The 144179-nt window shown below is 37.1% G+C and overlaps 2 protein-coding genes and 1 pseudogene across 2 annotated transcripts; 1 reads left to right on the forward strand and 2 right to left on the reverse strand.

Annotated features, from left to right (window-relative positions):
* Positions 1–31322: 31322 nt before the first annotated feature.
* Positions 31323–76567, forward strand: LOC124982780 (centrosomal protein of 78 kDa-like; the record flags this gene model as incomplete). Its single annotated transcript, XM_047549703.1, is given in 6 exon segments — positions 31323–31511; positions 45758–46531; positions 46533–46818; positions 46821–47552; positions 75264–75463; positions 76442–76567. Coding segments are annotated over 6 exon segments (2307 nt in total), but the record flags the coding sequence as incomplete, so codon positions are not given.
* Positions 76568–82398: 5831 nt separating this feature from the next.
* On the reverse strand, positions 82399–89688 carry Cd69 (CD69 molecule). The gene is made up of 5 exons (XM_047550281.1): positions 89536–89688; positions 86791–86913; positions 85582–85781; positions 85151–85251; positions 82399–84117 (listed from the first exon to the last, which is right to left on the reverse strand). The coding sequence occupies exons 1-5, from the start codon at positions 89597–89599 to the stop codon at positions 84009–84011; spliced, it is 597 nt and encodes a 198-aa protein (XP_047406237.1). The 5' UTR covers positions 89600–89688; the 3' UTR covers positions 82399–84008.
* A 28305-nt stretch (positions 89689–117993) lies between these two features.
* On the reverse strand, positions 117994–120625 carry LOC124983527 (eyes absent homolog 3-like; annotated as a pseudogene).
* Positions 120626–144179: the final 23554 nt, after the last annotated feature.

Consider the following 144179-nt stretch of genomic DNA (forward strand, 5'->3'; position numbering starts at 1 on the left):
ACTAGGCGATTTTAACACACCTTTCTTATCATGGGATAGATCTTCCAAACAAAAATTGAATAAAGACACCATAGATCTCAATAACACAATCAACAATTTAGACTTAACCAACATATATAGAATATACCATTCAACAAAGAACTAATACACTTTCTTCTCAGCAGCACATGGATCCTTCTCTAAAATAGACCATATTTTATGCCACAAAGCTACTGTTAGCAAATACGAGAAGATAGAGATACTACCTTGTACTCTATCAGACCATAATGGATTGAAATTAGAAATAAATGACAGAATAAAAAACAGAAACTTCTCCAATACCTGGAGATTAAAGAATACACTATTATATGATGAATGGATAACAGAAGACATCAGGAGGGAAATAAAAAAATTCTTAGAAGTAAATGAGAACAAAGACACATCATACCAAAATCTCTAGGACGCTATGAAAGCAATACTTAGAGGAAGATTTATTTTATGGGGCGCATTCAACAAAAGAAGTAGAAATCAACAAATAAACTATTTAACACTACAGCTCAAAGCCCTAAAAATAGAAGAACAGACCAACACCGAAAGTAGTAGAAGACAGGAAATAGTTAAAATCAGAGCCAAAATCACAAAATTGAAACAAAAGAAACAATCAGAAAAGTTAACAAAATAAATAGTTGGTTCTTTGAAAAAATAAACAAAATTGATAAACCCTTAGCCACACTAACAAAGAGAAAGAGGGAGAAAACTCAAATTACTAAAATTCGGAATGAACAAGGAAATATCACAACAGACACGAGTGAAATACAAAACATAATTAGAAGCTATTTTCAAAATCTATACTCCAACAAAACAGAAAACCTCGAAGACATCAACAAGTTTCTAGAGACATATGAATTACCTAAACTGAACGAGGAGGACATACACAACTTAAATAAATCAATTTCAAGCAATGAAATAGAAGAGGTCATCAAAAGCCTACCGACAGAGAAAAGTCTGGGACCAGATGTGTTCTCAGCCGAGTTCTACAAAACCTTTAAAGAAGAGCTCATTCCAATACACCTCAAAGTATTCCATGAAATAGAAGAGGAGGGAACTCTCCCAAACTCGTTCTATGAATCCAATATCACCCTGATACCTAAACCAGACAGAGACACATCGAGGAAAGAAAAATTCAGACCAATATCCTTAATCAACATTGATGCAAAAATTCTCAACAAAATTTTAGCAAATCACAAGCAAAAATATATTAACGGGATAGTGCACCACAATCAAGTGGGTTTTATCCCAGGGATGCAAGGTTGGTTCAACATCCAGAAATCAATAAATGTCATTCACCATATCAACAGACTTAAAGTTAAGAATCACATGATTATTTCAATAGATGCAGAAAAAGCATTTGATAAAATACAGCATCCCTTCATGCTTAAAACATTAGAAAAAATTGGGGCAGTGGGAACATTCCTTAACATTGTAAAGGCCATCTACGCTAAGCCCATGGTCAATATCATTCTAAATGGTGAAAAACTGAAAGCATTCCCCCTGAAAACTGGAACAAGGCAGGGATGCCCTCTTTCACCACTTCTATTCAACATCGTCCTTGAGACTCTAGCCAGAGCAATTAGACAAACCAAAGAAATGAAAGGGATACAAATTGGAAAAGAACTCAAACTATCTCTGTTCATTGATGATATGATTATATTTTTAGAGGAACCTGGAAATTCCACCAGAAAACTTTTAGAACTCATAAGTGAATTCAGTAAAGTAGCAGGTTACAAGGTCAAAGCTCATAAATCCAATGCATTTTTATACATAAGTGATGAATCTTCAGAAAGAGAAATTAGGAAAACTACCCCATTCACAATAGCATCAAAAAAAAAAATAAAATACTTGGGAATCAATCTCACAAAAGAGGTGAAAGACCTCTACCATGAAAACTACAGAATACTAGAGAAAGAAATTAAAGAAAACCTTAGAAGATGGAAAGATCTCCCATGTTCTTGGATAGGCAGAATTAATTTTGTCAAAATGGTCATACTATCTAAAGTGCTATACAGATTCAATGTAATTCCAATTAAAATCCCAATGATGTACCTTACAGAAATAGAGTGAGCAATTATGAAATTCATCTGGAAGAATAAACAACCCAGAATAGCTAAAGCAATCCTCAGTAGAAAGAGTGAAGCAGGGGGTATCGCAATGCCAGATCTTCAACTCTACTACAAAGCAATAGTAACAAAAACAGCATGGTATTGGTACCAAAATAGAGAGGTAGATCAATGGTACAGAATAGAGGACATGGGCACAAACCCAAATAAATACAATTTTCTCATACTAGACAAAGGGGCCAAAAATATGCAATGGAGAAAAGATAGCCTCTTCAACAAATGGTGCTGGGAAAACTGGAAAACCATAGGCAACAGAATAAAATTAAACCCCTATCTCTCACCCTGCACAAAACTCAACTCAAAATGGATCAAGGACCTCAGAATCAGACCAGAGACCCTGCATCTTATAGAAGAAAAAGTAGGTCTAAAATCTTCAACTTGTTGGCTTAGGATCAGACTTCCTCAACAGGACTCCCATAGCACAAGAAATAAAAGCAAGAATCAACAACGGGGATCGATTCATAGTAAAAAGCTTTCTCTCAGCAAAAGAAGCTATCAGTAATGTGAAGAGAGAACCTACAGAGTAGGAGAATATCTTTGCCACTCATACTTCAGATAGAGCGCTAATTTCCAGAATATATAAAGAACTCAAAAAACTCTACACCAAGAATACAAATAATCCAATCAACAAATGGGCTAAGGAAATGAACAAACACTTCACAGAAGAAGATCTACAAGCAATCAACAGATATATGAAAAAATGTTCAACATCTCTAGTAATAAGAGAAATGCAAATCAAACTACCCTAAGATTCCGTCTCACTCCAATTAGAATAGTGATTATCAAGAATACAAGCAAGAACAGGTGTTGGAGAGGATGTGGGGAAAAAGGTACACTCATACATTGCTGCTGGGTCTTCAAATTAGTGCAGCCACTCTGGAAAGCAGTATGGAGATTCCTCAGAAAGCTTGGAATGGAACCACCATTTGACCCAGCTATCCCACTCCTTGGCCTATACCCAAAGGACTTAAAATCAGCATAATACAGAAATACAGTCACATCAATGTTCATTGTTGCTCAATTCACCATAGCCAGATTGTGGAACCAACCTAGATGTTCTTCAATTGATGAATGAATAAAGAAACTGTGGCATATATATACAATGGAATATTACTCCACCATGAAGAATGATAAAATTATGGCATTTGCAGGCAAATGGATGAAATTGGAGAATATCATGCTAAGTGAGATAAGCCAATCTCAAAAAACTAAAGGACGAATGATCTTGCTGATAAGCTGATGAGGACATATAATGGGGGGTGGGAGGGGTTAGCGTTAGGGTTAGGGTTAGGTTTAGGGTTAGGGATAAGGAGGGTAGTAAGAATGGAGGAAGGAAGGACTGTATAGAGGGAAAAGAGGGGTGGGAGAGAGGTGGGGGGGAAGGGAAAAAATAACGGAATGAATCAAACAACATTACCCAATGTAAATTTATGATTACACAAGTGGTATGCCTTGACTCCATGTACAAATAGAGAAACAACATGTATCCCATTTGTTTACAATAAAAAAAATTAATAAAAGAATGTATCAACTCTCTGGCCCTATGCCATAATTTGACCCAGAGTGACTTTGATCACCTTTGTGTTGTTTAGGATGCCACTTTCTGGAACATAGGTTCTCAGTATACATATGTTAGTCTTTATTATTAAATAGATGTATGAAATGATATATTAAAATGAGAGAAAACATGGGTAAATTAGAAGAATTGAAGTGAAACTGAATTAGAGGAACTGAAATTAGAGGAATACATTGCTTATAGTTGACTAATCTCTCTCTCTCTTTCTCTCTTAATCAATCTCCCCTCGTAATTGTCTTTTTCTATAGTGTTCTATAGTATTCTAACACCTGAGTCAAATATATGGATAGCAAGTATAAAGGCTACACTTTCCACTCCACCTTATGGCTAGGTGTGACCACATGAATCACCTAGTTTCTGACTGATGGAAGAGAATGGAATTTATTATGATATTCCAGTCATGTACTTAAAGGGCAGGTCATATCCTTTTATTCATTTTATTCTTTCTTAATTTTTTTTTGCTGTTGTTGTTGGTTGTCAGTTTTATTGGCTCCAATCTTTGCCTTCAGATCTTGAGGAGAGTTTACATCAGCTTAGCTCTTATAGACACTCCTTGTGGAGGGTTCTGTGAGCTCTTGTTTGGGAATACAAGTAAGAACTGATAAAGTTATCACTTCCAAAACTGCCAGTAACCTAGAAATTGTGGCATTACTTGTGAAATTTATTTCTGGGGCACAAATGTGAAACAACTTGGAGCTGTGCAGAAATGAGGATAAGAAGCTTGCCATTTGAATTGGCAAATATCCAATCCCATGACAATAGAAAAAATAGCTCTTTTTACTCACCCAAGAAGCCAAACCATTTTCTTGAAGAACAGGATCAACAGGTCATTTGCTGGGAAGTTTTGATTTGTGGACTTTATCACCTTTGTGGACTGGACTTCAGCCTTGAGGCTCAAATTTGGACAACCCACCAAGAGTAGGTGCATTTTTCCAGGTGGAGACCCATTAGCCACATAAGTGAGACTAAAGGATAAAAGCATTGTCAAGGCACTGACCATTCCAACTGGCAATGAGCAGGGTCTCTTACAGAGCCCAAGCACTCAAGTCTACACGTCTGGTTCATTCTTTGTCTGAAGCAGACTCCAAATAATGATCAGAAGATTGTTGGAGGAGCATAGATTCGGAAGTATTAGATGACTTGACTATTTAGTGAAATCAAAATAATATGCATAATGCTCCCACCTGGAAACTGGATCTAGTACTAACTGGGGCTGGAAGATGAGAACACCCTCAACTCTCTGCATTCTTCTTCAAATTAAGGATGTCTTTGTCATAGAGACAGAGTGATTCTGTTTAACCTGCATCTTCCCCAAATATCACTTTGTTATTTACAGTAAAGAAATTGAGAGAACAGCCTCATGAGAACCTTTGAGGTCTTAAAAATTATGCTGCTTCCCCTTTATGAGGGATTCTTTTCCTAGAGGTGGGGAGGAATCCTCACCTTATATTTGAGCATATATAATAAAATTTTATGATTAAACAAAGAATGCCAGGTGTGGTGGAACATGCCTGTAATCCAAGTAGCTCAGGAGCTCACTAGGATTGTAAGTTCAAAGCCAGTCTCAACAACTTAGGGAGGTCCTAAGCAACTTTGGGAGACCCTGTCTCAAAATAAGAAAAATAAAAAGGGCTGGGGGTGTGGTTCAGTGGTTGAGTGCCCCTTGGATAAATTTCCAGTACCAAAAAAAATAAAAAATAAAAAAAGTAAGTAAGGAGCAGAGCCATGATCTGTCTAAGGCAGTATTCCTTTCCATGGCTTATCTTGGCTTCTGGGCTCTAGTCCCAGGCCCTTCCCACAGTCCTTGAAAATCTTTGCTCATACCATCAGCATGTGCCCTGGAACCTATCTTTCTGTGGACTGCCAGTGTTGAGGAGCTGCGTTCTGAATGGCCACATTCTTCCTTTGTATACAAGACATTCCCTGGGTTACTGGTAGGGCTTTGGAGACCTTGGATCCAATTTCTCTCTCTCTTTTATTTAATTGTAAACAAATGGAGTACAACTTGTTTCTCTGGTTGTACATGAAGTAGAGGTGTACCATTTGTGTAATCATACATTTATATAGGGTAATGACGTTTGATTCATTCTGTTATTTTATCTTCACCCCACCCCTCCCATCCCCTTTCCCCTCTATAAAGTCCCTCCTTCTTCCATTCTTGCCCCCCTCCCACCGCCCCTTATGTATCATCATCTGCTTAATCAGCAAGATTATTTGTCCTTTGGTTTTTTGAGATTGGCTTATCTCACTTAGCATGATATTCTCTAACTTCATCCATTTGCCTGCAAATGTTATAATTTTATTATTCTTTATGTCTGAGTAATATTCCATTGTGTATATATACCACAGTTTCTTTATCCATTCATCAATTGAAGGGCATCTAGGTTGGTTCCACAATCTGGCTATTGTGAATTGAACATTGATGTGGTTGCATCACTGTAGTATGCTGATTATAAGTCCTTTGTATATAGGCCAAGGAGTGGGATAGCTGGGTCAAATGGTGGTTCCATTCCAAGTTTTCTAAGGAATCTCCACACTGCTTACCAGAGTGGCTGCACTAATTTGCAGCCCCACCAGCAATGTATGAGTGTACCTTTTCCCCCACATCCTCTCCAACACCTATTCTTGCTTGTATTCTTGATAATCACCATTCTAATTGGGGTGAGATGGAATCTTAGGGTGGCTTTGATTTGCATTTCTCTTATTACTAGAGATGTTGAACATTTTTTCATATATCTGTTGATTGCTTGTAGATCTTCTGTGAAGTGTCTGTTCATTTCAAAACCCATTTGTTGATTGGGTTATTTGTATTCTTCATGTAGAGTTTTTTGAGTTCTTTATATATTCTGGAAATTAGTGCTCTATCTGAAGTGTGGCAAAGATTTTCTCCCACTCTGTAGGCTCTCTCTTCACATTGCTGACAGTTTCCTTTGCTGAGAGAAAGCTTTTTGGTTTGAATCGATCCCAGTTATTGATTCTTGTTTTTATTTCTTGTGCTATGGGAGTCCTGTTAAGGAAGTCTGGTACTAAGTCCACATGATGAAGATTTGAACCTACTTCTTCTTCTCTAAGGTGCAGGGTCTCTGGTCAGATTTCAAGGTCCTTGATCCATTTAGAGTTGAGTTTTGTGCAGGGTGAGAGATAGGGGTTTAGTTTCATTCTGTTGCATATGAATTTCAAGTTTTCCCAGCACCATTTGTAGAAGAGGCTATCTTTCTCCATTGCATGTTTTTGGCACCTTTGTCTAGTAAGAGAAAACTGTATTTATTTGGGTTTGTGTCTATGTCCTCTATTCTGTACCATTGATCTATCTGTCTATTTTGGTGCCAATACCATGCCGTTTTGTTAATATTGCTTTGTAGTATAGATGAAGTTCTGGTATTGTGATACTCCTTGCTTTACTCTTCCTGCTAAGGATTGGTTTAGCTATTTTGGGTTTCTTATTCTTCCAGATGAATTTCATGATTGCTTGCTCTGTTTCTATGAGGTACATCATTGGGATTTTAATTGAAATTGCATTGAATCTGTATAGCAGTTTTGGTAGTATGGCCATTTTGACAATATTGATTCTGCCTATCCAGGAACATGGGAGATCTTTCCATCTTCTAAGGTTTTCTTTAATTTCTTTCTTTAGTGTTCTGTAGTTCTCATTGTAGAGGTCTTTCACCTCTTTTGTTAGATTGATTCCCAAGTATTTCATTTTTTTTCGATGCTATTGTGAATGGGGTAGTTTTCCTAATTTCTCTTTCTGAGGATTCATCACTTATGAATAAAAATGCATTAGATATGAGCATTGATTTTATATCCTGCTACTTTACTGAATTCACTTATGAGTTCTAGAAGTTTTCTGGTGGAATTTCCTGGTTCCTCTAAATACAGAATCATGTCATCAGTGAATAGAGATAGTTTGAGTTCTTCTTTTCCTATTCGTATCCCTTTAATTTCTTTGGTCTGTCTAATTGCTCTGGTTAGAGTTTCAAGGACAATGTTGAATAGAAGTGGTGAAAGAGGGTATCCCTCCCTTGTTCCAATTTTTAGGGGGAATGCTTTCAATTTTTCACCATTTAGAATGATATTGGCTGTGGGCTTAGCATAGATAGCCTTTACCATGTTAAGGAATGTTCCCACTATCCCTATTTTTTCTGGTGTTTTTAGCATGAAGGGGTGCTGTATTTTATCAAATGCTTTTTCTCCATCTATCAAATAATCATGTGATTCTTGACTTTAAGTCTGTTGATATGGCAAATTACATTTATCGATTTCTGATGTTGAACCAACTTTGCATCCCTGGAATAAAACCCACTTGATCATGGTGCACTATCTTTTAAATATATTTTACTATGCAATTTGGTAAAATTTTTCTTGAGAATTTTTGCATCAATATTCATTAAGGACATTGGTCTGAAATTTTCTTTCCTCGATCTGTCTCTCTCTGGTTTAGGTATCAGGGTGATATTGGATTCATAGAATGAGTTTGGAAGGGTTCCCTCCTCTTGTATTTCATGTAATACTTTGAGGAGAATTGGAATGATCTCTTCTTTAACTTGGCTGAGAACCCATCTGGTCCCAGACTTTTCTTTTTTGGTAAGCTTTTGATGACTTCTTCTATTTCATTACTTGAAATTGATCTATTTAAATTGTGTATATCCTCCTGGTCCAGTTTGGGTGGATCATATATCTCTAGAAACCTATTGAGGTCTTCGAGATTTTCTATTTTGTTGGAGTGCAGATTTTCAAACTAGCTTCTAATTATGTTTTGTATTTCAGTAGTGTCTGTTGTGATATTTCCTTGTTCATTCTGAATTTTAGTAATTTTAGTTTTGTCTCTCCTTCTCTTTGTTAGTGTGGCTAAGGGTTTATCAATTTTGTTTATTTTTTCAAAGAACCAACTATTTATTTTGTCAGTTTTTTCAATTGTTTCTTTTGTTTCAATTTCATTGATTTCAGCTCTAATTTTAACTATTTCCTGTCTTCTACTACTTTTGGCGTTACTCTGTTCTTTTTCTAGGGCTTTGAGCTGTAGTATTAGGTCGTTTATTTGTTGATTTTTTCTTCTTTTATTTAATGTGCTCCATGAAATACCTTTTCCTATAGTACTGCTTTCATAGTGTCCCAGAGATTTTGATATGTTGTACCTTTGTTCTCATTTACCTCTAATAATTTTTTTATTTCTCCCCTGATGTCTTCTGGTATGCATTCATCATTCAATAACACATTATTTAATCTCCAGGTGTTGGAGTAGTTTCTGTTTTTTATTCTGCCTTTTCTAATTTTAATCCATTATGATCTGATAGAATACAAGGTAGTATCTCTATCTTCTTGTATTTGCTAACAGTAGCTTTATGGCATAAAATATGGTCTATTTTAGAAAATGATCCATGTGCTGCTGAGAAGAAAGTGTATTTGCCCTTTGTTGGATGGTATATTCTATAAATGTCTGTTAAGTCTAAATTATTGATTTAGTTATTGATATCTATGGTTTCTTTGTTCAATTTTTGTTTGGAAGATCTATCCAGTGGTGAGAGAGTTGTGTTAAAGTCACCTAGTATTATTGTGTTGTGGTCTATTTGATTCCTGGAATTGTGAAGGATTTATTTGAAGTGAATGAATGAGCCACTTTGGGGCATAGATATTTATGATTGTTATGTCTTGCTGATTTATGCTTCCCTTAAGCAGTTTGAAATGTCCTTCTTTATCCCTTCTGTCTAACTTTGGATTGAAGTCCACATTGTGTGATACGAGGATGGATACCCCTGCTTTTTGCTGAGTCCATGTGCATGGTATGTTTTTCCCCATCCTTTCACTTTTAGTCTGTGGGTATGTCTTTCTATGAGATGAGTCTCTTGCAGGCAGTATATTGTTGGATCTTTCTTTTTAATCCAATCTGTCAGTCTTGTCTTTTGATTGATGAGTTCAGAACATTAACATTCAGGGTTTTTATTGAGATATAATTTGTATTCCCAGCCATTTGGCTCATTTTTGTTTTATAACATGACGTGGTTTCTCCTTTATTTGGCTATTCCTTTAGGGTAGTTCCTCCCTTTGCTGATTTACATTATTGTTTTTCATCTTTTCCTCATGGAATATTTTGCTGAGAATTTTCTGTAGTGCCGGCTTTCTATTTGTAAATTCTTTTAGCTTTTTTTTCCATGGAAGGATTTTATTTCATTGTCAAATCTGAAGGTATGTTTTGCTGGTTATAAGATTCTTGGTTGGCATCTGTTTTCTTTCAGAGCCTGAAAAATGTTGTTCCAGGCCCTTCTAGGTTTTAGGGTCTGGGTTGAAAAATCTGCTGATATCCGTATTGGTTTCCCCCTGAATGTAATTTGATTCTTTTCTCTCACAGCCTTTAAAATTCTGTCTTTATTTTGTATGTTAGGTATTTTCATTATAATGTGCCTTGGTGTGGGTCTGTTGTAATTTTGTATATTTGGAGTCCTATAAGCCTCTTGTCCTTGATTTTCCATTTCATTCTTCAGATGTGGGAAAATTTCTGATATTATTTCATTGAATAGATTGTTCATTCCTTTGGTTTGTTTTTCTAAGCCTTCCTCAATCCCAATAAGCCTTATATTTGGCCCTTTCATGATATTCCATAATTCTTATAGATTCTAGTCATGATTTCTTACCATCTTCTCTGTTTTCAAGATTAAATATTTTGTCTTCAATATCTGAGGTTCTGTCTTCCAGGTGTCCTATCCTATTCGATATGCTTTCTATAGAGTTTTTAATTTGGTTTATTATTTCCTTCATTTCAAGGATTTCTGTTTGGATTTTTTTCAGAATCTCTATCTCTTTATTGAAATGATCTTTTGCTTCTCTATTTGCTCTTTTAACTGTTGGTTGGTGCAATCATTCAAAGCCTGCATTTGCTCTCTCATCTCATCATTTGCTTCTCTGATCATTTTAATTATGTACATTCTGAACTCCCTTTCTGTCATTTCTTCTGCCATGCTGTCATTGGATTTTATTTATGTAGCATCTAGGTTTGTTTGGGACATTTTCTTCCCTTGTTTTCTCATATTGCTCAGGTATCTTCCCCCTCTAGTATTGAATCTCTGAGATAATGCAGATTTTCCCCTATTGACTTATAGTGTCCCTGTAGATTTCCAATAACTCACCTCCTAGCCTTCAGTAGCTTGAAGTCTTGGAAGAACGTGATAATGCTGTGATCCACAAGGTAGCTGCCCCTCTAGGGGTGGCCGTGCTTCAGTTGGGGTATATTCCCTGCTAGTGAGCAGAGGCCCCTCCACTTGTTGACTGATGGTCATCCAAAGGGGCACTATACTGTGGGTGGGCACAGAGCTGCTCTGGGCTTGGGTCTCTGGTTCTACCGCCCCTGTGGGATAGCCTTGCCTGGTGGGGAAGACTCACCAAGTGGGGAAGTCTCACTGGGCAACTCTCCTTCAAGAAGTTCTCTGTGGTCCAGAACTGTTGCCTGGGCTGGGGAACCTTGCTCTGTGGGGAAGTCTCTCACTGGGAAGCCCTCCTCTGCAATGTTCCTGGCTGTCCAGGTTCACCACTCCGGTGGAGGAGTCTTGCTTTGCAACTCTCCTCCATGAAGTTCCCTGCATCCGGGACTACCATCCTGGCCAGGGAGCCTCACCCCCCAGGGAAGACTCTTAGTTGGTCCCGAGACTCTCAATACCTCCTCTTCTTGAATCCTGAGTCCTGGAGTGACATGGAATGCACTCTTTAGTTCGCCATCTTGAAACCTTTTCCTAATTGTTGAGAGCAGAGTTAGAGGATGGGAGAGCAGTTACTGAGGTCAGGGCTCTCTGATGACCTCATGACTGAGGCATGCCTGGTTCCTGGGAATGTTTCTGTGCAAGGGCACAGGATGCCTAATTGCTGTAGCAGTGCCCTGCATAAGAAGCCCTATCAGTTCTAACTTTGATCTCAGGCACATAGTTCCCAGGAAGAAAGGAATTCTTATGCTAGACAACCACAATGTTTCACCAGCTCCACTTCTCCAGTTCCTGCCTGCCCTACAGTAACTTTAAACAATGGCCTTTCTTGAGAGCTACACAAAGCTCCTTACATCGCACTTTGCAACTGTGTAAAAGCTACATGGGATGTCCTAGTTTCTATCACTTTCCTGAATACAAAGAATAATTGTTGCATAGTCTTTAACCTGATAATGAGACACAGATAAATAAAGATTGCTGGCGTAACTCTTTAGACCTGAATCTCCATCAGAGTGCAGGCTCCACCTGATCCCTGCCTAATTTTCAAGTTCTGTGTCTGTGAATCTTTATTTACCAATCCCCCATTGCCCCTCGCCAGACCCCATAGTTTGCCTGTTGGTTGTGACAGTTGGTGATCCATATGGATCCAGACACTGGGGAACTTTCTTCAGCCATTAGAAGAGTGAACAATCCCAGAGGTGCACCATATAAGCCAAAAAAATCCTCAAAGTTAAGGAGATCAGGGGAGTGAGTCAGAATCAGGTGTAAAATATGGGATATACAGGATCCAAAGAAAGGGATCATTATGTGTCTGTTCTTAGAGATATGCTTAGGAAGAGCAGTAGTTCTGTTAGAAGAGCACAGCTGTTAGAATTTATAAAGTTTATTACTAAAACTTTCCCCTGGTTTTCTACAGAAGGAGTGGTAAATATAAACACATGGGCAACTGGCACCCTGCTTAATGTTAGGTTTATAGCTTGAGGAACAAAAAAGATAAAAAGGGGCTCTCCAGAGAGAATATAAACTATAACACCATGCTTTAAGAGAATGGTCTTACAAAAGAAAAAATGATTCCAGCAGTTTTCCTCACCTCTTAGTTTCTAATGGATCTCTATTTCTCCTAGGCTTATATTTAAAAATATAAATTATAGAGCCTGCAAGATTTACAAGGCTTATGAAAACCACCAGTTAAGACAGAAGGAAAAAAGTATCCCTTTTAAAATTCAAACTCTTGGCAGGCTATCTAATCTGTTTTCAGCTGACATTCTGAACAAGTTCCTCCCTAATGCAACAACACAGAAAGAGAAAAGTGAAAGATTCTTAACGTACACGTGTTCTTATGCTAAAATTTCTTATTTTTTCCCCTGAAGACTTCGCAGGCTTTCACATTATTTAGATATCTGAACTGACTCTTATCTGAGCTAAAAGTACACTCTGACTTGATGAAGATGTTAGTATTGCAGCCATGTAATTTTTTTTTAGAAAATTCCTGTTTTTTGAAATTCCACATGAATTAATGTATTTTTTTATTAATATTATTTTATCTAACCAATAAGGTTTTTACACTCTGTCTCTGTTCAGAAGCCAATTTCTCCAGGGATAGTTCTTAAATACACTTAAAAATTCTTTTTAATAAATTCTATGGAGGACATAGACATGGTGATGTTGGGAATAAGTCTGATAAACATGAAGGACAAATAGCCAGCTACCTGAAACCTTTGATTTCAGTGTCCACTATGGCTGTTGGATTTTATACCTAACATTTCCAATTGGATATGTCTGTCATATATTTAAATAATAATATTAAATTCTAATGGACTCTATTTTAATTTCAAATAGGTTAACTCTAACAGAGGCTTTAATATACATCAATAACATTGCCTCCTACCTGTGGAGTTCCACTTACAAAAGTAACAAAATCTTTGTTTCTTGTCTGTTTTGTATATGTGTGCATATCTGGGTTTTGTGTTGTTGGGTCTATATATTATGTACATGATATTAAACTTGGCATTTAAACAAATGAGCACTCAACATATAAAATTTAAATAGAGATGGATCCTAGTCATTTAATCCAAATTAAATAATCAGATAAAAATAAAGATGTCTTTAAAATTTTAACTCCCAAATTTTTTCCAGGTGGTCAGACAATAATGCTTTGAATTTTATAAAATGTCTATAATGTAATATAACATCCATTGCTTCTAGGATTTTTCTTCAACAGGAAAGAGATGGTTAATACTGTTAATTACATTTGTCTAATATTTTAATTCTTACAGTCCACATGAGTGATTTAGATTTAATATAAATGGGATTAATCTTCATAAATGTGTTTTCTTAAATGGATAAATTTTAAAAAGGAGTTTAGGATTGCTTTGTTTCTGGGTCTTCACTAAAGCAAAATTACTGAGTTAAAGTTCTAATAGGTGTAATTCTAAATGCAAAGGGTCCAAAATGTTTCAGCTGTGTTTCAATAAAAGCACTATAAGTAGCATAAAGTATTTTCTCTTTTAAGAGAAAACTTCAAAAATGTCATAAGGATTGTTTCAAAATGTGAATTTAAGAAGGAATCAATGACTGGGATAGAGATATAAGGTTTTTGAAAGGAAAGAGATAAATAAGGTTTATTAAGGGAAAGAGATACAAATAAGGTTTGTGAAGGGAAACAAATATAAGATTTGTGAAGGGAAGGAGAAGTTCTGAGTATGTGATGGGAAGGTTCGTGTAAGTGACAAAAATCTGTGCAAATAGTAGAAAGTTTGTAAAGGTGTTCCCTTCTCCACATACAAGTAAAATATTAATGTTCTGATGTGAATCAAAGTTTAATCCTCTATCTGTTAAAGTAATAAGGATTTCTTAAAAAATAATTTGTTCTTATCAAGAAAATTTCTTATGTCTGTGAAGTTTAAAAAAATTTCCAACTCGGGTTAAATAATAACTATTATTTTAGAGTATTTAATTACATTCCAGAGTCTAAATTTTTCTTCAAAAGTTAAACTTTGTTAATACAAAAACATCAGTGTAATTGTGGTTCTCTTAATTGGTTTCTTTGTATTGTAAAGGTATTCATATAAAGTCTTTTAAATATAAGATTCAAAGGAACAGTTTACAAAGCTGGTGTTCTCTGTAACAAAGGTCTATTATAAAAATAACAAGTTTAGTTAATAAATTATGATTTAATTTTTATAATTAGATAAAATAATCTGTCACAAGTTTAAAAAAATTCTGTTACTCTCTACACTGAGAGTTAAACTTAAATATATTTCTAAAAGGCAATAAGAAGAGCCTGGTTTTATCTGAAGCTTGGTAATATGGAATGTCAACACATTTTGCCCTTTTTACACAAAAGAGGATTAAAAGTTCTCTTGACTTGTTTAATTCATATTTCAGATGTAATGTTAAATTATGCTGATTCATATGAACTCAAAAAAATGATACATGATAACTTTATAAAATAATATTTAAGAAAGAGATTAAAGATTAATTTAAAAAATAAAATACCTTATCTTTGTCAAGAACCTCCTCACCTGAGTTAAGACTCTCCTTATTCCATGTTAAGTTAACCATTGAAGTTTGAAGTTCAGTTCAAAAGGTAGATTTTTGTTATAGAAATTACTGTAATCTTAAAATAAATAGGAAACATAATACATATAGCTAAATAAAGGTTTGGGATTACAAAAAATTATATTTATTGACTCATAGCTATTGTACAATCTAAGTGTTTTTAGTCTTGTTAAATTTAATTTTGTATTTTCCTTATAAACCTTATGACTGTTGTCTATTACTTCCTTACAGAAGTACAAAAGGTCTTTCCTTTTTATATTTGGCCAGCCTAATTATAGGGCACTTAATTCATCTAAAAACTTACAAATTAAAAATGATGCTTTACATATTTTTAATGATTTTCACAAGTCATTGGGAGATTTTAACTGGTTAAGGCCTAGCTTACAATTATCTACTGCAGATTTGAGCCCTTTATTTGATATATTATGTGGAGATCCCTCTCTAGCCTCTCCTCAACAGCTTACTACAGAAGCAACGACTGCCTTAATGAACATTGAAACTGCTGTCATGACTGCACAACTTACTAAAATTAACTTACGGGAGCCTATACGTGTGTTGAAGTTTTCTATTTCTCATACCCCTACAAGGGCCATGTGGCAGTCTTCAAAAGTTATTAAATGGCGCCACCTTGTTTACTCTCCTCCAATATCTTTAACTCCATTTCATAATTTTGTTAAAGACAAAAACTGGTCATTCTTTCATTGTGGTGCTTTTTTCAGTTTAACAACATCAACTTTGACAATCCCTACATACCTTTCAGCTGACTTTTGCTAATTTTCCTGGTCAGTAAAAAATTCACATCAAATTATTTCCCACTGTTTGGCTGCTTTTGAAGTGCTGGGCCATCCATTACAAATTAAAACTAATAATAATGCTTCTACTTATACTAGTTCATCTTTTCAAAGACTTTGTGATCCATATCATATTGAACACCAAACTGTGTTCCTTATAATCCTCAAGGTTATAGGGCCATTATAGAATGAGCTCATTTATCTCTGAGGTTACAATTAAAAAAACAAAAAGGGGGATATATAACACCACAAAATTGTTTAGGTCATGCTCTTTTTGTATTATATTCTTTGAACTGAGATGCTGAAGGTCACACTGCCACTGAGCAACATATGACTCATACAACAGCAGGCTCAACAGGTCTGGTCTGGAGGAAAGACCTACAAACAGGACCATGGAATGGGCCAGATCCAGTGATTATGTAGGATAGAGGTCATGTTTGTATCTTTCCAGAAAGCACTGCCCATCCTCCAACCACAATTCAAACAAATGACGCTCAGGCCAGAAGCGTTGATCCCACACCCAAAAAGGACGAGATGGTGTGGAAAAAGAGGAAGAGAACTTAATGAACTCAGAAGGCTGATCTGCCAACATGGGGACTATAGAAGAATCTGACCTACAAGGCTAAACAGATGGCAAATCAACAGGGAAATATTAAATCTCCTGCCATAATGTTTATGACCATGGCAGCTTTATTAAGCTGTTCAGTAAGTAAAATTCATGTGAAACTTACTGGACTTACTTTCCAGATTTGCCTTTAGTACACCCAGTTATATGGACTGAAGGATCTATTCCAATATTTACTAATGATTTTCAGACAAACATATTACACCTGTCCATTGAGATGGATTTAATTATACTGGATACAGTGGGAGTCTACCTATATGTTGGTCCCACAGTGACAATACCAGTTGTTTAAAAGTGACCACAAAAGATAAAAGAGCATATGGGGGAGCCATGTTAGACAAACTCACTGGCCCTTGTGATGTAACCAAATATATTCAGACAGTTATAAAAATGGGACTGCCTGATGATATAACCATGTTCCCAATACCATCTACCAATACCTTACTGTCCTAATCAGTACTACAGAATAAGGTGCCTTTCCTAAATGGATGGAGTGCTTCAATAATTGGCCAGTACATCATAATATCTATGGCAGTAATGGACATATTTTGGATTGATGAGAAAGCATTTATATCAAAATTACATAAAAAAAATCTATGACCTCTAGAGGATTTATAAGTAATGTTCTGACCTTCAGTGGTGGTGGCATACAAAGAGATTTTTGATGTTGGATAAAAGTAAATAGGATAAGAGAAAAGCATCCTATAACTTATTATAACTGTAATTTGACTAATTGTATTACCAGGTTTAATAGAGGACAAGGAACACTTGTGTTAACATAACCTTCTTTTGTTGCAACTCCAGCTAATATTTCAGAGCCCTGATATTCCAATATTGAAGTTCAAGTTACACTCAGTTGGGTAGACATCGTTGTGCTCTTGGGCTTGTTATATTTGGAGTAGTCACCTTAGTAGCTGTCTTAGTTCCTTTTATGATGTCTGCTGTAGCTTTGTCCAAAAGCATACAAAATGCTCACTTTGTTAATGACTTAACTCAAAACACTTGTAAGGCTTTGCAGTATCTGGCAAATATTAATGATAAGTTAGAAGAAAAATTAAATGCTTTAGATGCTTCAGTTATTAATATTGGAAATGAACTTGATGCTCTTAAACTTAGACAAAAGCTCCACTGCCTTGCTAACTATAGATATGTCTGTGTCACAGCAGCAAGTTTTAATGCTTCTCAATGGGATTGGGGGAAAGTTAGAAATCACTTGATGGGCATTTGGCAAAGAAACAATGATAGTCTGGATCTTATGGAGTTCCATCATCACATCCAGGACATTCAAGAAAATAAAATTGATTCTGTAGATCCTGCATGGCTTGCTAAATAAATACTTGATGATCTAAATGACTTTAATTCCTGAAATATGCTAAAACATATAGTATCCTTTTCTAAATATAAACATTCAATATTCAGTATTTTGGGAATTATATGTTTGCTACTAATTCTCCTTTGTGTTGCAACAATAGGATGCCGAATCTTCCGAGGAGAAATCCAACAACTCCAAGTCTTAATCCATCACTTACATTTAAAATATAAGAAAGGGAGAGATGTTGAGTAATGTGATGGAGGATGGGAGAGCAGTTACTGAGATCAGGGGTCTCTGATGCTCTCACGGCAGCTGTGGCATGCCCAGTTCCTGGGATTTTTTCTTTGCAAGGACATAGGATGCCTAGCTTCTATAGCAATGCCCTGCATGAGTAGGTGTTCGGGGCCATGCCTTGCGGATGGCACTTGGCGGCCAGCCAGAGGTTGCTTTGATCACATGAGCGGTGAGGAGGTTGATTAGCATAAGCACACCCAGGTGATTTGTCATTGGCCGCATCCAATTAAGTCCACACACAACGTGTGCACAGGTGCTCCTGCTCGTTCCTGCTCGTTTTGAACTTTACCATGATTGGGCAGCTAGCTCTCACCTAATCTTTGCATAATTGGCATCAGCCCTACCCTTCGCTTCCTGGAGGGGATATAAGCTGGCTCTCCTTGAGCGCCAGGGTTTTTTGTTAAGAGGTTCAAGGTTCTAGTTCCCGGGTTTCCTGATTCATCAACAAACCATTCTGAATTCAAGAGTCTCGCTACTCTTTTGTCCCCCACGCCAAATTGACTCCCCTGGACGGTGTCAAGTAGGTTCTGTGCAAGAGCCCCATCAGGTCTAATCTTTTTTTTTTTTTTTTCCTTTATGTCTCTCTCTTTTTTATCTTTATTGTAAACAAAGGTGATACATGTTGTTTCTCTGTTTGTACATGGCGTAAAGGCATACCATTTGTGTAATCATAAATTTACATAGGGTAATGTTGTTTGATTCATTCTGTTATTTTTTCCCTTCCCCCCCACCTCTCCCACCCCTCTTTTCCCTCTATACAGTCCTTCCTTTCTCCATTCTTGCCCCCTCCCTAACCCTAACTCTAACCCTAACACTCACCCCTCCCACCCCCCATTATGTGTCATCGTCCACTTATTAGCGATATCATTCATGCTTTGGTATTTTGAGATTGGCTTATCTCACTTAGCATGATATTCTCCAATTTCATCTATTAGCCTGCAAATGCAATAATTTTATCATTCTTTATGGCTGAGTAATATTCCATTGTGTATATAACCACAGTTTCTTTAACCATTCATCAATTGAAGGACATCTAGGTTGGTTCCACAATCTGGCTATTGTGAACTAAGCAGCTATGAACATTGATGTGGCTGTATCTCTGTAATATGCTGATTTTAAGTCCTTTGGGTATAGGCCAAGGAGTGGGATAGCTGGGTCAAATGGTGGTTCCATTCCAAGTTTTCTAAGGAGTCTCCAAACCGCTTTCCAGAGTGGCTGCACTAGTTTGCAGCCCCACCAGCAATGTATGAGTGTACCTTTCTCCCCACATCCTCGCCAACACCTGTTGTTGCTTGTATTCTTGATAATCGCCATTCTAATTGGGGTGAGATGGAATCTTAGGGTGGCTTTGATTTGCATTTCTCTTATTACTAGAGATGTTGAACATTTTTCCATATGTTGGTTCATTGCTTGTACATCTTCTTCTGTGAAGTGTCTATTCATTTTCTTAGCCCATTTGTTAATTGGATTATTTGCATTCTTGGTGTAGAGTTTTTTGAGTTCTTTATAGATTCTGGAGATTAGTGCTCTATCTGAATTATGATTGGCAAAGATTTTCTCCCACTCTATAGGCTCTCTGCATTGCTGATAGTTTCCTTTGCTGAGAGAAAGCTTTTTAGTTTGAATCTATCCCAGTTATTGATTCTTGCTTTTATTTCTTGTGGTATGGGAGTCCTGTTGAGGAAGTCTGGTCCTAAGCCGACATGTTGAAGCTCTGGACCTACTTTTTCTTCTATAAGATGCAGGGTCTCTGGTCTGATTCTGAGGTCCTTGATCCATTTTGAGTTGAGTTTTGTGCAGGGTGAGAGATAGGGGTTTAATTTTATTCTGTTGCCTATGGCTTTCCAGTTTTCCCAGCACCATTTGTTGAAGAGGCTATATCTTTCCTCCATTGCATATTTTTGGCCCCTTTGTCTAGTATGAGAAAATTGTATTTATTTGGGTTTGTGTCCATGTCCTCTATTCTGTACCATTGATCTACCTGTCTATTTTGGTACCAATACCATGCTGTTTTTGTTACTATTGCTTTGTAGTAGAGTTGAAGATCTGGCATTGCGATACCCCCTGCTTCACTCTTTCTACTGAAGATTGCTTTAGCTATCCTGGGTTTTTTATTCTTCCAGATGAATTTCATAATTGCTCACTCTATTTCTGTAAGGTACATCATTGGGATTTTAATTGGAATTGCATTGAATCTGTATAGCACTTTAGGTAGTATGGCCATTTTGACAAAATTAATTCTGCCTATCCAAGAACATGGGAGATCTTTCCATCTTCTAAGGTTTTCTTTAACTTCTTTCTTCAGTGTTCTGTAGTTCTCATTGTAGAGGTCTTTCACCTCTTTCGTGAGATTGATTCCCAAGTATTTTATTTTATTTTTTTTTTGATGCTATTGTGAATGGGGTAGTTTTCCTAATTTCTCTTTCTGAAGATTCATCACTTATGTATAAAAATGCATTGGATTTATGAGCATTGATCTTGTAACCTGCTACTTTACTGAATTCACTTATGAGTTCTAAAAGTTTTCTGGTGGACTTTCCAGGTTCCTCTAAATATATAATCATGTCATCAGCGAACAGGGATAGTTTGAGTTCTTCTTTTCCAATTCGTATCCCTTTCATTTCTTTGGTTTGTCTAATTGCTCTGGCTAGAGTCTCAAGGACGATGTTGAATAGAAGTGGTGAAAGAGGGCATCCCTGCCTTGTTCCAGTTTTCAGGGGGAATGCTTTCAGTTTTTCAACATTTAGAATGATATTGGCCATGGGCTTACCATAGATGGCCTTTATAATGTTAAGGAATGTTCCCACTACCCCAATTTTTTCTAGTGTTTTGAGCATGAAGGGATGCTGTATTTTATCAAATGCTTTTTCTGCATCTATTGAAATAATCATGTGATTCTTAACTTTAAGTCTGTTGATATGCTGAATGACATTTATTGATTTCTGGATGTTGAACCAACCTTGCATCCCTGGGATAAAACCCACTTGATCGTGGTGCACTATCCTGTTAATATATTTTTGTATGTGATTTGCTAAAATTTTGTTGAGAATTTTTGCGTCAATGTTGATTAAGGATATTGGTCTGAAATTTTCTTTCCTCGATGTGTCTCTGTCTGGTTTAGGTATCAGGGTGATGTTGACTTCATAGAACGAGTTTGGTAGGGTTCCCTCCTCTTCTATTTCATGGAATAGTTTGAGGAGTATTGGAATGAGCTCTTCTTTAAAGGTTTTGTAGAACTCGGCTGAGAACCCATCTGGTCCTGGACTTTTCTTTGTTGGTAGGCTTTTGATGATCTCTTCTATTTCATTGCTTGAAATTGATTTATTTAAGTTGTGTATGTCCTCCTTGATCAGTTTGGGTGATTCATATGTCTCTGGAAACTTGTTGATGTCTTTGAGGTTTTCTGTCTTTTTGGTGTATAGATTTTGAAAATAGTTTCTAATTATGTTTTGTATTTCACTCGTGTCTGTTGTGATATTTCCTTGTTCATTCTGAATTTTAGTAATTTGAGTTTTCTCCCTCTTTCTCTTTGTTAGTGTGGCTAAGGGTTTATCAATTTTGTTTATTTTTTCGAAGAACCAACTATTTATTTTGTTAACTTTTCCGATTGTTTCTTTTGTTTCAATTTCGTTGATTTCGGCTCTGATTTTAAGTATTCCTGTCTTCTACTACTTTCGGTGTTGGTCTGCTCTTCTTTTTCTAGGGCTTTGAGCTGTAGTGTTAAGTTGTTTATTTGTTGATTTCTACTTCTTTTGTTGAATGCGCCCCATGAAATAAATCTTCCTCTAAGTATTGCTTTCATAGTGTCCCAGAGATTTTGATATGATGTGTCTCGTTTACTTCTAAGAATTTTTTTATTTCCCTCCTGATGTCTTCTGTTATCCATTCATCATATAATAGTGTATTATTTAATCTCCAGGTATTGGAGAAGTTTCTGTTTTTTATTCTGTCATTTATTTCTAATTTCAATCCATTATGGTCTGATAGAGTACAAGGTAGTATCTCTATCTTCTCGTATTTGCTAACAGTAGCTTTGTGGCATAAAATATGGTCTATTTTAGAGAAGGATCCATGTGCTGCTGAGAAGAAAGTGTATTCATTCTTTGTTGAATGGTATATTCTATATATGTTGGTTAAGTCTAAATTGTTGATTGTGTTATTGAGATCTATGGTTTCTTTATTCAATTTTTGTTGGAAGATCTATCCCATGGTGAGAGAGGTGTGTTAAAATCGCCTAGTATTATTGTGTTGTGGTCTATTTGATTTCTGGAAATGAGAAGGATTTGTTTGATGTACATGGATGAGCCAATGTTCGGGGCATAGATATTTATGATTGTTATGTCTTGCTGATTTATGTTTCCCTTAAGCAGCATGTAATGTCCTTCTTTATCCCTTCTGACTAGTTTTTGCTTGAAGTCCACATTATCTGAAATGAAGATGGATGCTCCAGCTTTTTTGCTGTGTCCATGTGCATGGTATGTTTTTTCCCATCCTTTCACCTTTAGTCTATGGGTATCTCTTTCTATGAGATGAGTCTCTTGCAGGCAGCATATTGTTGGATCTTTCTTTTTAATCCAATCTGCCAGTCTATGTCTTTTGATTGATGAGTTCAGGCCATTAACATTCAGGGTTATTATTGAGATATGATTTGTATTCCCAGTCATTTGACTCATTTTTGTTTTTTGACATGATTTGGTTTCTCCTTTATTTGGCTATTCCTTTACGCTAGTTCCTCCCATTGCTGATTTGCCTTGTTGTTTTTCATTTCTTCCTCATTGAATATTTTGCTGAGAGTTTTCTGTAATCCGGCTTTCTTTTTGGAAATTCCTTTAGCTTTTGTTTATCATGGAAGGATCTTATTTCATCGTCAAATCTGAAAGTAAGTTTTGCTGGTTATATGATTCTTGGTTGGCATCCGTTTTCTTTCAGGACTTGGTAAATGTTGTTCCAGGCCCTTCTAGGTTTTAGGGTCTGGATTGAAAAATCTGCTGATATTCTTATTGGTTTCCCTCTGAATGTAATTTGATTCTTTTCTCTTGCGTCCTTTAAAATTCTGTCTTTATTTTGTATGTTAGGTATTTTCATAATAATGTGCCTTGGTGTGGGTCTGTTGTAATTTTGTATATTTGGAGTCTATAAGCCTCTTGTACTTGGTTTTCCATTTCATTCTTCAGATTTGGGAAATTTTCTGATATTATTTCATTGAATAGATTGTTCATTCCTTTGGTTTGTTTTTCTAAGCCTTCCTCAATCCCAATAATCCTTAAATTTGGCCTTTTCATGATATCCCATAATTCTTGTAGATTCTGTTCATGATTTCTTACCATCTTCTCTGTTTGGCCAACTTTGTTTTCAAGATTAAATAATTTGTCTTCAATGTCTGAGGTTCTGTCTTCCAGGTGTTCTATCCTATTGGTTATGCTTTCTATGGACTTTTTAACTTAGTTTATTTTTTCCTTCATTTCAAGGATTTCTGTCTGTTTTTTTTTTTCCAGTATCTCTAACTCTTTATTGAAATGATCTCTTGCTTCCTGTATTTGCTCTTTTAACTGTTGATTGGTGCGATCATTTAATGCCTGCATTTGCTCTTTCATCTCCTCCTTCAAAGCCTGCATTTGCTCTTTTATCTCTTTGTTTGCTTCCCTGATTTTTTTAATTATGTACATTCTGAACTCCCTGACATTTCTTCTGCTGTGCTGTCATTGGGTTTTATTGATATTGTATCTAGGTTTGTTTGGGACATTTTCTTCCCTTGTTTTCTCATATTGGTCAGATGTCAGTGGGACTCTGAGATATTGCAGATTTCCTCTATTGGCTTATAGTGTCCCTGTAGATTTCCAGTGTATCACCTCCCAGCCTTCAGTAGCCTGAAATCTTGGAGGAACTTGATAATGCAGTGCTTCCGAAGAAAGCTGCCCCTAGCCCGCTACTGGTTCCAGGGCTTGGAGCTGGCTCTCTTCAGAAAGGTTTTCACTGGGGGCCTGCTCTGAGAAGTTGGCAGTGTTGGAGGAACCCACCACCGGAGTGTGCAGGGCTACCTAGGGAAGACTCTAGCTGCCCTTCCCTGCTCTGATAAGCCACCTCTATCTGGGCCTGCTGCCCAGGCCGAGCTTCCCCTGGTGGGTGAGACTCACCCCCTGGCTCTATTTTAGTCCAAGTCTCTCAATGCCTCCCCTTCTTGAATTCTGTGTTCTGGAGCGACTGGAGATGCAGTCACCCTCTAGTCTGCCATCTTGGATCACCGCCCCCATTGCTAGTTTTTTGAGGAATTTCTATACTGCTTTTCATAGTGGTTGTGCTAATTTAAAGTACCACCAGTAGTGTACAAGCATACCTTTCCCCCTAAATCCTTGCCAGCATTTATTATTATTTGTGTTCTTTTTTAAAAAAATTTGATTCACTCTACACCATTGGGGTGCAACTTTTGTTTCTTTGGTTATACAAGAATAGAGTCTCACCTTTTGTGTGATCATACATGTACATAGGGTATTGATGTTGTCTCATTCTGTTATTTTTCCTTCCCTTCACCCACTCCCCACCCCTCTTTTTCCTCTGTAGAATCCATCCTTCCTCCATTCTTGCCTCCCCTGCACCTTCCTATTATGTATCATCATCTGCTTATCAGAGAAATCATTCAGTCCTTGGTTTTTTGGGATTGGCTTATTTCACTTAGCATGATATTCTCCAACTCCATCCACTTACCTTCAAATGTCATAATTTTAATTCTTCTTTATGACTGAATAATATTCCATTGTGTATATATACCAAAGTTTCTTTATCTATTCATCTATTGAAGGGTATCTAGGTTGGTTACACAATCTAGCTAATGTGAATTGAGCTGCTATAAACATTGATGTAGCTGCATCAGTGTAATATGCTGATTTTAAGTCCTTTGGGTATAGGCCAAGGAGTGGGATAGCTGGGTCAAATGGTCCATTCCAAGTTTTCTAAGCAATCTCCAGACTGCTTTCTAGAGTGGTTGCACCAATTTGCAACCACATCAGCAATGTATGAGCTTACCTTTTTCCCCACATCCTCACCAACATCTATTGTTGCTTGTATTCTTGGTAATCGCCATTCTAATTGGGGTGAGATGGAATCTTAGGGTAGTTTTGATTTGCATTTTTTTATTAGTAGAGATATGTTCTTGATAATTGGCATTCTAACTGGAATGAGATGGAATCTTATTGAGGTTTTGATTTGCATTTCCCTGATTGCTAGAGATGTTGAATATTTTTTCTTATATTTGTTGGGTACTCATATTTCTTTATTTGATATATTTCTATTTAGTTATCTTGTCCATTTATTCATTTATTGATTAGGTTATTTGTGGTTTTGGTGTTGAGGGTTTTTTTTTTTTTTTAAATATACATTCTCAATATTAATCCCCTGTTAGAGGAGTGGCTAGCAAAGATTTTTTTCTAATCCATAGACTCTTTCTTCATGCTTGTAATCATTTCCTTTGCTGTACAGAAGCTTTTTAATTTGATGGCATCCCACTTATTGTTTCTTGGTTTTATTTCTTGAGCTTTAGGGGTCTTGTTGATGAAGTTGGTGTCTGCACCTATGTGATGGAGTGTTGATCGTGTTTTCTTCTATCAGTTTCGTAGATTCTGGTCTAATGCCTAGGTGCTTAATCCATTTTGATGAGTTTTTTGCAGGTTGAGAGATAGAGATCTAATTTCACTCTTCCGTATATGGGTTTCCAGTTTTACCAGCACCATTTGTTAAAAAGGTTTTCTCTAACATATATTTTTGTCAACTTTGTCAAGTATCAGATGACTCTAAGAATCTGGGTTTGTCTCTGTGTCTTCTAATCTATTCCATTGGTCTTCATGTTCATTTTGATGTCAGTACCATGCCATACTCTATTACTATAATTTGAATTATATAGTAGTATAATTTGAGATTGGTTTTTGTGATACCTCCTTGTATCACTAGGAAAAAATGTTCAGAATTGCTTAGGCTATTCTAGGGGTCTCATTCTTCTAAATGAATTTAAGGACTGATTTTTCTAGTTCTTTAAAGAATGTCATGGATATTGGTATTTTGATTAAATCTGTATAATGCTTTTGGTAATATGACCATTTTTCTAGTATTAATTCTGCCTATCCAAGAGCATGGGAGGTCTTTCCATCTCCTGAGGTCTTCTTTAGTATTTTTCTTCAGTGTCCTGTAGTTTTCATTGTAGAGTTCTGTTACTTCCTTGGTTAGATTAATTCCAAGTTTTTTTATTTTTTTATTTTTTTTTTTTGTTTTTTTAGGTTATAATGAAAGGAATGGTTTTCGTGATTTCTTAGCATATTCACTGTTGGAATATAGAAAAGTCATTGATTTAAGAGTGTTAATCTTGTATCCTGCTACTTTGCAAAATTTGTCTATCAGCTCTAGAAATCTTCCTATGGAATTTTTTTTTTTTTGTATTCTAGATATAGGATTGTGTCATCAGCAAACAGTGATGTATTTTGACTTCTTTTCTGATTTATACCCTTTTAATTTCCTACTCTTATCTGATTTCTCTGACTAGAGTTTCAAGAATTATACTAAATAGCTTTCAGTTTTTCTTCATTCATTGTGATATTGGCTTTGGGTTTGTCATATATTGCCTCTGTAGTGTTGAGGCTAGTTTTTTCTATCGTTAGTTTCTCCAGCATTTTTTAACATAAATTGTTGCTGGATTTTATCAAAGGCCCTTTCAGCATCTATTGAGATGATCATAAGATTTCTTGTCCTCAATTCTATTTATGTGGTGAATTACATTTTTTGACTTATGTGTATTGAGCCAAACTTGCATCCCTGGAATGAAACTCTATTGATCATGGTGTATGATCTTCTTAATATGTTTTTATTATAGTTTGATAATATTTTATTGAGTTTTTTTGCAACTATGTTCATGCAGGATACTGGTCTATAGTTTTTTATTCTAGATATTAAACCCTATTAATTTTTATATGCTATTATGTTTGTCTCATTCAATTCAAAATATATTTTTAATTTTTCTGTGACACTTCTTCTTCAGCCTAAAATTCCAATATTTGGAACATTCCCAAATCTTTCTATTCTTAATTTATAGAATAATTTTGATACGATCTGAGACAAATTTTGCATGTCTATACTTGTAAATATTTTCAGTTTTTTATGCCCACAGTGTGCTGTTTTAATGGAAGTTCAATTTGCACTTGAAAATATTGTATATTGCTGTTGTTGGATAATCTTCTATGATACCAATTAGATCCTGTTGATTGACAATGTTGCTCAGTTCTTCTACCTCCTTACTAATTTTTCCCCTTCTTGGTTTATTGGTTTTATTGATTGCTTAGAGACAAGTGTCTACAATTCCAACTAAAATTATGCACTAGTAAATTTCCCATTTGAGTTCTATCAATGTTTACTTTGGTGAACAAAATTAACTGATCCTTGTTGTGACCTGTTGGGGTTAGAGGGTGGAATATTATAGCATGAATCATGTCTCTACAAAAATCCGTGTTTAAGTCCTAAGACTTAGTTCCTCAGATTATTAGAATATTTAAAATATCTATTAGAATATCAGAATATTTAGAGAGAAGACCTTTGAAGGGGTAGTTAACATGAAGCCACTTAGGGTTAGCACTAATTCAATTTGATTGGATGTCTTTATAAGAAGAATTAATTCAGACACACAGAGAGACACCAGAGATGGGCACATGGAAAGAAAAGACCAGGTGAGAACCCAGGAAGAAAGCAGCCATCTTTAAGCGAAAGAGAAACTTCAGAAGAAACCAAACCTACTGACACCTTGCTCTTGGTCCTGTAGTCTTCAAATCATGAGAAAAAAAAATTCTGTTGCTTAAGTCACCCAATCTGTAGTATTTTGTTATGGTAATCCTAATGCACTAATATAACTTCTTTGTCATTTTGTAATATCCCTCTTTATCCTTGGGAGTACTCACTTGTTGAAAATTGAACATCTTGTCTAGAACAGTAAGAACTGAGTTAAATAATTTTGTGCTAGGTCTTCAATCTGGGATTTGAGTTAATCATTAAGAGTTCAGTTAGGTTTATAATTTATAAATTGTAATTTATTGTTACTGTGGTTTTCCTCATTTCATAGGTTTCAAATCCCTGTAATGCAATCTGTTGTCTAATGTAAAGTTTGTTTAACCATGGAATCTCCTCTTGACCTTGATCATTTTAGTTTTCCCTTTGCAATGTGCTTCAGAGAGGATCTCTTTGCACATTCTTATTCCTCATTGATCTCAATTCCGGTTGTATTTTTCTTTACATCTTTTCCAAAACATGTTGTCTTGGTACCGGAAGGCAGTGGAGATGATAATCTTGGTTGTGCTGATTATGACTGTCCTAGGTACTGAATGCACATGTATTTGGTGTGTGACCTCAGCTTTGCTGCCCCAACCCTGAATAAAGTTGTGGGCCCAGTTTCACTCCCTGCCTGTCCTATAGGAGTAGGTTTTCTCCTGATCCTTTTGGTCACCTGCAGTGGTTTCTCATTGGCCCCCTAAGGGCAGCAATTTTTGATGTCCTTCTTTTCCCTGACACATACATTAACTCTCTCATTCTATAATACAGACAGTGGATGGGGAGAAGGGTCTCTGGGGAACTACATGCCACTTCTGTATTAACACTGTTCTTTTCCGAAGTCTGATTATTTCTGTGAGTCTGGTAGGGTTTATGGAGAAATAGCCTGCCAGAGATAGTGGAAGTCCCTAACTTCTGCAGAACCTAGAATCATCACACTGTTCTACAACCCTGCACCCAGGTTTAATCCTTTCTTTTTTTTTAAACTATTCTGGCTGAATCCTTCTTCCTGGTGTCTGGATTTACCTATCCTAAGTGAGATTGTGTCTCCTCTCTCCTGCAGGTGCCTGTTTCACCATAGAGATGAAATTTCTTATTCAACTTGTTTATTGCAATGCTCACAAGGGTTGCAGCCAGGTATGTCAGCTAAGTTTCAAGTTGATGTGAAAAAGAAAATATAAAAAATCTTTCTTACTTACATTTAGTTCTTTCTTGAGGAGAAATATATTTAGCTAATTCTGGCTTAATTTAAATAGAAGTTTTGCTAAATGAAGGTTGGATACTACTTTAAACCTTCTGATTGATAAGACCAGTAACGGGCAAACAGCAAATGGTTCTCAGCATAAGATTCATATGTTAAAATCACAAGCTGTGTCAGTGGCTCAGCTTCTGCAAAACCAGTGCCTAGGAATGCTTACAGTTCTGGTTGGCTATCAGCTATTTGGCAGAATTTACAAAGGCATAGCTTTTGAAATTCCTGAGGGGGAAGCAACCCCTCTGAGTTTGACAGAACTGCACAAGAAGAAAAAGGAAATGTTAGCTCTCTTCAGTAGCTGGTATAACCCCAAATATCAAACTACAAGATTCTCTGTCAGATACAACAAAACAAGAAATCTAGAATGGAATTAAAAATTTAGAAATAACCTTTATTGTCTTCCTAGGGTTCAATTTTAATGGTCCAGTAAGGAGAAGCAGGGATCAATTGAAATTCTTCTAACAAAAATGATCTGAAAGGAAGGAACAATCAGGGCTTTCACTTTGAATCCCATCTACTACACACTATCAAAGTGCAGATTGCAGAAAAGACATATCTGCACAAATGATAAGCCAGAGTTTTGGAGAACAGTTAAATACATTGTCTAAGACAATGTATTTTTAGCAGAATTATATTTCTTCCAATTTAACTTAGACCACCTCACATTATTCTTAAGGAAATAGATAGGTAACATGTAAGTTTTTTTCTTTTAAAGATAAAGAGAATCTAAAAGGAATCAACTAGGATTTATGCACAACTATCTCCATTTCCAAACCTCTGCAAAGATGGAAAAGGAAAAACACAAATATAATATCTTTTATAGAAGAATGATTATTCCAAGAAACAAACAAACAAAAATTATAGCAAATTATTTTCAAACTCTCAAATATGTTAAAGATAAAATGGTGAACAATAAAAAAGAATGATTAGTTCATCTAGGATCCAATGTGTCTATGTGGCAAAACAGTAAAGAAGGAAGTAGGGGAGGAAAGAAGTATAAAAAAAAAAAAAAAATCAGCAAGAGAATTAAGGTTTTCACTCCATGATCCAGATATCTCAAAACAAAAGTTGATATCATTTTTAAAATGAAAGAGAGTAGAATTAACTTTTCAACATTTTTCCCATTCTCTGGTTTAAATTCACAAATGGATACTTTCAAGAAAACCAGCAAATTTTAAGCAGGGTTTATTTGAAGAAAATCACATATAGGAATAAAATTACATAGCTGTTTAAAACCAAAGATATGGGGGAAATTATTAAAGCAGTCAAAAAAATTGCACATTACCTATGAGGAAACAATTATTCAAAAATCTCTTTCTCATTATAAACTATTGGGGTGCACAGAAGTGGTGCTAGAATTTGACAAAAAATATTTTTAAATCATTGAAGGGAAAATATAACTGCCTACAAAATAGTTCATATCCAATGAAAATATTCTTCAAAAATTGTGATGAATATATAGCATTTTCAGATTAAAAAATGAAAGAAGAATCTCTTGCCAGTAGATAGTCTCTGTAGCAAATGTTTAAAGAAGATGGAAATATTTCAAAATGAAACTTAAATATTGAAGGAAGAAGAGGATCACAAATGGCAAATATCTGAGTAAACATCAAAGCATAAAGTAAAATAAGTATCTTCAAAAGACAGCAGGCCTTGAAATATTAAGTCCACACTTTTGTTTGACTTTTCAAGTTCTTCCTTAGAATGACCTAATGCACCTCGCTCAATTTATTTCCAACTAATAATTTAAAAAAAAAAGTATAATTATTGCTAAAGATACAGCAGGAATACAGTTGGGACATTTGGGGGACATATTTAATAAAAAAAAATTATGAAAACTATACTTCTACTTCTCTGATACATTAGGTAATTTGAAGTAATGCTTCTCAACTGTTTTTTATACCAAGGAATACAAAAGAAATGTGTTTCTAATTTAAGTATGATAGATAAATATTAGTTTATAGTCTATCAATTAACAACCTGTACCTGTATAGCTCAGGAATTTCAAGGTATCAAAAAAATGTTTCCACATTCTGCTAGGAAAACTCTTTGAAAATACTTTCACTAGAAGACAATTAAAAGAAGAGACGAAAGTCAATGGCTATGGCCACAGAGCGGGAGGCAGCACGGGAATGTGGCATTGAGGCGCTGGCCTAGCCTGAGGGCTTAGCCTGAGGGCCTTGGCCTTCGTCTTCTGGCCACTGCTCCTGTGCATTGTGAGGGGCCGCAACTGCCGGGCGGAGAGTGCTGGAGAGGCTGGACGTGACCCGGGGCCCCTGGTTCTGAAGTAAATAAAGTATGCAGAAGTCGTGTTCCTGCTATAAGATCCAAAGATATGACCTTTTGGTTATGTAGAGCTCTTAAAAGCTGTTTAAGTGCATCAAATGTGCTAAGGAACCTGGAGTTAAATGGACTAGTTCTGAGAGAGAGGGATTTAACTGCTTTAACAAAGGGATTGAATAAATCAACTTTTTTTTTTAAGTTTATTTTTATTGTAAACAAATGGGATACATGTTGATTCTGTTTGTACATGGAGTAATAGCATACCATTTGCATATTCATACATTTACATAGGGTAATGATGTTTGATTCATTCCATTATTTTTTCCTTCCCCCCACCCCTCCCACCTCTCTTTTCCCTCTTTACGGTCCCTCCTTCCTCCATTCTTGCCCCCCTCCTACCCCCCATCACGTGTCATCATCCGCTTATAAGTGAGATCATTCGTCTTTTGGATTTTTGAGATTCACTTATCTCACTTAACATGATATTCTCCAATTTCATCCATTTGCCTGCAAATGCCATAATTTTATTATTCTTTATAGCTGAGTAATATTCCATTTTATATATATATATATATATATATATATATATATATATATATATATATACATACCACAGTTTCTTTATCCATTCATTAACTGAAGGGCATCTAGGTTGGTTCCACAGTCTGGTTATTGTGAATTGAGCAGCTAAGAACATTGATGTGGCTGTATCTCTGTAGTACACTGATTTTAAGTCCTTTGGGTATAGGCCAAGGAGTGGGATAGCTGGGTCAAATGGTGTTTCCATTCCAAGCTTTCTGAGGAATCTCCACACTGCTTTCCAGAGTGGCTGCACTAATTTGCAACCCCACCAGCAATGTATGAGTGTTCCTTTTTCACCACATCCTCACCAACACCTATTGTTGCTTGTGTTCTTGATAATCGCCATTCTAATTGGGGTGAGATGAAATCTTAGGGTAGTTTTGATTTGCATTTCCCTTATTACTAGGGATGTTGAACATTTTTTCATATATCTGTTGATTGCTTGTACATCTTCTACTGTGAAGTGTCTGTGTCTGTTCATTTCCTTAGCCCATTTGTTGATTGAGTTATTTGCATTCTTGGTGTAGAGTTTTTTGAGTTCTTTATAGATTCTGGAGATTAGTGCTCTATCTGAAGTATGAGTGACAAAGATATCCTCCCAATCTGTAGGCTCTCTCTTCGCATTGCTGATAGTTTCCTTTGCTGAGAGTAAGCTATTTAGTTTGAATCTATCCCGGTTGTTGATTCTTGCTTTTATTTCTTGTGCTATGGGAGTCCTGTTAAGGAAGTCTGATCCTAAGCCAACAAGGTGAAGGTTTGGACCTACTTTTTCTTCTATAAGATGCAGGGGCTCTGGTCTGATTTCAAGGTCCTTGATCCATTTAGAGTTGAGTTTTGTGCAGGGTGAGAGATAGGGGTTTAGTTTCATTCTGTTGCATATGCATTTCCAGTTTTCCCAGCACCATTTGTTGAAGAGACTATCTTTTCTCCATTGCATATTTTTGGCACCTTTGTCTCGTATGAGAAAATTGTATTTATTTGGGTTTGTGTCCATGTCCTCTATTCTGTACCATTGATCTACCTGTCTATTTTTGGTGCCAATATCATGCTGTTTTTGTTACTATTGCTTTATAGTATAGTTGAAGTTGTGGTATTCCAATACCCCCTGTTTCATTCTTCTTGCTAAGGATTACTTTAGCTATTCTGAATTTCTTTTTCTTCCAGATGAATTTCATGATTCCTTGCTCTATTTCTGTAAGGTATGTCATTGGGATTTTAATTGGAATTGCATTGAATCTGTATAGCACTTTTGGTAGTATGGCCATTTTGACAAAATTAATTCTGCCTATCCAAGAACATGGGAGATCTTTCTATCTTCTAAGGTCTTCCTCAATAACTTTCTTCAATGTTCTATAGTTTTCATTATAGAGATCTTTTACCTCTTTGGTTAGATTGATGCCCAAGTATTTTATTTTATTTTTTTTGAGGTTATTGCAAATGGAGTTGTTTTCCTCATTTCCATTTCAGATGTTTCATAGCTTGCGTATAAAAATGCTTTAGATTTATGCGTGTTGATTTTATAGCCTGCTATTTTGCTGAATTCATTGATGAGGTCCAGAAGTTTTCAGGAGGAGGTTTTTGGATCCTCTAAATATAGAATCATGTCATCCGCAAATAGTGACAGCTTAAGTTCCTCTTTTCCTATTCGTATCCCTTTGATTGCTTTGGTCTGCCTAATTGCTCTGGCTAGAGTTTCGAGGACAATGTTGAATAGAAGTGGTGAAAGAGGACATCCCTGTCTTGTTCCCATTTTTAAAGGGAATGATTTCAGTTTTTCTCCATTAAGAATGATGTTGGCCATGGGCTTACCATAAATAGCCCTTACAATGTTCAGGTATGTTCCTACTATCCCTATTTTTTCTAGTGTTTTGAGCATGAAGGGGTGTTGTATTTTGTTGAACGCTTTTTCTGCATCAATTGAAATAACGATATGATTCTTATCCTTAAGTCTATTGACATGATGGATTACGTTTATTGATTTACAAATGTTGAACCATCCTTGCATTCCAGGGATGAACCCCACTTGATTGTGGTGCACAATTTCTTAATATGTTTTTGGATATGGTTTGCCAATATTTTGTTAAGGATCTTTGCATCTATATTCATCAAGGATATTGGTCTAAAATTTTCTTTCCTTGATGTGTCTTTTCCTGGTTTGGGTATGAGGGTGATACTAGCTTCATAGAATGAGTTCAGTAGGGTACCCTCTTTTCCTATTTCCTGGGATACTTTGAGAAGTATTGGAATGAGTTCTTCTTTGAAGGTCTTGTAGAACTCGGCTGAGAATCCGCTGCTCCTGGGCTTTTCTTGGATGCTAGATTTTCAATGGCTTCTTCTTTTTCATTGCTTGATACTGATCTGTTTAAATTGTGTATGTCCTCCTGGTTCAGTTTGGGAGGAGCGTATGTGTCTAGAAATTTGTCAAAGTCTTCGGTAGTTTCTATTTTGTTGGAATACAGATTTTCAAAGTAGCTTCTCATTATGTTCTGTATCTCAGTGGTGTCTGTCATGATATTTCCTTTTGCATCATGTATTTTAGTAATTTGAGTCTTCTCTCTCCTCTTTGTTAGTGTGGCTAAGGGTTTGTCTATTTTGTTCACTTTCTCAAAGAACCAACTTTTTGTTTTGTCAATTTTTCGAATAGTTTCTTTTGTTTCAATTTCATTGATTTCAACTCTGATTTTAATTATTTCCTGTCTTCTACTACTTTTCTGTTATTCTGTCCTTCTTTTTCTATGGCTTTGAGCTGTAATGTTAGGTCATTTAGTTACTCACTTTTCATTCTTTTCTGGAATGCGCTTCATGCAACAAATTTTCCTCTTAGTAACGCTTTCATAGTGTCCCAGAGATTTTGATATGTTGAATCATCGTTCTCATTGACCTGTAAGAATTTTTTAATCTCACCCCTGATGTTTTATGTTATCCATGTTTCATTCAGTAGCATATTATTTAGTCTCCAGGTGTTGGAGTAATTTCCCTTTTTAATTTAGTCATTGATTTCTATTCTCAATCCATTATGATCTGATAGAACACAAGGCAGTATCTCTATTTTTTTGCATTTCCTAAGGGCTGCTTTGTGGCATAACATATGGTCTATTTTCGAGAAGGTTCCATGTGCTGCTGAAAAGAAAATCCGCTCCTTGATGGATGGAATATTCTATATATGTCTATTAAGTCTAGGTTATTGTTTGTGTTATTGAGTTCTATGGTTTCTTTGGTTGGATTTTGTTTGGAAGATCTATCTAGTGGTGAGAGAGGTGTGTTAAAGTCACCCAGAATTATTGTGTTGTGGTCTCTGTGATCCCTGAAATTGAGAAGGATTTGTTTGATGTACAGGGATGCACCATTGTTTGGAGCATAAATATTTACTATGGTTATGTCTTCCTGATTTATGGTTCCCTTAAGCAGTATGAAATGTCCTTCTTTATCCCTTCTGACTAACTTTCGCTTGAAGTCCACTTTATCTGATAGAAGGATGGAAACCCCCGCTTTTTTACTGAGTCCATGTGTGTGGTAGGTTTTTTCCCATTCTTTCACCTTTAGTCTGTGAATGTCTTTTTCTGTGAGATGAGTCTCTTGCAGGCAGCATATTGTTGGGTCTTTCTTTTTAATCCATTCTGACAGTCTATGCCTTTTGATTGATGAGTTTAGGCCATTAACGTTCAGGGTTATTATTGAGATATGATTTGTATTCCCAGTCATTTCGTTTATTTTTGTTTTTTTAAGTTGGCTTGGTTTCTCCTTTGAGTGGTTTTTCTCTAAGGTAGTTCCTCCCTTTGCTGAACTCCATTGTTGTTTTTCATTTCCTCCTCACAGAATATTTTGTTGAGAACATTCTGCAGTGCAGGTTTTCTATTTGTAAATTCTTTTAACTTTTGTTTATCATGGAAGGATTTTATTTCATCTTCAAATCTGAAGGTTAGTTTTGCTGGATATAGGATTCTTGGTTGGCAACCATGTTCTTTCAGAGCTTGAAATATGTTGTTCCAGGCCGTTCTAGCTTTTAGAGTCTGGGTTGAGAAGTTGGCTGCTATCAGTATTGGTCTCTCCCTATATGTAATCTGATGCTTTTCTCTCGTGGCCTTGAAAATACTATCTTTATTTTGAATGTTAGGCATTTTCATTATAATGTGCCTTGGTGTGGAGCTATTATGATTTTGTATTTGGTGTTCTGTTAGCCTCTTGTATTTGATTTTCCATTTCATTCTTCAGGTTTGGGAAATTTTCTTTTTTTTTTTATTGTAAACAAATGGGATACATGTTGTTTCTCTGCCTGTACATGGCGTAAAGGCATACCATTTGTGTAATCATAAATTTACATAGGGTAATATTTGATTCATTCTGCCATTTTTTCCCTTCTCCCCCACCCCTCCCACCCCTCCACTCCCTCTATACAGTCCTTTCTTCCTCCATTCCTGCCCCCCTCCCTAAACCCAACTCCAACCCCAACACTAACCCCTCCCACCCCCCATTATGTGTCATCATCCACTTATTAGCGATATCATTCTTCCTTTGGTTTTTTGAGATTGGCTTATCTCACTTAGCATGATATTCTCCAGTTTCATCCATTTGCCTACAAATGCCATAATTTTATCATTCTTTATGGTAGAGTAATATTCCATTGTATATATATACCACAGTTTCTTTATCCATTTATCAATTGAAGGACATCTAGGTTGGTTCCACAATCTGGCTATTGTGAACTGAGCAGCTATGAACATTGATGTGGCTGTATCTCTGTAATATGCTGATTTAAGTCCTTTGGGTATAGGCCGAGGAGTGGGATAGCTGGGTCAAATGGTGGTTCCACTCCAAGTTTTCTAAGGAGTCTCCAAACCGCTTTCCAGAGTGGCTGCACTACTTTGCAGCCCCACCAGCAATGTATGAGTGTATCTTTCTCCCCACATCCTCATGAACACCTGTTGTTACTTGTATTCTTGATAATCGCCATTCTAATTGGGGTGAGATGGAATCTTAGGGTGGTTTTGATTTGCATTTCTCTTATTACTAGAGATGTTGAACATTTTTCCATATGTTTGTTGATTGCTTGTAGATCTTCTGTGAAGTGTCTATTCATTTCCTCAGCCCATTTGTCGATTGGATTATTTGCATTCTTGGTGTAGAGTTTTTTGAGTTCTTTATAGATTCTGGAGATTAGTGCTCTATCTGAAGTATGATTGGCAAAGATATTCTCCCACTCTGTAGGCTCTTTCTTCACATTGCTGATAGTTTCCTTTGCTGAGAGAAAACTTTTTAGTTTGAATCTATCCCAGTTATTAATTCTAGTTTTTCTTTCTTGTGCTATGGGAGTCCTGTTGAGGAAGTCTGGTCCTAAGCCGACATGTTGAAGATCTGGACCTACTTTTTCTTCTATAAGATGCAAGGTCTCTGGTCTGATTCCGAGATCCTTAATCCATTTTGAGTTTAGTTTCATGCATGGTGAGAGATACGAGTTTAGTTTCATTCTGTTACATGTGGATTTCCAATTCTCCCAGCACCATTTGTTGAAGAGGCGATCTTTTCTCCATTGCATATTTCTGGCACCTTTGTGTAATATGAGAAAATTGTATTTATTTGGGTTTGTGTCCGTGTCCTCTATTCTGTACCATTGATCCACCTTTCTATTTTGGTACCAATACCATGCCCTTTTTGTTACTATTGCTTTGTAGTAGAGTTGAAGATCTGGTATTGTGATACCTCCTGCTTTATTCTTTCTGCCAAGGATTGCTTTAGCTATTCTGGGTTTTTTATTCTTCCAGATGAATTTCATAATTTCTTGCTCTATTTCTATGAGGTACATCATTGGGATTTTAATTGGAATTGCCTTGAATCTGTATAGCACTTTTGGTAGTATGGCCATTTTGACAATATTAATTCTGCCTATCCAAGAACATGGGAGATCTTTCCATTTTCTAAGGTTTTCTTTAATTTCTTTCGTTAGTGTTCTGTAGTTCTCATTGTAGAGGTCTTTCACCTCTTTTGTGAGATTGATTCCCAAGTATTTATTTTTTTCAATGCTATTGTGAATGGGGTAGTTTTCCTAATTTCTCTTTCTGAAGATTCATCACTTATGTATAAAAATGCCTTAGATTTATGTGCATTGATCTTATATCCCGCTACTTTACTGAATTCACTTATGAGATCTAAAAGTTTTCTGGTGGAATTTCCTGGTTCCTCTAAGTATACAATCATATCATCAGCAAATAGGGATAGTTTGAGTTCTTCTTTTCCTATTCGTATCCCTTTAATTTCCTTGGTCTGTCTAATTGCTCTGGCTAGAGTCTCAAGGACGATATTGAATAGAAGTGGTGAAAGAGGGCATCCCTGCCTTGTTCCAGGTTTTAGAGGGAATGCTTTCAGTTTTTCACCATTTAGAATGATATTAGCCATGGGCTTAGCATAGATGGCCTTTACAATGTTAAGGAATGTTCCCACTATCCCTATTTTTTCTAGTGTTTTGAGCATGAAGGGGTGCTGTATTTTATCAAATGCTTTTTCTGCATCTATCAAAATAATCATGTGATTCTTGACTTTAAGTCTATTGATATGGTGAATGACATTTATTGATTTCCTGATGTTGAACCAACCTTGCATCCCTGGGATGAAACCCACTTGATCATGGTGCACTATCTTTTTAATATGTTATTGTATGCAATTTGCTAAAATTTTGTTGAGAATTTTTGCGTTGTGTTCATTAAGGATATTGGTCTGAAATTTTCTTTCCTCAATGTGTCTCTGTCTGGTTTAGGTATCAGGGTAATATTGGCTTCATAGAATGAGTTTGGGAGGGTTCACTCCTCTTCTATTTTCTGGAATACTTTGAGAAGTATTGGAATGAGCTCTTCTTTAAAGGTTTTGTAGAACTCGGCTGAGAACCCATCTTGTCCTGGACTTTTCTTTGTTGGTAGGCTTTTGATGACTTCTTCTATTTCATTACTTGAAATTGGTCTATTTAAATTGTGTATGTCCTCCTCGTTCAGTTTAGGCAATTCATATGTCTCTAGAAACCTGTTGATGTCTTCGAAATTTTCTATTTTGTTGGAGTATAGATTTCAAAATAGCTTCTAATTATGTTTTGTATTTCAGTCGTGTCTGTTGTGATATTTCCTTGTTCATTCCGAATTTTAGTAATTTGGGTTTTCTCTCGTCTTCTCTTTGTTAGTGTGGCTAAAGGTTTATCAATTTTGTTTATTTTTTCGAAGAACCAACTATTCATTTTGTCAATTTTTTGTATTGTTTCTTTTGTTTCAATTTCATTGATTTCAGCTCTGAGTTTAACTATTTCCTGTCTTCTACTACTTTTGGTGTTGGTCTGTTCTTCTTTTTCTAGGGCTTTGAGCTGTAGTGTTAGGTCGTTTATTTTTTGAGTTTTACTTCTTTTATTAAATGCGCTCCATGAAATAAATTTTCCTCTAAGTACTGCTTTCATAGTGTCCCAGAGATTTTGATATGTTTCTTTGTTCTTGTTTACCTCTAAGAATTTTTAATTTCCTTCCTAATATCTTCTGTTATCCATTCATCATATAATAGCATATTGTTTAATCTCCAGGTGTTGGAGTAGTTTTTGTTTTTTATTCTTTCATTAATTTGTAACTTCAATCCATTATGATCTGATAGAATACAAGGTAGTGTCTCTATCTTCTTGTATTTGTTGACATTAGCTTTGTGGCATAATATATGGTCTATTTTAGAGAAGGATCCATGTGCTGCTGAGAAGAAAGTGTATTTGCTCTTGGTTGGATGGTATATTCTATAAATGTCTGTTAAGTCTAAATTATTGATTGTGTTATTGAGATCTATGGTTTCTTTGTTCAATTTTTGTTTGGAAGATCTGTCCAGTGGTGAGAGAGGCGTGTTAAAATCACCTAGTATTATTGTGTTATGGTCTATTTGGTTTCTAAAATTGAGAAGGATTTGTTTAACATACATGGATGAGCCACTGTTTGGTGCATAGATGTTTATGATTGTTATATCTTGCTGATTTATGCTTCCCTTAAGCAGTATGAAATGTCCTTCTTTATCTCTTCAGACTAACATTGCCTTGAAGTCCACATTATTTGAAATGAGGATGGATACTCCAGCGTTTTTGCTGTGTCCACGTGCATGGTATGTTTTTCCCATCCTTTCACCTTTAGTCTATGGGTATCTCTTTCTATGAGGTGAGTCTCTTGCAGGCAACATATTGTTGAATCTTTCTTTTAATCCAATCTGCCAGTCTATGTCTTTTGATTGATGAATTCAGGCCATTAACATTCAGGGTTATTATTGAGATATAATTTGTATTCCCAGTCATTTGGTTCATATTTAAAATTTTTGACACATCTTGGTTCCTCCTTTATTTGACAGTTCCTTTAGGATAATTCCTCCCTTTGCTGATTTGCTTCTTTGTTTTTTATCTCTTCCTCATGAAATATTTTGCTGAGAATGTTCTGTAATGCTGGCTTTCTTTTGTAAATTCTTTTAGCTTTTGTTTATCATGGAATGATTTTATTTCATCGTCAAATTTGAAGGTAAGTTTTGCTGGGTATAAGATTCTTGGTTGGCATCCATTTTCTTTCAGAGCTTGAAAAATGTTGTTCCAGGCCCTTCTAGCTTTTAGGGTCTGAATTGAAAAATCTGCTGATATCTGTGTTGGTTTCCCCCTGAATGTAATTTGATTCTTTTCTCTCACAGCCTTCAAAATTCTGTCTTTATTTTGTATGTTAGGTATTTTCATTATAATGTGCCTTGGTGTGGGTCTGTTGTAATTTTGTGTATTTGGAGTTGTATAAGCCTCTTGTCCTTGATTTTCCATTTCATTCTTCAGATTTGGGAAATTTTCTGATATTATTTCATTGAATAGATTGTTCATTCCTTTGGTTTGTTTCTCTAAGCCTTCCTCAATCCCAATAATTCTCAAATTTGGCCTTTTCATGATATCCCATAGTTCTTGGAGATTCTGTTCATGATTTCTTACCATCTTCTCTGTTTGTTCAACTTTGTTTTCGAGGTTAAATATTTTGTCTTCAATATCTGAAGTTCTGTCTTCCAGCTGTTCTATCCTATTGGTTATGCTTTCTATGGAGTTCTTAATTTGGTTTATTGTTTTCTTCATTTCAAGGATTTCTCTTTGGTTTTTTTTCAATATCTCTAACTCTTTATTGAAATGGTCTTTTGCTTCCTGTATTTGCTCTTTTAACTGTCGATTGGTGCAATCATTCAATGCCTGCATTTGCTCTTTCATCTCATCATTCAATGACTGCATTTGCTCTTTCATCTCATCGTTTGCTTCCCTAATCATTTTAATTATGTACATTCTGAACTCCCTTTCTGTCATTTCTTCTGCCATGCTGTCGTTGGATTTTATTGATGTAATATCTAGATTTGTTTGGGGCATTTTTTCCCCTTGTTTTCTCATATTGTTCAGGAATCAGTGGGTCATTAAGATATTGCAGATTTCCTCTATCGACTTATAATGTCCCTGAATATTGCTAGTATATCCCCTCTTATCCTTCACTAGCCTGAAGTCTTGGAGGAAGTTGATAATGCAGAGCTCCACGAAGAAGCTGCCTCTCTAGGGGTGGTGACTTTCAGGTGGTGTATATTCCCTGCTAGTGGGCAGAGGTGCCTCCACTTGTTGACCAATGGTCATCCAATGGGGAACTAGGCTGTGGACTGAGGCAAGTCCTGTTTGTGCCTGTGTCTCTGGTTTTACCGTCCCTGTGGGAAAACCTCCCCCGGCAGGGAAGACTCACTCGGTGAGGACGTCTCGTTGGTCAGTTGCCCTCCTAGAGGTTCCCCTCAATCTACAACTACCTCCTGGGCTGGGCTGTCTTCATCTGCAACGTTCCCAGGGGCCCAGACCTACCTCCTCGGCCTGGGAGCCTCATCCTTCGCAGGCGAGTCTCTTAGGCTGCCTCTCCCAGAGAATCTGCCCGCAGTCCTGGAAACTTTGCTCCGCCCCTAGGCGTGTCTCTGTGCGACTCTTCCAGCAAGAAGCCACCTAGCTCCTGGGACCCTGCTCTGCACCTAATCGCCTGGTTATGCGGACCCTCCTCTGAACTGCCACCTGGAGCCCCATACAATAGCTCTGATACCCAGAGACCCGCCACACACCTCCTCCTCCGGACAGTGGCCCGGTTTCTGACGCAGTCACTAGGAGTCCAAGCACCTCACTTCGCATCTCCTCCTCCCGCCAACCGCCCGTAGCCCTAGGCAGTCACTCCAAGTCCAAGTGACCCGCCCTGTTCCTCCTCCTCCTCCTCGGGGTAGCCCCCCCCGGGTGTTCAGGAGCGGTGGCTCTGAGACCAAGTGACCCACCGCACTCCTCCTCCAGGCAGGCCACCGGTGTTCAGGAGCGGTCGCTTTTAGTCCAATCAACTCGCCACTCGCTTCCTCCTCTGGCAACCGCCTGTGGTTCTGATGCAGTCACTCCTAGACCAAGCGACCCACCGCGCTCCTCCTCCAGCAACCCCCAGGTGTTCAGAAGCAGTCGCTCTGAGTTCAAACAGCTCGCCACGCAGCTCCTCCTCAGGCAGCCGCCCGGAGCCCCAGTGGTTGCTCCGAGTCCAAGCGCTGTGCTGAGCCGCCTCCTCTACGATGATCCCAGTTGTCCGTGTTTACCGCTCCCGGCGGCTTTGAGTTGGTACCAAGCCTCTCACTCTCTCCTCTTTTGAATCCTGCATCCTGGAGCAACGTGAAATGCAGCCGCCCTCTAGTCTGCCATCTTGAAAACCTCCGGGAAATTTTCTGATATTATTTCATCAAATAGGTTGTTCATTTCTTTGGTTTGTATCTCTGTGCCTTCCTCAATCCCAATAATTCTTAAATTTGGTCTTTTCATGATGTCCCATAGTTCTTGGAGATTCTGTTCATGACTTCTTACCATCTTCTCTGTTTGGGCAACTTTATTTTCAAGATTAAATATTTTGTCTTCATTGTCTGAAGTTCTGTCTTCCAAGTGGTCTAGTCTTTTGGTGATGCTTTCCATTGAGTTTTTTATTTGGTTTATTATCTCCTTCATTTCAAGGATTTCCATTTGGTTGTTTTTGAGAATCCCTATCTCTTTGTTGAAATGACCTTTTGCTTCCTGCAGGTGCTCTTTCAGCTTATTGGTATTATCATTCATTGCCTGCATTTGCTCTTATCTCATCCCTTGCTTCGTGAATCATCTTAATCATGTATAATCTGAAGTTCTTTTCTGACATTTCTTCTATCATACTGTCATTGGACTCTATTAATATAGAATCTAGATTTGTTTGGATCATTTTCTTCCCTTGTCTTTTCATTTTGTTCATGTATTTTCCCCTCTAGCAGTGCAGATCTGGGGTATTGCAGATTTCCCCCTACAGGCTTATAGTGGTCCTATAGGTTTCCAAAACCCTTTCTTTTTTTTTTATTATTATTTATTTTTTTTATTATTGTACACAAATGGGATACATGTTGTTTCTCTGTTTGTACATGGCGTAAAGGCATACCATTTGTGTAATCATAAATTTACATAGGGTAATGTTTGATTCATTCTGCCATTTTTTCCCTTCCCCCCACCCCTCCCACCCCTCCCCTCCCTCTATACAGTCCTTCCTTCCTCCATTCTTGCCCCCCTCCCTAAACCTAACTCTAACCCTAACACTAACTCTTCCCACCCCCCCATTATGTGTCATCATCCACTTATTAGCGATATCATTCTTCCTTTGGTTTTTTGAGATTGGCTTATCTCACTTAGCATGATATTCTCCAATTTCGACCATTTGCCTGCAAATGCCATAATTTTTTCATTCTTTATGGCAGAGTAATATTCCATTGTATATATATGCCACAGTTTCTTTAACCATTCATCAATTGAAGGACATCTAGGTTGGTTCCACAATCTGGCTATTGTGAACTGAGCAGCTATGAACATTGATGTGGCTGTATCTCTGTAATATGCTGATTTTAAATCCTTTGGGTATAGGCCAAGGAGTGGGATAGCTGGGTCAAATGGTGGTTCCACTCCAAGTTTTCTAAGGAGTCTCCAAACTGCTTTCCAGAGTGGCTGCACTAATTTGCAGCCCCACCAGCAATGTATGAGTGTACCTTTCTCCCCACATCCTCGCCAACACCTGTTGTTGCTTGTATTCTTGATAATCGCCATTCTAATTGGGGTGAGATGGAATCTTAGGGTGGTTTTGATTTGCATTTCTCTTATTACTAGAGATGTTGAACATTTTTCCATATGTTTGTTGATTGCTTATAGATCTTCTTCTGTGAAGTGTCTATTCATTTCCTTAGCCCATTTGTCGATTGGATTCCAAAACCCTTTCTTTAAGGGGAGATCAATATTAGCAGTGCCCAAATCAGACACTATGCAATCCTAGACCACATAGCCCCTATAGGGACAATAACAAAATTGTCATAGTAAACAAAATGAGTTCAAATATTATCTTTGGTAAAACAAACAGGTTTGCAATAAGATCTGCAGTCTAATGGAGAAGAAAGAGGATGCAGAGGGATGTAGAATGTGGCTGTTAATGGGATAAGAAAAGAATGTACAGAAATTCTAGAAAATAGAAAGGGTGAGAGTGTAATCAAAAGAAATTGGATATTAGCATGCAAAAAATGGACAAAGAGATTCTGAGGGAACAGGTAAACAAAAGGAAAAGAGCAAGAAAAGTAAAGAAATAAAAACTTAATTTTTTTTTAAAAAGGAGAGAAAAGAAAATCTACAGTATAACAGTTATATACTATTAAAACCTCCCAGAGTTCAGTAGCCTGATGCATGAGAGGTACCTGACAATGAGCTTCCAGTCTCCAGCAGGCGTCTCAGTATAGGATTTACCCCACCCAAAGATCAGAGCTATGGCTTCCAGGATTATCCAAGATGGCTGCTCTGGCTTCAAAATGTGTTGGAAAATGTGAAGCTGCAGCTCAGGTGTGGACGTGGTCAGCTGGAGGTCCTGGAGGCAGGATGCGGTTGGTCTGGCAGGGGACATGGAGGTCCGGTGTGGTTGTGGGATTCTGGATGCCGGGTGCAATCAGTCAGTCTGGGGTCCTGGTGATAGGGCGCAGTCAGTTGATCTTGGGGTCCTGGCGGCAGGGAGCAGTCAGTCGATGTGAGGGCCCCAGAGGCAGGGAGTGATTGATCGGGCTGAGGTATACTGGAGACGGGGCTCAGTCAGTCCCGCCAGGGGTCCTATGGGGCCTGGTGTTGTCTCAAAATGGCGGCAGCCACATGTAATCAAACCTGCAGTTACTGTAACAGTGAACTTCCAGGCAACAGCAGGCAGCTGGATGCTCCACTGGCGGTCAGCAATTAGTTTGCTGACTGTTGTCAGATGATCGGAAGGTGAACCTCGTGCGTTGGGTGATGGATAGGTGTAAGGCAGGCGATGGACAGGCGAGAGGCAGGCAAATGGCAGATGATAGGCACCTGACAGTGAACAATCTGCACTCAAAAAAGGCGTCAATATGCTGGAAGACTGCAGGTCATCACAGCAGACAAATGGGGTAAACACCAGGGGATCGATAAGTAGCAAAAACTGCCTCATGGAGAAACAGATATTCTCTGCTTGAAACCAGAGTTATGGAGTGACAAGGAATGCAGCCTCCCTCTAGTCCGCCATCTTCAAGTGTACAATTTTTAAAGAAGAGACCTTCTTGGATCCCACATGGTCTCTAGGTCTCTAGGTCCTTCAGGGAGCCTGCGGCCTCTTTCTAAGGCATGTAGTCTCACTTCAAGAAATCCTCTTGCTCCATCTAGCATGTCTCCTCCTCCAGGTTCTTGACAAGAACCTGGAACTCTGGGCTGGGAACTGACTCTGGTCGCCACCAAGGGAGTCGCGCAGTCTGTTGGGGAACCACCACCCGCGCTCACGCTATACCAATAAATCAACTTCTTTGGTGCACCTGTCTCTTGCAAACTGTCCAATTGGAGATGGAGGTTTAGAAATTATTTGTCAAGCTATAAAGACGTCTGTCACTCTTAAGACAGTCAATTTCACTGGCTGGATTCTGACATGGCAGGGAGCAGATCACATGGCCAAGATCTTAAAGTATCAGACCATGAGAAGGCATGAAGAAACCTGGGCTGAGAGTCTTGGATATAGGAGACCAAATCTTGACTGCATGGCTGGCTTAAGGCGCATCACATTGAATTGCAACTTTCTCATTGGTGACCTGGGGGCACGTGCTTTTGCAGACTCTCCTAGTGAGGATTTATGACTTAGAGCTCTTGACCTGCAGCAGTGTTGCCTCACTAATGAAGGAGCCAAAGCTTTACTAGAGGCCCTTGAAACCAGTAGAACTCTGGTCATTCTGGATATAAGAAAAAATTCACTCATTGATCATTCTATGATGAAAGCAGTTATCAAAAAAGTTCTTCAGAATGGAAGGAGTGCTAAGTCAGAGTACCAGTGGATAACTTCTCCATCAGTGAGGGAACCATCTAAAACTTCTAAACAGAAAAAGAGAACTATAATTCTGGGGAGTAGTCAAAAAGGAAAAGCTACTATTAGAATTGGGTTGGCTACAAAGAAACCTGTGAATAGTGGAAGAAAACACAGCCTTTGTAAAGAATATGCTTCTGAACCTCCACCTCCTGGTGTGTCTGGTTTCTTGCCATGGCGTACTGCAGAACGTGCAAAAAGGAACAGGGGTTTTTCCATTAATCAAAACTCGTGATATATCTAATCAGCTACAGCAATCTGATTTTCCTGTGACTGTGACAGTAGAGAGTCCTTCATCCACAGAAATTGAAGAGGTTGATGATTCTTCAGAAAGTGTTCATGAAATGCCTGAGGAAACTAGTTTAAAACAAGCATTACAGGGAAAACTGGAGGAATGCCTAAAGCAGTTAAAAGAGGAAAGAGTATTAAGGTTTAAAGCTGATGAACGAGTTAGTGAGCTGGAACATGAAAATGCCCAGTTAAGAAATATAAATCTCACTTTGAAGCCCTTCATACACAGTCATTGGCAAGCATGATTCTGGATAATGAAGGTGTTTTGGGCAGTATTGAGAATTCTTTTCAGAAGTTTCATGCTTTCTTGGATCTCCTTAAAGATACTGGTCTTGGGCAACTTGCCACAATGGCTGGTATAGACCAGTCAGATTTTAATTTATTAGGTCATCCCCAGATGAATTCTAGTATTAGCAGTGCACCTAAAGAAAAGAAGGCACTTGAAGAAGAAAAAACAGATCCAAAGCAGAATGCCCTAGGACAAATGCAAAATATCCAAGTTTCTATTTGTATGCAGTCAGCTTACAATGAAGGAACACCAATGAAGTTTCAGAAAATCACAGGTGATGCTAGAATTCCTTTGCCTCTCAACTCCTTCCATGTCCCAGTTTCTACTCAGGAGGCCCCAGGAACTTCCAAAGACAACCTGGGAGACCCAGTCCCTGAGCAGCAGCAGGAATCTTTGGAAGGATTCATGGCAAGAACATGTTCTCCTTTAGCAGATAGGATTTCAGGAACTGGAAATCAGAGAGAAGAAGAGGAGTTATCTAGAAATAGCAGATCACCCTCAGAGAAAATGACCCAAACAGGTGAATATACCAAAAAACACTTTGCTAAGAAACAACCTGAGAAGGACCTGCATTCCTACTCTGACTCCTTTACAAATCAGAAAAGCAAAGGAATTGGGGAAAATAAGTCTTTGGTTCATGAGTCAATTAAAAGTGAGTCTTCAAAAAACTGTTTCTGTCAAGAAAGAAAGTAGAATAGTGACTGTTTCATCCAACACAAATAAAAGTAAACCCAATCCACTAGAACATTCTGAAAGTGATACACTTGGATCTGATTTTGAAATTCAGGAAAGCATCCATTCTCTATCACGCTTGACCTAGGTCTAAACCTTCTGAAATTTTGTTTTTGCCTTCAAATTTTAATAAAATTTCTTATGTTTAAAAAAAAAAACTTAAAAGAATTAGAAACTATGGGAAGGCTGAAGCAGGAGGATCGCTAGCCTCAATAATGGGGAGGCACTGAGCAACTCAGTGAGACCCTGTTTCTAAATAAAATAGAATGTGACTCAGTGGTTGAGTGCCCCTGAGTTCAATCCCTGGTACTCAAAAAGAAAAAAAAAAATAAAAGAAAGGAGAAAAAGAAAAAAGTATTAGAAACTAAAATATTGCTGAGCTTGTAAGAAATAAGTGAATTATTAAAAGAAAGCACTTAAAAGTAGAATGTGGAACTGTCCTCAAGGTTAATGGATTTACATCCATCCTAAGATTCTAAGACCACATCTTGGATTAGATGGAGTGTAAAGGAATGAATCTGTGAGACTTACCTGGAGTATACAGAAAGGCCTCAGATTATTCAATTCATCAGCTCCCCCTGCCTGCTTGCATAAGAAAATGCAAATAATCTGTGGAAGAAAATACCTTTAATTTTTCTTTTAGAAATCACATTTACTAAGATTAGCTTGATTTAAAATAAGTCATTGAATACTTCAGGAAATTAGCCAATATGTCAATGAGAAATATGAACATCAGATTTGGTTACCAAGGATTTTAGATATTTAAATAATCACATGCATTATAAATAATTATCACATGCATAATCACATGTATAATAATTATAATTATAATTGTGATTAAATCATTTGAAGAAATCATTTGACTTAATTAGGGACTATCACAAGTTAATGGACAGGTTTGAAAATACAAAAGTCTTTGAATCTAACACTGTGATCACTGAAATTAAAAACTCAATGGATGACATAGGAAAGGAGATAATTAGTGAGCTATAAAATGTGTCTGAAGATATTATCAAGAATTCAGCACAAATAGGCACAATAAGGACAACATGAGAGGTTATGTAAAAAGGAGGATTAAAAGGAAAGGCCTGATGTGTATCAAATTTGAGAAAGAGAGAAAGAATTTGAATGATGGTTGAATATATCTATTCACTTTTATTTTATTAAGATCACATACCATCAGATTTGGTATACTTTCCTACTGGAAAACTGGACTCTAGGAGAAGTGACAATAGAGGATTGAACAAAATTGACAGAATTTAAAGCTAGATTTTTATTGATTGCCAAACTGTGTCAAAGCTGTAAGGACTAGAAAAGAGTTTTTTGCTTTGGGGATAATGTCCCACAAAATTTGCCTTCAAGGGCTGCCTGGTTAAAGAAAAACATCAACATAAGTTTCAAGAGAGTTTTTGAACTTGTTGAAGTTAGGGAGGCTTCCAAATATCGAAATCCAATTTAAACTTAATGAAGTCTCAGAATTCGAGCACTGCTGTGGTCAGACTTTCTAATGGAATTACAGCTGTGTGTTCAAAAGGAGAAAGGTATGTAGTTTTTCAATTCAGAATCAAAATGTAAACTAAATTAAAAATAAGCTAAGATAACAGAAAGATCATCAAATCTTGTGTTTTCTTACATTTCAACAGCATGTAAATGTATTCAAAAGAGAACAAGAGAAGAAGTAACACAAAATCATCCTGTAATTTTTTCTGTGTAGTAACATTAAAAAATTGACAAAAACACTTAAAATTACCAAGAATTTAAAAAGTATTGTAATCACATTTTACCCCTGCACAAGCTACAATAGAAAAATGACAATAAAATGCAATTATTTCAATGAAACAACTTTAAATTGATTTAAAATTTGATACATAAGATAATTTTTCTCATTTTGTCTTGATCCTTAAAATATTTTTACCATGAACTATAATGAGTTCCTCAAGAAACACACTTCTACTGTTCATGTTTGGCTACTGAGGAATTAAGCAATTCAAATTAATGCTACCCATGGAGCTGAATTAGGCAATACAGAATAATGTTACTTGTGGAATTGACTATTGCTGATTTATTTCTCCCAGTACAGTGCTTCTCTGTGATTTGTTATCTACCTTTAGTTATGACCTGCATGATTTGAGTGGATAGTTAATGAAAGAAATAATAATAATAATCAAAATATAATATTCAAATGGATGAAATGAAAACAAAAAGATGCTCAGCCCAGTAATAATAAAGAAGCACAAATAATTTAAACTACAATTAGGTACATTTTCATAGCCACTTAAATAGCTGCAAATAAAAATTCTGAGCTACTAAACTTTGCAAATATGTGGCGCTCAGGAAAATCATGCAGCTAATGAGAATGTAAGTTTTTGATGCAAACACTTCAGAATTCTATTTAGCATTATCTATTATAATTGAACATATAATACATGTATATTTTCAAAAGAAATTAATATGTACATATTCTTACAGAAAAGCATAAGAATATTAACAGAACCATTATTTGAAATAGTAGAAAAGAGAAAACAACCCAAATGCCTTAAAAATCTTCCCTATTCATCCAAGGAAATACTACACAGCAGTGTACAATATACTAATAGCACATGAGAGCCTCCTCAGTACAGCAGATGCATAACATTTTTTATAATAGAGTATATTACTAAATTCCCATAGCAATATTCCTGTAGTATAGGAAATACCATAGAGCATAACAATGTCTAAAGTTTAATATTAAATAGTGTATAATCTTTGTATTATTTTTAACTGGCTGCAATTATAGTTTGAATATTCTTTCATATGCACAAATGTTCTACAATATTAGGCACAAATAATATACTATAAGTAATTATAACTGAACATGAGTGAACACATAATGTTGAACATACTTTTAAACGGAAATAATTATATTGAAAGACAGTATCTAGGCACAGAGGAATACACGTCGGGGTCTTAAGCCCCCTTGCTCTTCTCGACCAGCGACAAGGGAAGGGGACACTCCCCAACAAGGTCAGACTGGGATAGGTAGGGCCGACCGACCACCTGCTCCCAGCCCTCTGGGCGGAGGACAATCAGACACGTCAGGGAGACCAGTCAGAGCAGGAACTCATTTATTGAGGAAATCACACAGCTTTTATGTAGGGTGGGGGCTAGGTGGGAACCAATTAGCTTAAAGGTCAGCAAGGCATGGGGGTTCACGCAGGTGAGAGTCCCATAGGACTATATGGCCAGCACGAGCTGATCACGTTCGTGGAACTGTTGTTAACCAACCCCTGACAGTGGTCCAATTTATCATCATTAACCTTTGAAACTGCCTTTGAAGCCTTGATCTTGCTCACTCGCCAGAGAGTAAGTGCCGATTGCTGCCACTTCTGCTTGCCACCGACCAGTGGGACAAACAACACGTACTCTTCAGAGGTTCATGAAGCAGCTTCCACTTTATTCCGATAACACCCTCAATATATAAGCAGTCTCATGCATAAGCAATTGTAACCAGATATGTCCATCCAATCCTATTAAAGGTCAAGCGATCATGAGCTCAAGCATACATGTAAGATATATCTGTCCACACGCTAAGCGGCTGAACTAATTATCATACAGCCAATGGTAAATGCTTCCTGTTTTTCTCAAGGTGCATTCAGCACGCCCTTTGACTCTCTGCCAGTTGCCATCTTTGGATGCATGTGGCATAACCCTGGGCCCCGGGTCTCACCTGCCACATTTCCCCCTGTCTGTTTATAAAGGAGACGGTGCCTGTCTTAGGTTGTCCACGGCAGAGTCACATTCTTACCTGTCATTGGACAATGAGGCTCTAGCCCTCATTTCCTGTCTTAGGTCAGTATGAGCTCCCCATGAATCTTACCTGTCTTTGACTACCAGTCTAGCACATTTAATCAGACTTGGGGGGATGAGCCAGCATCAATTGCGATGAGAGCTTGGCGAATAATGGCTGTTTCTCTGCGCCAATGTATACGCGTTTTGTATAAACACTGTATGCACAGAACAGATACACAAGAGACCTCCCCTGGACAAAAACCCAAACCATTATTTTTCCCATTGAACAGCAGACTGGAGAAATGTGGCAAATTGTTGTAAAAATAGGAGGATATAGAATAGAAGAGTTGGTAAGGGGTACAGGATAGGGCCACGTCTTTACTATCCCCCATAGTTCAAGCGAGTCTCCTCCATTAACTTCGTGAGAAATCACCAGCACCATCAGCAGGAGAAGCCTCCTCATCTTCTTCCTGTTTTGGGGTTTGTTGAGGCCTTGACCAATCTCTCCGGCACCCAAATTGGCGATTGTGCGTCCTGTGGGAAAACACAAACAGATCCTCGGATCCAGATTAACACTGGATCTGGGCCTTTCCATTGTCCTGATAGAATGTCCTTCCAGAGCACTTGAGGTAGATGTTTTTTATTAGGCTCTGAATGACAGCCAGCAGCCGATTGGCCCTCAGAATCGAGATTTTAAAAATTTAAGATGAAGAAGGCAACAGATAATTTGTCTTTTGGGGATCTGTATGATGCCCCTATTCCCCCTTTTTGTCTAAAAAGCATGTTTTTAAGCGTTAAATGGGCACGCTCAACAATGCTTTGTCCAGGAGGATTATAGGGAATTCCTGTGACATGTTGAATACCAAAGGTGGAAAGGGATACTTTTAACGCCTTAAGGATTAATTCTGCCACAGATTCAGTAAACAAGGATAATACCTTGTTAGGGGCATAATTCATGTGAACCCATAGAATAGGACCCTTTTGCCAAAACACTCCTGTGGGTAACTTATTTGTGGCCAAGACAGTGAATGATAAAGGCTTAGCTAGGTCAATACGATCAAGATGAACCTTTTCCATAGCTGTTTCAACAAGCTTGAGAGCTGTTCGAGTCTTAGGGGTAAGCACTCACTTAGAAAGGGGGTCAGAATCACCTTTAAGAATATCAAACAGGGGGCCCAAACTTGAGGTGGGTAAATGAAGGTAACATTGCTCTAAGACAGGTTTTACCTTATGAGCTAGCAAAATATCATCCATATAATGATAGATTAAAAGTTGAGGGTTAATTTGTTGATACACACTGGGGTAGAAATTAATCTGATTACCTTGTCCTTCATATGGTCCTTGGCCTGTCAGCATGTTTAGATTCCATTGAGGATTGCCCGCAACTGCATTACATCGGGGGTAGTATCAGAACATAACTCCTGGTTAACCACCTTCCATTTTAATATGGTTGAGCTTTTGTTAGGATTGGAAGCCATACCCAATCCCCTTGAAGTCTGATCTGCCTGTTGAAGTGGCCAGGCTTTGGTCCATTCTGTAATTTTGATAATACTTTTGTCAGCCCCAGTATCTAATAAGCCCTCAAAACTTTTGCCTTCTATTACTAACTTTGTCATAGGTCTATCTTTTAAATCCAATGTTAACATGACCATATTTTGGCCAGTAGAACCTAATCCTTTATTTCCCCTATTAATTTTCTTTGATGGATATTGATCATGGCAGCTGGGTAAGACCAACAATTGTGCTATGCGATCACCCTGAGCTATTATTGCTACACCTCTGGGTGAAGAAGCAAGGATTTTTATTTCTCCTGTAAAATCAGGGTCTATAACTCCAGGGACAATATTTAATACTTTTAAAGCAGAAGAACTCCTCCCCAGAACTAGTCCCACTGTTCCTTTAGGTAATGGGCCGACAACCGAAGTTGGTATTGGTTGTACTCCCATCTCTGGAGTTAATACTACTCTGGCGGAGGCACAGAGGTCTGAACATCTACTTTCTCTTTCAGAAGCTCGACTTGATTGTTCTTCTTTTACAGTTTCTAATATCTTTTCCCCTTCTCTTAACCGTTCTTGAAATTTTGGTTTTTTGGAAGTCAGACAGAAACGAACTAATGTTCATATAGCCACAACAACAACAAACAGAAACGAAACAAGAAAAGGTAACACAAATAACACCTTGCATGCCACAACAACAACAAACAGAAATGAAACAAGAAAAGGTAACACCTTACACATATTCAATTACTACAGGATGTCCTTTGCTGTCTCTTGGGACAGCCTTTCATTACATTCCCTCTCTAGGGGAATCTTCCGTTAAAACCTTAAGGCCACTGTTTCCTCAAATAGGGAAACCTTCTCATTAATTACGCTAGCGAAACTGTCTTTTACTTTCCTGAGCGCTCACCGTTCCCGAACGGGCTGCCACTTGCCACTTGCCGCCGCTTCCGCTTGCCACCGACCAGCGGGACAAACAACACGTACTCTTCAGAGGTTCATGAAGCAGCTTCCACTTTATTCCGATAACACCCTCAATATATAAGCAGTCTCATGCATATGCAATTGTAACCAGATATGTCCATCCAATCCTATTAAAGGTCAAGCGATCACGAGCTCAAGCATACATGTAAGATATATCTGTCCACGCGCTAGGCGGCTGAACTAATTATCATATAGCCAATGGTAAACGCTTCCTGTTTTTCTCAAGGTGCATTCAGCACGCCCTTTGGCTCTCTGCCAGTCGCCATCTTTGGATGCATGTGGCATAACCCTGGGCCCTGGGTCTTGTCCGCCACAAGTAAGGAGTCAGCCTGAGTTAGTTAACGTGTCATTAGTCCCAACAAATACATGCTGCATGATTCAATTGGTAGTGGATTCAAACCTCAAAGTTTAATTGTAGAAGTTTAAAAATTGGATATTTCTGCATCTTTTGAGAAGATATTGAAAAGTGACAAGGATAATTGTCACATCCATAGTCCAGTTGAACCAGTGCACTTGGGTAGATTGTGTAGAGGTCAAAGAAAGTGCCTGTAGACTGCATATGAGGCATAAATTCAGGGAAATCTTACCTGGGATTAGTGATTAATCAGGAAGAGTTCAGTGGCCATAACTGAACAGATAACACCTCTGTCCCTTAAGATGCTTCACTAAGCAGTGCTTCCTCTTTCTCAGGGTGTTCTGTCCAGTGGCAGCTGGCTGGATGAATAGCATAGATCTTTTCCTCAATTCTGCCCCAGGTGCCACTGAGAGAGGGCTATTGTGTGTTAGGCTTTAGAAACAGTGACAACATCAGCATTACCTTGTTTATATAACAAACACCCCAAGTAACAACTGTCCTGGTATTATGGTTTAGATATGAGGTGCCCCCAAAAGTTCATGTGGTAGATAATGCAAGAAAGTTTAGAGGTGAAATGATCAGATAATGAGAGCTTTAACTTAATCAGTGCATTAATCTGCTGATAGGAATTAACTTGGTGGTACTTACAGACACCTAGGATGTGGCTGGAGGAGGTGAGCCACTTGGGAGCACCTTTGGGACATGAATTTTTTCCCTGGTGATCAAAGCTTTCTATGCTTTCTGATTGTCAAGTTCTGAGCTACTTTTCTCTGCCATGCCCTACTGCCATGGTATTTTGCCCCATCTTGAACCCAGAACCATGGAGTCTGCTATCTATGGAATGAGACCTCTGAAACTATGAATGCCAAATAAATTTTCTCCTCTAAAATTGTTCTTGTCAGGTCTTTAGGTCTCAGCAGTGAAAAAAATTGACTAAAATGCCTGGCGTACATACAAGAAGGTAACTTTCTACAAATAACTCTAACTTGTATTAATATTCAAAGTGCAAGAAGAGAAAACCAGTGTCCTTCAAGATAATATGTATCCAGTCTTCCTCTCATTGTTCCCTTAACTTGACCGGGTTTTTGGAAACAAAAAGCAGCAGTAGGTGTTTTACTGTCCCATTTTCTTTAAGGATGGATGATACAAGAGTATCTCTTCTGGCACAGGAAGTGCTTCATGATGTTGGTAGTATTTTCACAGTTGTTTGCTTTGTGCAAAATCACTGAACCTTATATATTGAGCACTGTTTTGTATGTGGGTTGCAAATTTTTAAAAATTATAATGTTAAATAATTAAGAATTTATGTGAATTTCTTACCTTAGAAAGTAAAAATTTGAAACTATGTTGGCCAAGGCCATATAGAGCTTTAGTACATACAAAGTATTTCTACATACATTTCAAAATTAGATTTTTATGCTTAACTTAAAAGATATTCAAAAATATGTTTGGAGTGAAGTATTATCAGGCTCTGAGTAATTTTTTCTAGGTTATAGCAATTTTCTTTATAACTAGAAAAATATAAAAGGTATTATTGAGAGTGGGTGGTGGATACATCTGCCAAATGAGGCACTACTGGAATAAAAAATCATCATTCACATTCATCCAGTTGGGTGTAAAAACCTCAAACATTGTTTTTAAATCATATTAAAATTGAAAAATTATAGTTGTATATATATATATATATATATATATATATACAGAGTAAAATGAAATGCGATGCAACATGCATACCATGTGAATTGATTAAATCAAACTAACTAGTATGTCTATTGCCTCCCCTCAAATTCTTGTAATTTATTTTTATCGTGAGAACATTTGAAATTTACTCTCTTACCAGTTTGGAAATGCACAATACATTACGGTTCACCAAAGTTATCCAGAAATATTTTTTTATGTAGTTTCATGCAGTGAGCTATTTAAAACTACAGTGCAAGGCCCAGGTGGTGGAACCAGACTGCAGGCAGCTTCTTGAGGAGGGCTGCCCAATGAGAGAGTCACTCGCAGGGCCAGGCTCCCCAGCCAGGTGGTAGTTCTGGATCCCTGGGAACGTCCCAGAGGAGGGCTGCCTAGCTCAGGCAGTAGTTCTGGACTGAAGGGAACTTCTCAGAGGAGAGCTGCCCAGTGAGACTTCCCCATCAGTTGAGTGTTCCCTGCCGGGTAAGGCTTTCCCACCAGGGCAGTAGAACGAGAGACCAAGGCCCAGGCCAGCCATGCCCCAACCTGCAGTCTAGTCCCCCTTTGGGCGATCATCAGTCAACATGTGGAGGCACCTCTGCCCACTGACAGGGAATATACCCCACCTGCAGGCCACCACCTCTAGAGGGGCAGCTTCCTAGTGGAGCACCGCATTATCAAGTTCCTCCAAGACTTCAGGCTAGGAGGTGAGTTATTGGAAATCTACAGGGACACTATAAGTCAATAGAGGAAATCTGCAATATCTCAGAGTTTCACTACTGTTAGGGATACCACGAAAACCATGCTGGACACGGGAAATCACAAAAGGGAGTTTATTAAGCAAACAGTGTATCTCTGCAGGGTAAGAGAGAAAATGAGAGGAAAAGAAAGGGAAAGAGAAAGGGCACATGCAAGAAAGAGTGTGAAAAGCGAGGAGGAGAAAGATAGTGAGTCAGGGGGAGGGAAAAGCAAGTTGGAAAAGATAGTGGTTGAAACCTGCCGGGCTATCAGGAGACTTGCAAGTTGACTGATGAACCAATAACTAGCTCGGATGTTCACAGACTGACAACAGTTGGGAGGCGGGGAAATGGCTGCAACGGAAAGGGTGGGGAGAGCAGTTTCATACATTACGACTACTAGAGGGGTAGATACCTGAGCAATATGAGAAAACAAGGGAAGAAAATGTCCCAAACAAATCCAGATGCTACATCAATAAAATCCAATGACAGCATGGCAGAAGAAATGTCAGAAAGGGAGTTCAGAAAGTAAATAATTTAAATAATCAGAGAAGCAAATGATGAGATGAGAAAGCAAATGCAGCCTTTGAATGATCGCACCAATCAACAGTTAAAAGAGCAAATGGGGAAACAAAAGATCATTTCAACAAAGACTTAGAGATACTGAAAAAAAAAAAAAAAAAAAAACAAGAAGAAATCCTTGAAATGAAGGAAACAATAAACCGAATTAAAAACTCCATACAAAGCATAAATGTTATGTCATAAATTAGGTGACTGTAGAGAGCAGAGCTGAGCACCTGGAACAAAGGCCAGCCGGCCAAAGAGGACCAGCAAGGGGGGTTAGAAAATTCTACTGGTTTGTCACTCAACAGGACCCCCTCCCAACCCAGTCTATAAAAACCCTGGGCAGCCAGGGCCACGAGCAATTTTCTTTGGGTGTGTACACACCCAGAGTCTGAGAATTTTGCCCAAGAGCCAAATTCTAATAAAGCTTCCTCTGGCCACTTTCTGTCCGATTTTATTTGACCGCTAACTGTGCCCGCTGAGCCCGCCGAGTCCCCCGAGCCTGCAGAGCTTACATTTGGTCCCGCCACTGAGCCCGCCGAGTTTATAATAACCAATAGGGTAAAACACCTGGAAGACGGAACCTCAGATATTGAAGAAAAAATATTTAATCTTGAAAACAAAGTTGAACAAACAGAGAAGATGGTAAGAAATATGAACAGAATCTACAAGAATTATGGAATATCATGAAAAGGCCAAATTTAAGAGTTCTTGGGATTGAGGAAGGCTTAGAAAAACAAACCAAAGGAATGAACAATCTATTCAATGAAATAATATCAGAAAATTTCCCAAATCTGAAGAATGAAATGGAAAATCAAGTACAAGAGGCTTATACAACTCCAAATATACAAAAATACAACAGACACACACCAAGGCACATTATAATAAATTCCAAACATACAAAATAAAGACAGAATTTTAAAGACTGTGAGAGAAAAAAAAAATACATTCGGGGGAAACCAATACAGATATCAGCAGACTTTTCAACCCAGACCTTAAAAACTAGAAGGGCCTGGAACAACATTTTTCAGGCTCTGAAAGAAGAGAGATGCCAACCAAGAATCTTATACCCAGCAAAACTTACCTTCAGATTTGATGATGAAATAAAATCCTTCCAGGAAAAACAAAAGCTAAAAGAATTTACAAAAAGAAAGCCAGCATTACAGAACATTCTCAGCAAAATATTCCATGAGGAAGAGATGAAAAACAACAATGTAAATCAGCAAAGGGAGGAACTACCCTAAAGGAATAACCAAATAAAGGAGAAACCAAGACATGTTATAAAACAAAATTGAGCCAAATGACCAGGAATACAAATCATATCTCAATAATAATCCTGAATGTTAATGGCCTGAACTCATCAATCAAAAGACATAGACTGGCAGATTGGATTACAAAGAAAGATCCAACAATATGCTGCCTGCAAGAGACTCATCTCATAGACATACCCACAGACTAAAGGTGAAAGGATGAGAAAAAACTTACCATGCACATGGACACAGCAAAAAAGCAGGGGTATTCATCCTCATATCAGATAAAGCAGACTTCAAGTCAAAATTAGTTAGAAAGGGTAAAGAAGGACATTTCATACTGCTTAAGGGAAGCATAAATCAACAAGACATAACAATCATATATATCTAATCCACAAACAGTGGCTCATCCATGTACATCAAACAAATCCTTCTCAATTCCAGGAATCAAATAGACCACAACACAATAATACTAGGTGACTTTAACACACTGCTCTCACCACTGGACAGATCATCCAAACAAAAATTGAACAAAGAAACCATAGATCTCAATAACACAATCAATAATTTAGACTTAACAGACATATATGGAATATTCCATCCAACAAAGAGGGAATACACTTTTTTCTCAGCAGCACATGGATCCTTCTATAAAATAGACCATATATTAGCCACAAAGCTACTGTTAGAAAATGCAAGAAGATAGAGATACTACCTTGTATTCTATCAGATCATAATGGATTGAAATTAGAAATAAATGACAGAATAAAAAACAGAAACTACTCCAACACCTGGAGATTAAATATTATGCTATTGAATGATGAATGGATAACAGAAGATATCTAGAGGGAAATAAAAAAATTCTTAAAGTGAAGAAGAACAAGGACACATCATATCAAAATCTCTGGGACACTATGAAAGCAGTACTTAGAGGAAAATTTATTTCATGGAGTGCATTCAATAAAAGAAGAAAAAAAAAATCAACAAATAAATTACCTAACACTACAGCTCATAGCCGTAGAAAAACAAGAACAGAGTAACACCAAAAGTAGTAGAAGACAGGAAATAGTTAAAATCAGAGATGAAATTGAAACAAAAGAAACATTGAAAAAATTGACAATATATACACTTTGTTCTTTGAAAAAATAAACAAAATTGATAAATCCTTAGCCACACTAACAAAGAGGAGAGACCAAACTCAAATTACAAAAATTCAGAATGAACAAGGAAATATCACAGCAGACACTATTGATATACAAAACATAATTAGAAGCTAGTTTGAAAATCTGTACTCCAACAAAATAGAAAATCTCGAAGACCTCAACAGGTTTCTAGAGATATATGGTTCACCCAAATTGAACCAGGAGGACATACACAATTTAAATAGATCAATTTCAAGTAATGAAATAGAAGAAGTCATCAAAAGCTTACCAAAAAAGAAAAGTCTGGGACCAGATGAGTTCTCAGCCGAGTTCTACAAAACCTTTAAAGAAGAGATCATTCCAATACTACTCAAAATATTCCATGAAATACAAGAGGAAAGAAGCCTTCCAAACTCATTCTATAAAGCCAATATCACCCTGATACCTAAACCAGACAGAGACACATTGAGGAAAGAAAATTTCAGACCAATATCCTTAATGAACACTGATGCAAAAATTCTCAAAAAAATTTTAGCAAATTGCATACAAAAACATATTAAAAAGATAGTGCACCATGATCAAGTGGGTTTTATCCCAGGAATGCAAGGATAAAACAATCCAGAAATCAATAAATGTAATTCACCATGTCAACAGACTTAAAGTTAAGAATCACATGATTATTTTGATAGATGCAGAAAAAGCATTTGATAAATTACAGCATCTCTTCATACTGAAAACACTAGAAAAAATAGGGATAGTAGGAACATTTCTTAACATTGTAAAGGCTATCTATGCTAAGCCCATGGCCAATATATCATTCTAAATGGTGAAAAAAATGCAAGCATTCCCCCTAAAAACTGTAACAAGGCAGGGATGCCCTCTTTCATCACTTCTATTCAACATTGTCCTTGAAACTCTAACCAGAGCAATTAGACAGACCAAAGAATTTAAAGGGATACGAATAGGAAAAGAAGAACTCAAAATATCCCTATTTGCTGATGACATGATTTTATATTAAGAGGAACCCGGAAATTCCACCAGAAAACTTTTAGAACTTATAAATGAATTCAGTAAAGTAGCAGGATATAAAATCAATGCTCATAAATCTAATGCATTTTTATTCATAAGTGATGAATCCTCAGAAAGAAAAATTAGGAAAACTACCCCATTCACAATAACCTTGAGAAAAATAAAATACTTGGGAATTCATCTAACAAGAGAGGTGAAAGACCTCTACAATGAGAACTACAGAACAGTAAAGAAAGAAATTAAAGAAAACCTTAGAAGATGGAAAGATCTCCCATGTTCTTGGATAGGCAGAATTAATATTGTCAAAATGGCCATACTACCAAAAGTGTTATACAAACTCAAAGCAATTGCAATTAAAATCCCAATGACGTACCTTACAGAAATAGAGCAAGAAATCATGAAATTCATCTGGAAGAATAAGAAACCCAGAATAGCTAAAGCAATCCTTAGCAAGAAGAGTGATGCAGGGGGCATTGCAATACCAGAACTTCAACTCTACTACAAAATAATAGTAAGAAAAACAGCATGGTATTGGCACCAAAATAGACAGGAAGATCAATGGTACAGAATAGAGGACACAGAGACAAACTCACATAAAAAGTTTTCTCATACTAGACAAAGGTGCCAAAAATGTGCAACAAAGAAAAGGTAGCCTGTTCAACAAATGGCGCCAGGAAAATTGGAAATTCATATGCAACAGAATGAAACTAAACCCCTCTCTCTCACCCTGCACAAAACTCAACTCAAAATGGATCAATGACCTTGGAATTAGACCAGAGACCCTGCACCTTACAGAAGAAAAAGTAGGTCCAAATCTTCAACATGTCAGCCTAGGATCAGACTTCCTTAACAGGACTCCCATAGCACAAGAAATAAAAGCAGGAATCAGTAACTGGGATAGATTCAAACTAAAAGCTTTCTCTCAGCAAAGGAAACTATCAGCAATGTGAAGAAAGAGCCTACAGAGTGGGAGAAAATCTTTACCACTCATACTTCAGACAGAGCTCTAATTTTTAGAGTATATAAAGAACTCAAAAAACGGCACCAAGAATACAAATAACCCAATCAACAAATGGGCTAAGGAAATGAACAGACACTTCACAGAAGAAGATCTACAAGCAATCAACAGATATGTGAAAAAATGTTCAACATCTCTAGTAATAAGAGAAACACAAATCAAAACTACCCTAGGATTCCATCTCACCCCAATTAGAAAGGCGATTTATAAGTTCTAGAGGCCTTCTGGTGGAGTTTTGGGGTCCTCTAAATATAGGATCATGCTGTCAGTTACCTAATTACTCTGCCTATTAGGACTATGTTGACTAGAATTGGTGAAAGAAGACATCCCTGTCTTGTTCCATCCTTGTCTTGTTCCACTTTGTAGAGGGAATGCTTTAAGTTTTGCTCCATTTAAAATGATGTTGGCCTTGGGTTTGACAATATAGCATTTACAATGTTGAGGTATGTTCCATCTGTCCCTAGTTGTTCTAAGTGTTTGGATCACGAATGGAAGCTATATTTTGTCAAATGCTTTTTTGAAACTATTGAGACAATCATATGATCCTTATCTTTAAGTCTATTGATATGGTGAACTCACCATATTGTTGAAATCACCATATCACCATATGATTCATAATGTTGAAACATGCATCTGTGGGATGAATCCCACTTGATCATGGTGCACTATCTTTACAATATGTATTTGTATGCAATTTGCCAGGATTTTATTAAGAATTTTTTGCATCTATGTTCATCAGGGATAGTGGTCTGACTTCTTTCCTTGATGTATCTGTTTGGGTATCAGGGTATTACTAGATAAATAGAATGAGTTTGGAAAGTTTCCCTCCTTTTCTATTTTGTGGAATAACTTCAGGAGGATTGGTATTAGTTCTTTTTTAAAAGGTCTGGTAGAATTCAGCTGAGAATTCATCTGGTCCTCGACTTTTTCTTGTTTGTAGGCTTTTGATGGTGTCTTCAATTTCATTACTTGAATTTGATATATTTAAATTTTTTATGTCCTCCTGCTTTAATTTGAGTAGGTTGTATGTCTTTAGCAATTTGTTGATGTCTTTGAGATTTTCTAATTTATTGGAGTATAAATTTTGAAAATAATTTTGGAATTATACTCTGTATATCAGAATTATCTGCGGTAATATTTCCTTTTTCATCATGAAGTTTATTTGAGTTTATTCCATTTTTCTTTTGCTTAGCTTGGTTAAAAATTTATCAATTTTATTTATCTTTCAAAGATCAAAATTTTGTTTTTTCTTTGAGTTTTTGATTTTTTTTTTTTGTTGCTTGTTTTAATTTCATTGATTTCAGCTCTGGTTTTATTTATTTCCTGTCTTCTACTGCTTTTGGTGTTGATTTATTCTTCTTCCTGAAGGCCCTTGAGATGTAATGTTAGATTATTTATTTGGTATCTTTCTATTCTTTTAAAGAATGAACTCACTGCTGTGAACTCTCCTCTTAGAACCATCTTCATAGTGTCCCAAAGATTTTGATATCATTATTTTAATTTATCTCTAAGTATTTTTTTTAACTTTACCTCTGATTTCTTCTGCTTTCCATTCATCATTCAATAGCGTATTATTTAGTCTCCAGGTGTTAGAGTAGCTTCTATATTTTTTATCTTATCATTTATTTCTAATTTCATTCCATTTGATAGAATGCAAGTTATTACATCTATTTTTTTGGAATGGATTAGAGTTGCTTCTTGGCCTAAGATGTGGACTATTTTAGAAAATGATCCATGTGCTTCTGAGAAGATAGTGTATTTGATCACTGATGGATAAAATATGTCTGTCAAGTCTAAATTATTAATTGAATTTTTAGTTCTATAGCTTCTTTATTTAGTTTTTGTTTGGAAGATCTATCTAGTGATGAGAGAGGCATATTAAAGTCACCCAGTATTATTGTGTTGTGGTCTATTTGATTCTTGATATTGTTTGATGTACTTAGATCCTCCTTTGTTTGGGGCATAAATACTTAACAATTGCTATTTCTTGTTGTTGTATAGTTTCCTTAAACAGTATGAAATGACCTTCTTTGTCTCTTCTGATTAACATTGCCTTGAAGTCCAAAGTTCACTTTATCATATGAGGATTTAAACCCCTGCATGTTTATGAGATCCATGTGAATGATGTTTTTTCCCAACTTTCACCTTCAGTCTGAGGATGTCCTTGTCTATGAGGTGAGTCTCCTGGAAACAGCATATTGTTGGGTCTTGTTTTTTAATCTAATCTGCCAGTCTATGTTTTTGATTAATGAGATTAGGCCATTTACACTCAATGTTATTATTGAGAAATTATTTTCATTACATGTCTTTTTGATACATTTCTAGTTTCTAATTTGTTTTAATTTTTCTTTTGATTGACCATTCTAGTATAGTTCCTCCCTCTGCTGGTTTTCAATTTTATTTTTCATTTCTTCTTCATGAAATATTTTATTGAGTATGTTTTGTAGTACGGGCTTTCAACTTGTGAAATTTTTTAACTTTTGTTTATCATGGAAGATTTATTTCATCTTCAAATATGAAGCTTAATTTTTCTGGGTATGTATAGTATTCTTGGTTGGCATCCATATCTTTCAGATCTTGGTATATATTATTCCAAGACCTCCTAGCTTTGAGGGTTTGGCTGAGAAATTAACTGAAATCCAGTTTGTATTACCTCCAAACGTGACCTGTCATTTTCTCTAGCATTCCTTTAAATTCTGTTTTTATTCTGTTTGTTAGGCATTTTCATAATAATGTGCCTTGTTATGTTTCTATTGTAGTTTATATATTTGGAGTCTTTTATCTTCTGTATTTGATTTTACATTTCATTCTTAATGTTTGAGAAATTTTCTGATATTATTTCATTAAAGATATTGTACGTTCTTTAGTTTGTATTTCAGAGCCTTCATCTACCCTGATAAATCTTAAATTATGCCTTTTCGTGTTATCCCATATTTCTTGAAAATTCTGTTCCTGGTCTCTTAACATCTTTTCTCCATGGTCAACTTTATCTTCCAGATTATGTATTTTGTCTTCATTGCCTGAAACTCTATCCTCCAAGTGGTCTAGTCTGCTGATGATGCCTTTATTTGAATTTTTAATTGGTTTATTGATTCCTTTATTTCAAGGATTTCCATTTGATTCATTTTCATAATTTCTATTCCCTTATTGAAGTGATCTTTCACTTCTATTTTAGCTCTGATGTCATGCCTTACATCTTTTATCTCCAGATCAGCTTAACTATGGACTTTCTAAATTCTTTCTCCTGACATTTCCTCTACTGTGGTATTAATGGATTCTGTTATTGAGGTATCTTGGATGGTTTGTTTGAGATGGTTTGTTACCTTGCTTTTTCATATTGTTTGTGTGTTTACTCATATATTAGTATGAATCTGAGGCAACAGACCTTCTAACTTATGAACTTATAGTGTTCCTGAACATTCACAGTACTTCACAATTGAAGGGGGAAAAAAATAACAGCAACTAATGCAAACAGGATACAGCATTAAACTAAATACTTAGTTTCTATTATGACATCTACAATGTTAATTGGCACAATAAACAACAATGGTGTGGTAAACAATTAATTGCCAATAATAAAAACAGTAAGTTTGCAAAAGGATCTGCTATTTCAAAAGCAAACAGGGAGAATTCAGAAGAGATGTTAAAATGTGATGATTATGAGGGAGGAGGAGAGAAAGTAGAAGTAAAAAAATTAAAGGAAGTGTGAGAGAGAGAATAGAATTGTGGCTGTTTGCAAAAGAAAAGAGATTGAGAGAATCAAGAGTAGACAAGTGAAAAAATAGAAAACAAAACCAAAATGTATTACTCAAAAACCCTAACCCTCAAAAGACAGAGTCATGAAAAATATGTACCTTAGAAATGAGAAAAGTGAGACAAATATGTGTATGTAAAAATTTCCATAAGCAGTTCAGCACACAATAAAAAAAATAGATAGAAGTAGATAGGAAGGGGGGAGAGAAAAGGACTTTTTATGAAAAATTAAGGAATTATTTCCATTGAGTTATCAAAAATTGTCAATGGTAATATATGTTGGGTGTCTGTTCCCAAGTCTCTTTCTTTCCATTTTTTCTTGAGGTTCCTGTGCACAAGAGTAATAGTCTCAGGCTTTCAAGTCCTTCTTTTTTTTCTATTGCTCATCAATTTGCTGATTTGAGTTACAAAATTCTGGCCGGATCCAAGATGGTGGACTAGAGGGAGGCTGTGTTCCTTGTCGCTCTGTAACTCTGGTTTCAAGCAGAGGATGTCTGTTTCTCGTTGAGGCAGTTTTTGCTGCTTATCGATCCCCTGGTGTTTACCCCATTTGTCTGCTGTGGTGACCTGCAGTCTGTCAGCATATTGACGCCTTTTTTGAGTGCAGATTGCTCACTGTCAGGCATCTATCATGCACCATTTGCCTGCCTCTCGCCTGTCCATCGCCTGCCTTACATCTATTCATCATCCAATGCTCGAGGTTCACCTCCGGATCGTCAGACAACAGTCAGCAAACTGATCGCCGACCACCAGCGGAGCACCAGCTGCCTGCTGTTGCCTGGAAGTTCACTGTTACAGTACCTGCAGGTTTGATTATACGAAGTTGCTGCCATTTTGTGACAACAGCCAGGCCCCATAGGACCCCTGGCCGGATTGACTGAGCACGTCTTCAGGATATCTCAGCCCAACCAATCACTCCCTGCCTCTGGGGCCCTCACATCGACTGACTGCTCCCTGCTGCCAGGACCCCCAGACCAACTGACTGTGCCCTATCACCGGGACTCCAGACCGACTGATTGCACCCGGCCTCCAGGATCCCACAACCACACCAAACATACCGGAGCTCCAGGACCACTGCCGGACCAACTGCATCCCATCTCCAGGACCTCCAGTTGACCACGTCCACCCCTGAGCTGCAGCTTCCCATTTGCCAACACATTTCGAAGCCAGAGCAGCCATCTTGGATAGTCCTGGAAGCCGAGCTCTGATCTTTGAGTGGGGCAAATCCCATCCTAAGACGCCTGCTGGAGGCTTGAAGCTCATTGTCAGGTACCTCTCATGCATCAGGCTACTGAACTCTGGGAGGTTTCATTAGTATATAACTGTTATACTGTAGATTTTCTTTTTTCTCCTTTTTAAAAAAATTAAGTTTTATTTCTTTACTTTTCTTGCTCTCTTTTCCTTTTGTTTACCTGTTCCCTCAGAGTCTCTTTGTCCATTTTTTGCATGCTAACATCCAATTTCTTTTGATTACACTCTCACCCTTTCTATTTTCTAGAACTTCTGTATATTCTTTTCTTATCCCATTAACAGTCACAGTCTACATCCCTCTGCATCCTCTTTGTCCTCCATTAGAAATTGCAGACCTTATTGCAAACCTGTTTGTTTTACTGAAGATAATATTTGAACTCATTTTGTTTACTATGACAATTTTGTTACTGTCCCCATAGGGGCTATTTGGTCTAGGATTGCATAGTGTCTGATTTGGGCACTGCTAATATTGATCTCCCCTTAAAGAAAGCGTTTTGGAAACCTATAGGACCACTATAAGCCTGTAGGGGGAAATCTGCAATACCCCAGATCTGCACTGCTAGAGGGAAAGATACATGAACAACATGAAAAAACAAGGGAAGAAAATGATCCAAACAAATCTAGATTCTATATTAATAGAATCCAATGACAGTATGTTAGAAGAAATGTCAGAAAAGGACTTCAGATTATACATGATTAAGATGATTCGTGAAGCAAAGGATGAGATAAGAGAGCAAATGCAGGCATTGAATGATAATACCAATAAGCTGAAAGAGCACCTGCAGGAAGCAAAAGGTCATTTCAACAAAGACATAGAGATTCTCAAAAAAAAAAAAAAAAAACCAAATGGAAATCCTTGAAATGAAGGAGACAATAAACCAAATAAAAAATTCAATGGAAAGCATCACCAACAGACTAGACCACTTGGAAGACAGAACCTCAGAAAATGAAGACAAAATATTTAATCTTGAAAATAAAGTTGCCCAAACAGAGAAGATGGTAAGAAGTCATGAACAGAATCTCCAAGAACTATGGGACATCATGAAAAGACCAAATTTAAGAATTATTGGGATTGAGGAAGGCACAGAGATACAAACCAAAGGAATGAACAACCTATTCAATAAAATAATATCAGAAAATTTCCCAAACCTGAAGAATGAAATGGAAAATCAAATACAAGGGGCTTACAGAACACCAAATACAAAATCATAATAGCTCCACACCAAGGCACATTATAATGAAAATACCTAACATTCAAAATAAAGATAGGATTTTGAAGGCTGTGAGAGAAAAGCATCAGATTACATATAGGGAGAGACCAACATGGATAGCAGCCGACTTCTCAACCCAGACTCTAAAAGCTAGAACGGCCTGGAACAACATATTTCAAGCTCTGAAAGAACATGGTTGCCAACCAAGAATCCTATATCCAGCAAAACTAACCTTCAGATTTGAAGATGAAATAAAATCCTTCCATGATAAACAAAAGGTAAAAGAATTTACAAATAGAATGCCTGCACTACAGAATGTTCTCAACAAAGTATTCCATGAGGAGGAAATGAAAAACAACAATGGAGGTCAGCAAAGGGAGGAAGTACCTTAGAGAAAAACCATTCAAAGGAGAAACCAAGCCAACTTAAAAACCAAAAATAAGCCAAATGACTGGGAATACAAATCATATCTCAATAATAACCCTGAACGTTAATGGCCTAAACTCATCAATCAAAAGACATAGACTGTCAGAATGGATTAAAAAGAAAGACCCAACAATATGCTGCCTGCAAGAGACTCATCTCACAGAAAAAGACATTCACAGACAAAAGGTGAAAGAATGGGAAAAAACCTACCACGCACATGGACTCAGTAAAAAAGCGGGGGTTTCCATCCTTCTATCAGATAAAGTGGACTTCAAGCCAAAGTTAGTCAGAAGGGATAAAGAAGGACATTTCATACTGCTTAAGGGAACCATAAATCAGGAAGACATAACGATAGTAAATATTTATGTCACAAACAATGGTGCATCCCTGTACATCAAACAAATCCTTCTCAATTTCAGGGATCACAGAGACCACAACACAATAATTCTGGGTGAATTTAACACACCTCTCTCACCACTAGATAGATCTTCCAAACAAAATCCAACCAAAGAAACCATAGAACTCAATAACACAATCAATAACCTAGACTTAATAGATATATATAGAATATTCCATCCATCAACGAGCGGTTTCACTTTCTTCTCAGCAGCACATGGAACCTTCTCAAAAATAGACCATATGTTATGCCACAAAGCAGCCCTTAGGAAATGCAAAAAAATAGAGATACTGCCTTGTGTTCTATCAGATCATAATGGATTGAGAATAGAAATCAATGACAAAATAAAAAAGAGAAATTACTCCAACACCTGGAGCCTAAATAATATGCTATTGAGTTACAAAATTCTGGGCTTCCCTTCTTGGCAGTATGAGGTGGGATGTGGTGGTGAGTGTTTTCTGCTCCATTCTCAGGGTGAAGTCACTGTAGAGGTGAGAGGATCTCACAAAGGCAGAGCTCCCGAAGGATGGTACAGGTCAAGTAGTTCCCTAGTGCTTTGTTGAATGGTGATTGACCTGAAGATTTTAAATCAGCTCACCTTGAGAGCCCAGCAGCTGTTGATCCATGCTGGGAGTCTGAGTCCCAGGAGTCTAACTTGGGTTCCTTTTGATACTGCTCTACACCGGTGACGAGTCCTGCTTCCTCAGGTATTGAAGTATAAGGCCAGAGAAGCATGCCGAGGCAAATGTAGAGTGGAAATTAAACTTTATTAAAGAAAAATAAACGCAGACTTCTCCTGGGTGGAAGAAGGGGACCCAAAGGCAGAATCCGTGGGATGAGCAAATTTTGTCCTTTTATAGGTTTTATTCTCCCATTCTTTCCCTCTTATCTCTTTCCTTCCTGCCTACGTGATTAGGCCTGGTTTTGCAGGTGAGATGTAAAAAGGGGAGGGCCAAAGTGATTCAGCCAGGTAAGGGCCCAGGGGGCATTAATTAGCATCTCCTTGTCTGTAGTCCCTGACAAAGGCAGGTAAATTTGGTTATCAATGGACTTTTCAGGTCCTTGACATTCCATTCTCCCAGGGCAGTCTCCAATTTCCTGAGGCAGATGGCTTTTGTGGCCTCCATTTCCTCGATCTGACCTGATCCCCTATTTCTACACTAACTGCCTGTCCCCAATTCTGGCTTCACTTTCATGCAGCAATGGAGCCAATCCTTTGCCCCCTCCACTACCCTTGGATCCAGTTCTTCCTGGCCTCCTAGGCTCAGTCCCCAAGTGCCCTCACGCCTACCTACATAATAGAATTCCAAGTCCACCCCAACTTGTTCTGTGAACCACCTCAAAGGGTGAGAGAGATCCAGGATCTCTTGGGTCTGAATGTCCTGTATTCACCTAAGTAAAACATTCTCTGCACATGAATTTCTTCTGGTTTTCTAGTCACACTCTGAGTCACATGGCTGGCCTCTGCCTGGTTTGGTTTCAGACCCAGTTCAAATTACACAGGTCTAGGTAACTGGGTTTGGTCCCCCAGCCACTGGCCACCATAGGATATTGGAAGAAATGGTGTCTGTCTTGGCTCTCTGTGGGCAAGTAGGAATCATGCAGCATCTTTCCCAAATGAGGTATAGTGCAGCTCACCCGCTGGATCAGTCCAATGGTGTCCTTGATCTCTGATTTCTCTGTTTGAAAACACTTCGTGGTGCCACCTGAAATGCAGGTTTTCTTAGTTCATCTCTCTGATTTGCATGTGAGGTCATTTCCAGAGGCTGCCAGGGCCAGAGATAGGTTTTATTATTTTATTTTATTATATCCAACCTTCTGAGTTTGTAGGTTGTTCTGAGAGTCCAGTATTACATCCCAAAAAATTCTCTCTTTTTACCCAACTCATTGAGAAGCCATTTTTCTGCTTTCCTGATCTCATGCCATGGAGCAGCATAGAAAGCAACCTACTCTAGTCAACCATATTCTCTGGAGTTTCTCACCTTTGATTTTTTGGGACTCACTTATTTCACTTAGCACGATAGTCTCTAGTTCCATTCATTTGCTCACAAATGCCAAAAAGTCATTCTTCTTTATAGCTGAGCAATAAGCCTTTATGTGTGTGTGTGTATATATATACATATATATATGTATATATATATATATCTCACCTTTTCTTTATCTATTCATCTGTTGAAGGACACCTAGGTTGGCTCCATAGCTTGGCTATTGTGAATTGTACTGTTACAAACATTGATGTGGATGTACTGTAGTATGCTCATTTTAAATCCTTTGGAGTGGGATAGCTGAGTCACATTGTGGTTCTTCTATTCCTAGATTTCTTTTTCTTTTTTTATTAAATTTTTTTTTTTATTTTTACAAACTGCATTTTGATCCATTGTACACAAAGGAGGAAAAACTTTTCGTTTCTATGGTTGTACACAATGTAGATTCACATCAATCATGTATTATACATATACATAGGGTTATACTGTCTCTTTTATTCTACTATCTTTCCATCTCCCACCCACTCCCACCCCATTTTTCTCTACACCATCCAAAGTTCCTTCATTCTTCTCTTCCCTGCCTGTCACCCTCCCCGCCTTGTTATATATCATCATCCACTTACCAGAGAAAACATTCAACCTTTGGTTTTTTGGGCTTGGCCTAATTCACTTAGCATGATATTTTCCAACTTCATTCATTTACCAGCAAATGCCATAATTTTATTCTTTATGGTTGATTAATATTCCATTGTGTATATATATCACAGTTTCTTTATCCATTCATCAGTTGCAGGGCATCTCGGTTGGTTCCACAATCTAGCTATTGAGAATTAAGCTGCTTGAACATTGATGTGGCTGCATCACTGTAGTATGTGATTTTAAGTCCTTTGGGTATAAACCAAGGAGTGGGACAGCTGGGTCAAATGGTGGATCCATTCCAAGTTTTCAGAGTAATCATCATATTGCTTTCCAGAGTGGCTGTACCAATTTGCAATCCCAACAGCGTTGTATGATATCCCTTTCCCCCACATTTTCACCAATATTTATTGTTACTTGTATTCTTGATGATTTGCATTCTTACTGGAGGGAGATGAAGTCTCAATGTAATTTTGATTTGAATTTTCCTAATTGTTAGAGATGTTGAATATTTTTTTCATATATTTGTTGACTATTTGTATTTCTTCTTTGGAGAAGTGTCTGTTTAGTTATTTTACCCAATTATATTGATTGGGTTACTTTTGTTGTTGTTTTTGTTAAGATTTTTGAGTTCTTTGTAAATTCTGGATATTAATACCCAATATGAAGAGCAGTTGGCAAACACCTCCCATTCTGTAGGCTCTCTCTTCATGCTCTAAATTGTTTCCTTTGCTGTAAAGAAGCTTTTAAATTCTATGCCATCCCACTTATTAATTTTTTATTTTATTTCTTGTCTTTTGGGAGTCTTGTTAAAGAAGTCTGTTCCTGTGCTGACATGTAGGAGTGTTGAGTGTACATTTTCTTCTAGTGGTTGCTGGATTTCTGGTCTAATTCCTAGCCCTTTGATCCACTTTAAGTTGAGTTTTGTGTGCAGGGTGAGTAATAGGGATTAAATTTCATTCTTCTACATATGGTTATCCTGTTTTCCTGCACCATTTGTTAAAAAGGTTATTCTTTCCCCAGCAGCTCTGGAGGCTGAGGCAAGAGGATCGAGAGTTCAAAACCAGCCTCAGCAAAAGCAAGGTACTAGGTAACTCAGTGAGGCCCTATCTCTAAATAAAATACAAAATATGACTAGGGATTTGACTCAGTGGTTGAGTGCCCTGAGTTCAATCCCTGGTAACCCCCGCCCCCAAGAAAAAGTTTATCCTTTCTCCAAATTATGTTTTTGGCATTCTAATATCAGATAACTATGTTTGTGAGTTTGTTTCTGTGTCTTCAAACTCACTTTAAATAGCCACTAGAAAGTAGAGTTTTACTTTAAGTCATGAAATTAATTTTAAGACTCATATTTGTTTATACTTAAAGAGTAGTTTTTCCTTAAGGATTAAATAAATATTCTAGAAAAATTAAAATTATAAAGAAACATAGAAAAGAACATAAATATTACCTATTTTTTTACTACTTAGAATAAACCATTGTGCTTACTTTGGTAGTTTTTCTTTGTCAGTGAATAGAAATGCAAAGCATATCTTACATATTTAATATTAAACAGAATTTAATCTTATTATGTAGGTTATTTTTAACTGGTGGCAATTATAGTTTGAGAGTATATACATATATATATATAAATATTCATTATTGGTTTTGATATCAACATAACATTTCATAATATAGAAATCATATGTATTTAAAAAATTCTTAGTTTTGGTTAGTGACTTCTGATTTTACATTACTAGAAATATCACTTTGATAAATTTTTTTGTGTTTTTTCTTACACATATAAAAAGTATACCTTTAAAATTCTCTCTCTCTCCAAAAGTAACTGCTTCTAAGAAAACGTATGAATTATTTTTGTAGTTTGGTAAGTATTGTCTAACTGCTTCTGAAGTTAGACAAACCAATTGACACTTCACTAACGGTCTTTCTAGTCATATGTTTTCTAATATTTTCCCCTAGGAAATAATTTATATTTTAATTTTAGTTATGTGGAATTTCATGTGAAATCTGATCAAAATTATGAAAACTGAGAATAAACTTAAAACAATCATTTCTGTTTTTATAAGGTAAATTTTTTGAATCATTGAAAACTGACTTTTGTAGTATCTAATATTTCCTGGGTATTTTGTCCACTTTAAAGTAATTCCATTGTATCCCTGTAATTATGTGAAAAAATCAGGACAAATATTATCCTTTCCAGAGGGGGAAATTGAAATTATATTGGGAAAGCAAAATAAAACACAGGTATTATTGTGATTGTGTCAGGTGAATATGCTTACAGAGTTAATATTTGAATATAGTGAAAAGTTTGAACACAGGAGGAAACAAGTAGTATACCTATAGTAGTCTTCTGTAGCACCTTGCATTCCCCCATCATAGTCTTCGTCACACCATATTATAATTATTTATTGTTTGTCTTACAAATGGACCAAACATTCTAAAAGGGAAGTTTGCATGCAAAATTTGCTCAGAATTTCAATGCATGTCCACCACAGTAGTTGGTGTTAGGTCGGAATTTGAGTGACTATAGGAGAGGGAGCGGAGCAACTGAGACAAAGGACAGTGTACCAAACAGTGACCAATCAAGTGGACAGGAAAACTACTGACCCTTAACTCCACCTGTCACTCAGCAGGACCCCTGCCCAATCTGGCCTATAAAAACCCTGGGCAGCCAGGGCCACATGCGATTTTCTCCAGCTCTCTACCTGACCTGTACCCCGGGTTGGGGGTGACTGGGAATATCGCCCCAGAGCCAATTCTAATAAAGCTTGCTTCGGCTGCTTTCTGTCCGATTATTTTGGCTGCTAACCATGCCCCATAGCTCACATCTGGTGCCAAGACCCGGGAGGGTTTTCTGGCTTCCCCCATTGGAGTTGAGGCCTACCCCCTCCCTCAGAAGAACCAGGAGATTCCGTTCCATTCCGCTCAGCTCTGCTTGATTCTGCTCCATCCCATTTCTCTTTATCTGGCATCAGATGGGGTAAGTTCCCTGGGGATTTTCCCATTTGCCCTTCCAATCTTTACCCTCTGTTCTGCAAGGGGTCTGTCTGTGTGTGCACCACAGACCCCCCTGCCCATTCTTTTTGAGCTCTGGTCACCAGTGGAGACATCCCAGCCTCCAGTTACCCCCCATTTATTCCATTATGGACCCCCAAAAGTCAAAAGACGTTTTGGCTTTTGGCCCATCTACCATTTTTCCGGTGTGCACGAGCTGAAATTGGGACGCCTTTTTTTGCTTCTGCATACCTAAAGTTGAAAGGCTAATGGGAAATACCGGTAGCTCATTAGACCCCAAAACTCCTTTGGGCTGTGTCCACCATAATTTTACTAAACTGGTACTCCCCCAAGACTTAATCATATACAGCTGTGGCCAGGTCTCAGTGTGTTTTAGATCTCAAGATGGTCACCAAAGGGCACTCAGAATCATTTGCAAGCTTTTCTTTTTGGAATTTGGTGCTCGCCCTGCCCCTTCTTCTACCTGTTCCACGACCCAAGTTCTCCTCACTGGGCTGGTCCCAAACCCCGCCCCCTCTATGCTCTCATCAGAATTCCACCTCCTCTTCCTGTCCTCCTCCTGCAAACCCACCCCCTCCTCCTACAGATGCAGTTCCTCCTCTTCTTCCTTCTCAGAGCCTTCCCACCTCCCCTCCAGAACATCCCTCCACCCAGTCTGTTCCCTTCTCCCCTGTTAGTGCACACATGCAATCTCATCAGACCCTCCCACCACCTAACCCAGAGCTTCTTTGTCCTCTCTGGGAGGTAGCTGGTGCAGAAGGCATTGTGTGAGCTCACGTTCCATTCTCACTCCAGGATCATTCCCAGATTGAGAAATGTTTAGGGTCTTTCTCTGATGATTCGTCTACTTATATTAAGGAATTTAAATATCTTTCCCAAACTTATAGTCTCACCTGGCATGATGTTCATGTTATTCTTTCTTCTGCTCTCATTCCAGATGAACGAGCCCGTATCCAACAGACAGCACAGGACCACGCTGACCAAGCCCATTTAATGGACATAACTTTACCCACAGAAGCAACAGCGGTTCCAATAACTGAACCAAACTGGAACTATCAGGAAGGCCAGCAAGGCCACTGTTATTGTGCTCGCATGGTTCAATATCTCATAGCAGGCATGCAAGCAGCCTCTAATAAGGTGCTAAACTTTGATAAACTGAAGGAAATTACCCAGAATCCAGATGAGAATCCAGCTCTGTTTCTTAACCACCTTACAGAGGCCCTTACTCTATATACTAAACTGGACCCTGAATCTCCCTCTGGGGCTACAGTGCTAGCAACCCACTTCATTTCTCAATCAGCCCCTGATATAAGAAAAAAGCTCAAATGAGCTGAGGAGGGCCCTCAAACCCCTATCTGAGATCTGGTGAAAATGGCCTTAAAGTCTATAATGCCTGAAGGAATCACCCGAATTGGCCAGGCAAGTTTGTTTACAGAAAAAGGTGACACTCCAATCCCAAGCCTTGGTAGCTACCCTGTGGCCTGCGACTCCTGTGAGAACTTCAAAGCGGGACAAGCAATCCTCTCCTCCAGGGGCTTGCTTCAAGTGCGGACGTGAAGGTCACTGGGCTCGTCAATGTCCAAACCCATGGCCCCCCACCAGGCCGTGTCCTGCCTGCAAACAAGCAAGACACTGGAAGAGTGACCTCCCTATGACTGGCCCCTCCCTAGTGCCTCTACACAGGGGTGTGACCAACCAGGTGGTCCCTTCCCCTGAGCTGTTGGGATTCACAGAAGACTGAAGGAGTCTGGACTCGAGGACTCCCATCACCCTCGCAGAGTCCAGAGTAACACTCTGGGTAATGGGTAAGTCCATAACTTTCCTTGTGGACATGGGGGCTACCTATTCTGTCTTGCCTGTCCACTCTGGGCCTTTATTTCCTTCCCAGGTTTTGGTTATAGGAATTGATGGAAAACCCTCCTTCCCAAGCAGAACAGCTAAGTTAGCCTGTGCCCTGGAGGGACATCCTTTTACATGCTTTTTCCTAGTTATTCCCTCCTGTCCAGTCCCCCTCCTAGGAAGAGATGTTCTCCAACTCCTAGGATTCACCCTACAGCTTCTTCCCAGGCACACTGCTAGTGCTCACCTTCTACCTCTGTTTCATACATTCTCTAGCACCCCCACACCACCTACCCTACCGTTGCCCCCAGAACTGGTCAACCCCCAAGTCTGGGACTCTTCCGAGCCAGTCATAGCCTTCCAGCACAAGCCAATCATTATGCAACTGAAACCTCAAGCTAAGTTTCCTTCACGTCCCCAGTTTCCAATTTCCCGTACTCACAGGGAAGGACTTAAACCCATTATAGACTGGTTGCTTACTCAGGGACTCCACATCCCTACTGACTTCCCTCATAACACCTCCATACTGCCAGTACGTAAACCCTCAGGAATGTATCTCTTGGTACAGGATCTCTGTCTAATTAATGGGGTGATTATTCTCATCCACCCAGTGGTTCCTAACCCTTACACTCTTCTTTCCCTCATTCCCCCTCCTACCACCCACTTCACAGTCCTGGATCTGAAAGACGCATTCTTTACAGTTCCTCTTCACTCTGACTCCTATTACCTCTTTGCCTTCACGTGGGAAGAGTCTACACTCTTTAGGTCTCAACAGCTAACATGGACAGTTTTACCCGAAGGCTTCTGGGACAGTCCTCACCTCTTTGGGCAAGTCTTAGCTCAGGGTTTGGCTACTTGTGACTTGGGAGATAGCACACTCCTACAATATGTGGATGACCTCCTACTATGCAGCCCATCCCTGAAGGCCTCTCAGACTCACACTGCCCAGCTCCTTAACTTCCTGGGGTCTCGAGGTTATCAAGTCTCTCCAGTCAAAGCCCAGCTCACCACCCCTTCAGTCACATATTTTGGCATAATCCTCACTCCCATCTCTAAGAGTCTCACAACAGACAGAATCTAAGCCCTGTGTGACTTACAGCCACCAGAAATGGCAGACTATATTCTCTCCTTCCTGGGCTTGGCTGGTTTTTTCAGACACTGAGTCCCTAATTTGCACTTCTTGCCAAACCCCTAGCAGCAAAGGAGACTCCACATGGGTCCCTTACCTCCCCCAAGATGATAGCTAACTCTTTTAACAAGCTCAAGGATGCTTTCACATCCTCTCCTGCTATCTTTCTTCCCAACCCTAACCATCCTTTCCACCTCTTCATGGATGAAAAACAGGGTGTTACCACTGGCCTCCTTGCACAACCAACTGGAACTTCTTACAGACTGGTGGCATATCTCTCCAAGCAGCTTGATTCCACGGTTCATAGGTGGCTACCATGTCTCCAAGCACTGGTGGCAGCAGCTGAATTAACTAAGGAAGCTCTAAAACTCACCCTACTCCAACCAATAACTATGTTTTCCAGCCATCAACTACAGGACCTCTTAAGCCATAAATCCCTTCCACTCCCACAGGTGCTAGAGGTGCTATGTTCATCTCGTGAAGACCTCTTCAATTACCTACTCCCCTCACCTGACCTAACCATTTTTGTAGATGGCAGTTCTGTGCTGGGTCCTGATAGATGCTATAGAGCTGCTTACCCAGTGATTACCACTGCCTCAGTTCTAGAAGACTTTTGCTTTCAAGAAGGGACCAGTTCTCAAAAGATCAAACTCTTTGCTCTGATTAGTACTCCAATTCCATCCAAGGTAAACAAGTTAACATCTACACAGATTCCAAATATGCCTTTTTGATTGCTCACTCACCTTGCTCTATCTGGAAGGAGTGTGGATTTTTCACCACAAAGTGCTCATCAGATAGAAAAGAAAAACAGAAGGTTCCAAGTATGGGAATGTATTCAGTAGAAGGGAAAAGAATGTTTCTGGGTAAGAAAGTTCTTGTGTGATGAAATATATGATGATCAAAGTAAGTGCTAAGAAAGTCTGTGTAAGTAAAGGGGAAAAAATGTATTCAGTAGAAGGGAAAAGAATGTTTCTGGGTAAGAAAGTTTTTGTGTGATGAAATATATGAGGGTCAAAGTAAGTGCTAAGAAAGTTTGTGTGTAACTTCACAAAAGAAGAAATACTGTTGTTCAACAAATACATGAAAGAATGTTTAACATCTCTGGCAATTAGAGAAATGAAAAATCAAAACTAACTGAGATTTTACCTTGCTCTAGTCAGAATGGCAGTTATCAAAAATATAAACAAAAATAAGTGTTTCTGAGTATATGGGGGAAAAGGTACACGCAAACATTGCTGGTAGGATTGGAAATTGGTTCAACCACCCTGGATAGCAGTGTGGAGATTCCACGGAAAACTTAGAATGGAACCACTATTTGACCTGGTTATCCCACTCCTTGGTTTATACCCAAAGTACTTAAAATCAGCATACTACAGTGACACAGCCACATCACTGTTTATAGCAGGTCAATTCATAATAGCTAAACTATGGAGCCAACCTAGATGCCCTTCAATAGATGAATGGATAAAGAAACTGTGGTATATATACACAATGGAATATTACTCAGCTTTAAAGAAGAATGAAATTATGGCAGCTGCTGGTAAATGGATGGAGCTGGAGAATATCATGCTAAGAGAAATAAATCAATCCCAAAGGAAAAAAAAAAAGAAAAAAGAAAAAGACAGTCTGTGTGTAAGTAAAGGACAAATTTCAACAAGTTTGCATGTAACTAGGTTGGTTATATGTATGTGAGACAATCAGTTAAAGCTATTTAAGGTTTTTCCTAAGGTCAAATACTAAGGTACTAATATAAACCAAAGTTTAATCTATAGGTCAAAATGACAAGGATTTCTTTAAAAACACTAATTTACCCTTGACATTGTGTCTGTTAAGTTTTATTCTTTATAAACTTCTTAAAATGACATTTAAGAAAGTGTGATGCACGATAGCAAAAATGGGACAACAGTGGCTGAGATCGGGGTCTCTGACCTCATGACTGTGGCATGCCCCATACCTGGGAGCATTCCTGTGCAGGAGCACAATATGCCTAACTGCTGTGGCAGTACCCTCCCTGGAGAGGCTCTGTACAGGAGTCTTATCAGCTCTGACATTGATCTAAGGCACACAGCTCTCGGGCAGGAAGGAATTCTTTTACTAGATAACCAGTGTTTCCTCAGTTCCCTTCTCTGGTTCCTGCCCACCTTACAGTAACTTTGGACAGTGAACTTTCTTGAAAACTACACAGAGCTCCTAACATTGCACTTTGCAGCTGTGAAAAAGTTACATAGTCCTAGTCTATAAAACTTTACTGAAAATGAAGAATAATGCTTACATAGTCTTTAACCTGATAATAAGACATATATAAATAAAGATTGCTGATGTAACTCTTTAGATCTGCATTTCCATCAGAGAACAGAGCTCCATCTGATCTCAGCTTAATATTCAAAATCTGTGTTTATAAATCTTTATTTTCTAATACTCCTTTGCCCCTCACTGAACTTGAGAATTTGGTCATGCTGGTCATAGCAAAAGAGGCAAAAATCAACTTCAGAATTAGAACATTTTGCCTAAGATTTGTGAAGAGCCCCACCTTACCTGAGATAAGACTCTGCCTCACAACCCTGCTGCATGTTAGAATGGCTCCAAAGTAAGCCTGACTTTAACTCGTTCAAAGTTGTGTTCAAAAGTTTGATGTTTGTTGTAAAGATTACTGTAATCTCAAACAGGGGATATAATGAATAACTCAGCCAAAATTCAAGATAGCTATTGCATAAACTGAATGTTTTACTGTTGATGATTCCATTTTGTATTTTCCTTGTAAACTCTATAACTGTTGCCTGATTAACTTTTTGCAAAAGTACTGCTTCAAGAGCAAACACTGAAAATTAACTTGACATAGTGATGCATCACCAATAGGACAGATAATGTAGACCCCAATTAGATAAAAGGGGGTGAATACTGTAAACTGACAACTGTAAACATAGACATTGAAATTAAAGCCCAGTACTCTTACTTTATGACCGATGAGACTGGCTTGCTGTATGGTTAAGATCAAATTTAGAAATTGAGATTAAATACAGAAGCCAGTATTTGACTGTTGCCCTGAGTCAGCCTGAATCCAGGGAATGAGAACTTCTCTAAGGAGCTTTGCAACTCTGGGTCAGACGACCTCCCAATCAGGGAGATTGATGAGATCACTAGAGGATGAAAAGCCAATCAGTGCACCTGCTGCAGAGGAGGGTCATTGGAAAAGGGAGACATTCCTGATGTTTCCAAGGGAAGCCATCTCAATGAGGAGACCCTGTCTAACAGACGGCACTAATGGAGCTAAGAAGCTACTCTTAAGTTCTCTATGAGTGACCCCTGTGGGAACTCAGCTGACTCTTAACAGAGAGGAACAGGTCAATTTGACCAGCTTGATCTTAGACACTTAGCAAAACAGTTAAAACCAAAATATAGCCATTATTGGGCATTTAAAAGAAACAATAGTTAAATGCAACCTAAGATGTACACTTGTGTTAATCCCCCTAGAATAAATAAAGACTGGAAGCTACAAGAGTGAGATTCTTCATCAGATGTACCTGATAACTATCAAGAGAAACTGCCAGAATCAGGAGTTTTTAGTCAGTGTAAGGCCTACAGATCCCCCTAAACTACATAGGTAGGCTTAATCTATGCTTGCTAGTATGATTATCTAGCCCTAAGTCACAGAAATATAGAGATCTCTACTAAACACAGGAGGACTTGGTTATGCAATCACTGCCCACCAAAAGCTAGAACAACAACTCCAGAAGGCAGTAGAGGCATCTGCTGTCTCCCGACATCCCTGCAAAGATGAATAACGTTTATTGCTCAAGTTTCCTTGCAGGACCGTCGAGCACTAAATCTGACAGCAGACTAAGGGGGAACATGCCTCTTCCTAAGACAATGCTGTTGCTGCATCAATGAAACCAGTCTAATGGAAACAACATCAAAGTTCTCCGATGTCTAAATGAAAGGCTGATGCAAGAAGAATCAAATGACCCCTGGCCAGGATGGCTGAACTTCACTCTTGTACCTGGCTGACCCCTATCCTTACTCCCCTATTTGTGCTAGGATTTCTGCTAATGATTGCTCCCTGTCCTCTCAGGTTTACCTGGAACTGCAAGAGTGAGGTTGCCAGGGTGACATACAATCAGATGCTCCTACACTCTTGTAGCGGCCTGCCCACCAACCTAGAACCCAAAACTTTTTCTCCCCATGATGCCTCCTAACATGCAGGAAGTAGCCAGATGGACTTGGTGCCCTATATCACCAAAAAGGTCGGGATGTTTGGTTGGAATTTGAGCAACTATAGGAGAGGGAGTGGAGCAACTGAGACAGAGGACAGCGCACCAAACAGTGACCAATCAAGCAGACTAGAAAACTCCACTGACCCTTAACTCCACCTGTCACTCAGCAGGACCCCTGCCCATTCTGGCTTATAAAACCCCTGGGCAGCCAGGGCCACATGAGATTTTTCTCTGGCTCCCTACCTGACCTGTACCCCCCCCCCCCGGGGTGGGGCGGGGGGCTGGAAAATTTGCCCCAGAGCCAAATTCCAATAAAGCTTGCTTCGGCCGCTTTCCGTCTGATTATTTTTGCTGCTAACCATGCCACTGAGCTTACAGTTGGTGCTCAATAATCACTTGTGAATGCATTTTTTTTGAAGTCCCTCAAACAGAAACATGACTATGTTATGTAGAAATAGGTTGCAAATACATGTTACTTTATGCCAAACCTGGAAATGTGGTGACAAAGTGTTTCCATTTATAATAACAGTTGTTAATATTTAATACAGCTCTAAGAACCTGGTACTGTTTTAATTTTCATGTACTAAGTAATTTAGTTTCTAATTTTAAGTAAATTTCTAACTAATTATAATTAAAATAGCTAATTTTCTCCTGTGAATAAACTTTTCACTAATATCACAATGTTAAATCTACTCACCTTAGGTAAGGTGAGTATTATGTGCCAAAAATAACTACAAGTTATCTGTGTTTATTTTGTTTTTTTGACATAATTTCAAATTCTTCCTCTGAAAAGAACACTTCTGCATATTTCACACAGTAGCCAATGGGTGGCAGTAATGAAACTCAACCTACCTGGCTCCCACGCTCTGGCTCTTGGCAGCTACATTTTCCACTTGCACATTCCATAACACAAAAATCTTATAAGACATTAGGTTCTCACATGACTCAGGAGTAGAAAGCTGTCATTAATGATAGAATATTAGCATTAGGGAAGCATTTCATTTTACAACTATGGGAACTGAGGAGCTAAGAGGTTAAGAAATTTAACTTATTTTTTTACCAAGAAGCATTTTAAACCCATTTTTCTTTTCTATTTGCCATTGATGGTGACAACAGGTTAAAGAGATCATACATATCATACATGTACAATGTTCACAAAAAAGAATACTGAAACATACTTGTAAAACAATTAAGAAAGTAATCCAAGTTTTTCCTGATTGAAATAACCCATGAAGATCATGCAGTGTCCCATTTCTGTTTATTTAGTAAATAATTAATGTATATAGCACCTCAGAATTGAATAAGATACTTTTAAGCCATTGTTTATGTGGACCAAATATTACTGAGCATCTGCTACATGAAGAAAAATGGATATAGCCCTTTAGAAAACATTGGTATGAAAAACAATTTTTTTAAATGTATTGACCATGTTATACAATGGCTTCACTATAGACAGGATTTTTGAAAAACCATAATATTCTGTTTTCTGATTTCTAATATATCACATAATGTTTAATATAGTTTGAACACTCCTTGGAAACCACTGTGTTGATTCTACTTTTATTTTCACATACAAAAAAGGAACTTAAAATTGTGCTGTACACAAAATACAAACAGACAAACATACTTTATTGCACAGAAAATGCTTCACATGAAGTAGTGCATGTGACAAAGCTGCTTAGGAAAGGCACAACCTTATTATCAGAAGAGACTAGTATTATTCCAAGTTTGAACAATACAGAGTATTTCCTGATAGAGATTTGCCGCATCATATATTGCACATTTTCAAATATTTTTATCAGTTTTACAAATATTCTTCATAGTCTTTGCTTTTGTCTCCTCTTCAAAAAACACTGCATGGAAGATTTTAAAGGTAAAGAAATGTGTACCATTGAAAAACACCTGTCTAGAATTGAGGAAGTTAAAAAGAAACGAAAGACAAATGCTATTCTTTTGGGGATAAATATGACAAAATAACTTGTCAAAGGTCTCCAAATAGAAATATTATACAGCTTAGTTTCATAAACATGTGTTCACTTATAAATGATAACTTTAAGAAATTCATTTATACTGAATATCCATCACTAGTCAAAATTCCCTTTGTTTACATTCACCTTTTGCTACCACCATTTGGCTCCTTCAAGAAGTGCAAATGCACAAAGGACACAAATTGTTGGTAGTCATTCAACAATAAATAATAACTTCTAACCTAGCTATTTTATTACTTCTGGGCTTCAATACATAAAGTGCATCTGAAAGGTTTAATAGTCATTCTCCTTATTCATGGGACAGAACTAGCAATCAACCTGCAATATTTTCAGCTCACAGAAGAATGAGTCCACAGTGCAGATTTTCCTGGAATTTCTCTCCCTTTTGTTCCACAGACATGTTTGGAATATTTTGTTCATCGTGTCTTTATAGAAATTTCTGACACAAAGTAGCATCCTTTGACAAAGCTTTCCTTTAGTTCCAGGGACACTGGTTTGGGTAAATACACTTGCTCTTATCTGGAGGGTTTGCTGCAGATCCAGGGTAAGTTCCTTTCACATTCTGCACTGCTGATATCTGTGCTGTTCAGAAATGCACACTTCTCAGACCCTGTCAGGTTGAACCTATCAAACAATGAAGATACTCAGCATTATTTTTAATTCTTCATTTCCATTCAGTTACTTGAGAATAAACTTAGTGGTCGCCTCTGCTGTTTTTTTTTTTTCCTTAGTCAAAAATATGAGACAAATCTGCCAGTCAAGTTATCATTGTTTAATCCGTACAGACAATAAACAAGAAGTGAAAGGGATATAGTATATGAAGAAAAAATATAGAGTTAGGAGTAAAGTGCTCCATTTGTTTGGCAGGTATGTCACTAGAGGAGTGATTCTAGGTGATTTTGAGTTCATTGATTCTTTAAGAAATGCTTCAGAAATTATACGCCTAAAAATGTTATGCATACTAGTGCATACATATTTAGGGTGTTTATGGCCCATGCAGCACATCTGTAGATATGGGACCATAATGATATTAAAGATCCCTTTACTATATATCTGAATTTTAACCTTGATAGTGTATCCATAATTATCATAAAATTATTAGTAGTGAGAAATTTATTCCACTCTGAGTTTTCAGAAAGTAAAAATCAACACCAAACTTATAAAATGTCTTTCAAATTTTTACATGTAGTTTATAGATAATGAAAACAGAATAAATATCTTTAATTCTCTGGTAAGTTTTATTTAGGTTCATAGAAATTCATAATTAGGCATTGAATATATTGTTCTTTATCCATGCAGAGATGAAAACTAGGAAAGAGAAAGAGGAACTTCTTTTCCAGGAACTATCTCATCAGTCATCTTCTTGGAATATTTCCAAAGTAGTTGATTTCTATCACTTACACTAGAGTTTATTGAAGAAAAATTACTATAAGAATTTATTGTAGGAATTCTAAGTTGATAAATATATGGCAAAGACTGTAGTGAAAGAATTCCAAAGGGCATAAGCATATGAAATAAAATTTTAAGAGCTCTGCTCATGAGTAGCTCAGCCTTCACAGCTAAAAGGGCTTTGAAAAAAGAAAAGAAAAAATTTCAAAGGGAAAATGTTTTTATTGTGGTGCCAGCCTGGGAAAAATAAAGAGACTTCTTGACTTACCAGTTGCTCTCTTTGCCATCTGACCATTTCCATGTCTGACCAGCTTCATTGTTCAGCCCAATCCAGTGTTCAGCTCCTCCCACATATCGTTTTAGGAAGTTCTTAAAACATAAAGGAGATGTTATGTTCAACAACAGCCTGAGGACACAGGTATTAGGTCTGTTTTCAAAATTTGATGTATGATGACTAAGTTGGTCATTTATTAGTTCTGGACAGGAGCAGCTCATTTGGATTTCTAACCTTTGAAGCTAAGCAGTCAAATACTTTTAAAAGTCTAAATTGAACTCTCATTTTGACCTCAGACTGATCATATTATCTCTGCCAATTTTCCTAAATGTTTAATAGGTACAAAGTTCTTACTTAGAAAAAAACCATAGATTGCCCATATAAAACACAATGGCATCATTTATGAATTTGTTTTTGAATCTTACCATGTCCTTTTCAGATTCAATGACAGCAAGAGTAGCACCATCTTTGGAACAAGAGTTTTTTGCCAAAGTCCAGCTCTTTGTTGTGGTAGAAATAAAGTAGCATTTCTTCCGGTACATAACCCACTCTTCTGAGCATGAAGAACCATGGCTGTCTGAAGGCCCTGGTAACTTATATTGCTCTGGACAATTATACTGGCCCACTGCAAATAGGAAAATGGTTTGTTTTAGTAACAAAAGAAACCAAATACGTTCAGCATGTAACCCTAGTCTAGGGGATACTGTGCTGTGCTAGATGATAAAGAGTGAGAACCAGGAAGGAGAATTCTGAAATGAGGAAAAAGAAAGCAGTTGCTCGTCTATTTAACACTTCATTGTGTCTGGTCATCATCAGATGGGGTATGAGCATAAGAGGTATCCCTTTGGTCACTCAGAAAGGGGCAGGAAAAGTACAGAAAATCCTGGAAGTACTCTTTGGACTAGAAAGTGTAACATACAAATTCCAAGTAAGTTTGTGAATCTAAATGAGGCAGACGTGTAGGAATTTGAAGATACAGGAAGTAAAATACTAAATGGGGAGATGAAGGAAAGAGTAATTGTCAGGTAAATAAATCAAAGCAAAGAAAGATCAATGGCTAGGGATGTTTCATAAAAATGTAAAATGTCCTATATTTAAGACACAGGTATATCTTGATATACATGATAAAATAGTATGTATTCAGTACCATGTCACTGTTGACTCTGGGAATTTCTAGCTGTAGTCTTAATAACTCAGAATTACCTTTCTGTGACCTTGAGATAAGAGACAAAAAATGACTGGCCAATTTTTATTAATCTTTGCCTTAGATATTATTTTTGTCTGATAATGATGAGTGGAAAGTCCACATTTTTCTAGCTAAATGTCTCTTCATTTAGAATTCATATTAGTTTCCTTCCTTCTAGATGTAAAAATCTTCTCAAATGTACTTTTCTCCTATAGTGATGTATAAATCATAGACACTTAATACTCATAAAGTAATGCAGTAATTATTCAAGGAACATGGGATTATATTTAGTCCTGATTAGGAATTTGTCCACATAAGGCATATAAGATGATCCTAAATTGACCAGAATTTCTGATTAACAAGACTGGGTTAATACCTATTGATTTTAGCTGGGCATGAGTGCTTGCAGTTAGGAGACTTTGCAAGAACTCATGAAGTGCAGACCCACCTGATAAAGCGACAAGAGCTATGATTAAAATGGTGATGAAGACCACGTTCATTACAGCACATGGAATAGGAATTTGAAGAGACCCTTCATGATGTGTTTCATAATGGGGGCTGGTGGCATTTCCTGAAAGGGAGAGAGTTGGTGATGAGTTCAGGCAGAACTTATGATAGGACATTTGACAATCTTTTGTGGCATTTAAATTAAAAAAAGAAAGAAAAAAAAATGTAAAGTGTTTTCCTATCCCCTTACATGAAATGGAAAAGCTAATTTTTCCAAAATTTTTTGTGAACTTGGAAAATTTCTTGTTGGGTAAGAAATAAATTTCAGGCATAATTCTGAGATCATAAAATATCACCCAATAGATGCACATCATACTTATATATGTATTTAATACACACAATGAATGTACTTTGTACCTATAAGAATTTTAACCACATTATCATTTTATTATTTTAATACAGCCTTTATTAATCACCCAGTTGCCATAGAGAACATATAGAAGGAACATCATGGCATAGTCCCTTACGCTCTAGGCAGTTAAACTGTTTAAGAGAGATGATATGAATGGGATTGGTATGGATAATGTAATGAAATAATCACAATGATATATAAGTATCTAAGACTACAATGATGTAAAATGTTAAAAACCTGAGAGTATTTTTGATGAAGTTAGTGCAGATGTGGAACCATTGAAATTTTCATACATTGTTAGTAGGAGAGTAAATTGGAAACAGGTTCCTATAAAATTAAATAAACCTCTAGTGTATGATCCAGTCTCTTACTCCTCTGAATAGCTAGTGTCAACATCAACTTCTTCTTACTCTAGGGTTTCTTTTTCCAAATGTGTATCTGCATTCAGATTTTACAAGAGAAGCCTTTATTTCATTCCTATCTAGATCTATTTTTCTCAGTTTCTCAAAGAAATCTCTCCCTTTTTTCACGCACATACAATTATCATCAGAAGCAGCCTTTGGTAGGATGGGCAGCAAGTTCAGAGATCTGTCTAGTTTCACTTTCCACCATCTGAGACTCAATCATTTTGCTTGAACTCAATGCAACAATAACACTGACTCCTCAGCAAGCACTAAGGCATCCACCCAGCTGTTGAAACTCAGAGCCAGCTCAGCCCATTGACCCAGGTCTTGGGTTGTACTCTATTTACATTAGTGAGGGGTATGGCTAACCACATTTGCTTTATCACCTAGGTGACAAAACATTCCCCCAACAGCACATTTTTGCTCTGATTATAGGTCTTCTCCATTAATGGAGAAGGTGAAAACAGACCCACCTATTTATTACCTATCGACATGCCCAAGAGTGATGATCAGCAATTTTTCATACTACAGAAGTAACTATGAAGGAAACACAAACAACAATACATTGGTACTATCTCAGGTAAAGTTAACAATTTCTGCATCAGGTCCTTCTTTCCACTAGGCTCTTTTCCCTGAATAAATTTATTCTTATCTTTTTAAAAATCATTTTACTTTTTAGCAGCTCAACTGGACCATAAAGTCGTGGTTCACTTGGTCACATAAAAATTTATATGTCTTGCACCTTTTGGTCACACTTGACTCATGTACTTAAAACAAAGAATAAGTTTATCAAAAATAAGTGATATTCTTCTACAATAAACCAATCTAGTAGATATACACTTAGAAAATGATTCCTTCCTCAAAGACTGTTTGTGCTGTTTCTAACACATTCCTTTATTAACTGGGCAACTCTTGCCTACAACTTAACTCTAGATACTAATAGTGCTTTAGGGTATTACTTATTAGGGAGTAAAAGGGAAAAATTTTTTAAAACATCAGGAAAGTCTTACAGAAACAAGACAGAAAATCAGGAAAGTCTTACAGAAACAAGACAGAAATTATGTTACTAGGAAATACAGTAGATATGTGGATAAACAAAAATAGAAAGAAGGAAAAAATTATAAGATGATTATACTGTGATAAACAACAAAAGAAAGAAAGAAAAATATCTGCTCATGGAGAAGTTGAAGTCAGTGATTATAAAAATGAAATCAGAGGGTGAAATGGAGGGAAAGAGTCCCAAAAGAACATCAAAGCACAAGATTGCATTTTTGATGATTTTTTTTTCATTCTCTTATTAAATTGCCATTGGGCACTGTAAATATTTAGATGCTCAGATAGCTGTTTCCTCAGACTGGAAAACTATACATATTTAGCAATTAAAAGATGCTGTTATGAGAACACAGGATGGTACTCAAAGAAGTCAAAGGTTCAAGGGTAGACAATCAAGAATGCTATGGTCCGTGGAAAACAGAATTGTTCATTGGGAGAGATAAAACTTCCTGGAATGTGCACAGGTGGGTATGGAAAAGTAATGGAGAGTAACTAAGCTGGCAATTTTCTATTTCAATCTAAAATTTGAGATGCTATAAAGTTGATTTAAAGGAAAAAACTTTTTTTGGGGGGGATACTGGGGATTGAACTCAGGGACACTCGGCCTCTGACCCACATTCTCAGCCCTATTTTGTATTTTATTAGAGATAGGGTCTCACTGATTTACTTAGGAAAAGGTTTTTCTAAGATTCACCCCTGTAACTTCCACTCTAGCAGGTATTCTATCTTCTCACAGGTAAAGAAGGATTTACTTCTTCCCAGTTTCTGCTGACTGAAATAAACCCAACCAAACTCAGTGCCCCATTTTCTTTCCTAAGTACCATGATATGTCATTTATAGAGATATTACTGGAATATAAGAATCAGGTGTGACTTACTTTTTTGTCCTTTCTCCAGATTCAGAGAGCTCTTCTCTGTTATGGAACAATCTTCAGAATTCATCCTTATTCTCAAGATTCCCTGGTGGATCTCAAATCAAACCTACGGAGAGTTCGTCCTGCAGCTTGTGTTCAGCATCTGAGTCTCTGAGTCCTCGCAGCATTTATGTTCCTTTCGGGTGACTCCACCCCCTTCCTCCTACTTGCTTAACTCCTCCAGTTCTCTTTAATTTATGCTCCAGTGGACCAGACAGTTCACCATGTGTTGTTGTGGTGAGGTGTGGGTTTTCCCTGCTGTCTGAAATGTGCTTTTTCACAACTGTAGGTGCATCGAGAAGAGACAAGTGGGATTTTCCCAGAATCAAAAACATCCTTCCTTATAGTTTTAGAAAACTCAAATAATGTAGGAGATAGCATCATCTAAGTACAGAATTAAGAGTTAGAACCTCCTATCTTTGATATGGAAATAATCTGGAGGAGAGTGTAACAGTTTCCTGCAATCCCATTCATTCTTTCATACATTTAACTACTAGTATTTATTGAACATACGTTATGTACCTGATGCTGTTGGAGACTAGAGGATTTATTGTTCTATAAGAATTTTAAAATCTCCATTTTGATGGATCTCACTCCAGCTTGGAAAAGTTTTAGGAAGCTATGAATTGGCTTTCAGAAGTATGTCACTCACTTCTTCCCTGGGGACTGGTTTCTTTAAGGTGTCATTTAGTAAGTAGTTGCCTTAATGAGGGAAATAGAAAGCTTGTGGTCTGGAACTTCCTTGCTGTGTTCAAAAATTGTTTATCTTAAATTATCTGTTTCGTCATCTCTGCTAATTTTTTTTTTTTTTTTACATTTTACTGTCATGTAGACTGCCTCTGTTTCACCTTAGTAACATATTTTTTTTTTTCTGTTTTTCCCTGAGCTCATTAGTTATTCTGTTCAGGTATCTCTGAAGCTTCAGACATTTGGAGGATGATTACTATGAAAATATACTGTTATGGTACTGATCTCATCCAGGTAAGTTACTAAGGTCAACACAAAATGAATGCAGAATGTCAAAGAACCATGACTTCGAGGGGGGAATCAAAATACCACTCCGGTTAATATTGGTGCAAAACTTTGTTATTAAAATCACTTGTTTTAGAGTAAAGCCATTCTATTTTCAGAATAAAAACTTTGTGAAAATAAAATGCTTAGGTGGGTTGGAAATTATCATCTAGAGAAGTTAGTTGGGTCACCAGGTGTATTTGTCCGTGTAAGTCACGCAGAGGAACATGGTGTTCCTAAAATCTCTCTTTGCCCCTGCTTTATTTTCCTGGGACCTTTCCATGTAGCAGCAGGATGTATTTTAAGTAAGTCATGTCATTTTGGTGACAAGTTCAATTCCTACTCCCTCTATCCCCAAAGGCATCCTCTTAAAGGTAGCATGAAATCTGAAGTCCTTCTTATAGGTGAGAAGGGCTTATATGTGGACTGGCCCCTGGCTACCTCCCCTCCTCATCACTATCCTCCCCAACAGTAACCACCTTGCTGTTCCACACAAGCCTCAAACATGCTACCATTGCAGGTTTTTTTGAACATGTGTTCTCTGAAAGGCTCTTTCTTCATCTGACTGCAAGTCTTGCTTTCCCTGTAGCTTAATTTGCTGGCTATTCAAGTGTTATCTGCCCAGAGACTTCTTTACTTGTCCTCTTGTAAAATAGAACATCACACTCTATACCCGCCAACACTTTTACTTTCTCTATATCATTGTCACAACTAATGTTATGTCATTACCCACCATTTACTTTCTTACTCAACTGTAAGCTTCTTGAGGGCATGGATTTTGACTTCTCCCTTCAGTGATTCTAACATTTGTTATAATTGGACCCTAGTATGTTTTCAAAACATGGATGAATGAATATAATTAATGAAAAAATATGTTCAAAACTCTAGAAGTTCTAAAATATGGAGTGCTACTCAAGGAGTCCTGGATAGCTGAGAAGTACAGGGCTTTAGTCTCCCACTGGACAGCCAAGGTGTACGAGGATATTGTTGAATGACAAAGGAGGAGCTAAAATTCATACCAGAAGAATAAGAAGAATATCAGGGCCTATTTCAAATGGCTTTGATCATTTCTTTGGGTTAAAGCAACTTCTATATTTCATTTACTCATTTATTCAGGTACTGGAGACTGAACCCTGGAAGTTGGCAATCCTCCTGCTTCAACCTCCGGAGTTGCTGGTATAGTACAACTATAGTTGTACACTACCATGTCTGACTGAACTTCTTTTAAAAGTTTACTTATCTTTGTAGAGCTGGAATATTTGGATTAATATACACACTGTATCAATAATTTCACACACCTTTGTGAAGAATGCACAAGATAATATCACTTATATAAATCTGTGATGTTATTTGAACTATTCCTTGTCTGTGCATTCTAAAGAGACAGAAAGAAAAATATTCTTACATACAACTGATAACCTTTGTCATCTCTTTTCCATATGGAAATCAGGATTTTCAACAACTGGTTAGACTAACATAGAAAATTTTCTTACATACAACTGATAACCTTTGTCATCTCTTTTGCATATGGAAAGCATATGGATTTTCAACAACTGGAACTGAACTTATATTCCAATTTTCTTATTTACCTAACATAATTTTCTCCCCTTAGGTGTTTCTCATATATAATAAAGTGTGAAATCTCATTTCCGTACCTGGATACTAGCTATCTTTGACATTTGAATTTTTTTGAACAGTGAAGCAGGTTAACATTATATTTAAAAAATAGGTTTCCAGGCAGATTATCATCTTTTTATCATTTTCCTTCATGTTCTCTACTGAGAACTGACCATTTTATTCCTTAAAGAAACTAACCTTATTTTCATTTTATGGCATGTGTATTTATTCTTGTTATTCCTGTTCTCAGATTTTTTCATGGCTATTTGTTCATATTTATATTTACCCCACATATCAACCCTCAATAAGACCTTCCCTGACTACCTACATAAATTACCTCCCATTAGCCTCTGTTTATTACCTCATTCCTTATGTTAGTTCATAGAGATACCACAATCTGGAACTTTGTAGTTCATCTATTTATATAAGCTTTCAAAATCATCATTTTATTTTCTATTTGCACTACTAGAAAGCAAGGTGTTTGAGACCAGGGATGTGCCTACCTTATTTAACAATGAATCTTATATAGGTTCCAATGTAGAAGGAATTAAAGTATTGTTCAGTGATACATGAAACAATATGAATATTAACTCAATAATTTGCTACAGTGTAGCTTTGGAAAAACCTATATAACTTCACTGAGGTTTAGCCTGGTTATGTATAAAAATTGAAAATATTAGCAGTTAATTTATAAAGAGTTTATGAATTAGAAAATTTATGTTTTAACACAGTGTTTGCTATATTTTAGGTATTTAATGCTAATGTAAAGGAGTGGGAGTTTGATACAAGTTGTGAGAAGAGAAAGTTTCTTATTGACTAAGGCACTAAGCAATGATAACTGAGAAGTCTCAGCATAAATGCTGATGCAATATACTGCCTCTTGGCTGTCAATCCAGACAGACAGAGGAAGCTGCTGGTTCCTAAAACCACTTCTAACAGATTTCACAACACTAAGATTCTCGCTTATTTGCTTAAGGTTTCTTGCTTCTTCCATTAGAATCTGTTGAGTATAAAATATGCCCATATATTTATGAGTGTATATGTATGTTACATATATATACATAAAATTGTTGTGTAATGTGTTAAAATATATATTTAATATATCTTTCATTAGTCATAGACAAATGATACCTAGAAATCTTATTGTAAGAAAATGAATATTTTTAAACATTATAACATTAATCAAACTTTTCATTCTAAGGTCATTTTCTTTGTTTGTTTTTATGAGTATGGCCAAAATATTTTGTTCAAATCAATCAGCACATGTGGGTGGGAGAAAACAGCCACTGCAAACAAAAAAAGCAGTTAAATCGCCAAGAATGAAGGCATCTTTGGGCCATCTAGGCACCCCTGATCCTCATGTTGCTCCAGGCTCCCCACAAGAGTCTGAACTTTGTGGCAAGATTAATTCTTTCTTTATTAATCTTCCCTCCCCTTCTCCATCTCTGTCTGTCTGTTTCTCTCTTTCTCTCTGTTAAGTGTAAGAAATCTCCCTTAGATTCCAGAAGAAAAATCAACCGAAATTCATGCAAAGGTGTGAAATATGAATAGCACTTGCCCAACACCTGTTGTCCTGCTGTAATTAGTAAAAGCATGTCACTTCACCTGCAAGAGGGTCCTCTTAGGTATGATAAAGCATATTCTCCTGGTACTAATCTATATATTTTAAACCAAAGGAAGTTATCTCTAAATGTGAAATTCCAGAAATAAGACAAAGCCCAAAATATAGTGTTAGAATTCAGTGAAGGAGAGACTTGGAGGCCAGAGGATCTTTTTAGTTGTCCCTTATTCATTCAGATATATAAGCAAACTTAGCATGTAGTTATCCATGATGGTTTTAATTCTCTACAGAAAAGTAACAAGAAGAAAAAAACTTACTAAAAAGAACCAATTAAAATAACCAAAAGAAAAAAAAACTTTCTGAAAAATCTCCTTCAACATTCTTATAAAACACATGTTTTATCCACCTTTCCACTTTTTTCAGAGAGATTTTACATGTTTTACTTCATAAATAATAGATCGTAGAATTAAATGGTATTCATAGGGTAATATTAATGACAGTCTCCATTATGATTGACATCTCATAATTAGTTGAGAAAACAGAGGCTTAGAGAAATTAGTGTCTGGGCAAAGTTGGAAGAGATCATTCAGGACACCTACACTCAATGCAGTTCCCCTTCATGTTTGACCATATATGAAGAATCCGGAGGAAGGTTTCAGAAAGGAAATGAAGTAATGTGAGCTCAATGCAAAGTGGTGCAGGGAAGGCAGGATACAGTCCTTATCAGATAGCTGCTACTTCAGGGGCACATGTTCACAGGGACCACAACACTTCCGATCTAAGATAATTTCCGGAGACAACCTGCTCATCATTTTGTTCATATATTTTTTCAATGGGCAAAGTAGGTTTCTGAATGCCCTTAATATTCTTGTGAGTTAAAGCATCAATTTATAATGTTTTATCCTTTATTAAGTTAACACAAATCAGGCAAAGTGTTAACGTTTATTTTTTAAGTCACAGGTGTGCATGTTTTCAAATTGGTTACCGTAAAGTGTTTATAAAGGTAACCATGAGTAAGTGGGGGATTTCCAGGTCAAAACACTTTCCAAATTTCTCTCTTCTCTGAGCTAACTCTTTGAACTCTCTCATTCACCTCCTCAGTGGAACATCTTCTCTAACACAAAAGTGAGTTTGGAAAGTGTGAGCTGGTATCTTTCTTCCTGAGAGGAAAAAGGTAAAATGTAGTGTTCATGCATTCAGAAACTTGGACTCTGAAAAATTTGACTTCATTGAAGTAAAATTCATAAAAGAAGAACTGATCTAAAGATGAGACCCAGAGAGATCCAAGATAAAACTGGACATTCAAAGCAGGCAGGGAACACAGAAGGTTGGATATGAAATAAGGATAAAATCCCCAGCAGAACAGCCACTGCCGCAGCTGGGCCAGCAACTCCAGCCGGAGAGGTCCCTCCATGAGCACAGTAGAGGAATAAAGGGATTAAAGTAACCCTTATTTTGGGGAGGCCCAAGGCATGTCTTGGTATCAAGTGTTTAGAGACCAAGGACATTGTCCAACACACCTGAAGGACGAGCTACATAATATCCATTTGTGGGGAAAGAAACTGCCATCTCTTCAGGTGGTATGTGGAGGACAAGGGAAGGAACAATTTTAAAGCTGCAGTTCGGGCTGAAAACTGAGGAAGCTGATTCCTGGAAACCCAAGTTGGCCTGAAATAGAGGCCCAGTAAACATATGCTGTATGACAGAATGTGCTTAGGTGACCAGAAGAAAATCAAACGTGGAGAGAGGTTTACAGAGGGGACAACTGGTTGTGGAAATCCACCTGGCTCTACCCCTCCCCATCTAATCTGACTTCTTGCTGGACCGACTGGGAGAGATGCATCTGACTGGGAACTCAGAAGCGTGGGGGCAGGAGAAATTGGAGACTGAACCTGAGACCAGGAAACTTGGGGTCTGCAGGTGACAGGGGGCTAAGATCTGGTTCCCCCACCATGCAATTTGAACCCAGGGGAACCCTGGGGTAAAGTCCTTCAGTATGGACCAGCAAGTACTGGGCACTGGAGTTAATTTAAAATCTCTGGACCAATTGGCATTCAGTCAAGAACCTGGAGACCACCTAAGCCTAAACATTCCCTTTAAGAACTCTACCTATCAAATTACCCCTTTCTCTCCAGTAGTACAGAGGGCGGAGCACCACACTCCAGAACACCCCAAAACCCCTGAGAAGAGAAACTGAAAATATTTTGAACTCCAATGGAAAAAATCTTTAACTTTTCATCAAGATTTTTTTAAAATTCTTTTTCACTGTTTAATTGTGATATTAATGGTACATGGACATTTATACAGTTTCCTTTTATTTTTCCTTCTCATCTCTAGCATTTCTGAAGCCAATTATTTTACATGTATTAGTTTTTGTGAACTAGAATGTTTGATTAGTATATTTTAGTTTTGTATTCTTTTATTTTTATTTTAAACTTTTTGATTTAAAGTTTTGCTTTATGAATATATTTTTCTCCTACCTGTTTCCTTTGATTCTCTCTTATCTTCTGCTAACAGCCAATCTCTATTGTTCTCTCTTTCATTCTTTAATCTCTTCTGTATTTTATACTCCTCCCTCATAATCACCACATACTATATCACTTCTGTTCTGTCCCTGTCCACCATTTGAAAATGTAAACACTTTTACAAACTTGCTGTTTTTATTATAGGCATAACTGGTCATATCACTTCTGTATCTTGTGATAATTAACATCGTGGACATCATAGTAGGAACTATTTGGTTTAACGCTGCCAATTGTTTGCATTGGTGGTTATTATTTGTCTCTCTCTAACAGTGAGGTACTGGAAACCTTCAGGGACACTATAAGTTCACAGGGTAGAAACTCTGCTGCCTCAGATCCATACTGTTAGATGGGTAGACACACAAACAGTATGAAAAAGCAAGGGAACAAATTGCCCCAAGCAAACCAGGATACTCCAATAATAGAATCCATCAACACCACAATGGAAGAAATATCAGAGAAGTTTAGAATGTACGTAGTTAAACTGATCAGCAAAACAAAGGATGATGTAAGAGAGTAAATACAGGTATCAAAAGTTCACTTCAATAAAGAGAAAGATTGTGAAAAACAAACAAACAAACAAACAGAAATCCTTGAAATGAAGGAAACAGTAAACCAAATTAAAAACTCAATAGAAAGCATCATCAAGAGACTAGACCATTTGGAAGAGAGAACCTCAGGCAATGAAGACAAAATATATAATCTTGAAAATAGAGTTGACCATGGAGAGAAGATGTTAAAAAACCATGAAGAGAACTTCCAAGAATTATGGGATAACATGAAAAGACCAAATTTAAGATTTATTGGGTGCGGAAATACAAACCAAAGGTATGTACAATCTTTTCAATGAAGTATTAGAAAATTTCCCAAATCCAAAGAATGAAATGGAAAATCAAATATGAGAGGACTACAGGACCCCAAATATGCAAAATTACAACAGACCCACATCAGGGCACCTTATAATGAAAATGCCTTACATACAGAATAAGGATAAAATTTTAAAGACCGCGAGAGAAAAATATCATATTACATATGGGGGAAACCAAATAGATGCCAACCAAGAATTGTATGTCCAGCAAAATTAAGCTTCAGATTTGAAGATGAAATAAAAACCTTCCATGATAAACAAAAATTAAAAGCACTCACAACCCGAAAAACTTCACTTCAGAATATTCTCAACAAAATATTCCATGAAGATGAAATGTAACCAAAAAAAGTAAAGACCAGCAAAGGAAGGGACTACACTAAAGGAATAGTCAATCAGAGGAGAAACTAAGTCAAAGTGAGAACTAAAAATAAACCACAAGGGCCAGGAACACAAATCATATCTTAATAATAACCTTGAACATTAAGGGCCTAAGCTTATCAATCAAAAGACAGAGTGACTTTAGATTATGTTAGAGGGAAACGAGAGGAGGGAGGGGAATGGGGAATAAAATATGGTGGAATGAGACAGACATCAGTACCCTAGGTACATGTATGATTACATGAATGGTGTGAATCTACATCATGCACAACCATAGAAACAAAAAATTGTACCCCATTTGTATACAATGTATCAAAATGTAGTCTGTAAAAATAAAATAAATGGTCAGCAAATTAGAAATTGATGGAAATTTCCTCAATAAATAAAGAACAGCTATTAAAAATAAAAGACAGAGTGGCAGATCGGATTAAAAAACAAGGCCCCAAAATATGCTGTCTCCAAGAGATTCAGTTCATAGGCAAAGACATCCACAGACTGAAGGTGAAAGGATGGGAAAAAACATATCATTTTCATGGAACATGTAAACAAAGAGGGGTTTCTATCCTCTAAAATAGGCCAAGTTATGTAAGCTATATAATTGTAATTATACAATTGTAATAGTACCTTAATACATTGTTAGCATCTGCTGTGTTGTTTTGATAGTCCCCTTTCCATTGATATTGTTTCTTACTTTTTTTCTCATATTTTATCAAGTTTTAGCTGTATACTTTCTTTTCTATTTCACATATTTTTGCTCCTACTCTTACTTTTTCCTTCCTACTACCTAATTTGAAAATAACTTGATTGTTAATCTAGCATCTTTTTGATACAAATACTTTAAGTTATAAGTGTGCATCTGAGTACTATTTCATTCCAGAGATTCTGATATTTTAAGCTTTTAATATCACTTAGTTCAAAGCACTTCTTATTTACTTTTCTTGGACTTTCTTCTTTTTTTTTTTTTGGTAAATATCTGTGAGATATTTACAAGAGTGCTGTTTAATTTTGAAGTAGTTGAGATGTGGGGGTGAGGTTCTATATATCTTATTTCTAATGTAATAAATCTTGCAGGACAGTCAGCATGATTTCAAAGTTTTAAAATTTCTCAAAGTTTATTTTGTGACAGAATATAATCTATCCTTATTAATTTTCTACTTGTCATTTCTGTGTATAGTTCTCTATAAATAACAAATTGGTCAAGGTGACTGATAATGTTGTTTAGCCTTCTATATCATTACTCCTTCCAGCAACATGAGGGGGCTTAAAACCTGCAAATATGATTGTGGATTTGTCTTTCTAGTTTCATTAATTTCTACTTCATGTATTTTGAAATTTTGTTATTAGGTACATACACATTTAAGATTGTTATACTTTCTTGAAGAAGTTACCCTATTATGGTTATGAAGTGCTCCCCTTGATCTCTGAAAATACTTTTTCTTGAAATTTATTTTATATTAATAGCTTATTTTCCCATGCTTATTTTCTCCTTCTTTTGCTTTTAATCTATTGATGAATTGATATTTAAAGTGTGACATATGTATAGAGCATACAGTTATTGTTTGATTTTCACACATGTTGAACGTTTACCTTTTAATTACAATATCTAGATCATTTATATTTAAATTAATTATTGATATTGTTGAAAAAAAGAACACCTGATATAAAGGTCAGTGGAAAATTGGGTAAATGATAGGTTTGATGATGTAATATTTTGGAAAATGGGTTGAATAGTCCTGCTATCAGGCTCAGAGAGAAGATTGTTGCTTTTGTTTCAATTGTTCATTCTCTCATTTATCATATAGTACACAGCAGCAGATTTATTTTAATGCTTGTTATCCCTTTTTATTTTGCAAATAAAAAATAATATATATATATAACATACACATATATACATACACATGTGATATATATATATAAAACCATAGGCCATCTCTTAGGTATCCCATTATGGTTTTAATTAAAATTATTTAACAACAAATAATACTGGGTGTTTTTCATATGCTTATTTACCATTTGATTATCCTCTTCAGTGAAATGCCTGTGTGTGTGTGTGTGTGTGTGTGTGTGTGTGTGTTTTATTTTGTTTTGTTTTGTTTTTGTTTTTGTTTTTGTTTTTGGTAGAGGGAATTGAACTCAGGGGCACTCAACCATTGAGCTGCATCCCCAGTCATATTTTGTATTTTATTTAGAGACAGGGTCTCACTGAGTACTACTTCATTTTTGCTGAAGCTGGCTTTGAACTCATGATCCTCCTGCCTCAGACTCCTGAACTGCTGGAATTACAGGTGTACACCACCATGCCTGACTTGTTTATGTGTTTTGTTAATCTTTAATTGCATTATTTGCTGATTGTTGAGTTTTCCAGTTTTTGCATATTTTGTAAACAAACAAACACAAAAAGATAAGATACAATGTCAAACCTTATCTTAGTACATTCTGCAAATTAATCCCAGGATTCTCACACGTACAAAATATTTTTGGGGATTTTTCTCAGAGAATATTGTGTGAAAATGGCAAATGTAACATAAAAAAATTAGATAAGCCAGGGCCTGGGCTATTAATGGATTATAAACTGAACCCATTTGTATTTGGCTCTTGCTTGATAGATGTATAATGAATTTGAATAGAATTGCTCATCTCACCTCTTCTGGATCTATTTGCCTCTCACCTACCTAGTGAGAAAAAGCCTCCAAGTAGGAGACATTCAGGACTTTTACCATTCCTGTAGCCAACCAATTTAAAGTTCATCTGCACTAAAATATTTTTGACAGATTGGATTGACATCTCTTAGGCAAGATGTTAGGGAAGGGAAATGGAGTCAATAAAAAGGAACTGAGCACACCCCAAACAAATGCCTTTTCCAAGTTGGACACAAGAAGAAATGAAAACAATTGGTTTTCTATAATTCACAATTAAATACATTTTACTTGGGATAGAAATTTTAAAATGAACACCCCCCCCAAAAAAACAATAAACCCCTGTGCCCACATGGTACTATGTTACAATTAACTAATCATTTAAAAATAATTACAAATTATTTAGAAATAATAGAGTAGATTTAAAAGCACTTCAATAAAAAGTTGACCAGTCTATTTTACTCAAAAAATGCCAGAATATTAAAAAATAAAATTTAGAAAGTTGAACTCTGTAAAATATAAAAAATACACCACAACAAAACTAGGTTTATTGTAGGAATATGTTCATTATTTATAAAAAAAAATCAGTAACCAAAACTTGCTACATTAACACATTAAAAGGAAAACATTTCTGCAGAAGATGGAAAACAAAGCAAATTTATCCATAAATTCATGATGAAAGTCCTTAACACAGTAAGAATAAGATGAACTTCTTTACTCTATAAATTATAGATTATGCAGGATGAATTTTTTTAAATATATTTTTTTTAGTTTTAGATGGACACAATGCCTTTACTTTATTTTTTTTTAATGTGGTTCTAAGGATTAAATCCAGTACTTCACATGTGCCAGGCAAGTACTCTATCACTGAGCCACAACCTCAGCCCATTCTTATTGTTCAGTAATTGAGAACGTTTCCTGTGAAATCAGGAATGAGACTAGATACCCAATATCTCAATATTTTTTAAAAACATTTCCTGATGTAACAAGGCAATGAAGTGAAATAAGAATAAAAAATGAATATGTAAGGATTAGAGAATTCAAAATACTTTAAAATTATTATTATTTTTGAGATATTTGTAAAATTACATGAAACTGTAGAAAATTCCTTTCTTTTTACCCTTTTATTCCAATTGTAGCATCTTATAAAATTATACTACTATATTAGAATCAAAGAAATTGATACAGATACAATTACAATACAGAACAAATTCATCATTCCAAGAATCCTTTTTATTGTCTGTTTAGAGCCAAAACCATTTCCTCCCTTACCATCCTTCACTCCCACTCTGTTTTATTAAGATATTGCCAACTTTCTTTCATAGCGTCCCATCGACAATGACTGAGTGGTAGTTTCTCCATATCATTGCTGTCATTGTATTTTGTGCTATCTCTATGACTTTTTGCTTGTTTGTTCATTTCTTGATTTTTAGCTATTCTAATAGGTGTGCAGTGATTTCCCATTGTGGTTTACTTTGCGTTTCCTTACTGGTTGATGATAATGAACATCTTCTCATGTGATCAGTTGTTGTTTGTATGTCCTTAGCAGTGAATTTTTTCCCAATTATAATTCAATGGTTTGCAGTTTTACTATAATATTAAAAATTTCTCTAAGTATTCTAAGTACTAGTCTCTGTTGAAAGTGTATTTGCAATGTTACTGCCAGTTTTCAGTTTTTGCTTTCACACTTCTCAGGGTCTGCAAAAAATGTTTTAATCTGAAAACAGTTAACTAATAAAAAACTTCTTTCTCTGTTGTTCAGATTAATTGATTTTTTTTCTTTGTCTTCATGTTCTCTCTTCATTATGTGGTTTTTTTTAAAATATATAGAATATTTATTTTTTTAAATTTTTTATTGTAAAAAAATGGGATACATGATGTTTCTGTTTGTACATGGAGTAACAGCATACCATTTGTGTATTCATACATTTACACAGGGTAATGATGTTTGATTCATTCTATTATTTTTTCCTTCACCCCCACCCCTCCCACCCCTCTTTTCCCTCTATACAGTTCCTCCTTCCTCCATTCTTGCCCCTCTCCCACCCCCCATTACGTGTCATCATCCACTTATCAGTGAGATCATTCGCCTTTTGGATTTTTGAGATTAGCTTATCTCACTTAGCATGATATTCTTCAATTTCATCCATTTGTCTGCAAATGCCATAATTTTATTATTCTTTATAGCTGAGTAATATTCCATTGTATACATATACCACAGTTTCTTTATCCATTCATCAATAGAAGGACATCTAGGTTGGTTCCACAGTCTGGCTATTGTGAATTGAACAGCTATGAACATTGATGTGACTGTATCTCTGTAGTATGCTGACTTTAAGTCCTTTGGGTATAGGCCAAGGAGTGGGATAGCTGGGTCAAATGGTGGGTCCATTCCAAGTTTTCTAAGGAATCTCCATACTGCTTTCCAGAGTGGCTGCACTAATTTGCAACCCCACCAGCAATGTATGAGTGTACCTTTCTCCCCACATCCTCGCCAACACCTGTTGTTGCTTGTATTCTTGTTAATCGCCATTCTAATTGGGGTGAGATGGAATCTTAGTGTAGTTTTGATTTGCATTTCTCTTATTACTAAAGATGGTGAACATTTTTTCATATGTTTGTTGATTGCTTGTAGATCTTCTTCTGTGAAGCGTCTGTTCATATCCTTAGCCCATTTGTCGATTAGGTTATTTGTAGTCTTGGTGTAGAGTTTTTTGAGTTCTTTATATATTCTGGAAATTAGTACTCTATCTGAAGTATGAGTGGCAAAGATATTCTCCCACTCTGTAGGCTCTCTCTTCACACTGCTGATAGTTTCCTCTACTGAGAGAAAGCTTTTTAGTTTGAATCTAACCCAGTTGTTGATTCTTGCTTTTATTTCTTGTGCTATGGGAGTCCTGTTAAGGAAGTCTGATCCTAAGCCAACAAGGTGAAGATTTGGACCTACTTTTTCTTCTATAAGATGCAGGGGCTCTGCTCTGATTTCGAGGTCCTTGATCAATTTTGAGTTGATTTTTGTGCAGGGTGAGAGATAGGGGTTTCATTTCATTCTGTTGCATATGCATTTCCAGTTTTCCCAGCACCATTTGTTGAAGAGGCTATCTTTTCTCCATTGCATATTTTTGGCCCCTATGTCTAGTATGAGAAAATTGTATTTATTTGAGTTTGTGTCTGTGTCCTCTATTCTGTACCATTGATCTACCTGTCTATTTTGGTGCCAATACCATGCCGTTTTGTTACTATTCCTTTGTAGTATAGTTGAAGTTCTGGTATTGCAATACTCCCTGCTTCATTCTTTCTGCTAAGGATTGTTTTAGCTATTCTGGGTTTCTTATTCTTCCAGATGAATTTCATAATTGCTTGCTCTATTTCTGTAAGGTACATCATTGGGATTTTAATTGGAATTGCATTGAATCTGTATAGCACTTTTGGCAGTATGGCCATTTTGACAATATTAATTCTGCCTATCCAAGAACATGGGAAATTGTTCCATCTTCTCAGGTCTTCCTCAATTTCTTTCTTCAATGTTTTGTAGTTTCCATTGTACAGATCTTTTACCTCTTTGGTTAGATTGATGCCCAAGTATTTTATTTTATTTTTTTGAGGCTATTGCAAATGGAGTTGTTTTCCTCATTTCCCTTTCAGATGTTTCGTCGCTTGCATATAAAAATGCTTTAGATTTATGCGTATTGATTTTATAGCCTACTATTTTGCTGAATTCATTGATGAGGTCTAGAAGTTTTCTGGAGGAGGTTTTTGGATCCTCGAAATATAAAATCATGTCATCAGCAAATAGTGACAACTTAAGTTCCTCTTTTCCTATTCATACCCCTTTAATTTCTTTGGTGTGCCTAATTGCTCTGGCTAGAGTTTCAAGGACAATGTTGAATAGAAGTGGTGAAAGAGGACATCCCTGTCTTGTTCCCATTTTTAAAGGGAATAGTTTCAGTTTTTCTCCATTAAGAATGTTGTTGGCCATGGGCTTAGCATAAATAGCCTTTACAATGTTCAGGTATGTTCCTACTATCCCTATTTTTTCTAGTGTTTTGAGCATGAAGGGGTGTTGTATTTTGTCGAACACTTTTTCTGCATCAATTGAAATAACCATATGATTCTTTTTTGTATTGTAAACAAATGGGATACATGTTGTTTCTCTGTTTGTACATAGAGTAAAGGCATACCATTTGTGTAATCATAAATTTACATAGGGTAATGTTGGTTGATTCATTCTGTTATTTTTTCCCTTCCCCCCACCACTCCCATCCCTCTTTTCCCTCTATACAGTCCTTCCTTCCCCCATTCTTGCCCCCCTCCCTAACGCTAATTCTAACCCTAAAACTAACCCCTCCAATGCCCCATTATGTACCATCATCCACTTATCAGCGAGTTCATTCTTCCCTTGGTTTTTTGAGATTGGCTTATCTCACTTAGCATGATATTCTCCAACTTCATTCATTTGCCTGCAAATGCCATAATTTTATCATTCTTTATGGCTGAGTAATATTGCATTGTATATATATGCCACACTTTCTTTATCCATTCATCAATTGAAGGGCATCTAGGTTGGTTCCACAATCTGGCTATGGTGAATTGAGCAGCAATGAACATTGATGTGGCTGTATCTCTGTAGTAGGCTGATTTTAAGTCCTTTGGGTATAGGCCAAGGAGTGGGATAGCTGGTTCAAAAGGTAGTTACATTCCAACTTTTCTAAGGAATCTCCATACTGCTTTCCAGAGTGGCTGACTAATTTGCAACCCCACCAGCAATGTATGAGTGTACCTTTCTCCCCACATCCTCGCCAACACCTGTTGTTGCTTGTATTCTTGATAATCGCCATTCTAATCGGGGTGAGATGGAATCTTAGGGTGGTTTTGATTTGCATTTCTCTTATTACTAGAGATGTTGAACATTTTTCCATATGTTTGTTGATTGCTTGTAGGTCTTCTTCTGTGAAGTGTCTGTTCATTTCCTTAGACCATTTGTCGATTGGGTTATTTGTAGTCTTGGTGTTGAGTTTTTTGAGTTCTTTATATATTCTGGAAATTAGTACTCTATATGAAGTATGATTGGCAAAGATTTTCTCCCACTCTGTAGGCTCTCTCTTCACATTACTGATAGTTTCCTTTGCTGAGAGAAAGCTTTTTAGTTTGAATCTAACCCAGTTGTTGATTCTTGCTTTTATTTCTTGTGCTATGGGAGTCCTGTTGAGGAAGTCTGGTCCTAAGCCGACATGTTGAAGATCTGGATCTACTTTTTCTTCTATAAGATGTAGGGTCTCTGGTCTGATTCCAAGGTCCTTAATCCATTTTGAGTTTAGTGTTGTGCATGCTGAGAGATATGGGTTTAGTTTCATTCTGTTGCATATGGATTTCCAATTCTCCCAGTACCATTTGTTGAAGAGGCTATCTTTTCTCCATTGCATATTTTTGGCCCCTTTGTCTAGTATGAGAAAGTTATATTTATTTGGGTTTGTGTCTGTGTCCTCTATTCTGTACCATTGATCTACCTGTCTATTTTGGTACCAATACCATGCCGTTTTGTTACTATTGCTTTGTAGTATAGTTGAAGTTCTGGTATTGCAATACCCCGTGCTTCATTTTTCCTGTGAAAGATTGCTTTAGCTATTCTGGGTTTTTTATTCTTCCAGATGAATTTTAAGATTGCTTGCTCTATTTCTGTAAGGTACGTCGTTGGGATTTTAATTGGAATTGCATTGAATCTGTATAGCACTTTTGGTAGTATGGCCATTTTGACAATATTAATTCTGCCTATCCAGGAACATGGGAGATCTTTCCATCTTCTAAGGTGTTCTTTAATTTCTTTCTTTAGTGTTCTGTAGTTCTCATTGTAGAGGTCTTTCACCTCTTTTGTGAGTTGATTCCCAAGTATTTTATTTTTTTCGATGCTATTGTGAATGGGCTAGTTTTCCTAACTTCTCTTTCTGAAGATTTATCACTTATGTATAAAAATGCATTAGATTTATGAGCATTGATCTTATATCCCGCTACTTTACTGAATTCACTTATGAGTTCTAAAAGTTTTCTGGTGGAATTTCCTGGTTCCTCTAAGTATATAATCATATCATCAGCAAATAGGGATAGTTTGAGTTCTTCTTTTCCTATTCGTATCCCTTTAATTTCTTTGGTCTGTCTAATTGCTCTGGCTAGAGTTTCAAGGACGATATTGAATAGAAGTGGTGAAAGAGGGCATCCCTGCCTTGTTTCAGTTTTTAGAGGGAATGCTTTCAGTTTTTCACCATTTAGAATGATATTAGCCATGGGCTTAGCATAGATGGCCTTTACAATGTTAGGGAATGTTCCCACTATCCCTATTTTTTCTAGTGTTTTGAGCATGAAGGGGTGCTGTATTTTATCAAATGCTTTCTCTGCATCTATTGAAATAATTATGTGATTCTTGACTTTAAGTCTGTTGATATGGTAAATTACATTTATTGATTTCTGAATGTTGAACCAACCTTGCATCCCTGGAATGAAACCCACTTGATCATGGTGCACTATCTTTTTAATATGTTTTTGTATGCGATTTACTAAAATTTTGTTGAGAATTTTTGCATTGATGTTCATTAAGGATATTGGTCTGAAATTTTCTTTCCTCTTTGTCTCTGTCTGGTTTAAGTATCAGGGTGATATTGGCTTCATAGAATGGGTTTGGGAGAGTTTCCTCCTCTTCTATTTCATGGAATACTTTGAAAAGTATTGGAATGAGCTCTTTAAAGGTTTTGTAGAACTCGGCTGAGAACCCATCAGGTCCTGGACTTTTCTTTGTTGGTAGGCTTTTGATGACTTCTTCTATTTCATTACTTGAAATTGGTCTATTTAAATTGTGTATGTCCTCCTCGTTCAGTTTAGGCAATTCATATGTCTCTAGAAACTTATTGATATCTTCAAAATTTTCTATTACATTGGAGTATAGATTTTCAAAATAGCTTCTAATGATGTTTTGTATTTCATTCGTGTCTGTTGTGATATTTCCTTGTTCATTCCGAATTTTGGTGATTTGGGTTTTCTCTCGTCTTCTCTTTGTTAGTGTGGCTAAAGGTTTATCAATTTTGTTTATTTTTTTAAAGAACCAACTGTTTATTTTGTCAATTTTTTGTATTGTTTCTTTTGTTTCAATTTCGTTGATTTCGGCTCTGAGTTTAACTATTTCTTGTCTTCTACTACTTTTGTGTTGGTCTGTTCTTCTTTTTCTAGGGCTTTGAGCTGTAGTGTTAGGTCGTTTATTTGTTGAGTTTTACTTCTTTTATTGAATGCGCTCCATGAAATAAATTTTCATCTAAGTACTGCTTTCATAGTGTCCCAGAGATTTTGATATGATGTTTCTTTGTTCTCATTTACCTCTAAGAATTTTTTAATTTCCTTCCTAATATCTTCTGTTATCCATTCATCATATAATAGCATATTGTTTAATCTCCAGGTGTTGGAGTAATTTCTGTTTTTTACTCTTTCATTAATTTGTAACTTCAATCCATTATGATCTGATAGAAAACAAGGAAGTGTCTCTATCTTCTTGTATTTACTAACATTAACTTTGTGGCATAATATATGGTCTATTTTAGAGAAGGATCCATGTGCTGCTGAGAAGAAAGTGTATTCGCTCTTGGTTGGATGGTATATTCTATAAATGTCTGTTAAGTCTAAATTATTGTTTGTGTTACTGAGTTCTATGGTTTCTTTGTTCAATTTTTGTTTGGAAGGTCTGTCCAGTGGTGAGAGAGGCGTGTTAAAATCACCTAGTATTATTGTCTTATGGTCTATTTGGTTTCTGAGTTCGAGAAGGATTTGTATGACGTACATGATTGAGCCACTGTTTGGGCATAGATATTTATGATTGTTATGTCTTGCTGATTTATGGTTCCCTTAAGCAGTATGAAATGTCCTTCTTTATCCCATCTGACTAACTTTGGCTTGAAGTCCACTTTATCTGAAATGAGGATGGATGCTCCAGCTTTTTTGCCCTGTCCATGTGCATGGTATGTTTTTCCCCATCCTTTCACCTTTAGTCTATGGGTATCTCTTTCTATAAGATGAGTCTCGTGCTGGCAACATATTGTTGGATCTTTCTTTTTTATCCAATCTGCCAGTCTGTGTCTTTTGATTGATGAATTCAGGCCATTAATATTCAGGGTTATTATTGAGATATGATTTGTATTCCTGGTCATTTGACTCATTTTATTAATTTATTTGTTCATTTCTGACACAACTTGGTTCCTCTTTATTTGAGAGTTCCTTTAGGATAGCTCTTCCCTTTGCTGATTTGCTTCTTTGTTTTTCATCTCTTCCTCATGAAATATTTTGCTGGGAATGTTCTGTAATGCTGGCTTTCTTTTTGTATATTCTTTTAGCTTTTGTTTATCATAGAAGGATTTTATTTCATTGTCAAATTTGAAGGTAAGTTTTGCTGGGTATAAGATTCTTTGTTGGCATCCGTTTTCTTTCAGGGCTTGGTATATGTTGTTCCAGGCCCTTCTAGCTTTTAAGTTCTGGATTGAAAAATCTGCTGATATCCGTATTGGTTTCCCCCTGAATGTAATTTGGTTCTTTTCTCTCACAGCCTTTAAAATTCTGTCTTTATTTGTATGTTAGGTATTTTCATTATAATGTGTCTTGGTGTGGCTCTGTTGTAATTTTGTGTATTTGGAGTCCTATAAGCCTCTTGAACTTGATTTTCCATTTCATTCTTCAGATTTGGGAAATTTTCTGAAATTATTTCATTGAATAGATTGTTCATTCCTTTGGTTTGTTTCTCTAAGCCTTCCTCAATCCCAATAATTCTCAAATTTGGCCTTTTCATGATATCCCATAGTTCTTGGAGATTCTGTTCATGATTTCTTACCATCTTCTCTGTTTGTTCAACTTTGTTTTCAAGGTTAAATATTTTTTTTCCTCAATATCTGAGGTTCTGTCTTCCAGGTGTTCTATTCTGTTGGTTGTGCTTTCTATGGAGTTCTTAATATGGTTTATTGTTTCCTTCATTTCAAGGATTTGTTTGGTTTTTTTCAATATCTCTAACTCTTTATTGAAATGGTCTTTTGCTTCCTGTATTTGCTCTTTTAACTGTGGATTGGTGCGATCATTCAATGCCTGCATTTGCTCTTTCATTTCATCGTTTGCTTCCCTTTTCATGTTAATTATGTACATTCTGAACTCCCTTTCTGACATTTCTTCTGCCATGCTGTCATTGGATTTTATTGATGTAACATCCGGATTTGTTTGAGGCATTTTCTTTCCTTTCATTCAGGTATCAGTGGACTGCTGAGATGTTGCAGGTTTCCTCTATTGACTTATAATGTCCCTGAAGATTGCTATTGTATCCCCTCTTATCCTTCAGTAGCCTGAATTCTTAGAGGAAGTTGATACTGTGGTGCTCCCCAAGGAAGCTGCCTCTCTAGGGGTGGTGGTCTTCAGGTGGGGTATATTCCCTGCTAGTGGGCAGAGGTGCCTCTACTTGTTGACCAATGGTCATCCAAAAGGGACCTAGGCTGCGGGCTGAGGCAAGGCCTATTTGGGCCTGTGTCTCTGGTTTTACCGTCCTTGTGGGAAAACCTCACCTGGCAGGGAAGACTCACCCGGTGGGGAGGTCTCGCTGGTCAGTTCCCCTCCTAGAGGTTCCCCTCAGTCCACAACTACCGCCTGGGCAGGGCAGCCTTCCCAGGCAACATTCCCAGGGGCCCGGACCTACCTCCTGGGCCTGGGAGCCCTGCCCTTCGCAGACGAGACTCCTTAGGTTGCCCCTCCTCAGAGAATCTGCCCGCAGTCCTGGAACCTTCGCTCCGCCCCTCAGCTTGTCTCTGTGTAGCTCTTTCAACAAAAGGCGCCTAGGTTCCCGGACCGTGCTTTGCACCTAATCACCTGGCTATGTGACCTCTTCTCTGAGCAGCCACCTGGAGCCTCGTACATATGTTCTGAGCCCCAGTGACCTGCCGCTCACCTCTTCATCCAGGCAGCCACCCGGTGTTCTGTGTGGGCGCTTGGACACCAAGCAACTCACTGCGCACCTCCACCTCCTCAGGACAGCACCCCCCCCCCGTTGTTCAGGAGGTTGCTGAGTCCAAACAGCTCGCCGCCCAGCTCTTCCTCTGGCAGCCGCCGGAGCCCCGGCGGGTTGCTCCGAAACCAAGCGTTGTGCTGCGCGGCCTCCTCTGCAAAGTTCCCCGCTGTCCGTGTTTACCGCTCCAGCCCGGGGAGGGGTGTCTCGCCGGGCAACTCTACTTCACAAAGTTCCCTGCGTTCCGGGGCTACCGCCCCATCCGGGTCGCCTCCCCAACGGGAGAGACTCACCCGGCGGCTTTGAGTTGGTCCCAAATCACTCAGTATCTCCTCTTTTGAATCCTGAGTCCTGGAGCAACATGAAATGCAGCCGCCCTCTAGTCCGCCATCTTGAAAACCTGTCATCATATGATTCTTATCCTTAAGTCTGTTGACATGATGGATTACATTTATTGATTTACGTATGTTAAACCATCCTAGCATTCCAGGGATGAACCACACTTGATCATGGTGCACAATTTTCTTAATACTCTTTTGGATACAGTTTGCCAATATTTTGTTAAGGATCTTTGCATCTATATTCATCAAGGATATTGGTCTAAAATTTTCTTTCCTTGATGTGTCTTTGCCTGGTTTGGGTATGAGGGTGATACTAGCTTCATAGAATGAGGTTGGTGGGGTATCCTCTTTTTCTATTTCCTGGAATACTTTGAGAAGTATTGGAATGAGATCTTCTTTGAAGGTCTTGTAGAACTTGGCTGAGAATCCATGTGGTCCTGGGCTTTTCTTAGATGGTAGATTTTTAATGGTTTCTTCTATTTCATTGCTTGATTTTGATCTGTTTAAATTGTGTATGTCCTCCTGGTTCAGTTTGGGAGGAGCATGTCTCTAGAAATTTGTCAATGTCTTCAGTAGATTCTATTTTGTTGGAATACAGATTTTCAAAGTAGCTTCTATTTATGTTGTGTATCTCAGTGGTGTCTGTTGTGATATTTCCTTTTTCATCACGAATTTTAGTAATTTGAGTTTTCTCTCTCCTTCTCTTTGTTAGTGTGGCTAAGGGTTTGTCTATTTTGTTTAATTTCTCAAAGAACCAACTTTTTGTTTTGTCAATTTTTTGAATTGTTTCTTTTGTTTCAATTTCATTGATTTCAGCTCTGATTTTAATTATTTCCTGTCTTCTACTACTTTTGCTGTTATTCTGTTCTTCTTTTTCTAGGGCTTTGGACTATAATGTTAGGTCATTTAGTTGTTGACTTTTATTCTTTTCTGGAATGCGCTCCATGCAATGAATTTTCCTCTTAGAACCGCTTTCATAGTGTCCCAGAGATTTTGATATGTTGTATTGTCATTCTCATTCATTGCCTGCATTTGCTCTCTTATCTCATCTTTTGCTTCACGAATCATCTTAATCATGTATAATCTGAAGTCCTTTTCTGACATTTCTTCTAACATACTGTCATTGGATTCTATTAATATAGAATCTAGATTTGTTTGGATCATTTTCTTCCCTTGTTTTTTCATGTTGTTCATGTATCGTCCCCTCTAGCAGTGCAGATCTGGGGTATTGCAGATTTCCCCCTATAGGATTATAGTGGCCCTATAGGTTTCCAAAACCCTTTCTTTAAGGGGAGATCAATATTAGCAGTACCCAATTCAGACACTATGCAATCCTAGACTAAATAGCCCCTATGAGGACAATAACAAAATTGTCATAGTAAACAAAATGAGTTCAAATATTATCTTCAATAAAACAAACAGATTTGCAATAAGTTCTGCAGTTTCTAATGGAGGACAAAGAGGATGCAGAGGGATGTAGAATGTGACTGTTAATGGGATAAGAAAAGATTATACAGAAGTTCTAGATAATAGAAAGGGTGAGAGTGTAATCAAAAGAAATTGGATGTTAGCATGCAAAAAATGGACAAAGAGACTCTGAGGGAACAGGTAAACAAAAGGAAAAGAGAGCAAGAAAAGTAAAGAAATAAAAACAAAATTTTCAATAAAGAGAAAAAAGAAAATCTACAGTATAACAGTCATATAGTAATGAAACCTCCCAGTGTTCAGTAGCCTGATGCATGAGAGGTACCTGACAATGAGCTTCAAGCCTCCCATTATGTGGTTTTGTTTATCCATTAATTATTGAAATTTTCAGTTTTACTTTATATCTTATCCTTTTTGCTGAGGCTTTCTATTTCTTTGCTTATACCTTTTATGTATTTATTTGTTTCAAATATGTTCATAATTATTTGTTGAAACACTTTTATGGTTGCTGTATTAAATTCTTTGTCAGATAATTCTAACATCAGAGGTCTCTAAAATCATCCTAACATCTCTGTGGTTAAGTCTATTAATTGTCTTTTCTTAGGTTGAGTCTTCTGATTCTTAGACAATGAATGATTGTTTAAAAATGGAAACCTGGTCATTGGAGCATTATATTTTGATCTTGTTTTAACTCTGTTCTGACTTCCTCTGACATTTCTCATGGATGAGAAGGTGGATGCTGCCAGGTTCTCCCTTCAGACTTTGTTGACACCCAAGGGAAGAGGAGCTACTTCTTGCTACTTAGTGACTGGAATTAACAGGTGCTCATTAGACTTATGGTGATATTACCTTGGCTTGAAGGGACATCACTGTCTCTACCTGGCCCTCTGACCCCACTACATGGCAGCATGACTTTGATAGAACTCTGGCTCCTCACTAGGCCTGTCACCAGCCCTGGTGGGAGAGGTGAAGGGGGATCCCTTATTGGATAAGTAGCTGTGGCTTTACACATAGTTTCCAATGACTTCCTAGGGAGGGAAGTCATGTATTGCTCTCCAATGGAAGTGAAAATCCTCATTTCTGACCCATTAGAGGGCCGGGGGTTAGAATGTTTTCTTATAACCTGAGGAGTGTGGAAACTCAGATCTGCAACTTGAGCTTTATTGATGTAGATGAGGAACGATCACAATTTTTTTTCTTTCTGTGGTGTTATCTTCAGTAGAGTGGTTATTATATAAAAGCTTTTGTTTCGTTAGAGTGCATCTTTCCTAGTCCTTTGCAAAGGAGAGAAAGGGTTTAGGGATAGGTATTTTTCTATCTATGTCAATTGACATTTCTGGGTTTCTGGCTTCCTCAGGTCCAATACTTGAATAATTCAAGCCTAAAGGAAAATCAAGGACCTCACCAAGGTGTCATTTCTGTAGTCCTGAATCCCCTGGCTAGCTTGCTTTAGCCTCATCAACTTTTTGTTTTCTTAACTTTGTTTCATATACATTTTGTAGTAATTTTTGTTGTACTTACTGAAAAGGAAAAATCTGCTTTATTTTCACAAAAGCAGAATCAAAGCTTTTAAATTTGACAGCTAATATGACTGTATGCATCAAAAAAATTCAGATACATCTATACAATAATAAATTAACATAATTTTTAAGAAATTTAAGCAAATTTTCTTGACTATAGATGCATACATTAAAATAGTTGTATTTATAAATACCAACAAAATATATAAAGTGAAATTATGAAAGAGAATCTTCAACCTTGCTATAAAACAAATATTTAGGAATAAGTGTAATAAAGAATAAACAATAAAACTGAAATATTAACATATAAACAGACTTGTCATGTTTAAGAATTAGAGAAATTTTGTTAGATTTCCAATTTTTCTAGTTTTTTAAATCATTGCAATTCCAATTAAAAAATCATAAAGAGTAATTTTTAAATGAAAGTTGACAAACTAATGCTAAAACTTATATATTGCTTCAAAAGTCTGAAAATGACCCAGTCACTCTTCACAAAGACCAAGATTGGAAGACTTACTCTAACTGGCCATTAATAGTTATAAACCTACATTAATTTATAAAGTGTGATGCTACTATAAAGATAGACAAATTGACAAATAGTATACAGAGGTCAGAAACATACCCACTGATATTTTATGACCTCGGTGATATAACAGTGCATTAATAAAACTCTTTCAAGTAAAGGTGCTAGGACATGGGTTTCCAATTGAGGACACATATAACCTGATAACTATGGCACCACATATAACATAAATTCCTCATAGATTATAGACCTAAATGTGAAAAGCAAACTAATGAATATTTAGTATCCTTACAATATTTAGCTCACCAAACTTTATAAGAGATCATTGGGTATAATACAGTTGGAGAAATAAAAGTCAAAAGTTTCTTGCTATGGAAAGAATTAATCACTCTCCTGTCACACCATATTTTTCTATGCAAAAAGATGCGTGCATGCACGCGTGCACACAAACACATACATCCACACTCACAATCTTAAAGTAACAAAGCTGACAACAATAATTCATGAATATAGTATGATTCAATATATTTTATATGAACTTTATTTGACTGTTTTAAGAGAAAATTCAAAATGTATTATCATTTATTGCCAATCCCACTATTTTTGTTACTTTTTTAATAGAAAATAAAAACTTTATTTTTTTCAAGTTTATAAGATAGTTCCCATTACATATAACATTATGGTCAAGGATTCTACAGCCATGAATGCCTGTAGTCACATAAATATATACAATCCAATTCATGTCTTTCCAGCTAAAAGAGGCATCTGAAGTCCAGAAAGTCATGTTTGGAGTAGAGGTTGTCCTTAATGGGATGGCTCCTGTCAGTGCACTATGAAGCAGCCTTGCTTGCTGGAGCTGACTCAGCAGAGAAAGGGACAGACAGTCCATTTTCAGGGCTGGGATACAACTCAATTTTCCCTCTTGTGGTTAAGATGTTCTAGAATCTCAGAATTCTGATTTGGCTTCTATAGTGTATATACCTGGGGAGTTCTAACTTTCAGATGAAAAAGGAAACCAATTTAGTGGTGAGAAATAGAAGCTTGCTAAAGGAGGGGCCCTAATTGTTGTCTGCAGAGGAGTGAAGAGAGGCAGGCCCCACACTCACTGCTCGCTGGCCTAGGCATGGCTCTCCCAGAAGAGGGGGGTCATGCTCTGCCCTGTGCTCCTCTGTCAGTCAGTGGCACTGACATCCATTCAAGGCAGCAAGCATCTAGAAGCTCCATGTGCTGCAGCTAGAGGCTGGTAATCAGATCCTACTTGGAGCTGTGGAGTTTGTATAAACTGCGAACAAGCTGTGGCAAGAGTCTCTTGGGACACTAGCTCTGTCCCCCAACTTGTAGAAGACAGGAACACCCCCAAATCAAACAAAAGCCCTAACAGGCATCTAAACTCTGCAGCAGGTGTCCATTCTACTGGACACACCAACTGCCCCAGGGGCAATAGACAGGGTGATGGCTAAGGCACAGTCAGTTTTACATTCAAGTCAAGCCACCTCTTATCCCAGGGCACACTAACAACTCCAGAGTCACTAATAGACAGTCCTCACCATGAGATGTCCAGACCATCTTATAGAGCCATAATGCCTGGCTGTGGGAGGACTCCTCAAGAGGTTAATTTCACGTGTACTCTTTCCAGTGAAGAGGGCTTCCCCTTGATGAAAGGACCCACAGCAACATTTGGCCTCAGCTTCCGACTGAGCACTTGATATTACCCACTTATTTTCCTTTCCAGCCCATTGTGCCAAGGAGGAGAAAATGGTAAGAAGGGCAGTGTTCCCTGGATGATTTCTCTTGGTGGAGATAGCAAAGAAGTTCTTGCTTTCTGTCTGCCTCTTGAATGAGGGTAGGGGCCACCAGAAAGGTATAGAAGCTGTTCTCACCTCTTGGCCAAGTTCAAGGTTCTTTTGGAAAGACCTAAGCATGGGAAGTCAGATCAAGAGGAAAAAGGTCATTAAAAGGGGGATTCCAAGTCATATTCTAAGAATAAACAGTCTGCCATAGGTGGGAAAAAGGAACATTTGTGTTACCTTTATGTGTGAGGGGATGCAACCTCATAATCCTGAAGCAAGGCACAGCAGGTGGTCTTTGTCCAGGGCAAGAAACCAGTAGCTAAACTGGCAATGTGGGGAGGGTCTGAGGCATGACAGTAAAATCCACCCTAGAGTTTTCTAAAGTGGACCATCATGCATGGCAGAGCAGCCTCTGGGCAGCTATACTGAACACAGACCGAGAAGGTCTGCCTCAGACTCTATCTCCTTCCTCCCACACTCACCTGGAAACAAGGCCAAGAAGTGGTCAAGTGATGAGCACCAACTTTAGCTCCTTTCCCAAAACTTCGTTCCTAAACTCTGATGCATGAGGCACTGTCCATCAGTTCTGAAGGAATGTGCGTGCCAGGCTTGCTGTTGTTGTCTGGGTGACTTGGCACTCTTTGTGCTACAATATCTCTAGAAATGGGTGCACAGCATCTCTAGGGGTAAGCAGTTACAGCTGGGGTTGGTCAAGGATCTCCTCCCTAGGACCAAGCTACTTCTTTGAGGTGCTGACATACCACCTCTTTCAGTTCTAGCAGAAATTTCTCACATCTGAGCAGGTGCCCAGGCTGGTCCTGGAAGGATGGGGCATCCAGTAAACATGGCTGGGCTAGAGGGCTGGGACTAGAGCCTGGGCCCTCACATTTCCCAAGAGGCATGTTGAGAGATGCTCCTGCATTTGACCCAGTCTTTGGGCCTGAAATAAGGGAAACAGCACCCTCATTTAAATCAGGAAAATCTTTCTGATCTCCTGGCTTCCCATTTTAGAATGGGAGTTGAGAAACAGGGCATTCCATGGGAAACTGGGTTTGATTATAGCAATCTGATCTCCAGTTCCAGACAGAGATCCAGGTACATACATGCCTGGGATATCCTGCATGTGACTGAAGGGCTTCCCTGAACAAGTAGTTATAAACCTGTTCTTTGACTTGATTTGAATTGAGTCCAATGGGCAGGGACTGGCTGGAGATGCACTGAGGTGTATGTGAAGTACAGAGGGCAGGAGGGGGTCAGAGCCCAGCATCTGATGACTAATACAGAAGAGGCTGCAGGCTGAGCATCTAGTGGGAAAGGGTGCTCCTCTGCAGAAGGAAGAGGTAGAATCTTCCTGTCTCAAGAGCCAAGGAAGGTGAAATTCCAATAAACCCAAGTCCCTTCTCTCCAGTTTGGAGGCTAAACCTCTTGGGATGTAGCCTCTAAATTAAGTTGAAGGCTTAGGATTTACTCCTTAAGGGAAGGAGATTCCAGGATTGTGCCATATGGTTAAAAAGAAGAGGGACTGGCAAGGGGGCTGAGGCTTGCAGGATGGGAAATTCCAAAGTTCAGTGCTCCACAGATGGAAAGGAACCACCCTACAGAGCAGACCACTGGAGCAGCCAAGGAGGTGGTGCCGACACAGAGAGGTGTTTTAGATATTTCAATTACTATTTTCATGAAAATATTACATGTCCCTTTCTTGCTAGAAAAAGAAAAGGAGCAGGGGGAATCCTGCTTCAGACACCAGACCCTTACCTATAAAAATAACATACACATTCACTGGAAAGAAGTTCTACAGCTAAGAAGATCCTAAAGATTGCAAGAGATGTTCTTATAAAACTCTGCTGCATTTATACTATCACAAGAGAAGCTCTCAGACTGGTCATGGAATAAGAGTACCACTCTGCCCCAAAAATTTCCTTTTCTTTTTTTTTTTTTTTCATTCTTTGAAACAAAACAGAAGAGATAAAAGTACTGTAGCTGCAGTAGTTCCTCTGTCCTCTCATCCGACTGTCTCCTGTGTCTGTACAAGGATGAACAAGGGACTACAGCTTGCTCATAGTGAAAATCATCGGTTCTGATTGTGTTCTCACCAGCATTCCATGGAGAGAGAAGAAGAGAGGGGGAGAGAGGAGGATGGGAAGGAAGTTCCCAGTTGGTTCTGGCCTCTAGCTCCCTTCAGGAATGAAAAGGAGTTCATGAGGAAGACTTATTTCAGTTCTTAGAGAAAATCAATATCCAAAGCCTGGCAAAGGGACACTAGGTCTCCTTGGTTTGCCATCCTCCAGAAAGTTATGTTGTGTTGTTTGGCTGCAATTTCTTCATCTCATCCATCTCCAATCACTACATATGTGACTTTATTTCCAAATCTTGACACAATTCTCTCAAAACAACTCTCCTTACCAATTTTGGTAGTACTATAGATGTTTTCAATAGGAAATATTTCTCCTAGTCCATGTAGGAGAAACTTGTCAAGGCTGGAACCAGCAGGGTGGTTGTGATCAGAACATTCACACAATTCTTTCTGGATTGGATGAGAAGTAAGGATTTTAATGCAGTTCCTAGTCAGGAATCAGTTAAAACTTCAATTTCTGCTCTTATTTTTTATTATTGTAAACAAATGGTGTACAATTGTTTCTCTGTTTGTACATGAAGTAGAGGCATACCATTTGTGTAATCATACATTTACATAGGGCAATACTGTTTGACTTATTCTGTTATTTTTTCCTACCCTCCAAACCCTCCCATCCCTCTTTTCCCTCTATACAGTTCCTCCTTCCTCCATTCTTGCCTCCCTCCCACCCCCCATCCACTTATCAGCGAGATCATTCATCCTTTGGTTTTTTGAAATCGGTTATCTCACTTAGCATGATATTTTCCAATTTCATCCATTTGCCGGCAAATGCCATAATTTTATTATCCTTTGTCGTTGAGTAATGTTCCATTGTATATATATATATATATACACCACAGTTTCTTTATCCATTCATCAATAGAAGGCCATCTAGGTTGGTTCCACAATCTGGCTATTGTGAATTGAGCAGCTATGAACATTGATGTGACTGCATCTCTGTAGTATGCTGTACTATGTATGTAGTATGTAGTCCTTTGGGTATAGGCCTAGGAGTGGAATAGCTGGGTCAAATGGTGGTTCCATTCCAAGTTTTCTAAGGAATCTCCACTCTCTTTCCAGAGTGACTGCACTAATTTGCAACCTCACCAGCAATGTATGAGTGTACCTTTCTCCCCACATCCTCACCAACACCTATTGTTACTTGTGTTCTTGGTAATCACCATTCTAATTGGGGTGAGATGGAATCTTAGGGTAGTTTTGATTTGCATTTCTCTTATTACTAGAGATGTTGAACATTTTTTCATGTATCTGTTGATTCCTTGTATATCTTCTTCTGTGAAGTATCTGTTCATTTCTTTAGCCCATTTGTTGATTGGGTTATTTGTATTCTTGGTGTAGAGTGTTTTGAATTCTTTATATATTATGGAAATTAGTGCTCTATCTGAAGTGTGAGTGGCAAAGATTTTCTCCCACTCTGTAGGCTCTCTCTTCACATTGCTGATAGTTTCCTTTGCTGAGAGAAAGCTTTTTAGTTTGAATCTATCCCAGTTATTGATTCTTGCTTTTATTTCTTGTGCTATGGGAGTCATGTTAAGGACATCTTTCTCTGGGGACTGAGGAGGTCACCCACATTGCTTTCATGCTTATCATAAATTTCTCTCACTTTTTGGTAGCAGAAAGCCAGTTTTCTCATCCAGATCACACTTCCCTGGACACCCACAGAGGAACCATGGCTATCACTGCCTCTGGAGCTACTGAAGACATCTGTTGAGAAAATATAGTTGCTCAAGTCTTGGCCATTGTCACCAGAAGCCACATATTCCACATGCACCTGGTCACACTCTTCTAAGTCATTGAAAAATAGATGTGAGTCACTTCAAAAATCATTTCTTCCAATGCTAAACCTGAGCCAATCACTATTGTTGGGTCCTTTCCATACCTCTGGGCATAGGATCCAGTAAGAAGGGAGTGAAAGATGATGATGCTTTCATCCAAGTCCCACAAAAATACCCATTGCATTTCACTGTCTTGAGAAGAACTGGTAAGAGCTTTCCTCTTGCCCTGGTTCTTGCCAGTCCAGTTTTTCCTGAACTGATCATGAGCATCTTTACTTGGTGTGGTCCGGGACAAAGGTGGGCTTGTGAAGTGTCTCCAGAGGAAAGTCTCTGGGCTGCTGGTGCAGGTACCTTGACACTGGGTTTCTCTGTCTGGTATGTGGTAGTTGCTAATGTGGTACTCTCAGCATCACTGTTAATCTGGTCTGTGACCCCAAAGCTGGAGCTGGGGTAGCAGGTCTGGTACTGATTCTGATCAATAATGGTATAGATGGGATAGTCTTGGTTTCAGATCCTGGCAACTGCTGCTGCTGGGATGTTGGCAATTGTGAATGAGGTGGCTATCAGGCTGGCATTTGTGCTTAAAGCAAAAGGAGGTAGTTCCTATGTTTGTGTTGCCTGAGGATAGACAGCATAGGGTTGAGACTGCTGTAGTGTCTGGTACTGAGTCTGCCCAGGGTAAGCAGTTTCTGAAACAGGAACTGACAGAATATGTGCAAAGGTTTGCAGAATACATTTGTGAGGTATAATCACTGGATGAGTGAGGGATGTAATCGGTGCGAGTCATAATTTCCTCTGACATGTTAAGGTTTGAAGCAAGGCTTGATGTTTCAGGTTTCTGATCACTGATATCCGGGCTGCTTAGTTGACTAAGTTTGCTCTCCTGGTTCCTGCATGTTGGCTTTTTCCACTGTTTGCTCTGATAAATCTTGCTGTTCTTCCATGAGAGCTGATATTTCTTTATTATACTTATGTGACTGGGTTACAAGTCTCTCTCCACAGTATTCACAATCCAAAGACTGCAGAAACCCCACAGCAAGACATGGGGACCAGTCCAGACCCACAGTAGAACCAGCAGAGTGGAGGAAACTGTGGTGTTAGCGTAACCTGAATGTGCGTCCCTAGAAACAGGACTATTTTTGTTTTTTGTCTAATGAAGTTGTACTTAACCACTGATTTTAGCTGCTTCTTCCATCTCATATTGTTCTTTTCATACTATATCCATATTCTCTACTTCTATGCATGATTTTTCTTTCTTATTCCTTTGTGCAGCATAGTTTATTTTAAATGTGTTGTAATGCCATTTCTAGAGAAATATTTTAGATATAACAGGGATCTAGATCTAAGAATAGTAGCTATAATTAAAAAGATAAATAAAGAGTGAAGAAGAAAACATGGGAATTATAAAACAAACCTTTTAATTACTAGCATTTAGTTTAGTATCTCAAACTTAATTCTTTGAGCCTGCTGTATTTATATAATAAATGCTACACAGAAGTGCATTGTAGATCTATGGAAAGGCAGTTGTTAAACAAATTCTCCATATTTTGGCTAAAATGAAATACTTTGCAAATCACAAGGACATTTTAACACCAAACAATATGACACTTCAATATTTTCAGTTGTTTAGTATACTGCTTTTGTTTATATGGATGGCATTTTTGCCATACTTCTATACAAGATTCCTGACCTAGAATGGACAAAATCACATAAACTAGAATTTTATTAAGCAGTCAAATTGTGTAATGACTATAAACTCAAACTTTATAATAGATTTTTAAACTAATCTCTTTAATAAGATCATTTTTCAAAACACTGATTTTTTAAACCCTAACCCATGAAGTATGGGTAATTATTAAAAGATTTTGCAAAATCACAATTGACTAATTAGAGGTCAACTTGATTTATAAGGAGTTTTTGATCACATGATATCAAAAGACCTGATGGTCTCTGCTATTGTGTTAGACAAATACAACAATGAGAGTTAAGTAAGGGACAAAGCAATTGAAATATGAGTTGCATTAAGGCTGGTTGAAGTTCAATGACGGGTCAATAATTCAATGACAAAGATTTAGGGTGCTTGGTAAAGCTTAGAGAAAAATCACATTAATCTTTGCAGATAAAGTAATTGTCTAATACTAAAGAAAAAATTTACAGTAGAAATACTACTATGGTTTGGATCTTAATGTCCCCCAAAGGCCCACTGTGCTAAAGACTTGGTCAAGTTACTAAAGCAACTTGTGATGCTTTTAGGAATGAAACCCTTAAAAGGTGAAGCCTCATTAGAGGAAATCAGTTACTGGGGACATGCCCTTTTAACCTGTTTTCTCTTTCTCTCTCTCTCCTTCCTGGCTACTGTGTGTTGAGGCAGCTGCACAGCTGCTGGTTTCTGTTGTGATGTGCTGGGTTACTATAGGCTCAAAACAATAGGACCATGTGCTGAAACCTCTGAAACTGTGAGCCAAAATAAATTTTTCCTTCTTATATGTTTGATTTTCTCAGGTATTTTGACACTATGTTGGGAACTTGACTAACACAGTCACAAATATATAAAACTGTGTTTCATGGCTAACGTTTCGGCAGTGGAAAAATTCATTATGGGTCATAAAAACTATATTGAATTGTCTCTGTTTATAGTGAGTAATGTTTCAATTGTCTCACACACTAATATACCATTAATAAATTAATAAATCAACATTTTTTACTGCTTTCAAGGTCTTGAATGCTGTAGCAGATGTACCAAACAGGACACAGAATTTTAATTTTCTTGTAGTCCTCCAAGAGTCAAATATGCAGGGAGAAGAAAAAGTTCACAAATTAAAGATAGAAATAATAGGTGGAATAATGATAGGAAATATGTCAAACTATTTAAGTTGTCAAATAAAAATTTAAAATTCTACGGGAGCTTAGAGGAACCAGGAAATTCCACCAGAAAACTTTTAGATCTCATTAGTGAATTCAGTAAAGTAGCAGGATATAAGATCAATGCACATAAATCTAAGACATTTTTATACATAAGCGATGATTCTTCAGAAAGAGAAATTAGGAAAACTACCCCATTCACAATAGCTTCAAAAAAATAAATACTTGGGAATCAATCTCACAAAAGAGGTGAAAGACCTCTACAATGAGAACTACAGAACACTAAAGAAAGAAATTCAAGAAAACCTTAGAAGATGGAAAGATCTCCCATGTTCTTGGATAGGAAGAATTAATATTGTCAAAATGGCCATACTACCTAAAGTGCTATACAGATTCAATGCAATTCCAAATAAATCCCAATGATATACCTTACAGAAATAGAGCAAGCAATTATGAAATTCATCTGGAAGAATAAAAAACCCAGAATAGCTAAAGCAATCCTTGGCAGAAAGAGTGAAGCAGGGGGTATCGCAATACCAGATCTTCAACTCTACTACAAAGCAATAGTAACAAAAACAGCATGGTATTGGTACCAAAATAGAAAAGGTGGATCAATGGTACAGAATAGAGGACATGGATACAAACCCAAATAAATACAATTTTCTCATACTAGACAAAGGGGCCAAAAATATGCAATGGAGAAAAGATAGCCTCTTCAACAAATGGGGCTGGGAGAATTGGAATCCATATGCAACAGAATGAAACTAAACCCATATCTCTCACCATGCACGAAACTAAACTCAAAATGGATTAAGGATCTCAGAATCAGACCAGAGACCTTGCATCTTATAGAAGAAAAGGTAGGTCCAAGCTTCAACATGTCGGCTAGGACAAGACTTTCTTAACAGGACTCCCATAGCACAAGAAAGAAAAGCAAGAATTATACTGGGATAGATTCAAACTAAAAAGCTTTCTCTCAGCAAAGGAAACTATCAGCAATGCGAAGAGAGAGCCTACAGAGTGGGAGAAAATCTTTGCCAATCATACTTCAGATAGAGCACTAATCTCCAGAATCTATAAAGAACTCAAAAAACTCTACACCAAGAATGCAAATAATCCAATTGACAAATGGGCTAAGGAAATAATAGACACTTCACAGAATATCTACAAGCAATGAACCAACATATGGAAAAATGTTCAACATCTCTAGTAATAAGAGAAATGCAAATCAAAACCACCCTAAGATTCCATCTCACCCCGATTAGAATGGCGATTATCAAGAATACAAGCAACACAGTGTTGGCGAGGATGTGGGGAGAAAGGTACACTCATACATTGCTGGTGGGGCTGCAAATTAGTGCGGCCACTCTGGAAAGCAGTGTGGAGACTCCTTAGAAAACTTGGAATGGAACTACCATTGACCCAGCTATCCCACTCCTTGGCCTATACCCAAAGGACTTAAAATCAGCATATTACAGAGATACAGCCACATCAATGTTCATAGCTGCTCAGTTCACAATAGCCAGATTGTGGTACCAACCTAGATGTCCTTCAATTGATGAATGGATAAAGAAAATGTGGTATATATATACAATGGAATATTACTGAGCCATAAAGAATGATAAAATTATGGCATTTGCAGGCAAATGGATGAAACTGGAGATATCATGCTAAGTGAGATAAGCCAATCTCAAAAAACCAAAGGACGAATGATATCGCTAATAAGTGGATGATGACACATAATGGGGGGTGGGAGAGGTTATGTTAGGGTTAGAGTTAGGTTTAGGGAGGGGGGCAAGAATGGAGGAAGGAAGGACTGTATAGAGGGAAAAGAGGGGTGGGAGGGGGGGGGGGGAAGGGAAAAAAATAACAGAATGAATCAAACAACATTACCCTATGTAATTATGATTACACAAATGGTATGCCTTTACGCCATGTACAAACAGAGAAACAACATGTATCCCATTGTTTACAATAAAAAAAAAAGATTTGAAAATAAATAAATAAATAGTTTCCGAGTTCTGAAAAAAAAAATTCTATGGGGAGGAAATAAATCAGTCCAGGCTGCAGTATTGAAAATGCTATTCAGAAGAGTGAGAAGAAGGGGTGGAAACTGAAACCCCTATAATTTAATGTTATATCACAGCAATATTCTAAGTGTGAGATAATTAATAGAATATAGAGAATATATTATAGAATATAGAGAATATATTGTAGAGTATGCTTTAAAAAGCAACAGAAAAGATCTTGATAACTTGGAAAATGCAGCATGTGATCAGAAATAAAAGATAACTGAAAGATTCAGAATTAAAAAACTGGTTCCCCTTACCTAACTTATATGTTCCTACAGATTTTAATAGTCAAAATGTTTGTTTTCTAGTTTTTCTGATGTGACATCCAAAATATTTCCACACATAAATACAACCATATTTTAATCAGCCTTCATGTGCTTTATTGAAAACTAAGTAAATTTTACGTACCTATTATTCTTCTCTCCATGTGACTATTATGGATTCTTTTGGATCTGTTACCACAATACTTCCCCATCTGTTGCATATATGAATTTAATTTTTATTTTTCCATGAAAACAAACCTATTTATGTGATTGTAATCCTTTACAATAATCTTATCAACCTGCCTCAGAAATCTCCCACTTAAAGATAATCTTTGGTCTTGTAAAATAATTGAGTGTTTGTATATTCACTGTTTTTTCTGAAAATGTTTATTTTTATTATAATTTCTTTGAGTTTTAAAAGAGGTAACCCATGAAATTCTCTGAACCTAGAGGGCTTTTTTGTAGTTGTTTATTTCAGTTTTAAGAACATATTTTTATGACAATCTCATTTTTTTTTTTTTTTGGTGTTACTGGGGTTTGAACCCAGGGCCTTGTGTTTGCAAGGCAAGCACTCTACCAGCTGAGCTATATCCCCAGCCCCAATCTCAGTTTCTTAATAGAAGAGTATTCTATTTCTTCTTGTGTCAGTGTTAAATTGTAATTTTGAGGATTTGGACCATTTCATTTAAGTTGTTGATTTGTTTTTTCATTATATACTTTATTATCCTTTTAATATCTGCTCAATAGTAGTAGTAACAGTTCATCTTTCATTCCTATTATTAATATTTGTATTTTCTCTCACACTCCTTTCTCTTTTTCCTTTATCTGTCTAGCTAGGAATGGTCCATTCTTTGTGAACTGGCTTCTCATTTTGTTGAAATTCATTCTCTTTTCTATTTGCTGATTTCTGCTCTACTATTACCTTTCTTCTACTAATTTAAGTTAAATCTAGCTTTTTAAGGGTGGAGGTCAGTTATTATAGAATCATTTTCTTCTTTCATAATTATACATAAAGTAAAGGTTATGAACCAAATTCCTTATATCACTTCTTTAGTAAATGAAGTTTGTTGGAGTGTGTCTATACCCACTTCTCCTGTATATTGTCTATGGCTTCCTTTGGTCTAGAAGGGCAAATCTGAGTTTTTGTGATGAACATGTGCTGAGAAACCTAAAACATTACTATCTGGAACTTTACAGTTTTCTAAAAAAAATCTATGTGGGGAAGGTTGATTTAACACTTTCCCTGGTTTCTCTATTCAGAAAAGTTGTAGAATTCTACTAAAATCTTATAACCCACAAATACCCAGCAGAAGGTCCTGAAACAAAGCCATAATAAAATAAACTCACCTTCATGCTAGTCATTTCTCCAAGGTGTGGATCTCTTCCATAATATCATTGCTATTAATTACTTTATGGATTTTTACATTGCACTTTTGGTGTTTATCCAATCTGTGTAGTCCTAATCAGTAAGTACTGGGTTCATGCATTAATGTGCTTAAAAGGTGGCAAAGGTGACATTCCCATAATGGAAGCAGAAATTAACTTGTTCCTTAATGTGAAAACTGTTACTTTTATAGATACTGGGCTTCCTCTTCAGGCTGGTTCCATGTCTTTTTCACTCATCATTCATGCAAGCTTTGAGATGTTAACAAGGATGAGTTCAACTGTAAAACAACAAAACAAAAACAAACAAATAAAAAAACCCATGTCAGTGGATTTCAAACCTAATAAATCACTATCTCTTGAAACAAAAAACTCAGAAGTAAAGCATGTGTACTAATTGTAATGCACATGGTTTTGGTTTGAATCTTAATGTCCCCCAAAAGCTCATATGTTAATGCAGGAATGTTCAGTGGTAAAATGACTAGATTATGAGAGTTGTAACCTAATTGGTAAATCAATCCATTTGATGGGATTAATAATTTGAATGAACTACTGGGCAATTGGAGTGTGGTTAGGGGAAGTAGGTCACTGGGGATATGCCTATGGGGATTATATCTTGTCCCTGGCTCCTCTCTTTCTCTACTTTCTGGCTGTCTTGATCTGAATATCTTTCCTCTGCCATGCCCTTTTGCCACGAGGTTCTACCTCACCTCAGGCTCAGAACAATGGAGTTAGCTGACCAAGGACTGAACCTGAATCCTAAGTAAACGTTACATTCTCTAAGTTGTTCTAATCTGCTATTTTGGTCACAGTGATGATAAACTGACTTACAGTGGAGGCACATAGCAGGTAATTTGACTCAACATAGCTTACATTTTATCTAGTTGTAGATATAGAGGTTAACCAAGAGTTTTTATCATTCCATCTTTCCATTATTAATTAACAGTTTTACCAATGGTCACAAAATGTCTGCATCTCTTCTAAGAATCAGATGCAGATACAAGAAGAAAACAGTGAAGAAGAGAATATATATACTGTAAATAGGTATATATGCATATTTATAATGTTCTAATATCAAATCTAATGTCTAATCTTTCACTTATACTGATGAATGTTAGAAGTAATATATGTCAGTAAGAATTTCAAATACCCCTAAGCATCTCTAGTTTCCCTGGCTAACCCAAGTTCTCATATTATTTAGGCCACTGTTATTGCCATATTCTTTGAAATACCTTCTTTTCCCAGTCTTTCTGCTTCCTACACTTTTTACTGCCTAGAGATAATTCATATTTTAATTATTAGATTAATTTCTCTCAAGTTCATCACATGTGATCTAGAACATTTAGTGTGCTAGGCCACATGCATCAGAGCTCTAAGAAATCCATTCCAGATAATCTATCATTATCAGGAGTTGTCAAGTCTATAATAATGAAGTTGAAGTTATTTTAACTATTCCTCAATTTTCTTAACTTTCAAATGGAGATAATATTCATACTTCTCATATAAGGCAGTGGTAAATTTTAATGAGTTAATACATTTAAGCCAATAAAAGTATTGCATAGCCAAAAATTATTTTTTATAATTTATTGACCTTTATAACTAAATTTCCAGGAGAGAATCAATGTTACCATGATAACAATCCATTTAGGATCCACTGTCTGAATTTTAGAGTGGAATCTACTTCTAGGTCACCAAAGCCACAGTGAGGAGGGTGAGTATTTGAACAGAACTCAATTTTAGTTAGGAAGATAAAGGGATTAATTGTCTACTGGGCAGGAATTCAATACAACCTGAAATTACTGAAAAATATTTGCATTAATTTCTAGACATATATGATTTTCCAACACTGTAACAAGACTACATAAAACCAAAAGAGAAAAATAACAAGCAATGAGGTTAAGGTAGTAATAAGAAGTCTAGCAAAAAAGAAAATCCCAAAGAAGTTTTGGAATGCTTCCAAAATTATTCCATAAAACCAATATTACCCTGCTACTAAACTTAATAAGGGTACAGTAACAACAAAAACAATCCTAAAATTTATTGGAAACACATATACACACACACACACACACACACACACACACAAACCAATAATCTTAAACCAAAAAATAAATGCTTAGGGCATCACAAGACCCAATTTCAAAATATACTACAGGGTCACAGATAAGAAACAGCATGGGATTGACCTAAAACAGATATGAAGACCAAAGGAATAGAACAGAGGGCCCAGAAATAAACCCACACATCTATAGGTATCTGATTATTACACAAAGATGCCAAGAACTTATTTTGTGTAAACCGAACTCTTTAATATGTAGTACCTGGAAAACTGGAAAACTACATGTAGAAGATTGAAACTAGATTGTTGTCTCTCACCCTGTACAAAAATCAACTCAAAATGGATCAGAGACGTTAATGTACAACCTGAAAATCTGAAACTACTAGAGGGAAACCCAGGGGAAATACTTCAAGATATTAATTAGAACAAGCAAAATTTCCTGAATAGGACTAAAATAACTGAAGTAATAAAAGCAAGAATTGACAAATAGAATTACATCAAATTGAAAAGTTTATGCACAGCAAAGGAATTAGCGGAGTAAAGAGACAACCTATATAATAGGAGAAAAGTTTTGTCAGCTATTCATCTGATAGGGATTAATATCCAGAATATATAAAGAACTCTCAAGAGTTAACAATAGAACAAGTAATTCAATCACAAGTTGGGGAAATAATCTGAACAAACACTTCTCAAAATAAGTACAAATGGGCAATAAATATATAAAAAAATATTAAAGTTCTTTACCTGTCAGAGAAAGGCAGATTAAAACTTGATTGAGATTCTCTCTCTCTCCAGAGTTAGAATGGTTATTACTAAAACTCCAAAAACTAACAAATGTTGGTAAGGATGTGGAAAAAAAGAAATTCTTATATAGTACTGGTGGAAATGTAAATTAGTATGGGCAGTATGGAAAACAATATGAAGTTTCTTCAAAATGTAAAAATTGAGCTACCATATGATCCAGCTATAGCACTCCTGGGTTTATATCTAAAGGAAATAAAGTCAGCATACAAAAGAGATATCTGCATAGCCATGCACATTGGGGCACTATTCATAATAGTCAAGGTATGGAAGCAGCCCAGGTACCTGTTAAAAGATTGATGGATTAAAAAGTAGGGTATATGGATACAATGGAATATTTTTTTCAGTCATAAAGAATGAAATTGTGTCATTTGCAGGAAAATGAACTGGAGGTTATTATATTAAGTGAATTAATCAGTCATGAAAAAATAATATCATGTGCTGTAGCTCACATATGGAAACTAAAGGAAAAAGAGACAAAAAATACAGACAGACTATTATGGAAGGAAAAGGGGACCAGGTGAAGGAGTAAAGGGAAAGAGAGGGGAGGGAAAGTCAGGGTAGTAGGGAGGGTAGATACAGTGAAAGCAACACAATATGTGAATGTATGGAAATGTCACCGTGAAACCCATAATTTGTACAATTAATATGATTAAATAACTTTAAGTACAGAAAAAAAAACAATAAAAAATATTGTCTAGAAGAAATCTTTGTTGCTTGTCTTTGTATTCAAGTTCTGGAACTTTGTGTTCCTAACTTGCATTTATCTTAATCACCTAACAGGAAACTTTAAAACCACATCAGGTAACTAACTTGAATTCATTTTTATTTAAGTGCTCTTGTCCTAACCTCATAGAAAAGTTTTCAAAATATAAAGAAGTGGGTGGGGAGAATCAGATAAAGATGAAACAAAATAGAACTTGTGCAGATGGGTAGTAAAACCTTCAAATGAAGTAGGTTTAACCAGATATTTTATGATGCAAACGATAAAACCCCAGTTTGGAAATCAAAAATTGCATTTTGAAGATTGACTGCTAATAATGCATGAATTTAGGAAATCCCCTGTATTTCATTGTGTTACACTCAAAAATGCTTTAACTCATTCATTCATTCAACAAGTACTTAATGAACAACAACATTGTGCCAAACACTGAAATAAGTAGTGAAGATACAGTAATGAACAAAACCGTGTGTGGTTGTTTTGTGTGTCTGTGCTTTTAGAGTTCAATCTAGCAGACGGGTCACACAATGAGTAATTTAATCCTTTTCTTTCTTGGGTTTTCTAGATTAAAGTGTTATCAATTTTGTTGGTATCTAAAAAACTCAACTCTTCATATCCTAAGTTTTCTCTGTTTTTTTTCTATTGAGTTTATTTTCTCTCGAATATCCATGATTTCTTTCCCTTTTCTTGGTTTGGGTTTAGTTTGCTCTTCTTTTTCTAGTTTCTTAAGGTAGAAGGTTAATTATTGACTTTATATTTTCCTCTGATTTTTTAAAATGTAGTTGTTTATAACAATACATTTTCCTCTAATACTCTCTCTACATCTCACATAGTTGGGTCTGTTGTATGTTTATTTTCATATAACTGAAAGTAATTTCTAACTTCTTATGTAATTTCTTTGATCTCTTGGTTATTTATGAGTGTGTTGTTTAATTTCAATATCTTTATGAATTTTCCACATGTCCTACTATTGTTAATTTATAATTGTATCCCATTTTGGTAGAAGATTATAATTTGTCATTTTAAATTGATAAAGACTTTTTCAACCTACTTTGACTTAACATATCATTAATGTGGAAAATGTTCCGTGCATATTCACTTTATATGAATGTATATTCTTCTATTCAGATGTCTGTTAGGTCTAATTGGTTTATAACACTTTTTAAGTTTTCTCTTTCCTTGTCAATTATCTGTCTAGTTCTGTCTACTACTGAATATCCAGAAATTATTACTAAATTATCTTCTTCTCCCTTTATTTTTGTCTCATACATTCGGGGGGTATATTTTTAGATGCATATAATTAAAATTGTCATGCCTTTAGGATTGATTGGTTTATCATTATCATAAAATATCTTTTTTGAATGTTGTGAACTATTTTTGTCTTAAATTTTATTTTATCTAATATAATGCATCGCTCTAGTACTCTTTCCATTACTATTATCATGGTATACCTTTTTTCATTTTTTAATTTTCAAACTATTTGTTCATTTTGATCTATAGCACTTAGGTGGAACATGCTTTCTATCAATTCATCCAGTCTCTGCCTTTTGGTTGAAAAGTTTAATCCACTTAAATTTAATGCAATAAAAGTTTATTATGTTTTTAGTCTGCCATTTTGTTATTCGTTTTCATGTTTTACATCGTCTTGCTCCTCTATTATTTTATTACTGTCATCTTTTATGCTAAATAGACATTTTTCTATTTTCTTTCTATTGTATAATTTATCTGATTTCACCAGTCTGCTTTATTCAGTTATTCTCCTCATGATTGCTCTGGGATATTGATTAATCCTAATTTATAACAATATAGTTCAGATTAATACAAACTTAATTTCAACCCTATCCAAAAAATTTGCTTTCATATAATTCTGTTTCCTCCTTCCTCCCTTGTGCAACTGTCATACAAATTACATTTTTATGCATTATATATGTACCTAAACTTCAACTGGAAGTCTTAAAATTATTATTTTATGCAATTTTCTTTTAATAAGTTAGAAGAAAAATAGAGTAATAAAGAAAAATGCATTTATGCTCTTTTTTAGTTACCCATGTAGTTTATTTTAATAATGGTTTTTGTTTTTTTACATGGGTTCAGTTTGCTGTCTAATGCCCTTTCATTTCAGCCCAAAGGACTATCTTTATGATGTCTTGCTAGCATTTAATTCTGTAACTTTTATTTGTCTGGCAATGTATAACTTTTGCCTTTGTTTTAGAAAGATAAGTTTGATGGATATAAATTCTTGGATGACAATCTTTTCAGCACTTCAGATTTTGAATATGTCAGTCCATTTCTTCTCTTTCCATGGTTTATAATGATGAGTCACTTCTCACTCTCTGCTTTTAAGGCACCATTTTTATCACCATTTTTGACAGTTTGATTGTATGTCTAGAGCTGAATTTCTCTGAATATATCCTACTTGAAGTTTATTGAGCTGTTGGATGTGGGGATTAATGTTTTTCATTCAGCATTTTAGGTCATCGGTCTTTCAAATATTCTTTCTACTCCCCTCCCTTTATCTATTGGGCTCTCATGCCTATATTAATATGCATGCTTGTGTCCCATAGCCCTCTAAGGTTCTGTTTATTTTCATTTTCATTCTGTTTTCTTTGTGTTGCCCAGACTTGATAATATCAGTTGACTTAGCTTCAAGTTCACCAGTTCTTTTTCTCAGTCAGCAAAAATCTACTGTTTTGTTCCTCTAGTGAATTATATTTTACTTTCAACTCCTGCATTTTGATTTGTTCTTTTTTATAATAATTGGTATTTATTTCTTTAGTGATATTTTCAAGTTGGTGAGACATCTTTTTCATATATTTCTTTATTTCTTTAGCCATGATTTGCTTTTGTACTTTGAAAGCATTTTAAATAACTAATTCAAAATTTTTTCCCTTAATCTCTGCTAGTTTAGAGCATTAAGATTAGTTAGAAGAGAGCATCCAGGGTCTTTTCAAATCCTTCTGGGGCATGTACACATATGTGCATTGTATTTTATATTCTTAGTAATAGGTTGAATCTTTTCAAAGTCCCTCTATGGACATCTCATGACCCAAGTTTCTTCAGAGGTTTTTGGTCAACTTTTCCCTTGCCCCAATTATTATAGCTACCTGTCATAGTCTGCTTTCTGTTGTTATGAAAAATACCTGAAACTGGGTAATGTGTAAAAAATAAGGCTTATTACACTCTCTCCCCGAGTGCAGGGACAAAAGAAGAAGTCAAATGAGAAACTAATGAGGTGTTGGCCACCCCTGTCAGGAATTGAATCTGCTAACACATCAGCACCTTGATTTGGGCCTTCTACCCTCTAGAACTGTGAGAAATAATTGCCAGCTGATTGTCACCCAGTTTATGGTGTTTTGTTATGGTAGCCCTAGAAGACTAATACAGAAGCTATCAGTTGGGGCATTTTATTTTGTTTTTGTTTTCCCTTCACTATGTAATCAGTCATGTGGTTACTTTTATAATCCACTCAAATGTGATTAGATTAGATCAAATTAAAAACAAGGGTGACTCATCAACCCCTCTGATCATTATTGTTTTGAAAATACAAAAGCATTCCTTTTGCACAACTGTTTCCAGCATATACCAGCCCTTCATTGTTGGTAACTAAATTGGAGTCTTAGGGGCCTTCCAGAAACCACTGGGAGAAGATGACTTGAGTCCCCTGGACTTGCTGGGGTGTAAGACTGAAGAGATTTGTCGAGGTCCTACAAGCCCACACAAGAGGATGCCAGCAGAGCACTTGGATAGGTGGGTGCCATGTTCTGCAATCAGGGTCACATGCTCTGCAATCAGGAACAGTTCACCTCTGTAACTTGGTGTTAGCTGGACCAACTCTTCCTGAGACTGGAGAATATGTCTCCAAGATGACTCCTTGACCAGTTAGTTGACTGTTGGCTGGAAGCCTAACCAGCACTGTGTCTTGGGAGTCTTAATCCTTCTCCACATAATCTCTCCATAGGCTGCTTGAGCTTCCTGTAATGTGGTGGCTGGGGTCCAGAATCTCCAGAGCTGGAAGCTATGTTGCTTTTTATGACTCATCCTGAAAAGTCACAAAATATTCTTCCACTACAATCACAAAACTTCCTGGTTTCCAGGGGATGGCAGAGATCCCTTTCTATCAACTGGAGGAGTATCAAGGTCACATCATAAGGAGAACACATGCAATGGGAGATATTGGAGGGGTCATCTTTTGAAAATACATCCAGTCTGTCCCATGGATGAGCAAACACTATAACTTGGCCCCAGTATGTGGACTTAAGTTCTGTTCAGTACATTTTGTTCAAGGAGGAAGGGGTAGGTGTCACACACTCTAAAAAGAGTCCTCTTCAACCTGGAGAAAATAGTGAGACAGGAATCCAGAAAGATTCAGGAACCAGGGTTGCACATTTTATAACAACCAACAGTCATGGAAAATAACTGGGGTCCCATCAGAACGATACTAATCCCTTTTAAGAACAGTCCCCTCATGACCTAATAACTTGCATTTCTACCACCTCTGAACACCACTGCATCCAGTGTGGTGGTGGCTTCCAGCACATTAGCGATTCTTTTTGTTTTTTCTTTTAAGAAAAACAAAACATTTTATCACAAAACATGAAACACAGGTGGCTAGAAACATCTACCTAGATGCTTAACCTCTCTAGAAAATAAGAAACAAATAAAAACTAGAACAACAACAACAGAAAACATTTTACATGTAATCCACTGGCAAAAAAGGAGTCTGGATTGCCAAGCACTGTTTTATCAATGTGATTTTTCATCCATTGCTGGTGGGAGTACAAATCTGTGCCATCACTTTCCACCACTTTAACATCATTTTAAAGCTATGTATGTGCCCTACAATTCAAAAATTCTATTTCTAAATATACACCACACTCCCTGATTAGTACATGCAAACAGGCAATATGAACACAAATGTGGGGAGAAAACACTGTTATTATAGCAAAAGCTGTAAATAATCTAAATAGCCCATAGGATATTTATAATATACTCATATAACAAAATATTAGAAAGCAATAAACAATGAGTGAATGACAGCCATATACAATGAAATGAGTGAATCTTTTCTCTTTTTCTTTCCTTTCCACATTTTTTATAGATGTATTATAGTTGAAGGTAACCATGGGATTCATTGTTACATATTCGTATATGCACACAATGTAACAATATAATTCAGCCAATATCACTCCCCAGCACTTCCCCCCTCCCTCCGCACCTCCCACCCTCTGGTCCCTATTGAGCTCCCTTTGATTTCATGAGATCTTTGCCCGCTCCCCCACCCCATTTCTTTTCCTTTTTCCATCATGAATGAGTCTTAAAAACAGTGTGTTGAGTCAAAAAAGTAAATACCAGGTAACAATATATAGTTTGGTTTTTAAAAAATAAAATGTAAAAATAAGTATAACCAAGGACCATATTATTAGGTATAATATATGATAAAAATTTTAAACTATTTAAAAGAATAATAAACATAATCTTCAGGGTAGCATTTTTTGCATTATATGAGTACTTTATTAGTTATCTAGTATTATTTTACCACTTATTCTACAATTTTTCAAAATTATTTTTTGATTCATTCTACACAAATGGGGTATAACTTTCATTTCTCTGGTTGTACATGAAGTAGAGTCACACCATTTGTGTAATCATACACTTACATAGGGTAATGATGTTCGTCTCATTCTATTATCTTTCCTTCCCCTGCCTGCTCCTCAACCCTCATTTTACTCTGCATGATCCATCCTTCCTCCATTCTTGCCTGATCCCCCACCCCTCGTTATGTATCATCATCCACTTATCAGAGAAATCATTTGGTCTTTGATTTTTGGGATTGGCTTATTTCACTTAGCATGATATTCTCCAACTCCATCCATTTACCTGCAAATACCATAATTTCATTCTTCTTTATGGCTGAATAATATTCCATTGTGTATATATACCACAGTCTCTTCATCCATCTATTAAATGACATCTAGGTTAGTTCCACAATTTAGCTCTTGTGAACTGAGCTGCTATAAATATTGATGTAGCTGTGTTACTATAGTATGCTGATTTTAAGTTCTTTGGGATAGATGGGTCAAATGGTGGTTCCATTCCAAGTTTTCTAAGTAATCTCCACACTGCTTTCCAGAGTGGCTGCACTAATTTGCAACCCCACCAGTAATGTATGAGTGTGCCTTTCCCCTCCACATCCTCACCAATACTTATTGTTGCTTGTATTCTTGATAATAGCCATTCTAATTGGGATGAGATGAAATCTTAGGGTAGTTTTGATTTGCATTTGTCTTATTATTAGAGATGTTGAACAATTTTTTCATATATCTGTTGATTCCAGCACATAAACTTTTGAGGAAAATACACAAATCATGTCATACCATAGCACCACCTCAGCTGACAGCACCTCAGCAATTGGTGCTGGTTCGCTTTGACAAATGCCCCTGGGGAAAAAGTTGTTTGCACTGAGCAAGCTGTTTCAGGTGGAGTAAAGATATGTCCAACTGCTGAGAATTTCCTTGAAAATACCAGATAATCCAAACAATGGCAGTCCCTGAGAATAGTCTTTTGAATTCTTCCAAGCCTTTCTTCCCCCTCAACTGTCTTCTAGAATGTTGTTTTCCACAGGTAATTTAGTTGTAAGACCTTTAGTTTTTCAGGGCTACTGTAAGCTGAGGAGAGGATAGTGGGAACAGAGCAAGTAAAAATTAACAAAACTCACTATCCTAAAAAAAATTTATATTTTTTACTAAATGATATTGATATTTTTGCAAGTTGATATTTTTTGCAAGTCTTTGGTTAATTTCCTGCATTCCAAGAAAGTTGGTTTTGACAATTTTGTCAACATTCTTATTGATTTTGTGGAAGGGTAGCTCTTTATCCCACCATTCCTACTCATGTTTGACCAATTAATCATGTAATCATGATGAAGTGTGTTTAGATTTTTGATGAAAAATAAAACAATCAATGGTGCTATAGAGCCATATTGGGGAATTTTCTTAGTCTCAGTGCAGCATTATGTAAAAAGTAACATTTAATCTGAGAAGTGAAAGAAGAGCAAAAGTTTACCAGGTGAGTAAGGCAGGAAGGAATTTCTTTAGTACAATTCTCAGGGATGAGAAGAAAGGATCACCCAATCAAAGGACTTAAGTTTTGTAAAATGGAATTAAAGATTGAAGACTTAGCTGTGATCAAATATTCATTTTAAAAAGAATCACTTAGGCAAACTGCCTAATCATTTAGAATGAACTCTTACCTGAAGAGTTGACTGTGTTCAGGACCATAGTGGTGGCAATACAGATAAAGGATGATTGTTGAATTAAGGACATGATCAGAAGGATAACCTCTGATGATTCAATGAAGTAATTTAAATCGTTAAGTCTTAAATTTTAAATTATGCAAATATTTCATTGAAATTGATATAGATGCATTAAAATAGTCTGAGATTCACAATCTAGATTTATCTAGTTATATTAATATCATTATACTGTAATGGTTTTAATTATAATTTTCTTATGACATAGTTTTAGATAATGTTATATATTATAGGCTATATTTAAATTTTTATAAGTCTTCCACATCTGGGAAAATGGGACAAAACAGGATAAAGAGTGATGCCAAGAGAGAGCGAGTCAGGAATTGTCCTTTTGTTTTGATTCAGACAACTGTGGGCAATGTTCCTTTCAATTGCATAGAGAATGGGGATAAATATTGGGTTTAGCAGATAATCAAATGATGACAAGTTTCTGGAAACTGGGGGAATTTAGCTGGGCATTTTTAAAAGACATTTGTAAACATGATTCCAGACATAAGTGGAGGGGTCTAATCAAGAGTGTTTTGTTTTATTTGTTCTTTTAAATTGCACATGACAGTAGAATCTATTTTGATATATTTATACAAACATGGAATAAATCTTATTCTAATTAGGATCCCAGTCTTGGGGATATACATGTTGAGATTCACTGTGGTGTTTTCATATATATATATATATATATATATATATATATTATGTACAAGAAAGTTATGTCTGATTTAGTCCACTGTTTTCTGTTTCTGTTCCACCTCCCTTCCCTTCATTCCCCTTTGTCTAATCCACTGAACTTCTATTCTACCCTCCCCCGCTTGTGTGTTAGCATCCACACATCAAAAAGAACATTCGACCTTTGTTTTTTGGGATTGACTTATTTCACTTAGCATGATAGTCTCCAGATCCATCCATTTACCAGTGAATGCCTATTTCGTATGTATTCAATTACTATATCCTCTATCTTTTAATTCAGAAAGTGAGTTTAAAATTGCAGTGGATGCAGGAGTGTTTCCTCTATGCACTGAAGCGCTCATTGCCTCAGCCGCTGAGAGTTGGCATCTGAAAAGTTTCAGTTGAATATTTCTGGTGCAGCTATGGGCTAAAGAGAACTACCTGCCCAAAATTGCACTCTTTCAAGACTGGCTTCATCAAATAACTAGTGCACGTGGGATAGCCTGTTCTTGTCTTAGGATGAACTTGATGGGCACTCACTCTTCAGAATGAATTTTTGTTTGGGACCACATCACCATTCAACATTGCTGTTTGCACAATCCTTTGTTTCTTGCCTGCAGGTGTTGATTTTGGGATCCCATCCTAATTAACATCCTGTATGCAAATCATCATCTGGGAGTTCTTTTCCTGAAGAACTTGACTTCAACACTGCCTGAAGAAGTTGTGGGGACATCTATCAAAAATGTGAAGTGTCATTTTTGATTTATTTATTGTTTGGATGATACATGTAATCTTTACTCCCTTGGAGCAAACCAAACAATACTATAAAGAAAAATAGAATTTTCCTATAGTCTGTATCTCAACAGTCACTGCCTTTCCAAATCCTTGCATGTAGCATCTAGAGGATGACTATATTGAGTGTTTTGACTCTCCAATATACACATGGAAACAAATATTTTGAATGAAAACTATCAGATTTGCAGAAATCATAAAAGGTGTCATTCAAAAGAAAAGTATGAATGATTCGATTTATAGAGATGTAGATTCATATTTTATCTCATCAGCAACTTCTGCCCATTTAAGGTAATTAAATGGTATAATATTTCCAACAAGTTCCCTGTACCATACTGTGTGGGCTAATGATTTCTCTTCCCCAAAATAGGAAGGGAGGTACCAGGAAGACAAAATGTGTAGGTTTGACTATGGTAGCTGAGGCTCTAAATCTACATAAATGTATTTTCTTCATTGATCTGATGATTGGTTTGAATGATAAAAGTTTTGAATTGAGTATAATTAAATGATAGAATCCAGTAAGATAACAAAGCATACCCAATATTAAGTACGCTTGATGGATAAAGTAGAAAGTATCTATTTATCAAGGCTTAAATGCCAAAAGCCACTATGGTCTCATGTTTCACACTGACTAGTAGAAGAGTAAGAACCATGGGACAGGTTCGAGGTTCGAGGCCCCAGGTTCGAAGTTGGAGGTTCCAGGTTCAAGGTTCCAGTTCCCAGGATTTCTGATTCATCAATAAACTGTTCCGAATTCAAGAGCCTCGCTACTCCTTTGTCGCCCGCGCCAAATTGACTCCGCTGGATGGTGTCAATTAAGGGTGACCCAAGATGGCGGACAAGAGGGTGACTGCATCTCCTGTTGCTCCAGAACCCAGGATTCAAGAAGGGGAGGCATTCAGAGACTAGGACTAAAATAGAGCCACGGAGTGAGTCTCCCCCACCGGGTGAAGCTCAGCCCGGGCGGCAGGCCTGGATAGGGACAGCTTCTCAGAGCAGGGCAGGGCAGCTAGAGTCTTCCCCAGGTAGCCCTGCTCCCTCCAGCAGTGGGCTCCTCCCACACCCCAGCGAGAGCCTTTCTGCAGAGAACCAGTTCCAAGTCCCGGAGCCAGCGGAGAGCTCTGGCCCACAGCAGCTTCAGGGACCAGGACAGGGCAGCCAGGGACTTCCCCAAGCAGCCCTGCTCCTCCAGACAGCAGGCGCCTTTCAAGGTTAGCTTCTCAGAGCAGACCACCCAGTGAGAGCCTTTCTACACAGAGCCAGCCACAAGTCCTGGAGCCAGCGGAGAGCTCCGACCTGCAGGCAGCCTCTGGGACCAGGGCAGGGCAGCCAGAGACTTCTCCAGGCAGCCCTGCTCCCTCCTGCGGCTGGCTCTTTCCACGGGGTGATCCAAGATGGTGGACTAGAAGGTGACTGCATCTCCTGTTGCTCTAGAACCCAGGATTCAAGAAGGGGAGGCATTGAGAGACTCGGACTAAAATAGAGCCACAGGGTGAGTCTCCCCCACTGGGTGAAGCTCGGCCCATGCAGCAGGCCTGGATAGGGGCAGCTTCTCAGAGCAGGCCAAGGCAGCTAGAGTCTTCCCCAGGTAGCCCTGCTCCCTCTAGCAGTGGGCTCCTCCCGCATGGCCAATTTCTTGGAGCAGGCTCCCCAGCGACAGCCTTTCTGCACAGAACCAGCTCCAAGTCCCAGAGCCAGAGGCGAGCTCCAGCCCACAGGCAGCTTCAGGGACCAGGACAGGGCAGCTAGAGTCTTCCCCAGGTAGCCCTGCATACTCCGGTGGTGGGCTCCTGCCACACAGCCAGCTTCTCAGAGCAGGCCCCCCAGTGAGAGCCTTTCCGCACAGAGCCAGCTCCAAGCCCTGGAACCAATAGAGGACTTGAGGTAGCTTTCTTCGGAAGCACTGCATTATCAAGGTCCTCCAAGACTTCAGGCTACTGAAGGCTGGAAGGTGATACACTGGAAATCTACAGGGACACTATAAGCCAATAGAGGAAATCTGCAATATCTCAGAGTCCCACTGACATCTGACCAATATGAGAAAACAAGGGAAGAAAATGTCCCAAACAAACCTAGATACTTTATAAATAAAACCCAGTGACAACACAGCAGAAGAAATGTCAGAAAGGGAGTTCAGAATGTACATAATTAAAACAATCAGGGAAGCAAACGAGGAGATGAAAGAGCAAATGCAGGCATTAAATGATCGCACCAATCAACAGTTAAAAGAGCAAATACGGGAAGCAAGAGATCATTTCAATAAAGAGTTAGAGATACTGAAAACAAACAAACAGAAATCCTTGAAATAAAGGAAACAATAACCAAGTTAAAAACTCCATAGAAAGCATAACAAATAGGATAGAACACCTGGAAGACAGAATCTCAGACATTGAAAACAAAATATTTAATCTTGAAAACAAAGTTGACCAAAAACAGAAGAGGGTAAGAAATCATGACCATAATCTACAAGAATTATGGGATATCATTAAAAGGCCAAATTTAAGAATTATTGGGATTGAGGAAGGCTTAGAGAAACAAACCAAAGGAATGAACAATCTATTCAATGAAATAATTTCAGAAAATTTCCCAAATCTGAAGAATGAAATGGAAAACCAAGTACAAGAGACTTATAGGACTCAAAATATACAAAATTACCACAGACCCACACCAAGGCACATTATTATGAAAATACCTAACATACAAAATAAAGACAGAATGTTAAAGGCTGTGAGAGAAAAGAACCAAATTACATTCAGGGGGAAACCAATAAGAATATCAGCACATTTTTCAATCCAGACCCTAAAAGCTAGAAGGCCCTGGAACAACATTTACCAAGCCCCGAAAGAAAATGGATGCCAACCAAGAATCTAATGCCCAACAATATGTACTTTCAGATTTGATGACAAAATAAGATCCTTCCATGATAAACAAAAGCTAAAGAAATTTACAAAAAGAAAGCAGGCATTACAGAACATTCTCAGCAAAATATTCCATGAGGAAGAGATGAAAAACAACAATGCAAATCAGCAACGGGAGGAAGTAGCCTACAGGAATAGCCAAATAAAGGAGAAACCAAATCATGTCAAAAAACAAAATGAGTGAAATGACTGGGAATACAAATCACATCACAATAATAACCCTGAATGTTAATGGACTGAACTCATCAATCAAAAGACATAGACTGGCAGATTGGATTAAAAAGAAAAATCCAACAATATGCTGCCTGCAAGAGACTCATCTCATAGAAAGAGGTACCCATAGAATAAAGGTGAAAGGATGGGAAAAAACATATCATGCACATGGACACAGCAAAAAACCTGGAGTATCCATCCTCATTCTGATAATGTGGACTTCAAGCCAAAACTAGTCAGAAGGGATAAAGAAGGACATTACATACTGCTTAAGGGAAGCATAAATCAGCAAGACATAACAATCATAAATATCTATACCCCAAACATTGGCTCATCCGTGTACATCAAACAAATTCTTCTTAATTCCAGAACTCAAATATACCACAACACAATAATACTAGGCGATTTTAACACACCTCTCTCACCATTGGATAGATCCTCCAAACAAAAATTGAATAAAGAAACCATAGATCTCAATAACACAATCAACAATTTAGACTTAACCAACATTTATAGAATATACCATCCAACAAAGAACGAATACATTTCCTCTCAGCAGTACATGGATCCTTCTCTAAAATAGACCATATTTTATGCCACAAAGCTACTATTAGCAAATACAAGAAGATAGAAATGCTACCTTGTATTCTGTCAGATCATAATGGATTGAAATTAGAAATAAATGACAGAATTAACAACAGAAACTTCTCCAATACCTGGAGATTAAATAATACACTATTATATGATGAATGGATAACAGAAGCCATTAAGGGAAATAAAAAAAATTCTTAGAAGTAAAGGAGAACAAAGACACATCATATCAAAATCTCTGGGACACTATGAAAGCAGTACTTAGAAGACATTTTATTTCATGGAGCACATTCAACAAAAGAAGTTAAAATCAACAATAAACGACTTAACACTACAGCTCAAAGCTCTAGAAAAAGAAGAGCAGATGAACAACAAAAGTAGTAGAAGACAGGAAATAGTTAAAATTAGAGCCAAAATTAACAAAATTGAAACAAAAGAAACAATCGGAAAAATTAACAAAATAAATAGTTGGTTCTTTGAAAAATTAAACAAAATTGATAAACCCTTAGCCACACTAACAAAGAGAAAGAGGGAGAAAACTCAAAATACTAAAATTCAGAATGAACAAGGAAATATCACAACAGACACAGGTGAAATACAAAACATAATTAGAAGCTATTTTCAAAATCTATACTCCAACAAACAGAAAACCTCAAAGACATCAACAAATTTCTAGAGACTTATAAATTACCTAAACTGAACGAGGAGGACATACACAACTTAAATAAATCAATTTCAAGCAATGAAATAGAAGAGGTCATCAAAAGCCTACCAACAAAGAAAAGTCCGGGACCAAATGGGTTCTCAGCCGAGTTCTACAAAACCTTTAAAGTAGAGCTCATTCCAATACTCCTCAAAGTATTCCATGAAATAGAAGAGGAGGGAACCCTCCCAAACTCATTCTATGAATCCAATATCACCCTGATTCCTGAACCAGACAGATACACATAGAGGAAAGAAAATTTCAGACCAATATCCTTAATGAACATCAACGGAAAAATTCTCAACAAAATTATAGCAAATCGCATACAAAAATATATTAAAAAGATAGTGCACCACGATCAAGTGGGTTTCATCCCAGGGATGCAAGGTTAAACATCCAGAAATCAATAAATGTCATTCACCATATCAACAGACGTAAAGTTAAGAATCACATGATTATTTCAATAGATGCAGAAAAAGCATTTGATAAAATACAGCACCCCTTCATGCTCAAAACATTAGAAAAAATTGGGGTAGTTGAACATTCCTTAACATTGTAAAGGTCATCTACGCTAAGCCCATGGCTAATATCATTCTAAATGGTGAAAAACTGAAAGCATTCCCCCTAAAAACTGGAACAAGGCAGGGATGCCCTCTTTCACCACTTCCATTCAACATTGTCCTTGAAACTGTAGCCAGAGCAATTAGACAGACCAAAGAAATTAAAGGGATACAAATTGGAAAAGAAGAACTCAAACTATCCCTGTTCACTGATGACATGATTATATATTTAGAGGAACCTGGAAAGTCCACCAGAAAACTTTTAGATCTCATAAGTGAATTCAGTAAAGTAGCAGGTTGCAAGATCAATGTTCATAAATCCAATGCATTTTTATACATAAATGATGAATCTTCAGAAAGAGAAATTAGGAAAACTACCTCATTCACAATAGCATCGAAAAAAATAAAATACTTGGGAATCAATCTCACAAAAGAGGTGAAAGACTTCTACAATGAGAACTACAGAACACTAAAGAAAGAAATTAAGGAAAATCTTAGAAGATGGAGAGTTCTCCCATGTTCTTGGATAGGCAGAATTAATATTGTCAAAATGGCCATACTACCAAAAGTGCTATAGAGATTAAATGC

The sequence above is a fragment of the Sciurus carolinensis genome, chromosome 4 (assembly GCF_902686445.1).
Source record: "Sciurus carolinensis chromosome 4, mSciCar1.2, whole genome shotgun sequence".
Lineage (NCBI taxonomy): Eukaryota > Metazoa > Chordata > Mammalia > Rodentia > Sciuridae > Sciurus > Sciurus carolinensis.

Excerpts from the sequence above, each read along its gene's own strand:
- Cd69 (XM_047550281.1), bottom strand. The coding sequence starts at position 89,599 with ATGAATTCTGAAGATTGTTCCATAACAGAGAAGAGCTCTCTGAATCTG. Across the intron at positions 85,782-86,790 it reads AGCTCTTGTCGCTTTATCAG|TGGGCCAGTATAATTGTCCA; the intron begins GTGGGTCTGCAC and ends TCCTATTTGCAG. Across the intron at positions 84,118-85,150 it reads GATGGCAAAGAGAGCAACTG|GTTCAACCTGACAGGGTCTG; the intron begins GTAAGTCAAGAA and ends ATTGTTTGATAG.